Source organism: Pseudorca crassidens, chromosome 11, assembly GCF_039906515.1.
Source record: "Pseudorca crassidens isolate mPseCra1 chromosome 11, mPseCra1.hap1, whole genome shotgun sequence".
In the NCBI taxonomy this organism is placed as follows: Eukaryota; Metazoa; Chordata; class Mammalia; order Artiodactyla; family Delphinidae; genus Pseudorca; species Pseudorca crassidens.
The window spans coordinates 2,951,195-3,055,326 of record NC_090306.1 but is presented as its reverse complement, the minus strand read 5'-3'; the positions used below and the strand labels follow the sequence as shown (position 1 = coordinate 3,055,326).

The 104,132-nt window shown below is 55.5% G+C and overlaps 1 protein-coding gene and 2 long non-coding RNA genes across 8 annotated transcripts; 1 reads left to right on the top strand and 2 right to left on the bottom strand.

The window, feature by feature from the left end:
• The first annotated feature begins 4,670 nt into the window (after positions 1-4,670).
• Positions 4,671-103,117, top strand: IQSEC3 (IQ motif and Sec7 domain ArfGEF 3). 6 transcript variants are annotated; one of them, XM_067756107.1, is made up of 15 exons: positions 4,673-5,353; positions 34,540-34,623; positions 53,903-54,182; positions 63,967-65,057; positions 67,205-67,366; positions 82,167-82,289; positions 82,725-82,891; positions 86,900-87,039; positions 88,142-88,267; positions 90,077-90,176; positions 90,308-90,469; positions 94,094-94,186; positions 96,597-96,646; positions 96,729-96,808; positions 99,892-100,026. In XM_067756107.1, the coding sequence occupies exons 1-14, from the start codon at positions 4,821-4,823 to the stop codon at positions 96,801-96,803; spliced, it is 3,186 nt and encodes a 1,061-aa protein (XP_067612208.1). In that variant the 5' UTR covers positions 4,673-4,820; the 3' UTR covers positions 96,804-96,808; positions 99,892-100,026. The 6 variants fall into 6 exon arrangements, with proteins under 6 accessions (XP_067612205.1, XP_067612204.1, XP_067612208.1 ...); XM_067756106.1 differs by having other exon boundaries at positions 99,875-100,014; XM_067756104.1 differs by lacking the exon at positions 96,729-96,808 and having other exon boundaries at positions 4,671-5,353; positions 99,875-103,117.
• LOC137233456 (uncharacterized) lies at positions 5,137-15,683 on the bottom strand. The gene is made up of 3 exons (XR_010947420.1): positions 15,200-15,683; positions 12,350-12,486; positions 5,137-6,891 (listed from the first exon to the last, which is right to left on the bottom strand). It is a non-coding gene; the product is annotated as an uncharacterized lncRNA (long non-coding RNA).
• On the bottom strand, positions 41,429-63,213 carry LOC137233458 (uncharacterized). The gene is made up of 5 exons (XR_010947421.1): positions 60,161-63,213; positions 48,971-54,678; positions 47,458-48,251; positions 41,955-42,664; positions 41,429-41,698 (listed from the first exon to the last, which is right to left on the bottom strand). It is a non-coding gene; the product is annotated as an uncharacterized lncRNA (long non-coding RNA).
• Positions 103,118-104,132: the final 1,015 nt, after the last annotated feature.

Below are 104,132 nucleotides of genomic sequence, written 5' to 3'. Positions count from 1 at the left end.
GAGTGGCTACCAGACACTTGCACATGAAACGTTCATCAAAACAGGCTGTAGACTGGACCATATAAAAGGCCCAGAAGTTTCAATAAATGTAAAAAAGATTGAACTCACACAGAGTATGCTCTCTGACCACAAAGGAATTAAATTAGAAATCGGGAATAGAAAGATTTGGAAGTAACAAGGGAAATTACAAAATATTTTGCACTGAGTGAAAATGAAAACAAAATTTGTGGGATGCAGCAAAAACAGTGCTGGGTGGGAACTTTAGAGCTTTGAGTGCTTAAAAAAGAAGAAAGGTCCAAAGTCAATAATCAAACCTTCTGGGGCTTCCCTGGTGGCACAGTGGTTAAGAATCCGCCCACCAATGCAGGGGACACGGGTTCGAGCCCTGGTCCAGGAAGATCCCACGTGCCGCGGAGCAACTAAGCCCGTGCGCCACAACTACTGAGCCCGCATGCCACAACTACTGAAGCCCACGCGCCTAGATCCCGTGCTCCCCAACGAGAAACCACTGCAGTGAGAAGCCCATGCACCACAACGAAGAGTAGCTCCCTCTAGCGGCAACTAGAGAAAGCCTGTGTGCAGCCATGAAGACCCAACACAGCCAAAAATAAATAAATATATAAAATTTAAAAAAGATTTTTAAAACAGGCTAATAGGAAAATATTATAAACAACTTCATGCCAATAAGTTTGACTCTTCAGATGAAATGGACACATTCTTAAAAGACACTTATATCTACTTCCTATTGCTGCTGTTTACCACAAAGATGATGACTTTTATTTTTGGCCGCGCCACACGCCTTGCAGGATCTTAGTTCCCCAGGGACTGAACCCAGGCCCACAGCAGTGAAAGTGCCAAATGCTAACCACTAGACCACCAGGGAATTCCCCCATTTAAAACAACACAAATTCACCGTCCACCTTAGAGTTCCGGAAGCCAGAAATCCAAAATGCATCTCACCTCGCTAAAGCCAAGGTATTGGCAGGACTGCGTTCCTTCTGGAGGCTCTGGAGGAGAATGTGTTTCCCTCCCTTTCCCAGCTTCTGCATTCCTTGCCCTCTGGCTTCCAGACAGCAATTGCCTCACTGTGACCTCTGCTTCTGTTGTCACATCTCCTCTCTGACACTCTTGCTTCCCTCTTACAAAGACCCTTGTGATTACACTGGACCCATCAGATCATCCAGAATAATCTTCCCAATTCAAGATCCTTCACTTTACCGCATACTTAAGGTTGCTTTTGCCATATAAGTTAACATAGTCACAGGTTTTGGCGACTAAGACAAAGGCATCCTGGGAGGTCATTCTGCCTACCAGAGATACAAATGGCCAAAATGGATACACAAAGAGAGAGAATGTTGAATAGCCCCATATCTACTAAAGATCTTCCCACAAAGAAGCCTCCAGGCTGGGATGGCTTCAGTGGTGAATTATGTCAAACATTTAAGGAAGAAATGGAATTTGACTCATAATACCAAACACAAAAATTAACCTGAAACGGATCATGGATCATAGGCCTAAACATAAAAGCATAAACAATAAAACTTCTAGAAGAACACACAGAGTATGTTTTTGGCCTTGGGACAGGCAAAGAATTTTTGATAGGACACAAAAAGCATGAACTATAAAAGAAAGTAAAAAATTTTTCCTTCATCAAAATAAAAACCTCATCAAAAGACAATGTTAAGAAAAAAAAAGGTAAGCCACAGACTGGAGAAAATATTTGCAGTGCATACATCTGGCCAAGACTACTTTGCATAATAAATAAAGAACTCTTACAACTCAAAAATAAGGCAAACAATTCACTAGAAACAGTGGGTGAGGAAGATAATGGCCAAATGGCCAAAAGCACATGAGAAGATACTCGACAGCATCACTCAATAGGGAAATACTTACTAAAGCCATATTAATATACTCCTGATTGATAAAGTAAAAAAAAAAAGGCTAAAAATACCAAGCATTAGCAAGGATGCAAAACATCTGAACCTCTCACATACTGCTGGTCAGAATAAAAAATTGTACAATCACTTTGGAAAACAATCTGACAGTTTCTTATTAAGTTAAATATATATATATATATATATATATTTAGTATATGACTTGGCAACTCCAATTCTAGATTTTTCCTTCTGATAAGACACATGTAACATAAAACATGAAACATATGAAAACATATGTCTACACAAAGACTTGTCCTTTAATGATCATAGCAGCTTTTTTCAAGATAACCAAAACCTGGAAACAACTAAAATGTCCATTAATAGGTGAGTAGAAAAATTATGGTTTACCCATACCATAGAAGACTACTCAGAAATAAAAAGGAACAAACTATTGATACCTATAAGAGAATAGATGAACCTCAAAAATATTATGCTGTGGGAAAAAAAAGAAGACACACAAGAGTATATACTCTATGATTGCCATTTACATGAAATTCTAGAACAGGCAAAACTAATCTGTCTTGACAGGAAGCAGATCAGTGGTTGACTGGGGATGAGGATGACGGCAACGGACTGCAAAGGGGCATGAGGTAGTAACCTCATTTTTTGCAGTGATGGAAATTTTGATTAGAAGGTGTATATATTTGTCAAAATTCATTGAACCGTGCACTCAAAGTGGGTATGTATTATTACATGTGAGTTGTAACCCAATAAAGTTTTTTTCAAATGAAACAAAAAAAGTTAAAAATATGAAAACACTTGGGCCCCATTCCAAGCGATTCCAACACAGCAGGACTAATACGGGGCCCAGAAATCTGCGTTTTAAACCAGCTCCATAGAGAATTATGCTGCAGGCTGTTTTGCTTATAGAAACGGTATTGGTTTCTATGAACACCCAACTCGTATTTAGACAACAAATCAACTAGGCAAGCAAAGAAAATTCAGAAGAAAAGTGTTTGAGTTTTTGTGGGCCCTCATCCCACCGCTCAACCTCCATTCCTCAGCTGGAATACTGGTCACTACCCAAGCATCCGCCTGGAAGCTGGCTCAGCTGTGGCTAAGCTCCCTTCACGCATTCTTTACAAAAGGAAGTCTGCGAGGAAAATGGATGGGAGGAAAGCACAGTAAAAACGCAAGTGCAGAGAAACCAATATATTTATTTGCAGAGCACAGATCCTTTCCTATAATGTCATTCAAGTCTGGCACCAGACGGGCTTGGCTGGCCCAGCTCACGGGACACGTGGTACCAACAGATATGCCTACTCTGGGGGGGAACAGCAGGTCCATAGGGAGGCTGGTGGCCCACCTCGGTGCAAGATACAACAGTACAACAGATATGCTAAGGGTACTCATAGCCCAGAGGAAAGGGTCATTTTTTTGCCAGATTGGATTGAACGGAGGTGCTCTATTTCCATTCCTTAGTCTTTTCCTGCTGCCTGACATATCTCCCCTGTCTTCCTCTGTTCTACTTGTTGAAACACTTCGCATCCCTCAAGGCCCAGCTTGAATAACACCTCCGCCTTATCAGATCACCATAGTCAAACACAACTTCCCACTCCCCCCAACTCCTGCGGCACTTGGCTTGAAGAGCCCTTACAGAAATTTTGATTGGTATTTTAGATATTCATGTGCGTACTGTATCTACTAGGCTGTAATCTTGATTATAGAAACTATAACTTATGGTCCATGCTAGGGCTAAACTACATAGTTCCTAGTACGTTACTTGGCACTTAGTGTGTGTTTTATGTACGTGTATTGTAGAAAGTAATGAATGATTCAGTCCATGCGGATTCCTATCTCTGAGCTTTTGCTTATGCTCTTCCCCCTTTCTAGAAAATCCTTCCCACTTCAAGTGTTATTCCCTCCAAGGAGCCTTCCCAAATCCCCAAGCTGTTGGGCTCCTATAGCGCTCTGGGCAATCTCTATCTTATCACTTACAACAACCACCTTCTATTGAAATTAAATATTTATTACCTGTTTCTCCTACTTAATCAGAAGCGTCAAGAAGCCAAAGAGTCCGTCCTAGTCATCCTTATCTTACCACCACCTAGCACAGTGTTCGGTGTAGTATGCATTTCATAAATATTTTTCAAACAGAATGCTCTCTTAAGAAGTTTCTGGAAGCATTAGCCCTGTGACACAGAGGGCCCGGTTTATTTAGTCTGTGTTCCCATTAGAGTGGCCCAAACTGTCCTGAGGTCTCATTCCCAGACAAAATCCAGCGGAAACAGCCTTCCCACCCGAACTTTCTCCTTGGCTGGAGGGGTAGGACCGGATGTTCTCTGGGGTCCCTTACTGTCCTCTGATCCCCCCGATCCAGGGAAGCCCCCAGCAGAACAGACCGCCGAGCGTGTGGCCTCTCCTCACAAGGTCTTTAAGGTGGACCCTCGTCCTCTGGGATGACTGGACATAGGAAAAAGAACCCGTGACCTTTCAGACCACTTCTCTCTCCTTTCACCACCTTTCCTTTCTGCGCTTCCTCGTTCTCCCAGCCGCTCTCCTCCTCCTCTTTCCGCATCTGCTTCTGCTCTCCTACCGGTCCCACCGCACTCTCCCGGTGCCGCTGCTTCCGCCTGGCCGGCTTTCCCTTTCTCGCCAGTTGCCGCTCATCCATCCCGGGTCCCTTCGTTTATCCTGCTCCTCCGCCAGCCCTGCAGGAAGCCGAGACTCCTCACGAAGCTTAGAGGTGGGAGGTGGAGGGGAGGGGTGGGCCTTGGCGCCGCGGTCCCGCCCCTCGTGCGTGTGTGAATGTCTGTGTGGCGGTGACGCGGCGCCGGCGGAGAGCGAGGCGAGCGGATCGCCGGGGCTGCTCGGCTCCTGCGCGCCCTCGCGCTCCCCGCCGCCCGCCCAGGCGCAGGCAGGGCGCAGGCGGCGGCGGGCGGCATGGAGAGCTTGCTGGAGAACCCGGTGCGCGCCGTGCTCTACCTCAAGGAGCTCACGGCCATCGTGCAGAACCAGCAGAGCCTCATCCACACGCAGCGCCAGCGCATCGACGAGCTGGAGCGGCGGCTGGACGAGCTAAGCGCCGAGAACCGCAGCCTGTGGGAGCACCAGCAGCTGCTGCAAGCCGTGCCTCCGCCCGGGCTCGTCCCCCCGTCACCAGCCCCGCTGCCGGCCACCCCGGCCACCGCCGCCTCCGGGGCCCAGGAACAGCTCCGGGACCACGGACAGCTCCCGCCCACCGCGCCCGAGAAGCCCCCGCTTCAGCACCACGGACAGCTCCTGGCGCAGCCCCAGCCGGGCCCCAGCGGCAGGGCTCACGCATCCCAGCCGCCCCACCACCACCCGGCGGGGCCAGGGGCCGTCGCCGACAAGGAGAAGGAGCGTCCCCCGAGCTGTTGCGCCGCTGCTGGAACCCTCCTTCAGCACAAATCCCCCGCCGCCCTCGGCAAGGGCGTCCTGAGCAGGAGACCCGAGTGAGTGGGGAAGGCGGCACGGGGACCAACGTGCCGGGAGGAAGGGAAGCAAACGGGCGTGAGGAGGGGACAAGGGGGAAGTGGGGTGCACCCGAGACTGAAGGACTAGGGCCTTCAGTGTGCTTGCGGGGAGAAGTGTGTCAAGGAGGCTTGGGGGAAAGGAGGGAATGAGATCAGTGTCTGAGAGGGCTTGGGAGGTGTTGGAGCAAACGGGAGTATCCCAACCATCACTGGGGGCAAAGGAGGAAAGAAATGAGGGTTATTGGAAACTGGCAGATTTTAAAGGGGACAAGACTGGGGGGCAGATTAAACTGAAGGAAAGAGAACAGTTGAAGAATCTTTTCAAGTTAGGAAAAATCTGGATGGGAGTTTGGGTAGTAAAATTATTCGAATGGAGAGTGAGCTATGAAAAAGACAGAGGCTTGGCAAAGAGACGTGTTGAGAGCTTTGAAAAGGGCAGGGTCCAGGAACAGCAGACCTGGGGTCTGAGGGGATTCAGAAGGCAGAGCACAAGGCTGAGAGGCAGGATGATGTGAGAAGGCGGGGGGCTGGAGACAGAGGAAGAGGAAGGGTGGGAGAAAGCGTTTCCCAGAGGAACGAGGTGGCTGTTTAAGTGATGCAGTGGGAGTCCAAGCCAGCAGTGGCTCATTTGGACACGCTTACTCTGCTCTGACCTGAGTGGGCACCTTTCTTCTGAATGCCCACAGACCCAGAGGGGTGCAAGGTAACAACCCACCAGGCCCATAGAGGGTCCCTTTATAGTGTCCGGATTCAGTCTGGTTACAGCATTTTCCTCTGACTCAAGGAGGATTTCTGTGCTGGGTGTTAGCAATCGTGGAAAGGGGATAATGATGAGAGAGACAGTTGGCTTGCGGAGATGGTATTTGGGTGGAATTCCTGTTTAAATCTCTGTTGTGGCTGGTGACTGCAAACCTTGCTTCCCCTTGGTTATTTGGTGATGACTGGAATCCCATGTTAGGTCCAGAGAGAAATATGCTCATTAGCCCCTGATGAGAAACTCTAGGACTTCAAGCTCTTTCTTTATGCCCAATGTCCATGAACTAGAGATATGGGGAGAAGAGATGAAAGAGGATTGGAATATTCTCTCCTCTGTATTGGGAAGGCTGTGACCAAGTCAGCTTCCTTTCTCTCATTAGACAGGTGATAGAAGAACACCTCACGGGAAATCAGAACCTAGTCAGCGCCTGCCCCTGACGATGGGGATGCTAAGGGAGTTGGGGGAGGGGGTGGGAAGGGTGGAGAGCCAAGAATCATCTTCAGCAGCCTTGGCGTGCTTTAGTCTAAGGCTACTTGTGAAGACTTGATGTAGACTCATTTTCTCCTCGCATCTACTGCAGAGTTAGACAAGTTGGGTCAGGACACAGGGTAGATTTGACCAGAACTTCGGGTCCTTAGGCAGAAGATCCAGGATGATCTCGTAGCATTTGATGCAAGTCCCAAGAAGATGTGGTTTTCCTTCCTACCTTCCTCAATGGCCCATTTGCCCTTCCTTCAGTTTAATGGTTTTCTTTCCTTATCTGGCAGAAAAAGCAGAAAGTCAGTTTTCCCTCAGTGCCCATGGCTCAGTAAGAGGCAAAAGGCAAAAAAAAAAAAAAAAAAAAGGAAAAAAATCCAAGATATTATGTGGCTTTTTCCCCAAATACGGGCAGCTATTCCATTCCATTTCCCGGGGGTAGCCACGGCTTCGTGGGAATTGTGCTTCTTCACCTGATTCCGCTCCTCACGCCCTTTGGTGTCTCCCTCCTCCTCCACCACGTCCCCACATTCTTTGCATCCCTTCAGGGGACTGTGTGGGCAAGACCGGTTGAGGAAAGATCATTTTTCTTGGATAAGGACTTTGCTGTGGCCCCCAAGGTGGCTTAAAGAGCCCAAACTCTCCTGCTCAGGTGCTCTTGCTGGGAATCCAGGGATTTTAGGAATCACCTGGATTCCTACCCATCCTCACATGTCAAAACTGGAGAGAAACCGTCATGTCCTCATCTTTCCTTCTCCCTTGTCCTGCTTTTGCTTCCCAAGGGAGCAGAACAAAAATAAGTAGTTAAGATGGTGGAAGAGAGTGGAAGTTTTGGAAATCTTTCACACGGGAAGTTGTGCCAGGCACCAAGAGGTTAAACCCAGCAGTAACTCCTTCCTTTCTCCAGATCCTTCAGCTTTTCCCCCCTGCTCCCCAAGCCCGGACACCCAGAGACTTAGGGAGCTCAGACACGCATGCCTCCTCACTCTTCCTGCAGCTCCCTCCCCACTCGCATGGGAAATCATGAACATCAAGACGGATTGAATGCCCTTTGGACCACCCATTTCTTCCCACTGTTTTGCTTAACTTCAGTCCAAGTTTCCCCCCCCAGAATCTCAGGAAGGAATCATCTTTGCTGACTAGGTGTTTAGCCCCACCCTGCTCTCCACCCACGACCCCAATTTTGCACGTCTTGTCCTCCTCTGCCCAGCCTCTCAGTGGTGTAGGGCTAGATGCAGGCGGCCGGCAGGGGCACCTCTCCATGGATCGGGTGACATGGGGAGAGGGAGAGCTGAGCCAGCAGCCCTCTCCCTGGGGCCTCTCCTGGGGATCTCCCTGATGAATCAGTTCTCTACTGGGCATGCTGACGTAGGAGGAAGAGCCAGCGGAGGGGGTCCTTGGGTCATAATTTTGCTGAAATCCGTTCTCATTTCTTACTTCCCCTTCTCTGGACTCATCAGGTTGAGAATGCAGCTCTGGTGAGGTTGCCGAGGGGTGGGTGAGGGTTACCAGGGGCCAGGCAGCGTGAGATGCCTCACCGCACGGCTTATCTCTTAGCCCCAGAACTCATCTTCCTCCCCAAATCCAGGAGAGGCAGGAGCCCTGGGGACCCTGGGGCTGGGAAATAATAGATTGTTTAGCTGTCATCAGATCTGCATTAACAGGCAACCTGGCCTCTCTCCCTCCTTCAGCTGAGGGAGCTACTGAAGGTGATGGCCTTGGACGTCGGGCCAAGGAAGCAACAACACGGGTGTGGGTGAGCTCAAAGGCATGACGGAAGAACAACACCCGAGGGGTTAAAATTCTTTCTCTGCTGCTTCCTGGCTCTCGCTAAACTCCAGCCCCCACTGCCTTTGCCTCTTAATGAGAGCAGCAATCTAGCTTCCTCCTCTTTATTTCTTCAATCAAGGCTCACAGCATCTACAGAATTGATTATCCCTTTCCTGGCTGGAGCCAGAGCCTCAGCTTGACCTGGCAAAATTCCCCTCCGCGTCGTGGAAGCACACGACCTGACCTGAAGCTCCTGGCTTCAGTGTGGCCACAACTTCTCTGTCTGAGCACATGTTGGTCCACCCACCCGGCCGTGCATGTAGAGCCAGTGGATCCCAGTGTCTGCCCAAGTCCCCAAGCCCACAGGCAGAGGATTACCAGAGGGTGGCAAAGATTCTTGCCTTATAATTCAAATTCAGCACCTACCCTGGGCTCCCTACCTCCAAGGCACCATGAAGTCCGAATAGCTCCCGTGTTCTCCTCTTCCTCCCTTGTCTTTCTTTACAGCCTTCCTCTTCCTCCCTACTTTCCCCCTTCTCCTTTTTCTTCCTTTGCTCTTACCCTCCTTCCCTCCCCTCAAATATGTTCCCTCTCCTGTATTTTCTTCCTTCCATCCTTTGCTTCCATTTAAGCTGCGTAGGGAAGTCTCCTCCTCTCTGCTCCCATCCTAAGCATAAACTGAATCTTGAGTCATCTTTTGAGCACCACGGTCTCATGCTACCTGGAGGCCGGGGCACGGCTGGAAGACCACTGGACGTGCTTTTTAGCCTGTTGTCTGAGATGCTGATTGGAGCCGGCATCTCTGCTCCTACTGAGTCAGGGTTGTCTGCCTGGAGGTGGCAGACAGCCAAGACTGGCCCCTCCTGGGAGCTATTAAGAGAGCATGACGGTCTGTCTGTCAGTCGACTCTACTGTATCAAGCGTCTGGTCCGTTCAAAATCCTGCACTCTGTGCTGCAAAAAGACAGGAAAGATGCCGACAGTCCTTGCTCAACACACTCGAGACACAGATCTAGAAACATCTAAGGAAGTGGAAGCAGACTGCAGGTGCCCAGAGCCATCCTTTATCAGGACAGAATGGGGTTAAGAGGGTGAGCATACAAAGCATGTTCAGAGCCCAGAGAGAAGGTTTCCTTGGTTGGCGTCAAGGGCTTATGTCAAGAATAGCGAGAACCAAGGAGAGCTGGAAGGGGGACGGAGCCGGGAGGAGCCGATCCACAGAGATGTCTGTGCTACGCATGCTCACCATCCCACCCTCTGACCTACAGCCCCTCCCCCCATCATCCCTCCCCTGACCAGGCTAAACCCATCAACGTGGGACAGAGATCTGGTGCCGGGGTCCTTTCTGCCTTGCGGCCAAAAGCCCTTCTTGCTGAGGAAGCAACGTTACTGCCTGGCTCCCCGGCCTGCCTGTCCTCCTTCTCTTTCCTGTCTCAGCGAGGAGGGAACTTCGGGCTGCTCACCTGGAAAAGGGGGCCGAATGAAGGCTCACTGAGAGGAGGGCGTGGGTGTCTTCTGCTCACTCAGCAGCTGGTACGGAGCAGGCACTGGTGACGATCTGCTGTCCCCTGCCTCTCCGAGGGCCTGGACCAGCGTTCTTCCCTCCCTCTCATCCAAAAAGAAACCAGTCACCCCAGCCTCAGGAAAACCTGACGGCCTCCCTGCTGCTCAGCAGCCCGTGTGCCTTACTCCCCAGCCACCTCCTTCCTATCGGAGCCCTTCCTGGGCCCACACAGGCAGCACCAGAGGCCTTTGCAGAGGCATTTGGCGCGTCTTCCTCTTGGCCTGAAAGCCAGTGGGAGGAGCAGCAGTTGGTCCTGCTGATTCAGCAAATATCTATGCGGCCTGAGTTTCAAAGATCACTTATGAAAAACGGCAGATGGGGGTCAGGTCTGGTGGGGGGAGAGTGAATGAAAGGGAGGGTGACATGAAAAAGTGGGGAGAGCCAGGACAAGCAGCTGGACCCTGGTCTGGAAAGAGGCCTGGATCTTGGATTGAAATCCCACGTAAGGGGTTTCTTAGTAAGAGGTCCTGGGGATGCTTTCATTGCATCTGGCAGATCCCCAAATGCAAGGCCATCTGGCAGGATCTCCGAGGCTTGGGCCACTGCAGCGCCTTCCTCCTCTGCTTCTAAAGCACAAAGCGCGGGTTCCCACACGGGCTGCTAAGGGTTTTGTTTTCACGCAGGAATGGAGTGGTCCTCTCCATTTCAGGCAATGAGGGCATTAAGCAGCAGAAAGGGGCAGGAGTAGAGCGAGGGAGAACTTAGGCTGTTCAGGCCAAGAGGAACTTAAGGAAACCACAGAATCACAGAATTTTCAAGATCTAGGTGGTTCAGAACATGGGCTTTGGAGGTAGGCATACCTGGGTATGAATCCTGCTCTACCACCTACCAGCTGGGACACCTTACATTCATGGTGTACCTTCTTTGAGCTGTGGTTTTTTCATTTATGATATGAAGAACAATATCTACTTTAAAGGGATGTTTTAAACTTTTTTTTTTTTTTTTTTTTTACTGTTTCAGGCACAAAGTAAGTGCTCAATATATTGTAACATTTCTATGGATAAAGAAACCAGGGCCCAAGGCTCATCCAGAGTTAGACCATAGCTATCGAGGAGAACACAGGTTCAGCATTCCTTCAGGAATTCTTCCAGGCCACCTATCTAGAGTGACCTTTCCTCAACCACTCCCCTACCTCTGGACAGCGTGCACCCAAGCTATTCCAGATATGTGAACGGGCGCTTGCCTTCAAATGCAGCTAGGCAGGATCACCACCCCTTAGTGATCTATAACGAGGTCTCACAACTGTAGAGCTGGGAAATGCTTCCTTAAGCCCAACCTAAATTTCTTCGGTTGCATTTTCAGATTGTTTGCACTTCTCTTAAGGACACTGAAGGGATCTGAGTTACCACCCAACACCCCGTGGGGATGAGAATGACCTCATCCATTTTCTAAATGGGGAAACTACAGTCTCATCTAGTACGCAGACGTGACAAGGACAAAAGTGGAGAGTGGGGGACTGGAGTCTGAACCAGGAGATTGCCTCCCATTTGCTGGAATGAGAGCTAAATCCATGGCTCCAAATTCTTCCATCCCGGGAATGGAAAGGACAAGGTAGAGCCGCACTTTGCAGGACTCCGAGGTCAGAAAGTGAGACAGAACAGCAGGGAGGGGCCGGGAAAAGGGGAGGCCTGACCCGACGTGGGGTTCTGGTGGAGGCTGGGGGGGAGGGTGGCTGGAGGAGGACTCTGATTTTCCTGGTCAAGCCCAGAGGGTAAAGGAGTTTCTTCTCGTAAGGGCTCTGTTAGATGAAATACCTTCTAGAAAACACAAAACAAACGGAAAAGAAAGGGTGGCAAGGTGGTCGTGGCTGTGTGTGTGTGTGTGTGTGTGTGTGTGTGTGTGTGTGTGTGTGTGTGTGCGCGCGCGCGCGTGCTGAGACACGGCGTGGGGCAAAGGCTGTCGTGCTGTTGCTGTTTGGAATATCCCATCTGGAGGGTTATGTAACTCTGTGATGTTAATGCCTGGGCTGTGCTGAGCGCTCCCTTTCCTTGCCAGCTGGGGCCCGGGCTCTGTGGACAGGGGGCCTGCAGGCCTGTCCAAGTCCAGAGATGTGCCCCCCTGCCCCACACCCTCACGCTGTACGGTGGCAGGTCATTTCCTCCGGGCCACAGCTGCGGGGGCTGGAGGGCCTTAGGAGCTGGACCAGGGTCCCCCAGCCCCTCTGGGGAGTCAGGGGAATGTCAGAGCTGGAAAGGTCCTGTTAGGTCATTTGGACCGAACTTCTCATTTGGCAAACGAGAAAACTATGGCCCAAGACAGAAGTGACTAGTGCTTCCAAACTGGTTAGTGGCCGAACTAGGTATAGAACTCAGCTTCTCTAAACTCTTCATCCAGTACTCTCGTCAATATAGTGGGGGAACAAGAGGACCAGTCAAGACTGCTCCGTGGGTGTGCGTGGCCAAACTTACCGCGAGTTATGGGGGCTTCAGGCATTCCACGGGGGTCTCGCTGCCTTCCAGAATATCTCGCCTATGCCAGCAATTCTACACGTAGAGATTCCTTTGGGTACTTCAAGGTTATCCCCCTTGTTAAAATGCAAATTCTCCTAGGACAGGAGAAAAACCAACACATTTATTAGATTTATTAGACATTATTAGACTATTAGACTGTTGCACTTCAGCATGAGAGAGTTCATCTGAGCAGTTTCTGAAGGGCGGGTTTGATAAGGGAGGAGGATGCCTGGCGGCCAGGGCAGCAGGCTTATAAGGCATTGAAGGGCTCATGGGGGACGCTGTTGACAGTCTAAACGGTCTTCACCTCCACTGTATTTTGCAGAGAATTAGCACTGCCTTGCCTGGGCCTGGTAAGCAAAGGGCAGGGACCCAGGGCACTCACTCCCACACTGGCTTGTCTTGAAAAAGTAATTATCTGGGCTGGAGAAGGAATACTTCCCCAAGGAGCTTCATGTGTAAAAGTCATAACGCAGGAATTTAAGGAGCATCCTGGTGCTTGGTAAGCACTTTTGATCCTTTCTAGGCTCTTAAAATAATTTTTTTTTTTTTTTTTTTGTGGTACGCGGGCCTCTCACTGTTGTGGCCTCTCCCGCTGAGGAACACAGGCTCCGGACGCGCAGGCTCAGCGGCCATGGCTCACGGGCCCAGCCGCTCCGCGGCATGTGGGATCTTCCTGGACCGGGGCACGAACCCGTGTCCCCTGCATCGGCAGGCGGACTCTCAACCACTGCGCCACCAGGGAAGCCCTTAAAATAATTTTTTGGGTGGCAACATTTCACACAGCTCTATTGGGGTTTGTCATGGTGGGGATGAACAGCATGGGGGATGGAGGCCAACTCAACACCCAGTAGGTGTGTGATGAGTAATGCTGGAAGGAATAAACTCTCAGTGCGTAGGGCACAGGCAGGCCCATCCACGCTTGAGTGGAAGGAGCGGGTATGGAGTCAGGGCCGAAGAAGGTCTCAGCTGGAGGGAGTCCCACCAGGGGGTGGGCTGTGCTCTGGCCCACGAGCACAGTTTCTGCAGCTGAGCACCTGGGAAATGCTGGATCAGAGGCTTAGCTCTTAAGGCCATCTGGGGAGTGAGGGGGACCTGGGTGCCCATTGCAGCTAACAGATCCCACCTCAATTCTACCGGTGAGCATGGAGAGCCCTCCTCCCGCTCTGCCCCCAGCCTCTGCCCAGTCCAGTCTTTACCCTGGGGAGCTGCATTAAGAATGAAGCATGAGGGACCTCCCTGGCGGTCCAGTGGTTAAGACTCCGCACTTCCACTGCAGGAGGGGCAGGTTAGATCCCTGGCTGGGGAGCGAAGATCCCGCCACGGCCAAACAAAAGAATGAAGCATGAGAAAGCCCTTGGAGTGTTTCACCTCAGACACCCACACACACGGCCTGTCAGCAGGTTGAACCAGAAATGGAAAATGGACCTATGAGGATGGGAGGGAGAGGAAGCCGGAATCACGGCCATGTCTCCAGGTAGAAAGAGACAAAGGAGAGCTGGATTCTGGGGTCCCACTCTGGCCTGGGAGAAGCAACAGGAAGCAGCAGCAGGCTCCAGGCCTCTCCTCTTTCTCTGCCAGGCAGTGGCGTCAGCTCTGGTCAGGGAGACGTTAGGACCCTGCCGGGAGGCGACTAGATGTGAGTCCAGCGTGGCTGCGTTTGTGGGACTGAGGGGGTGCGTCTGAGTGTGGGTGAGCGTTTTCCTGACTTGGGCTGGGGGACAGGGGTGAGGATCCCACCACACAGCACAGGCCTCCTCCCTGTCTCCCCACCCCCGGGGCTCATCTCCCTGTCAGGACTCTGGGTTCCTTCTCCTTTTCTCTGCGTGCTTGTTTCTCTCTTCTGGCCAGCCAGTTCCTCCCGTCTGTAAAGTGGGGCGAGTCTACAGTGCCCCCATGCCCCGTTTTCTACCCCTCACTCTGCCTCGAGCGTGAAGGAGACCTGGCCTCTGGAGACTGTGAGCTCCTGGGAAAAAGGCTGCCCGGACGGTGGGCGGCGTAGGGGCGAGACATCTGGGGGTCTGGTGACGCATTTTGTTTGGAAGGTCAGGTACCAGCAGCAGCAAGATGCATGCCTAGCTGCAGCGTGATCTTCCCTGCACCCGACTTGGCCTAGCTGTGGCCAGGGACTGGCGCCCATGACCTCTCTGGGCTGGACAAGTCAGGTCAAACCAGCTGTCCCCCTGCCTCCAGTCAGGAATGCACTCCCCATCCCAGCAGAGAGGCAAGGGAATTCCACCATTTCTTCTGTGATAAATGATTCCAAACGACCACAATTTTCATTCAACACATCAATCCAACACAATGATTATTTAAAACAGCAACAGCAACAGAACTCTGCAGAGCAGTTGGGAATCTCTTGCCTATGTCTAGTTTCAGCGTTTCCAGTGCACAGTCTGGTCTTTACAGACGGAGATGCCCTGGTGCTTCCAAACCGGCTGGTTGGGCATCTTGGACATTCCTGGAGCTACTCAACTCATAAGAGCCCGTGGGTGAGGGCCAAAGGGAATTCCAGAGGCAGGTGAAGGCACCGTGCTGCACAGCACTGGATCGGGGTGGGGAGGGAGCCCAGAAGCTAGACTGAGGCCAGAAGCCAGGACTCCCGAGCTCCGATTGCTGTGCCCACCCTCACAGACCCCAAGTGTGAGCTTGCAGCAAACCGCTCCCCCGTCCCTGGACCTCGGTGTCCCCTCTGCCCAAAGGGGACAATCAGTCTTTGCCCGCCTTTGGGCCCCTCTCTGTCCTCAGTTCACTGAGTCTGTGGCAAAGCAGGGCTGTTCAGAGGCTGCTGCAGCAGAAAGCACTTACCTTAGATGGGCAAAGTGACTTCCAAATGGTAAGAGCCTTAGGAAGGGAGCTCAGAATCCACTCTCCATTTCGAGAAAACAAAGGAGACAGACCCTGGGGCCGGGTGTAGGGCGGCCAGGCCCCGCAGGTCGGGGAGGGCGGGGTGAATTCTGCGGGGGCTTCCCGCTCCAGCCCCCCAGGAATTTCCACGGGGCCCCCTCTGGACATTGGCGCATCAACAGCTGGAGGGGAGCGCAAAGGATGCAGCCCCCTCCTCCCCCCGACTCGCCGGGAGCCTGGGGAAGCCCTTCCGCGGGCGGCGCATCCCATGGGCTCCGCGGGGGCGGACCCAACGAGCCGGGCTCGCGGCTGCGTGGGCGGCCTGGCGAGCGGCGGGCGGGCGGGCGGCGCGGGATCTACCCGCCCACGCGCCCCTCGGCGCTTCCCAGCGGGGGCGGCAGAGTGAGACCCACCCCCGCGCCCGGAAGCCGCGCGCCCGGCGCCCATCCCGGCGTGGCGGCTGCTGAGTCACGCGCCCGGGAAGCGCGGCCGCTGCCCCCCCATCCCCCACTGCGCGCCCGGGCCCCGTGGGAGTGGGGAGGGGCGCGTCTCGCGGGTCCGCTGCTCCCCTCCCCCCCACCCCTGCGGCCCTCCCCCCTAGCCTGGCGAGCCGCCCGCCCACGTAGTCTGGGAGCATCCCAGCCGCATGCCTCCCGGGGGAGGAGCTTCCGGGCTGCGACCCCCGCCCCACACCCGACAGGCCGGGCCGCTGCCCGAGGGTGCGGGCGCTGCGGGCGGGACGTGCGCTCCTGTCCCGGCCTCCGTGGATGGCTGGGGGGAGGGCCATCGCCTTGCTGGGGGAAGCCGCGGGGGCGGCTGAGAGGTTCGGGATCAGGGTGGTGTCACGGAGGTCCAGTTCTTCCGAGCGTCCACCTCCCTAGCCTTCCTTGTACCCGAGTCACCTTGGCCAGAGAATCCCAGCTCCGTCTTAGCCCACCATATCTATATTTGTATTTTGTACAAGTACAAATCTTCGAGTTCTGGCCCAGCCTGTGATAACCATAGTAGCTCAGAAGGTGACCTGGGGTTTGAACCCTGATTCGGTCGTGTACTAACTGTGATCCTCAGCAGTGACAGCCTTGGCTTCCTTGTCTGTAAACTGGCGGTAGGATTAGTGATAACCTCCCAGGACTGCTGTGAAAATTCAGAGTTGATGCCAATACAGCACTGAGCAACCCAGGCGCAGTGGGAACTCGAAGGACAGCAGTTATTTGGGGACCCCTCTGGCAGGAACTGGGCCAGAAAGTGATTTTTGAAGGTGGAGGCTTCCCGAGGGCTCCAAACAGGGCTCCTCCTTCCCTCCCTGACAGCCTCTCAAATATTTGAAGACAGTCATTCCCCCTCCCTGGCCTCCTGGACCGCTCCCTCCAGCCGCCTCCTTTTCTTTCTCCTTTTCTTTCCGGTGAGCACACTGACGCCTACACTTTCTGCTCCACGTGGGTCTGGGGGTGTCTCTGCCCACCTGGTCACTGGCTTCTAGCTCCCAGAACACAGCACCTGGAGACAGCCCTGTGGCCCGGGAGGTGTGGCCCAGCCAGCGTGGGGGCAAGGAGAGTCCCTCCCTCCCCTCCCCTCCCCTCCCCTCCCCTCCCCTCCCCTCCCCTCCCCTCCCCTCCCCCTCCCCTCCCCTCCCCTCCCCTCCCCTCCCCTCCCCTCCCCTCCCCTCCCCCTCCCCTCCCCTCCCCCTCCCCTCCCCTCCCCTCCCCTCCCCCTCCCCTCCCCCCCTCCCCCTCCCCTCCCCTCCCCCCCTCCCCTCCCCTCCCCTCCCCCTCCCCTCCCCCCTCCCCTCCCCTCCCCTCCCCCTCCCCTCCCCTCCCCCCTCCCCTCCCCCCTCCCCTCCCCTCCCCTCCCCCTCCCCCTCCCCTCCCCTCCCCTCCCCCGCCCCTCCCCCCAGCGTTGCAGGTTCTGGACCCTGCCTGGCTCTGGATGGCACCTAGGAACCGACTGGCTTTCTCGACCCCGGGCCACACAGATGGGACCTGGCAAACGAGGTCAATGAAAGTCCCTGGGCTCTTTCTGCTGTCTTCCGCTTCTGGCCACCTGTACTTCTGCAAGTGGCTTTCATTTTAACACCCAAAGAGCTGAACTTTTCACATGGCTCCGTTGGTTTTCATTTTGTTAATCCGGTTGTGTTCTTTTTAAAAGTTAATTTACTCTTTTCAAACAGGTAATACTTCGACATAGTCCAAATTTTGAAAGATGCAAGTGTTTTCAGTGAAAAGTGTCTCCCTGCCCTTGTTTCCCATCCACTCACCCACAACCCTACCCCCATCCGCTGTCCCCAGCAACTACTGTTAGAAATTTCTTGGGCATCCTTCCAGGGGTAGTCCATGTATATTCAAGCAAATATACATATATATATACTTGTTTAGATATGTGTATGTTTCTTTTTACACAAATGGTAGTATACTATATGCCACTCTGCATCTTGTGTTCCCCCCCCAATAATAATCTATCCTGGTGATCCTTCCATATTCAGTATAAAAAGAGCTGTCTCATTCCTTCCAATAGCTGTAAAGCATTCCATTGCGTGGCTGTCCTTCCTTCTCTTCTGCTGAGCGCGTAGAAGGCAAGCTCTGGGTAGCCTGCCTCTGTGTAATCATTTGGGGTGGGCGTTTCCGAGGGTGGGGTGGGTGGTGGATGGGTAGGCAGACATTACCCAGGGGCTCCATTTGAACTTGGCCCTCCAGCTCCATTGGCGCGGGCCTGCTGCTGGAGCCTCCTACAGACATTGGTAAATTGTGGTAGAAATAAGATTAAGGGAGCGGGCTTCCCTACCTGAAAACGCTTCACCACTCTTCCAACTTGGAAGAGTTGTCTGCGGTCCTCAGGGCTGGGGGAGCTCCCAGGATATTATAATCTGGTTCAAAATGAGCTGAAAGTGAGTCCTACAGCCCCACCTCCTTCAGGAAGTCTTCCTTAACTGATCTAATAAACAGAGTTTCTCATCGCCTCTCCCCCTACTTCCCACCCCGGGCTGAGCACACTCCAGTTCTTGCTAATGATGAAGTTAATTCTTCATTCCTGTGGCTTAAAAGTGCTTGTTTTCTTCTCTCCATAAGTATATGCTTACGGCATCTGTATTCTTTCTTTCACTTAACAAATATTTATCGATTATCTGCTGTGTGCAGTTACTGTGCCAGGTACCAGGGTACAGCAGTGAGCAAAAATCCCCACATCCCTTCAGGAAGCTTATAGACAAAAAATAAACTAGATTAAGAATGAAAACAGAGTACGTCTGATGGGATAAGTGCTCTGAGGAGAAATAAAACAGAGCAAGGGGGCCTAGGAATAAAGGGATTTGCAATTTCAGACAGGGTGCCCTGGGCAGGCCTCCTGGAGAGCTAAGAGAGCACCTGAGAGATGCCCTGGAGGAGGGGTTCTGTGCCAGCTGGGGGAGGACCTTTCCTGGCGAGGCGGGCGCAGCACAGAGGTGAGTGAGGGAGCCTGTCTAGTTGTTCAGGTAAGACAGGGGCAGAGCGAGCGCAGGGAGAGTGGTCTGAGGTGAGTCAGAGACTTTGGTGGGGTGGAGGGAGGCTGGGAGCGTGCAGGGCTGCAGCAGATCCTGTAAGAGGTTCTCACCTGGTATTTCCAAATCCACCGGGCAGTGTTTGGAAGCGCGTGGGGACGTTTTAGCTGTCGCAGTGGCTGGCAGGGTTAAGGGGGGCGAAGCATTGCTCTGCTGGCATTTAGTGGGCAAAGGCCACAGCGAACGCCCTCTAGTGCTCAGGACCATTCCCACAAGGAAGAGTCTTCCTGCCCCAATGCCCGCGTTTCTTGTTGAGAAGCACTGATAGGGCCTTGGAACCTATGGTGAAGAGTTTGGCTTCCACATTAAGAAAAACTGGAAGCCAGTGGACGGTTTTAAGCAGAGAATGCTTCAAAGGGACCTCGGCTGCTGGGTTGAGAATAGACTTGAGGAAGAAGAAAGCCAGCCGGCAGCAGGGAGATAAGGTAGGAAGTGGTTGCGGAGTCCAGGTACGAGACGGAAGTAGCTTGCACGAGAGGCCGTGGTAGCAAGTGGGGATAAGCAGTGAAACCAGCAGGACTTCCTGCGGGGTTAATGTGGGTATGAGAGGAACAGGAGTAGAGGATGAGTCCAAGAGTTTGCACTGAAGTTACTGGAAGGATGAGACGGGGACATCTGAGGGGGGTAGCGTTTTAGCCACGCTAAGTTGGGGATGCCTGTTGTGAGATGCGCACTGGAGAGGGCTGGCAGGTCTTTGGATGGACTGGAGATAAAAATTTGGGAGGGCTTTTAAACCCTCAAGGCTGGATGACACCACCAATGAGTGAGGAGAGAAGACCACAGAGGGCTGGTACGGAGCCTTGGAGCACGCCGGTGTCAAGAGGTGGGGATGGGAGCAGAGAAAGAGTGTCCAGAGGGAGCAGCAGGCAGCTGGAGAACCACGTGGTGTCCCAGCGAAGAGGGGTCTCAGTGAGGACGGTGCAGCAGTCACCTCCTGGAGAGGGTGAGCAGGGAGGAGAGTCCATCGTGCAGCACGGAGGTCATCGGTGACCCTGAAAAGCACAGCTTGGGTAGAGCAAGGGGCAGGGTGGAAGCTTGATTGGTGTGGATTTAAGAGAGAAGGGAAAAGAGATTTAGACAAATCAACCCCGGGTAAAGTGTGGACCTTGACTAGGTCCTAATTCAAGTGAAGCAACTGTAAAAAGACATGTTTAAGGCCATCGGGGAAATTTGAACACAGATATTGGAAGTATTGTTACTTCAGTTAGCTATAATAATGATACTGTGATATCTTTTCAAAGTTCTTACCTGTTTAGAGATACATTCTGGGTGAAATGGTAGTATTTCTGGGGTACACTTTAAAATACTCCAGCAAAAAGATGGGGGTAGAAGACTGGCAAAAATGTATGTTTGAAATTTCTGTAAAAGGAAGTTTAGAAGGTGACAGAATGGGAGGGGCTGCAGAAAGTGAGTATAGAAAACCCTTCGGTGAATTTTGCTAGAATGAAGAGTAAAGAAATGGGGTGGTTCCTGGAGGGGGAAGAGGGTTCAAGACAGAAGATTGTTCTTGAAGGTGGGAGCAACGGTGGCATGTTTGTCTCAGCCAACTGCGGGGACTGGCCGTCCACAGGAAAGGCCCCACACTGGACGCTGCAGGGAGACTAAGGAACACGGCCTCACTGCCTGGAGGAAAGTAATACTAATTTAATGAAAGCTAATTTTTTATCTTGCACTCACTGTGGCCTGGGCATTGTGTTATGTGCCTGACAAACTTTATCTCAATATGTCTCAATAACTTCTTTTTTTTTTTTAATTTTATTGGAGTATAGTTGCTTTACAATGTTGTGTTAGTTTCTACTGTACAGCAAAGTGAAACAGTTCTACGTATACATATATCCCCTCTTTTTTGGATTTCCTTCCCATTTAGGTCACCACAGAGCACTGAGTGGAGTTCCCTGTGCTCTCCAGTAGGTTCTCATTAGTTATCTGTTTTACACATAGTATCAATAGATATATGTCAATCCCAATCTCCCAGTTCATCCCACCCTGCCCCTTTCTCCCCTTGGTATCCATGTGTTTGTTCTCTATGTCTGTGTCTCTATTTCTGCTTTGTAAATAAGATCGTCTATACCAATTTTTCAGATTCCACATACACGCGTTAATATACGATATTTGTTTTTCTCTTTCTGACTTACTTCACTCTGTATGACACTCTGTCTCAATAACTTCTACACCTGGGGGGTGAGGCACAAGAGGGTCAGGAACTGCCGCCTCCCTCCACCTCGTTCAAGCAACCACCGTGAGGCAGCGTCCAGATTCAAACCCAGGGGTGTGATTCTGGGGTCATTGCTCTCAGCCTCTCTCCTCCTGCAGACGATTGCAGGAACGATTGCAGGAACATGCATTCAAACGGCCTCTGCCCTGGAGACTGTCATTCAGGAGGAGGTTAGGGGAAGGAGGGCAGCCAAGTCTACTCTAAAGGAAGCTCTCAGGATTCCGATGCAGCTCCCCACTCAAGAGCCATCCGAATAGATCAGCCTGAATCGGCCAGCTGGGGGCTGGGGAAATAATGAAAATGTGTCGAGCTGATGAGCTGAGTCCTATCTGTACATCCATTTAACAAGTAGCTATTGAGCACCTACTGCATGTCAGGCTCTGCTGTAGGTGCTGGGGAGTCACAGCGAACGAGTCAAAGACTCGGCCATCATGGAGCTCACATTCGAGAGAAGAAGGCAGATGGTAAACCAGAAAAGTGACTCCGGGATATATACACTCATAAGGACTCTAAGGAAGAATAAGGGGCTGACTGGGAGGAGGGAGCTTGATAGGCAAGACCTCACTTAGGCGGTGACATCTGAGCAGAGAAATAAAGTGAAGGACAGAGTCATGGGAAGACCTGAGGGAAAAACATTCTGTGCAAATGCCCTGGGGCTGGAAGAAACACATGTTCAAAGAACAGGAGGGAAAGGTGGAGAGAGAGAAAGAGAGAGAGAGAGAGGGTTGGAGGGGTCCTCCAGAGGGGTTTGTGGGGTGGAAGTTGTTTGGGTGGCGGTTTTGAGCAGGGAGCAACGTGATCCACCCCTGCAGGAAAGTCAGGGGGCTCAAGGGGCAGAAAAGGGAGAGCAGCTTGCAGAGAGAGCCCCGCAGTGCAGCCCGCAACCCGCAATCTTCACTCATTTATTCAGCCTTTCTTTCAACATCCACGTACTAATTTCTGCCATGCGCTAGGCATTTATGTACGTCTTCTAATCTCGTTTTCTCCGTACAATCCTAATGGGAAGGTATTATTATCCCCATTTCACAGATGTGATAAGTGAGGCCCAGAAAGGTGAAGGTGACCCACCGAGGTCACACAGCTACAGTGGTGTCTTCAAGATTCACACACAAGCTTTAGCCTCGTACACCCTGACGTAGCTATCCCCGCCCTAGGGGAGTCCCCTGCGTTGGGGACGTGCCTCCCAAGTCAAGGCCTGATTGGGAACTTGGCTCAGTGCTCAGGGACCCAGAGGCTGGTGGCTCCACGTGACACACCCATGCGACAGTTGTTCGTGCTGCTGAGCTTAGCCTTTGGCCCACTCACCTCTGTCTTGCCGTGAGGACTGGGCTAGAGGACAGGCAGAGTGTCACCCACGTGTAGCCATGGATGGATGATTTGCAAGTCCCCATAGGACATCGTATCCCTCCATGGCCCACGTGGTCAGGAGGGTTCAAGGAGGGTTCACATAAGGGATGAAACATTCCTGGTCTCAGTCCTCTGTGTGTGTGTGTGTGTGTGTGTGTGTGTGTCTGTGCACGTGCGTGCATGTGCGTGCGCGCATCTGCACCCGCAGGGTTGCATGTGAAAATATGTATATGTGCGTGTGTGTGTCTACACAGCGAAGAGTGAGTGCATGTGCCTCCGTCACATGTGTGTGCAGGATTGTGCGTGCATAGGTTTGGGGTGTCCACAGCCACACCAGTGGGGAGGCAGGGATCGAATGCTGCTGTTCCCAAACCTACAGCTTGCGGGCTCTTCGGGAAGCGAGCTACCCCTGCAGTTGGAGAAGGGGCCTTGTGGACTCCGCCCCAGAGCACCCGTGGCTTCCTGGCTGCTCCGTGGGGCGCACTCCTAGGATGAGAGGAACTTGGCTTACTGTCCACCCCTAAACAGCTGTGTGACCTTGGGAAAACCAGACCACTTCTCTGTTCCTTACCTGCAAATGGGAATAACTAGATCTGACCCATATACAAAGATTAAAAGATGTGTGAGAAGATGCTGTATAAACGGTGAGGTGGTGGATGGAAGGGAAGAGACGGCAGCCTCATGTGTCCAGCATGGTGCCAAGTGTGATAAGGAACACACTGGCCACAAAAGCGAAAAGAAACAAGTGGGAGGCTATCAAACTAAAAACCTTCTGCACAGCATGGAAACCATCAACAAAATGAAAAGGCAACATTCCGAATGGGAGAAAATATTGGCAAATCATATACTGGTAAGAGGTTAATATTCAAAATACGTAAAGAACTCATACAACCCAACAGCAAAAAGTAAACAATCTGATTAAAAAATGGGCAGAAGGGACTTCCCTGGTGGTCCAGTGGTAAAGAATTCGCCTTCCAGTGCAGGGGATGCGGGTTTGACCCCTGGTCGGCGAACTAAGATCCCACATGCTGCGGGGCAACTAAGCCTGCCTGACACAACTACTGAGCTCACATGCCTCAACTAGAGAGGCTGCATGCCGCAAACTACAGAGCCCACGTACTGTGGAACCCGTGCGCCACAACTAGAGAGAAGCCCGCACACCGCGACGAAGAGCCCACACTCCACAACGATAAAATGATCCCGCGTGCCTCAACGAAGGTCCAGGGTGCCACAACTAAGACCCGACGCACCAAAAGAAAAAAAAAAAAAAAGGCAGAAGACCTGAATAGACATTTTTCCAAAGAAGACAGACTGACCAATAGACACATGAGAAGATGCCCAACATCACTGATCATCAGGGAAATGAAAATCAAAACCACAATGAGATGCCACCTCACACCTGTTAAAATGACCTTCATCAAAAGGGCAAGAAATAAGTGCTGCAGAGGGTGTGGAGAAAAGGGACCCTCTTGCACCGTTGGTGGGAAGGTAAACCGGTGCAGCCACTATGGAGAACAGTACGGAGGTTCCTCAGAAAATTAAAGATACAGCTACCACATGATTGAGTAATTCCACTTTTGAGTATTTAGTCAAAGGAAGCGAAAGCAGGATCTGGAAGAGATATCTGCCCCCCCCATGTTCATTGCAGCACTATTTACAATAGCCAAGTTATGGAAGCAACCTAAATGTCCATCAATGGGTGAATGGATAAAGAAGATGTGAGATATATATATTCCACACAGTGGAATATTATTCAGCCACGAGAAAGAAGGAAATCCTGCCTTTTGGCAACATGGACAGACTTGAGGGCATTATGCTAACGAAATAAGTCAGACAGAGAAAGACAAATACCGCACGGTATTACTTGTCTGTGACTCTTAAAGAGAAAAGAAGTCAAACTCATAGAAACAGAATGTAGAAGAGTGGTTGCCAGGGACGGGGGGCGGGACGGGAGAAATAGTGAGAGGCTGGTGAAAGGGTACAAACTTTCAGCTGTGAGATGAATAAGGTCTGAGGAGCCGATGTAAGGCATAGTTAATAACGTTGTGTTGCATAATTGAAAAAAAAAAAAAGAAGACTGCACGAGACCCAGGCAGACTCTGCCCTCAGCCCAGCAAACATTGAACAAGTAATCAGTGGCCAGCCCGGTGCATGGGATGGGGATGCAGATACCCAAGATGTGGAGTTTGCCGTTTGATTGGGAAATAGAGCATCTCGTTCAAGAATGGAGCGACCTCTAGTTACTAGGACGGTGGGCTGTGAGCTGAACATCTTCTCGTTTAGCTAACCCTAAAGGCACTCAGGCTTCCTGTTCGGTCCACCGCATGCCCCAGCCTCTGCTGTGGCAGCAGTATACCCTGGGGCTGGGCCCAGGCCTCTGCCTTACCTGTGAAATGGGGGGCAGCATCTCTGCCTCTCCAGTCCGTCGTGTTGTGTGTGTGGCCGTGGGTTCCTGGCAGGCAGTGTGGACATGATGCGTAGACAGGCAGGCAGGCCGTTGTGGAGTGTCCGCTGTCTTCTGAGCTCCACGGCGACTCTGAGTGCGGAGGAGACGGTTTTCCTGTTGGGGATGGGATGCCTTGATGCCCTCTTCAGGAAGCGTGAAAAGGAGATGGGGCTGCTCTTTGCAGTTTGAATTGGGTGGAAACTTTGCAAAGCCCGCACAGGAGTGAGTCCAAGCCGCTTCCTCTCTCTCCGCAGAGGCCCCTCGTCTGTGCCGTGTAAGGGCCGTGAGAGTGTCCACCTGGCAGGGGTACTGGGTGTGGAAAAGCTGTGGTCATTCCACTGAAATCAGATTCAGAGACTGGTCTCTCCCTGAAGCGCTTACAGTCTAGTGAGGAGGGAGAAACCCACAGTCCCCAGGTGAGAGCTGTTATGAACCAGCCCAAGACCTGGCGCCTGAAAAGCACCCCGGGTTCGGAAGCAGCAACAGCATCTGTGTGCGCAGAAATCTCTTGCCGGGGCGGCTCTCCTGCGCGTGGCGGTGATTGGCCGGGCCTGACTGCCCCGGAAAGCTCACTTTCAGGGTGCTCACGAGCACTGCCTGGCCGGCTGCTGTTGGCGCTGGCCCCGTTCCTCTCCATGGATTCCTCCCCGCAGGGTTCCTTCGATCACCACGAAAACCACCGGGCAGACCACTTCCCTGGAAGCCAGCGGCTGGGGTGTTTCAAGAAGGAAGGTTGGGCTGGGAAAAGTTGAGTCAATGAGGAACTGAGAAGGTCCCGCTGGATTGGCAACCAGATCTCTGGGGGACTCCCTGGGGGGCTCCCTGGGGAAAGCTCTGCTAGGGCTCCGGGGAGGAAGCGCGTCCCAGCTGGTTGGCAGAAGATCAAGGTGAAAGGAAGCACCTGCAAGCAGACAGCTCTTCCTGGGAGGCAGTAGAAGATGGGGGGGAGGCAGTTGTAGGGAAAAATGGTGTTTCTGTGATGAGAGATTTGATGAGCAAAAGCCTGTGCCAATGACAGCATTGAAGACCAGCGGGGGAGGAGAGGGCCTGATGACGGGGCTTGGAGAGGAGGGAGCACCCCTCTCCTGAGATGGAAGGGAGAGAGGCAAGGGTGGCAGAGGGGGACATTAATAACAGCTGACACAGGGACTTCACTCCCAATGCAGGGGGCCTGGGTTCGATCCCTGGTCAGGGAACTAGATCCCGAAACTAAGAGTCCACATGCCACAACTAAAAAGGATCCTGCATGCCGCAGCTAAGAACCGGCACAACCAAAATAAATAAATTTTTTTTTTTTTTTTGGTACGCGGGCCTCTCACTGTTGTGGCCTCTCCTGTTGCAGAGCACAGGCTCCGGATGCGCAGGCTCAGCGGCCATGGCTCACGGGCCCAGCCGCTCTGCGGCATGTGGGATCCTCCCGGACCAGGGCACGAACCCGCATCCCCTGCATCGGCAGGCGGACTCTCAACCACTGCGCCACCAGGGAAGCCCATAAATATTTTTAAAAAAGGAAAAAAAACCAGCTGACACTTATTAAGCACTTATTGTGTGCCAAGTTCTATTGTAAGTGCTTTGCGTGTCTTAACTCGTTTCACCCTCAAAACGCTTTAGAGAAGTTCTATTGTTAACCCCATTTATAGATGAGGAAACCAAGGCAAGGCTGTACCGAGGAGTTAGGCAGGATGACGCAAGGAGTCTTACTCCAGGAAGTGAGAAAAGGAGGGCCGGGGTGGGCCACCGCTGGGAGGGCGGCCAGCAGCTCCTCAAGACCACTGCAATGATCGGAGAGATAGAGCAGCCTTAGTAATCGCAGGAGGAGGGCTTTTGCTTAGAAGAATACTTTCCCAGTTGTTGCTTTTTTTATAAATTTATTTATTTTTGGCTGCATTGGGTCTTTGTTGCCGCGCGTGGGCTTTCTCTAGTTGCCGTGAGCGGGGGCTACTCTTTGTTGTGGTGCGCGGGCTTCTCATCGCGGTGGCTTCCGTTGTTGCTAAGCCTGGGCTCTAGGCGCATAGGCTTCAGTAGTTGTGGCTTGCGGGCTTAGTGGCTCCGCGGCATGTGGGATCTTCCCGGACCAGGGCTCAAACCCGTGTCCCCTGCATCGGCAGGCGGATTCTTAACCACTGCACCACCACGGAAGTCCCTCCCAGTTGTTCTTTAAAACAAGGAAACTTATTCCCCCAGCCCCCAAATCAAACCCAATGGGCGTCTCTAACACATAATCTGACCAAATCAGAGCTGCCCTGGTTGAAGTGGAAGGTCCATGCCCTGCCTTCTCCACTTGCCTCCTGACCTCAGGGGGGGTCCTGGGGCAGCCGGGGGTGCCCTGAGTTTCCTCAGGGCACAGGAGAGAAGCACAGCGTTTCCGTAAGACCAGACTTGTTCATATGAACGTTCAAAGAGCCAGCAGCGTGTTTTCAGGGGAAACCTCTCTGAAAAGGAGAGGCAGGCAGTTCTTTTCCCAGTCTCTGTGACCCCTATTCCTTGGCGGCGGAGGTGTGGACTAGATGACCTTTAGAGCTCCCCCAGAGGAGACTGAGCAGAGAAGGAAGGAGAAGCAAAGCCTGGTGAGAGGGAGGCCCATGCGAGCTTTCAGCCTTGCTCGGGGCACTGGAGCCCGAGGGCCTACCAGACCAGGGTGACATTTCTGTAGCTTTTTGCCCCTGGCTGCTGGGACATCCGTCATCACCTGCCTTATTAAGACCTTTCCAAAGCTTTCTGAGGAGGACTGTGCAGTTGCCCACGGCACCAAGGAGCAAGGGAAGTCCACCCCTTCCTCTGTGCCCCGGGGGCCTGCAGGAGGCGTGGGGGGCCGGGAGGAGGGAGGGGGGATGGCGCCTGGTAGGTCTCTGATGGCAGCAGAGCTGGGGCTGCGGAGCCCCTCGTTGGCTCACACCGGTATCAGTAATAGTCATTATAAGATTGTGCATCTGTGCAGGGCTTATTAGGTTTCTCCCAAGGCAGTTTCACATTCAAAGTCTTACCAAATCCCCATAACTCAGTGAGATAAATAGGACATGGATAAGAGCCTTGTTTAGGGTGACTTGACCTTCCCCAGGGCCAGCGGCGTGGAGAGGGGGCTGGGTCTCCAACGCCAGCTCCACACTGTTGCTACTGCCTTCCCGGAACCCTCAGCCCCAGGCCCGGGGCCAGCATTTCCCCAGCTCTCCCACCCCACCCCCAACTTTCTCATTGTCCTGCTTTCTGGCCCCCTGGACTCCTTTGGCTCAGTTACGAGCCATCTGGTCTCTGAAAATCCGAGCTAGCAGTTGAAGGGAAGGAAAGGAAAAAGCTGGTGTTTTTTCCTGCTGCTTGGAGGGGGTTAATAATTAGGTGATCGGGGGCAATGGGAGGAGGGAAGTTAGAAATTATTCTCAAGACTCTTGATGAAGTATGAAGAAGTGAGAAGGGGGAGAAAATATTTTGGTCTTACAAAAATCAGCCATATTGGGCTTCCCTGGTGGCGCGGTGCTTGAGAGTCCGCCTGCCGATGCAGGGGACATGGGTTCGTGCCCCGGTCCGGGAAGATCCCACATGCCGCGGAGCGGCTGGGCCCGTGAGCCATGGCCGCTGAGCCTGCACGTCCGGAGCCTGTGCTCCGCAACGGGAGAGGCCACAACAGTGAGAGGCCCGTGTACCGCAAAAAAAAAAAAAATCAGCCATATTAAGGTGCAATTACACACTAAAATTCTTCCATTTTAAGCGTGTAGTTTGATGATTTTTGTCAAACGTCTATAGTTGTGTAGCTACTTCTCAAGCTATGGAACATTTCCATCACCCCGATGACCCCTCGCTCCGTTTTCACTTTAATGTCTCCCCTCCCGTATCACTGAAACTGATCTGCCTTCTGTCACTATTGTTGTGCCTTTTCTAGAGTCTCTAGAATGGGATCATACATTGTGCGGATTTTCGTATCCTTCACTTAATATAAGGCTTTTTTGAAATTCATCCACGTTGGTACATACATGAGTAAGCCGTTCCTTTTCGTTGCTGAGCAGTATTCCATTGTATGGCTACACTACAACTTGTTTATCCATGGGTATTTAGGGGTGCTGGGGTTTTTTTTTTTAACATGAATCTTTAATTTTTTTGTAATAAGTGCCTCTACGTGACTAGTGATATCACTAGTATATTTTCTTTGGTGAAGTATCTGTTCAAATCTTTTGTGCATTTTCCTATAAAGCTGTTCATCTTTTAATTATGAGTTGAAAGAATTGTTCATTTTTCTTAACAGTATCTTTCAAAGAGAAAATTTCTTTTTATTTTGATGAAGTCTAATTCATCAACTTTTTTCTTTTATGGTTTGTGTTTTTGTGTCATATCTAGGAAATCTCTGTGTCCTCTAAGTCGCGGATTTTCTCCTATGTTTTCTTTGAGAAGTTTTATACTTTTGTCTGTTACTTCAGGTCTATGATCTATTTTGTATTAATTTTTATATATGGTGCAAGTTATGAATTGAAGTCCATTTTTTGCATGTGGATATTCAATTGTTTCAGCGCCATCTGTTAAAAAAATTAGTATCCCTCATTGAATTATCTTGGTACTTTTACCACAAATCAATTTACCAAGAATCAACTGATATTTGAATCTATTTCTAGCGTCTCTGTTCAGTTCAGTCCATCTGTATGTCTCTCCTTATGCCAACATCAAATTCTCTTAATTTGGGCAAGTCTTGAAAGCACACAGTGTATGTCCTATAACTTGTTCTTGTTTCTCAGAGTTGTTGTGACCATTCAACGTCTCCCACCCCCCATGAATAGGAGTGACTTCTGAGAAAATAAGGTCATCTTTTCCTCCTATTACCATGTTTAGATAGAGAAGGCTTCCTGGAGGAGGTGATAAAGTTAAGAAAAGGGGGAGGTGGGAGGAGCCCAGTCTCCAGGCTCTACCGGCACTGGTGACGGTGGCACCAGGACGGGTCGGGGCGATGAAGGTGCCGGGAATGACTTTATGATTTCTCCCTTTTCCTGAAGCTCAAGACAGCTCCGTCGGAGAGGTTCCCTGGCTGTTTCCTTCCAGAGGCTGGGGGTTAGAGCTGCTGTCTTCAGCCTGGTGAAGGGGAGGGGGGCCTCCTTCAAAGCTGTGCCACAGGGGTCCTGGCTTTTCCTCCTCAGTTCTCCTGCTGGGCGTCCCCTCCCGCATCCTCCGCCACTTCACCCACCGCATCACCGCACGTCTCATCAGTTCCTCTCAACTACTCGGCTGTGTGGATGGCCAAGCAGTGGAATCCTGAGTCTCAAACTAGAGACGCGGGAAATTGTAGGTGCACAGCCTCCCGTGGCTCGGAGCCTGGCCTGGCTACAACCTCATTAGCTCCTGGCAGCTCTGGGTGTTTCTTCCCCCTCCAGCCAGCTGGCCTCTGAGGTCTCTGCCCTTCCCCAGGCAGCACCACCACTCTCTTCTCCGCTTCCTGGCTCTTTCAGAGTAAGAAACAGGGTCCTCTTCCAGAGGAACCCCAGCTCCTCCTCTTCCTTCAGGTCCACGCTGACTCCTTGGAAGACCCTTAACCCCCATCTTGCTCGGGTGATGCCCTGAAATGCCCCGATGGCCCGCTCCTCTCATCCCCTGAGAACTCCATGCTCCTTCCCAGCCCAGCGTGGCAGCAAGACCAGGGACAAGCCACACACTCAAACCCTCATTCTGGGTCCGGACCGCCCCGCTCTAGGGTCAGCACATCCACCCACAATCCAGCCACCCCATCAACACTCATCGACTTGGGCCACCTGGGGCATTCTGGGTCCGGACTGCCCCGCTCTGGGGTCAGCACGTCCACCCACAAGCCAGCCACCCCATCATCACTCATCGACTTGGGCCACCTGGGGCCGCTAAAGCCAGGGAGGACTGAGTTCTGCCTAAAGTCAGGGGCCCTGGGATCACGAACCCGGGAAATAAGCTTTCAGCCTGGATACCGTACGCCTCCCTCCTTTGGAATTCCAAGAGCCCAGGACCCAGAATGGGTTGTGCTCTTTTTTCAGAGGGGCCCCCTTCCATTGCCAACGTGCTGGGGCCGCTCAGTTCCAGATCTCCGAGGGCCACCGCCTTGGGCTGCGAACTGCACAGACTGCGAGGTGAACGATGCAGCATGGCAGCTCCGGGAAAGCCCCTCCCGGGCTCCTGCCCTGGGCCGGGTTGGAGGCTGTAGGATTCCAAGGTTCCTGGTGCACCTTGAAGGGTCCCCCTCACCCCAAAGCGCAGCGGTTGCCCTGAGGCCTGTGAGCACGGGCTTTCCTCCTTCCTTTACCTCCCCAGCAGCAAGGGGAGACAGGCCCGCCTCTAGGTCCTCCACCTAAATGCCCAGCATCTTCGGGATTCGCTCCACCTGCGGAGCCTGTTTCCACCACAATGAAATGGGGATGCAGCGATGTTGCAGGTTGCCATCTGCCCTGTTTGATGAATTAGGTACCAAGGGCAGAGGTCTGAGAAGCAAGTTCTGAGAGCAGCAGGTTCTTGCTACGTGGAGGGGACGTTTTCTGCCTCTCGGTGCTCACAAAATGCAGCACCTGCTGACTTCAGGCATTCAGAGAGCACCCTTCGTGGAAGAAAAATTCTTCCTTTCTTTCTGGCATTTGAGCTGATGAAATTAAAGCCTGGGTCAGAAAAGTGAATGAATAAAACGTTCGCTCGTATGACCCTTACCTTTATGATGTGTTTGTGCATTCACGTTGTATCTGCTCGCCTAAACACCCTGCCAAGTGAAGGATTTACTGTTATCCTACTGGTGAGAAAACAGGCTTCGGGAGATAAAGGACTTGACGAACCTACACAGGGGTTGTGATCCGCTTGTGGAGGGCTGGTGAACCCAGCACAGATCCCAGCACCTTACTGGGGCTGGGTTGAGGGCAAGGCCTCAGGCCAGCTGTCCTGGGTTCTGTGGACAGGCCCCCCGCCTCACATCTGCACAGGCTGTGATGGGTGGTGCCGCCCCGGGGACCCTGTCTCGTCCCTCCTGTCCCCCACTTCCCTTCTCAGCCTCTGGTGCCTGGTGGTCTGGTGTCTCTGGTATGGGGGCAGTGCTCCCAGGGAAGGCGGGAAGAGAGGGAGGCAGAGAGGAGGGGCTGTGACCTGCAGGCCAGGGATTCAGGGATCAGCTCAAGCGCGGTGGCAGGACAGGCCTCGGACTCGGGCAGCGATGGACAAACAAGGCGACGATCCCCCGCCCGTGTTCTCATTATGGCTGGAGAAAGTTCCAGCTTCAGTCAAACAGGAACTTCATCGTTGGTCAATGTGGCTGCTCTCCTGGCGGGTGGACTCCCTGAGGCGTGGGATGCTTGTTTGCACGCTCATGCACTGGGTACCAGCAGTGTGTACCCGGCACTGGGCTAAGCAGCGGGGACCCCCGTCCAGGGCGTGGGGCCTGGACGTGAGTGTCCACTGGCCATAAACCTTACAAAGTAGAATAATGGACACAATCCTTGAAACCTGCCTGCCTGGGCTTTAGGCTCTCCTGCTAACTAGCTGTGTGACCTTGGACAAGTCACTTACATCCTCTGAGCGTTGGTTTTCTCATTTGTATAAAAGAGGCTGATAACACAGACCATAACGAGTTGTCATGAGAAACGAGGCATGTGTTGAACGCCTGAGAGTTCACCTGTGGTTCACAGACTCCCCCGGCCTCCGCTTCCTCATCTGGAGACTGAGGAGGAAGTTTTGTTGGATGCTGTTTTGCGAGTTTTAACAAAGTGACACATGGAAGGTGCTTAGAACAGTACATGCCACATAGTAAACACTATGAAGTGCTGAAATATGATTATTAGTATTTTGCGGCCCCGATTTTGTCTTCTATCGTCTGTCTGTTTATCCGTCTATCCATCCATCCATCTATCTATCTATATCTATCTAGCCATCCATCCATCCGTCCATCTATATTTATCTATCTATCCATCCATCCATCCATCTCTATCTATCCATCTCTAGCCCTTACTTGTACTTTACTAGCTTTCCCACTAACATCCTCTTTTTGTCCCAGGATCCCCCCAAGTGCACCACGTGGCGGTTAGTTATCACGTCTCAGTTTTCTCTGGTCTGTGACAGTTTCTGTCTCTTTGTGGATTTCAAGACCGTGACAGTTTTGAGGAGGACTGGTCAGATATTTTGTAGAATGTCCTCGATTTGGGTCTGTCTGATGCTCTCCCACGTTTGGAATGGGTTATAGGTTTGGGGGAAGGATACCACAGAGGTGACGTGCCTTCCCATCACTTCTCCACTTTTTTCTTCCAATTTTGTCTCTAATGAGAATCAATTCTTGGGGTTCCTCTGTGTGGGTTCTCCTCTGAGGTGGAGGGAAGGGAGGTCTGGGGCTGACTTAAGCTAAGACCTGCCCAGATGAGGCACTTGGACGGTGACCTCGGGCAGGGCAGGGGGCCAGGGTGGTTAGAGGTGGGTAGCATGAAATTAATCCCAGAAGGAGGCGCCCAAGGGGGTGTCTATTGGGAAGCCCCTGTCCCAGGCTGAGAAGGCCCATGGGCAGGAGGTGGATAGAGAAGAAACAGGGGAGGGGCTGAAGGCAAACTCCTCCTCCCAGCTGGACTGTCCTTAGGGACCCCATCAGTAGGAACCCCAAAGGAGACTGCGACCCCCAGTACACTGCCAGCCCGAGCCTGAGGTGTGGAAGGACTTGGAGGTTTATGTCTCCCATTGCACACGCCAATGCATCCGCGTCTGGAGACCTGGGAGGACCACGTGGAACCTGCCTCAATGCTGCTCAGGGGAGCGGCTCCCAGCCCTGGGAGGTTGATCAGAACAGAGCCCTTTCGGGTCTGACTTTCTCTGACTTCATGATGGTGACTGCGTGCCAAAGGGGAGAAGGCAGGAGGTCAGCATAACTTTATCCAAAAGTAATTTCAGGGGAGTTCCCTGGCGGTCGGTGGTTAGGACTCGGTGCTCTCACTGCCATGGCCCGGGTTCAATCCCTGAGTGGGGGACTAAGATTCCACGAGTCGCACAGCACAGCCAAAAAAACAAAAACAAAACAACAACAACAAAAATAATTTCAGCGTTAAGTCTCAAGGTGGCTCAAGACAGGTATTAGAATCCCAGCCTCGCAGCAACGGAAGGACCTTGGAAATTGTGTAGTCGAATGGCTCTCAATTCTGGCTGCCCTTAGAAAATCACCTGGGAGCTTAGAAAATGTCCTGCTGCCCCTGACCCTGGCCAGCCCAAGTGAATCCGTAATTTAAAAAATCTCCTGGAGAGATTAGTAAGCAGCTGGGGCTGGGAACCGCTCCCGTGGTTCATTAGTAAATAAGCTGAAATGCAGGACAGGTGAACCAGGTATCACAACGCGAGCCACCTGTCGCGGTGGCCCCAGAGCCCGGATCTCCACCTTCCGGTCAGTTTTTTCACCCACGTCGGACAAATCTCTCATCAAGCCGTCAACCCTAAGCCCTCTACGGGTGTTTTGCATATGATCAGCTTACAAATGTTCACTGCATGCAATTCTGTGCATCTTGGATGAACAGATCTAGTTCTGCCTCGCTGGTTGGACCTTAGTGGGGGAAAGGGTTATAGAGGGCTAACCATGATCATGACAAAAGATACAGTCAAATAAATGTTATGTCACATGGAGGAGCCTACGGCAGGGATCGGGGCGCAGAAGTAGAAGAGGTCAGGGGCTGCAAACAGGAGGCAGTGTTTGCGTTGACTCCGTGCTGCACGTTCTCCCCTGGGTAGTGTTTGGGACCTTGGTGTTACCCAGGGGCAAGGTGTTGAGGCAGGAGCACCTTGGGTCAGAGGGCGCTGACCTTCTTCCTCTGCTCTGCCCTCAGGAATGAGACCGTGCTGCACCAGTTCTGCTGCCCAGCCGCCGACGCCGAGCAGAAGCCCGCCTGCTCTGACCTGGCCTCCCAAAGGTGGGAATAATCGCTGGACGGTCCTCCCTTCCCCACCCCCACTGTCCTTCCCCCTCCAAGCAGAGCGCACACCAGGGCCCTACTTGGCCTCTTCCTCCCGAGTCTTGTGGGATTTTTGTTTGTTTTTAGCTCCTCCCTCATATTTCCACCTCTCCGTCCTTCCTCTGGACCCCAGATGAGCAGTTCCCAATTTTTAGGTCATGATACCCTGCTGTGCAAATCCCAAACCTACGCTCCTTCCCACTAACCAGCCTGTAAAAAGTTCACCTTTTTAAACGTCAGGGAAAATTAGCTTGATTATATCTATACGTCTCACGTGGCACCCGAAGGTGCCCCACCAATAATAGTACCCATCCTGCCTCTCATATCCAAGATTTGCATTTTTCTCTCTAATCTTTCTCCTTCCACAAAGGAGCCAAGGTAACTTCGATTTGAAGGTTTATCATACTGCGCTGGGTTTGCCGACCACCTGGGAAGGGAGGGGGCCCACTGAGAAGTCAGGTCTGGAGTCCCGTCCCAGGCTCTCTTCCCTGCCCTGCTCTGCATCGTTCGCTGGCCCTCTCTTTTCCCCACAGGCTCTCTCCATCGCTTTCGTTCTTCCCCTCCCCTCCATCGTCCACCGCCTCTGACCCTCCGCCTCTCCTCCTCCCCTGCGTCAATGTCCTCTCCCCCCGGCTCGACCTGGAGCTGCCCCCTCTGTACTGGTCACACTTTGTCCTCTTCTCTTTCCCCCAAGTTTTCCATCTCAGTTCAGTGCATTTCTCTTTTCTTTCCTTGTTTTTACTTCCCCGGGGGTCAGGATACTCGGATTCCAGCCTGAAACACACCCCATCTGCAGTCTCCTCTTGTTGGAATGAACTTGGGCAAGTTCCTGGATTCCCCTGGACCCCACCTTCCCCGTCTGTACGATGAAGGGGCTGGTCTATGTAGGGAACAGCATGACTTCTCATCTCACCGAGGCTTCTGGGCTGCTCAGGGCCTGGACAGGCTTTAGGACCTGTCTCATGGGAGGGCAGCAGAAGGTTCAGAGCCGCGAGCACCCTGGCCCAGACCTGCTGCACTAAGGGCTGCCTCCAGGTTGAAGCCTCAGTGATTCCATGACCCCTTCATTCCTTGGGAAGTAACTGGGCAGTCATCAGAGATGGCAGCCGGTGGGCTTGGGGATGGAAAACCTCCCCCGAAAGGTGTTACTGCTTGTTTTCCCTCAAAGGGAGTCCGAGCGGGTTGGGAGAGGCAGGACCCTGGGGAGGCAATGGTGGGAGTTGAGCCATAATAAGGGGCCCACCCTGGGGATCCAGGACTGCAGGAGGCACGACCACACCGGGGGACAGAGACGAGGGGAGGCCAGAGCTGTGCCGATGCCCAGAGGTCTCGGGGCCGAGCTCTGTGCCCAGGACCTAAGGAGAGTGAGGCCACCTGGATCTCGAGGGGCTCCCCATCCAGGGGGCATGCGATGCCCCCAAGTTGAAAATGGCCCTCCTGGAAACTGGAAGGAAGAAGAGAAACGGGAGAAAGAGATGGTGGGAGAGGAAAGGAAAGGGGGCAGAGAGTGAGTGGCCCAGAGTGATGGACAGCAAGGAGGGAGGGTGATGGACAGCAAGGAGGGTGATGGACAGCAAAGAGGGTGATGGACAGCAAGGAGGGAGGGTGATGGACAGCAAGGAGGGAGATGGACAGCAAGGAGTGGGAGGGCCTAGCTCCATCCCCTGGGCGGTCACTCTCAGACACAGGAGAGGCTTCTTCCTAGACATGTACTCCTTGGCAGGGAGGAGCTGTCTGCTCTGTCTCCTGCCCAGCAGGCCACCTCAGTCCCGTCCACCTCCATTGCTGCCACCCAAGCACCGGCATCAGGTGAGGGTGGATAACAGGGCGCCCCCAAGATGCTCATGCCCGGCAGGCGCTGGGGACGGAAATCCTCCCTTGGGTCTCCCACGCCCCTTCCTCTCTCTCCCGCTCACCCCTCCGTCTTTTTCTCCAACTGCCTGGCCTCCTACCCCAAAGCCCTGAGTCCTGGTCGGAGGCGGTGGGAGGACCTGGTACGGGAGACAGAGGCGGTATACTGGGGCGGGGCGGGGTGCTGCCCCTTCATGGGGGCCGGGCGCCAGGGGAGCAGGCTTCTTATACATCTATTATCAGTTTCCCATGGTGGGGCAGTGATGCTGGGAGGGAAGGTGGGAGGTGGGAGATTCTCTTGGTCCCCGAGGGCCTGTGACACTGCCCACTGCCGCCCTCCGTCTACACGGTCCAGATCCTCGGTCGCTGTCTGCTTCTGTTCCCAGTTATCCCAAGTCGTCCCATCTGTCTGGCCTGTAGTTTCCTGGAGTGTGTTTCTGTCTGTTTGTCTGTCCGTCTGTCTGATGTCAGCATCTCAGCTTCTCTGGGAGGAGCCCCCTGGGTGCCTTCAGACGTCCAGTAGTCTGCGTGTCAGTCAGTCTGTCTGTTCTTGGCTTCCTGGGGGGATTCCACCCCCAGATACGTTTTCTCCCATCAGACTCCCAACATCCCTGTTCCCAGCCTTATCCGTGACCTTCCCAGCCCCTCCCTTCCCTTTGACCAGGCATCCCCGCCCCCAGAGAGCATACCCAATCCCTCCCCCACCCTGCCCCCGAGTCACTCTAAGGAGGTGCCCAGGTCAGAGGCCTTGTGTGCTGTGAGAGCACACGGGTTCCCACCGGCTCAGCAGGGCCCCGGCCGAGACGGCCTCCTCTGGGGTTTCCAGGGATAAGCCAGGTGGTCTCTACAGGGGGCCCAGTAAGGACTCCACGCCATCAGTCAGAGCTCAGGGTCAGGGTCTTTGGTGTGTGAGAGCAGGGCTGGCCACCTCCCTCCTCTGTACCTGGCCAACAGTGACCCAGGTCAGCAGAGCCTGAGGTGCCACGCCCTCCCTGTCCCCACCCAAGCTGTGGGGCTGAGCGAGAGTCCCCTTCCTGAGCCACTGGCCTCATCCCCGGCGAGTGGCGGCCCATCACCCCTAGCGCCTCTGATCAGACGCACAGAGACCAGCTGCTGCAGCCTGAGGAAAACCCTCGGCCAAGGGAGACCTGGGGGTCCAGGAGAGACCCTTGCCCCTCCCAAAGCCCCAGTCCTCGGGGTGTGTGTGTGGGAGGGGCTAGGACGGCCTTCCCCAGCTACCCAAAGGGCAGCCCTGGGGGATGGGGTCAGGAGAAACTCTGTCTTGGGACACGGAGCCTGGGGGGAGCGAGGGATGGGCACAGTGGGCCAGGGGACGGGGTGCAGTGGCGTGGTTATGGGGTTGGCGAGGTCTCTGAGGCTGGACCACCCGTGCATCGCCCCAGGCACACAATCCATGCTCCCCCCCCACCCCCCCCACCCCCCCCCCCCGCTGCCACTAATGACAGGGCTTTATTCCGGGCCACTGAATAGGCCAGTAATCACAGCCCTGCTTTCCATCCATGGGCTCTCCTCCCTCTGGGGCTCTCAGTGACGTCAGGAACAATGACCCTGGAGCTGGCCGCTGCGTCCTGCATCTAGAGAAATAGTGGCCCATTTGTCTCCGTGGGTGGCAGTGGGGCCCGAGAGGAGGAAGGCTCGCTTCTGTTAGAGTAATGACAGGAGGTGGCGGGGGAGGAGGGGTCAGGAGGGGGCCACTGGGCAGGAAACAGAACCACCCCCAGCCCTGGGGAGAGGGAGGGTCTGGGGGGGCACGCTGCGTGTTGGGTCCTTCCGCTAGGATGGAAGAGGCCTAATATTACGGAACATGCCAGGGCCGTGTCACTAAGCACTCAGTACTTTATCTCGCTTCATTCCGTGTGACAGCGCTGTGGCCATTTGCAGATAAGGACTGGATGGTGGAGAGAAGTTTGGGGTCTTGACAGAGGGACCCCTGCCAGCTAGTTTTGGAGCCGGAAGGTCAGCCCAGGCTGAACTCCGACAGGCAGCCGCTTTCCACGGAGCTGCCGCTAGGATTTTCTTTAGGAGCATAGGAGCAATCCTTCCAGCCATTCCATTTGATCCTAAATAACATCTATTTTCTCTGATTATAAGTTATACTGCTAGTTGTTGGAAATGTGGTAAATGCAGAAGTATAAAGAAGAAAATAAAAATGGAAGGCAGTCATATAGAATGAACCACCGTTAATATATTAGTGTGCAACCAGCCAGGCCGGGGGCCCTGCTTGGGACCCCTGAGGAGGGGACACCCAGCCAGGAGCGGTGTTGCAGGGAGAGCCCTGCGTCAGCAACCACCGCATCTTGTCTCCCCACAGCGGCCGGAGGCCTGATCAATGGACCAGCCAGAATTTACTCAGGGATCACAGAGCAATTAAATTCTCAAATCGATACAGTTTAGGCTTCAAACAGCTGGGCTCGGGGGCCACTGAGTCCTTTCCGGCTGCATTAGTCGCATCCAGGCTCCAAGGCTGCTGGGAACCCTGCCCCACCCCCCGAGGAAGTGGGGGGGGGGTCATTCTGGGGCTGCAGAACTGCATGCTCTTCCCCAGAGAAGCACAGAAAGGCCTCAGCTTCCCTCGTGGCCCTGGGTGGAGGCAGCGCAGGGGTGGAAGCAGGCCCACCCGGCCTGCCCGGCCACCAATCTCTGGGGTCCTCGCATCTTCACGTGAGGAGGGCCACGGGCAGCAGAAAGGCCAGGGGGGAGCTGTCCCATCTCCGAGGAGACCAGAGATTCTTTTCCAGAGGTCTTTGCAGGGGTTGGGGTCCTGCACCCTGAGCCAGGGCTGTGAAGACCCCCAGAGTGCGCTGCCCTGGAGTGGAGCCCAGGAGGGAGCCCTGGGGGTTGAGGACCTCCGTCCATGGTGGGCGCGGCAGACTGCCTTCAGCGCAGAGCAGCGGGCGTGGGGAGGGGCTGCTCCTCCATCTTTGCGCTTTGTGAGCAGATGTGCCCCCTGTCCTCTGAGGGTCCCCGTGTCGTCTCTTCAGAGTCCAGCCCGGCTGGCTCCATACCAGAGGGTGACCTCAACGGAGGTGGCAGAGGAATTTGGTCCTGGAGCCAGGGAAGTCTGTCCCCTGTCACTTTACCCCTCTGTGCTCTTTGCCTCACCTGTGTCTTCCCTGCCAGACCCTGGAGACACAGAAGACAAAACAGATGCTGTCTGGGTGGGGACGTCCCCCTAACTCAACGGACAGCAGGAAAGCTCTGTCCTGAGCTGCTGTCTGCCGTTCTGCTCTGTGGGACGTGGGACTCATGTCTGGAACGATCTCCTGTGTGCCTTTCCTCCCAGGCCTGGCCATCCTCCGAGGTGGTCTCTCCCAGGACCTAGGTGGTCACCAGAGGTACTCAGGAAACGCACCTGCCCAGGGGGCGGTGCCTGGGCCGCCATGTGAGCCAGGCCAGGCTGGGCCCGCCTCCAGACAGCCCGCTTCCCGTCAGTCAGCAGCATGTTTGGAGCAGGTTAGAGAATCCCTCCTCCCTCGGTGTTTCTATTACGTGTCCCTGCACCCGCCAAAGGGAAGGAGAATGCTAGCTGCCATGTGCTGAGCGCTTGCTGTGTACCATAGACACGGGTATTATTTAATTCTCACTGAAAACTCATAAAATGTTGTTATTCCATGTTACACACACGCAAGCTGGGGCTCAGAGGTGATGAATGACTTGTCCACGGGCCGTAAACCCGGAAAACGGCACAGCTGGGACTTGAACCGCGTCTGTTACGGCTTCTATCACCGGAGACAAAAGAAGGGAGGGGTTCGCTGGTGCAGGAAGTGAGGTGTGGCCGCCACCCTGCACAGCCCCTCCCGGAGAACCTGGCTCTTGGTCCAGGGACCGAGCAGTCGGGGCCTTTCCCTGCCACGCCCCTCCCAGCAGGAGACTCAGGCAGCCTTAGGTAACTGCATCAGCACAACCGGACCGAACAGAGAAAGGGCCAAGAGAATATTTTTAGAGGAGAAAAGCTCTAGGCTTTATTATTTAAAGAAATAAACATGGGAGTTCCCTGGTGGTTTAGTGGTTAGGATTCTGGGCTCTCACTGCCGTGGCCCGGGTTCAGTCCCTGGTCGGGGAACTGAGATCCCACAAAAAGAGAGAGAGAGAGAGAGAAATAAACATAACCAAGATAATACTTCCAGAATAACAAAATGAAAGCTATCACAAGGATTGGTGTTTATTAACGCAGAGCGTTGTCCAGTTTGGGGGGAAACAAGTTCTCGTTCCATTTGCTGAAAGCTTCTTGCTTGAATCTTTTGGATACTCTCGTTTCATTCCCAGAAAGCGTGGCCTCTCTTCGCAGGCCTAGAGATTCTTCTAACCTCACTGTTTCCTGTGCTGTCTTGTTTTCTCCTCTGAAAGGTCACCTTTACCTGTTCATTTATCTTGTAACCGGTAGCACAACTATGAAAATGACATAATTCCAATAAGCATTTCTGATGGATGACAGAAAGAGTTTTAAATGCATTTCCTCAGACCCCCAATGAGGAAATAGTCTATCGCAGGAGGGATTGCATGAGATCAGGCATTCTTCAAGAATTTACTGCCTTTGAGAGGCATTGGAATGGTTTAAGAAAGGAGATTTTTAGAGATAACTTTTGTGACGATTAAAAAACAAAACAAAACAGGAAAGACAGCTGTTGGTGAAGGAAGACGTGTTTTTCTGTCTGGAGCCAGGAGAAGTGTGGCGGAGCACAGAGAAGGGGTCCACGGACTTGGAACCACAGGCCGTCAAGGCGGCAGAGGACCAGGAAGCCTTGGCCCTTTACTGCCCAGACAGGAGACCCAGGAGAGGAAGTGCCTCACCCCAGGTCTCCCGCTGGTGATGCTGGGGTCACGCGGAACAGGGAGGGCTCAGGCCACCCGACAGCGCTGGTGCCCCCCCCCCCCCCCCCCGCCGCTGCTCTAGGCCTCAGTGGCCTCAGCTATCACATGGGTGGTGGCCGGTCTAATCCCCCCAGTGATTCTATAGGACGGCAAGGAGCTGCCCTGGCCGGATGAGGCATCCACATCTGGCCAAGGGACCAGGAGCGTTTGCAAAGCAGGATGAAGCAAAGTGCTGTGACCTGAACAGGAGCGCCTGGGCGGAGGCTCGTGGGGAGGAAGCAATGGAACCTGAGTCAGAGGAGGGCTGGGAGGGTGGCTGGCCACGGGATTTCTTTCTCCATTTCACTTACTGTGAAAACACAAAAGGCAGTTTTAAAGGAGACCAGCCTCACCCCACAAGCATGATCCCACTGCCCTCGCATGACCACCTGTCTCGTTTCCATCCCCGTTGCCTCCCCAGGGCGCGGCCTGGGAGCTGGACTGGGCCCCCGGCAACAAGGAAGCGTTGGGTGGCAAGCCAGCCTCAGCCTCAGCTCACTGTATGCAGCGTCCGCCAGGTGACAGGCTCCTTCCCACCCTCCACTCCACCGATCCTCCCCACAAACCTTCAAAGTCACGAGGGCGAGAATCCCTGCGTCCAGTTGTCAGCCGAGGAAATGCTCAGGGAAGGGCAGCAACTTGCTCAGGTTCTGGAGGTGAAGACAGAGCCCGTACAGACAGAGGAGCGGCGGGGCGCCTCTTTCTTGTCACTGTTTGACGGGCCTGGGGCCCCCTCATCCTGCCCCCCACCCCCCGCAGGCTGGCGGGAACTGGTGTGGGCACCGGGCTCTAAGTCTAGGCTGTAGCCTTGCAGGTTTGGAGAATCAATTAGGTGTCCCTGTGGTTCTTGGATTCCAGGGGGACTGACTCACCAGAAACAAATTCATGAGAGACTGATGTATCACATTAGTATGAATTTACTAATTCGTAACAAGAACGATTCTGGTAAACAGGAGACTCTTAATTACTGACCAACGAAGAACTCTGCAATACAAGGGAATACAGAGAATTCCCTTTCTTCTCTGAGGGCGGAGAGATGAGCACCAGATTCTGTGGATTCCCTTCTAGGTCGGAAAGGAGGAGGGTGACGAGGTGGGATAGGAGTGCCTGGGCTGGAAGGTGAGCTCAGGAAGCCTTCAAGGAAGCACGAGGATGCAGCGCAGCTGAGAGCATGGACAGAGTAACTCACATCCAGGTTCAAGTTCTGGCTTGGCCGCTTACAAACTCTGTGACCTTGGTGCAGTTACTGAAGCTTTCGAATCCGCGATTTTCTTATCTGTCCAATGGGGACAACAGGGTGATTGTGAGGATTCAACAACATGACGTGTGCAGAGGTGTCTGGTATATAGTAGGCACTCAATAAATGCTAGCTGCTTTAAAGCTGGATTTTTCAAGAGCACAGAGGGAAACATCAGTTAAGATCCAGGAGTCCCAGGAGAAGGGGTCTAGAAACTCAGGTGTGACCGAGAAATACTTAGAAAGAGTGGGCCGACTCCTTCAGGGGATGGGGTCCCAGCAGGAGCCCCTAGTATGGTAAGCAGGAGGGGACCCACTACCCTGCAACTTGCTCAGGGTCGTTGAGCTGTGCCCTTCAGGGAGAGGGTCCAGTCCCTCCTTTGGACAGCAGGCGATGGCATGGGGGAGGGGGCCGCTTTCAGATGTTTCTACTCAAGCCTAGCCTGTGACACACAGAGTTGGCTGGAGAGAGAACGAGAGCGAGAAGCAGGGCGGGGTGGGGGGGGGTGACTCAAGAACTGAGGGACCAATTTGGGGAAGAGATCAAAGAAGCTAAGAGCCCCGATGAATGACAGTCAAGCAGGGCCAACAGGCCTGGAGAGGAGATTTTCTAGACGTCAGGGCCGGGGAGGAAATCATTTAACCCAGCACTGGGCTGTCACAGGGCAGCGAGGATGCGATTAAGGGCAGAGACATTTTATCAGGAACACCTTCTAGCCAGACGACAGCTTGGCTTCCTCTTAAGAGGAGGAGACAGTTTAGCCCCCGCAGGGAAAGGTTTATGGCCTGGCACTGACCACTGCCCTGCCTGGAAGGGGTGGCTCCCCGTGCTGGGAGCTCTGGAGCTTCTCCCCAAAGCCATTGTGTCCTGCATTGCTGGCCCTTCCTCCCAAACACTTTTGGAGATGACCCGTGAAACCCACAGGCATGTGCGAAATTGCCTGGCCATTCTGATACTGTGAGCTTGGAGTGGTTTCTACTGAAGCAAGAAAGATTGAAGCTAGACATTAGGAAGGACTTCCAGGAGGAAAGGTGAAGATAAGGAAGGTGACCATAAAGAAACAGGCAAGGAATCTTGCTCCATAGTAACCTGGCAGATGTCTAGAGCAATGTCCTACCCGGCTGGTGATTCTGCCATTTCCATCTCTTGTGTCACAAGACTCCTGGTTTTTGGCAAGCACACACCTGACTGACACAGGCACCTGTAGGCCATCAGAGACCTTTCCCCCGATGTGGGGTGGAATGCGAGGAGGTGGGAGGATAGCCTTCCCTGAAAATGGCTCAGGACCAAGGAAACGTAGGAAACATCTCTGCTGGGTGAGGTAGGGCTGGTTTGGGTGGACCTGGAGGAGGGAAATGGAGAGATGTGGTCTCATGCCCCGCCTCTGGGATGGGCTGTCCACACATGGTTTGTGTGGGCCACCGTCATAGGGCTGTTGGAGGGATCCAAGAAGGACCAGATGAGGTCTTCGCTCTCCGGGGAGAGCACAGCAGCCCAGAAGCCAGGGAAGCACAACAGGCCCAGATTAGGGGAGGAAACCTGCATTTACCGAGCATCAGATAGGTGCCGAGGCTTTATGGTCATTGTTTTATTAACTCTCCCAGCAACATAGGTATCCCCACCTTACACAGGACGAAACGAGCTCAGCGGAGTTAAGGAACTAGCCCAGCTCCACACAGCTAGTGAGAGGTGGGATTTTAACCACAGCCGTCTGTCTGGTTCTTTTATTTTTTTATATAAATTAATTATTAAAAATTAAATTATTATTACAAATTTATTTATTTATTTTTGGCTGTGTTGGGTCTTCGTTGCTGTGCACGGGCTTTCTCTAGTTGCATCAAGCTGGGGCTACTCTTAATTGCGGCGTGCGGGCTTCTCATTGCGGTGGCTTCTCTTGTTGCGGAGCACGGGCTGTAGGCATGCGGGCTTCAGTAGTTGCAGCACGTGGGCTCAGTAGTTGTGGCTCACAGGCTCAGTAGTTGTGGCTCACAGGCTCAGTAGTTGTGGCTCGCAGGCTCTAGAGTGCAGGCTCAGTAGTTGTGGCGCACGGGCTTGGTTGCTCCGTGGCACGTGGGATCTTCCCAGGCCAGGGCTCGAACCCGTGTCTCCCGCATTGGCAGGCGGATTCGTAACCACTGCACCACCAGGGAAGCCGGTGCTTTTGCTTTTTATCTTACTTGACAAAATAACATGTTGTAAATCCTGAAAAGGAAAACGATGGTTGCTACTTATATAGGGCTGAGAGCATCTCATATACATTACTGCTGCAATCCTTTCCTAGAGAGGAAAGTAAGGCCCAAGGAGGTTAGGAGACTTGCCCAAGGCCACACGCAGGTGCATGGCAGAGCCTGGCCGCCTGGCGCTGGGTCTGCGTTTGTAACTTCTACCGTGCTGTGCTGACACCGCCTCGCGCGCTCCCTCCTCTCAGGGACCCCAAAGGCACTCACACCCTTGACCTGGCTGCCAGCGGCTCACAGGCTGATGCTTCTTCCGAGTCCATCTCTGCCAGCCTCACCTGGCATTTCCATGGGCTATTTCTGCATGGCTCCGGACGGTCCCCATGGTGCCTTTGGAAATCGTTACCCATCTGGCCACACGGGGCCAGAAGCAGGGTTCCTTAGGGAGCAAGTCCATTATCTCACTCGAAAGCCCTCCTTGCTGCAGGAACGGGCACAGCCTGGCTGCGTCAGAGCCCTGCCATCTTTCCAGTCCGGCCTGGAGCTGGGGGCTGGGGGCCGTCCCCCGGGAGGGCCTCCTGCCCCTTCCTGGGCTCTGCTAGACCCTGAGAGCTCCCGAGCCGCCCCCGCCAGCACGAGGCGCACTTGGCAGTGCCCCTGCCCAGCAGCCAGTGCTGCTTATGCAACATGACAGGAGGAGATTCGCCCCTAAGGAGAAGCTGGGGACGATAAACACAGATCCAGGGCAGGCATTCCTCCGAGGAGAGAAGGAGGAACCCGCGGGTACGGATGGGCTGTTTCCTGAGCTGGGTGAAGCGAAGGTTTTTCTCTGAACCTCGCGTGCACGTTATTCGTATTTGCATGTATCAGATAGTTCATAATAAAAGGAAAACGTGGACGACAAGCCAGAGCTCACTAGCTGTAACCATTCAGTGCAGCTGTGAGGTGACCGTGGGGTGTGTCAGGGACAGATTACAGGCCACACTTCTGCAGCTGCAGCCTCAGGGTGGGTGAGATGGGAATGTGGGCAGACACGGGAGGTGAGAAAGCCCGAGGCGTATTCAGGGGCTCAGAGGGGCATGCACTTGGGAGCTGTGTGCGGTGTGTCAGGCAGCGAGCGGGGCGGGCGTCCTTACAGCCTGATTTTGCTTCCAGATCCACGTCTACTGGGAGGAAAACAAACGCTCAAAAATATTAGGCTTCCAGGGGCAATAAGATGGCGTTAGTCCGTGTGGCCCAGCTTGTGAGTCTGTGAGGGAGGCGTCCTGAGGAAGCTTCTAGGTGAGGCCTCCCTGGTGCTGGCGTCCCGCCGAGGAGTGGGCTACGCAGGGGCCGCTTCCACGTTGGACTCTGGGGCCCCACCGTGACTGGGCCTGGGTCTGAGGAGGGCACAGGCCCGGAGGAGGAGTGTGATGCCTTCAGCAAGAAACCCCCCCAGACAAAGCAACCCAGCCAGCACCTTCTGGAGCAGCCGTTTAGTCAAAGCCTGGAGTCTCCCAGGAGCCGCCGGTACAGACAATAACTCACTCTCTCGGGGCCTTGGGATGTGTCACAGCCAATGAAGGCAGGGCGGCCTCCGCAAGCGGACAGCAGGGAAGACACGGCCGCCCTCCTCCAGGGCATCCTACCGTGAACTGTGGCGTCCAGCTTGGATAACGCGGGGTCAGGGAGGCGGCGAGGATTCTGTTGTGGCCCTGCGTGTGGTGTGAACAGGAAGGTGCAGGGCGGCCGGCATCTCCTAGCCTGTGCTTGGAATGGGCGGCGAGTGAATTTGTTCCTTACGCTGGCCCTCTGTTCACTGCAACCTCTCCCCAGTAGCATCTGGGACACCCAAGGACACTTGACTCCCCTTGCTTGGCCTTTATTCTGACCACCTGAGATCACTTTATCGATTCAGGAGAGGGAGAGACAGGAGTGTTTTAGTAAAGGCTGAAAAATCTTGAGATGTGAGGCTTTTTGTTAGCTTTTGTCTGGAAAATGCCTAGTTTCTTTGTCCCAGAAGCACTTTAAGAAAGGCTGGCAGAGACCGAGATAATCTAGTGCAATTGGTCAGGCCCTCTGGGGGAATCTTCTAGCCCAAGGAGTCCTCCAGCCTTCAAAACACTCCTGGCTGCGTCTCTGGTAATTGCTGCTCCGGCCTTTGCAGGGAGGGGAAAGCGGCCCTGCCTCCCCGCCCATCACCCGCACCAACCAGCCGCAGGGGCTGGGCCTCCAGGCTCCTCCTCCTGCCTTTCTCTGCCTTCGTGCCAGGACCTGGGGGCCCCCTCCCCTGAAGTCTTCCCCTCCCCAGGCATAGCACCCCCCTCCCTGGCCCTCACAGGCTCTGCAGTAGCTCCTGTCCCCTCAGCTCCTGGCACCGGGAAGGGTCTGCCTGGGAGCCCGGGGAGGACACCTCTGCCGGGACCAGCTCCCTGCCGGGGGCTGCACAGCTGCCCTTCCTTCTCCCTCATCCTTCCTAGGGACGGATGTTCCACGGTGGCCAGCACACCAGCCTAGGAGGTCACTTCATCTTCCTCACTCTCTTGGAAAGGAGATATTCACACCCCCATTTTGCAAATGAGAAAACCGAGGTGCAGAAAAGTGAAGTGTTTCGCTCGAAATCACCTGACTAGTGAGTCGTAGGACCAGGGGCTCCCTCCACTCAAGCTCTCTTACCCGTGAGCGAGGGTCCGTCGGTTTTGAGGGAGCAGTGCCGGTGTCTGAAAGCCCTCATGTTTCCTCTGGATGACCAGAGCTGCCTGCAGCGCTTGGCGCAGCTCTCAGCATATGGACAAAATCCATGATCATCCCTCCAGGAGAGCATCTTCAGCCCGATCCGCGGAGTCTGTAAAGCCTCTGAAAGTGGAGGTAAAGCTTGGCGTGTATGAAATCACGTGCATTTTCTGGGAAGAGAGTCCAGAGTCTTTATCAAAGACATCCGGAGCCCAGAAAGGCTTTGCAGGTCTGGGGGCAGGGAGACCAGGGTAATCCTGGCTGACAAGGAAAAGGAAGGAAAAAGAAAAGCTGGGTCTCCATCGCTGACTGGTGCCTCTGGGAAGGAGATTCTGAGTTCAGGGTGCTGGACGCTTGCTGGAGGGTGTTTGGGATCAACACCCATGGAAGGGAGGGCAGGAGCACGGCGTGGGGCAGAGAGAAGTCAACCCGTGTTGCAGGTCCACCAGGAGCCTTGGCTAATCCCACGGGGGCTCTGGAGGGAGAGTGACCTAGCCAACCCATGTTGGGTCATACGGCTGAGCCTTTATGTCCCCTCTTTGTCAGCTGTTGGATGCAGATAGCCCTGGGGAGGATTTGACTTTGGCCCAGTAGCTCACTGCAGTTCCTGAAGGAACTGGGGTGGGGGGCAGCTGACAGATGAAGGCCATCTTCAACAGCACCTCCAGAGCTGGGCAAGCAGTCCTTGAAGCGGGGTCTGGGTGGTACACCACCAAGCTCACCGCAGTATCTCTGCCCTTGGGAAAGTGTAAAAGGTCAAATGCCATCCACCCATCCATTCCTCCCTCCCTCCCTCCATCCCTCCACCCATCCATTCATCCATCCACCCATCCATTCCTCCCTCCCTCCCTCCCTCCATCCACCCATCCCTCCATCCATCCACCCATCCATTCCTCCCTCCCTCCCTCCATCCCTCCACCCATCCCTCCATCCATCCACCCATCCATTCCTCCCTCCCTCCCTCCACCCATCCATTCCTCCCTCCCTCCCTCCCTCCATCCCTCCACCCATCCATTCACCCATCCACCCATCCATTCCTCCCTCCCTCCCTCCATCCATCCGCCCATCCATTCACCCATCCACCCATCCATTCCTCCCTCCCTCCCTCCTTTCATCCACCCATCCATTCATCCATCCACCCATCCATTCCTCCCTCCCTCCCTCCCTCCATCCGCCCATCCATTCATCCATCCACCCATCCATTCCTCCCTCCCTCCCTCCATCCATCTGCCCATCCATTCACCCATCCACCCATCCATTCCTCCCTCCCTCCCTCCTTCCATCCACCCATCCATTCATCCATCCACCCATCCATTCCTCCCTCCCTCCCTCCACCCATCCATTCATCCATCCACCCATCCATTCCTCCCTCCCTCCCTCCATCCACCCACCCATCCCTCCATCCATTTAACATTTATTAAACATGACTTAAAAGCCAGCCCACTGTGATAAGCACCTGTGACAAAAAGGTGTACATAGCACCGTCTGGTGGAAGACAGAGACATATCAATGAATACTTAGGGCACAAGGTGGTCATCGCTAAAACAGAGGCAAGTGCCAAAGATTACTGGAGCATATTGTGGGGTGGACTCTTCCTGGGGCAATGAGTGAGTCCTGAAAGAGTTGACAAGGCAGAGAAAGAATGGATGGGAGGGTTAGGGGCATGAGGCCTTTCAGGCGGGAGGAAATCACGGGAGAGGCATGGTGGTCTGAGGGTGTGTGGCAGATCTGGGGAGAGTTTCAGCGTGGACAGAGTGGCTAGGTCACTCCTGGAGATGAGGCTGGAAAAGGAGATTGGGGTGAGATCATGACCGCTCTTGAGTACCACACGGACATGAGTGGAACAATGAACTGTATCCGGCATTACTGGAAGGTCACTGCTGGGTTTTGAGCAGAGGATTGGCGTTAACACATCGCATTTTAGGAAGTCAATTCTGATAGCAGAGATGAGAGACAGGCTGGGTGGTCACTGGAACCTCAGGGGAGTCCTATATGTGCCAGGACCAGGCTTGCTCAGCGGGTACCTGGAATCCCACTGCGCACAAGCCAGTGTCCCACATGAGTGACCCTCCCCTGATGATGCTGAGTTTCAACACAGATCATTCTGGTCCTGTGTGCATGTAGTATCCTCTGAGAAACTGCTTGTTCCTCCAAGTTCTCAAAGACTTTCATTTCCCATACTCACGCCGTGTTCTCATGCGTGGCATAACCTCCGTGGATGGCCTAGGCCCCTGTACGTGTATCAGCCTAATGTCATGTGGGTGTAACCAAAGCCTTCTAAGAACCTCTCATTCTGATGACACCCACGTTCTACTTTTCCCTTTTCAAATGGGTGCCCCAACCCAGGCAAGACTCTTGTGACTAGCATCTCCCATATGTCAGCAGCGACCTTAAGCTGCCCCAGGCTAGGGGACTACCATTCAAGGAGTCTGTTTCTGCAGCTGGAGATGAAGCCCAGGACAGCGAAGTTCATCAGGATTCCTCTCCAGAAGCTCAAGCCAGGGGCTTAAAAGAAGCTCTGCTTGTCACAGACTTAATCCCATTCACATGATTCCTGTCCACGCGCCAGGCTGCCTGAAATTGGACCCACTAGGGATGCCGGCTTTATGATGTGAGGTCAGCCTGGCAAATTCTGGAAACTGAAGGGACACAGCTGGTGTCTTGGGAGGAGTGATGCTCTGGGCACTGGAACAATGGACTTCCAGTTCCGTAAGAGACTGTGGATTGAGAGAGATGGTCCTTCCAGCTATGACACCCTGGGCTGAAGATCTGAGCTTTCCCTGTGCCCGAAGCACAAATCCATACCACCAGCACTGGACAGACGTCCACCTCGGGCGCGCCCCACACCGTGGTGGGCCCCACCAGGGCGTGAATACACACAGGTTCCTCAGAGGCCACGGATCCCATGACTTGGTAACTCCCAAGACCAAGGCTCTTCATCGTGTTCTTTCTCCAGTGGGTGGAGAACAGTGGTGGGAGCCAGTCCATCTTCACTTCTCTCCCTAAAGACCCTGGGAGTTAGTCGGGGGTCTGGGAAAGGCCACGAGGAACGAGGAAAAACCCTATTATTTCAATTTTGTGAAGGTTGACAGGAAGGCTAACTATTGAGAACCTCTTCCACTTAGGAATGCTCCGTGCTATTTTTCTGGACATTCTTGTGGGACTCCATGCTATAGGGTTTCAGCTCAGAATACAACCACCATTGCTATCAACTACCGTGTGCCAGGCAGTGTACTGGGGCTGTGCCAGCTGTCTTTATTCCTCACAGCAACGTTGTAAAGGCATTACAAGGATGCCTGTTTTGCAGATGAAGAAATAGAGCCACAAGGAGATTATGTAATTTGCCCAAGGCCACATCATAAGTAGCAGAACCAGGATTCTAACCCAGGTCTGCCTTCCATATTCTTTGTCCTCCACTGACAAGCCTAAACCTTGCATATTGATGACAGTAGTCTTGGGTTTCCATCACCACCTCCTACCACACAAGTCTGTGGAGTATTAGAAGGAAGGACGACAAGGATGGGCTCCCCTTTCCAAAACTTTTCATCCTATACCTTGGGGGGCACAGTCTCTCAGGTCCTTGTGCACATAGGTGGGCAAAGACAGAGTTGGTTCCACCAGCCAGAGAGCCTGGAACCTTGGGGCTGGTGGGCCTTGGTGGTCTGGCCTCAGCACTGGAATCCAAGCTCCCAGAACGTCCAAGCTGGAGGGTCCCTGGAGATGAGTAAGCTCCTGCGAGGTGGCAGGTAAAGACACTGACTCAGGAGGACGCGAGCTACCCGAAGCCACAGCGCTAGTTAGAACGCTGTGTGTGTGTGTGAGTGTGTGTGTGTGTGAGTGTGCATACACGTGCACGTGCACATGCTGGAGATGACAGTGGGGGCCTCCTGTCTCCCAGACCCTACGGACGAGCTCAGGTGAGAAGGCCTTGGAGCCGTCGTCCATATCCAGAGTGGCGGCCCACGAAAAAGGTTATTTTAAAAATGTGTTTTGTTTTAATGTAAGTAGTGTCTTTGGGACCAGGTGACCGCAAGAAGTGTCAACAGGAGAGTGGCGGATGAGACACAAAAGAGCAGGAAGCCAATGTAGGTTCATTAATGATCAGGTCACTGCTTTGGGCAACTGGGGTTCAATCCCATGGGGCACGTCTGGGAGACGGTGTGAAACGTGTCTCAGAGCTGTCCTGCCCCAGAGACAAGGACGCTGGGGTATTTGTCCACCAGCCTCCACTATCATTGGTGGAGCACTGCTACTGAGGGGCACCAACTCCTTAGAACCTCTCGCCAAGCATCCTCCAGCAGCACAAAGAGAGCAAAGGGCTATCTTTAAAGGTGTTTGGTCTCTAAAGAGTCTTGAAAACCTTTTAGGGTTAAGAAGCCTTGGGCATCAGTACCAAGGACAGTGCAGAGAAGAGATGGGTGAGACCCAATGCTGTCCCCAGGAGGCAAGCTGTGCTGGGAGTGGGAAAGGGCTACTTCCATAGGCTCTGCGGGAAGAATGGCCATGTCCTATCACAAGAGGAGCTGAAGTTAGATCTTAAAAAGAACTTCCTGGTGATACTAGTGAAAAAGCCACGTACTTAGAGCTCATCCAACTCTACAGCTTGATTGATGGCCACAGAAGAAATGACCAAGCAAAATGCAGTGGCAAGGAGCTTGAGGCTGCTCGTCGCTAGGGCTGGCCAGTGAGCTCTTCTTTATCTATGTTTGGTGGGGTGCGGGGGAGTGCTGGGGAGGACAGAAGAAGTTGAATGAAGAGAGGATTCTTCACTCCACCCTTGCTTATTCTAGCACCAGGAGACTCCAAAGTTTGGGTGGAAACAAGAGCTTGAAGAGGTCCCTTCTCTGGCACGATTGGGGGCATCTTACGTGGGACAAAGCCGTGGAAGAAATAAGCCCTAAGGTTGACTGGCCCTCAACCAGAGCCAGCCCACCTCCCTGGGCCCCCACTCCTCATATGCGAAAAAGGGAGATGGGAAGGATGAACTAGATAACCTTAGAGACTCTGTCCACTGCTGAGGCCATGCCAGTAGCCTTGGGTTCTCTTCAATTCATCCTTCAACAAGTGTTTATGGAGCCTTCATTGTTTGCTCAGCACTAACTGGGGAGAAGGGATTCGCATAGAATACAAGCGCCGGGCTCTGGTGGGGGCGGGGAAGGGAGATGGGGGAAATAAGAGTCAAGGTTTACGGAGCATTTAGTCTGTGCCGGGCACTGTGCTAAACACCTCACATACGCTGACTCCCTTACGCCTTGCATGAGCCCGTAGGGCAGGTACTAGTGCCTCCTCTATACTGATGAGGAAACCAGGGGTCAGGGAAAAAGCCGCTTGACCAAAGCCACACAGTAGTGGGGCTGCACTGGAGCCCACACCGTGAGCCGAGATGCTTCTCCTCTGTGAAGGAGGCGGTGACTCTCTGCTGTTCTAGCAGATGGAGCCTGAAAGCTGGAAACACCGGAACGTCTTCATGCAGGAGATGGCTCAGCACTGGGCCTTGGGGACGGGCAGAATTCAGAGGCTGGCCGGGGAGGGGAGCAACCTGAGTGTAGCAGCCCCCCGGGCAGCCAGAGTGTCGTCTTGGAGGAGGCGGGTGGGCAACAGCTATGGCCAGCCTGCTGCTGGCTCCACAGGAAGAGAGTAGGGGCTGGGGAAGAACAGATACTTCATAACCCAAGCCAGGATTATAAGCACCACTCCTCCCCCAGCCCCTTTGGGCAGTCTACAGAGGGAGCTGGCTCAGCGAGGATCAGCTTCCTCCCAGCTACTTCAGCCACTGGCCAGAAAGCCAGGTCATTGGTAATTACGGTAGTTAACACACATAGAGCAGGGACCAGGGGGCAGGCCATTGGTAATTACGGTAGTTAACACACATAGAGCAGGGCCCAGGGGCCAGGCCATGGGTAATTACGGTAGTTAACACACATAGAGCAGGGACCATGGGCCAGGCACGGCTTTAAGAACTTTAACTAGCTTAAGCCTTCCAGCATCCTTATGAGGTAGGCACTAGTATTATTCCTGCCTTATAGATGGGGAAACAGAGGAAACGTGAGGTTACGTAACCTGCTCAGGGCCCCAGAGCCAATAAGAGGCAGGGCCCAGCCTGGAACTCAGGTAGTTTACCCTTAAGCACCTGCTCTACCGCTTCTAAGCAGGTTCCTGAGCTGCGGCCAGTGCCAGCCACTCCCTCCCTCTGCCCCCCGGGGACCCTCCACAAGTTCAGGCTCTCCTCCAGGGCTGGGGCCCTTCCCTAATGGGGACCGCAGGAGGCCCCCACCAGCCCCTCCGCTGGTGAGGCCCGTCGCTGCCAGAGGGCCCCAGCCCCCCTCCCCCGCACTCACATGCACCCCGCCCCTACCCCCAACCGAGCACAGTTGCCTTTCGTTCACAGTGACGGCTCCTGCGCCCAGGCCGGTGCGGGCACGGAGGACTCCGTGGCGGCGGCGGCGGCGGCGGCGGCCGGCAGACCCAGTGCCCACGCCCCGAAGGCTCAAGCCCAGGAGCTGCAGGAGGAGGAGAAGCGGCCGGGGGCGGGGGGCGCCTCCCCGCGGGCCGGCCTCCACTGCGCGGCCTCCCCAAGCAGGCAGCAGCCTGTCCCGGCAGCTGCGCTCTGCGCCCGCGCCCCTGCCGCCTCCGATTACGAACTCTCCCTTGACCTAAAGAATAAACAGGTACCCAGGGCCTCCGAGGGGGGTGGGAAGGGTGGTGGAGGGCCCTGTCTCGGGCGCTGTCCAGGATACCAGGGATGCCCCTGTCTAGGCCGCCTCTGCTGCAGGCAGACCTCTTTGCTTCTAGTTCTCCCAAACTGGACCAAGTGACTGCCCTTCCCTGCAGCCCAGTTCCTCAGGCAACCAGCCTTCCATGGCAGGGGTCACCCTTGTAATGCCAGGCCCACAGGCAGCATGTTCAGGGCTCTGCCCCTCTTACCACTGCAGGAAGACCAGCTGCTGACACAATTCCCACCCCAGAAGAGACGGCCCAGCTTACCTGCCCACCCAAGGGGCCAGCCCCCTGCTCAGCACACACAGGCTCACATGAGGTTTGAAGACGGTGGTCTCCTCCAGGTAGACTGAGGCGTCCCAAGATCAGCCCAGACTGGGGGAGTTCAAAGACCCCCTTATTGGAGAACAAATTGCACTGAGGAGTTCTGAGCCTCCAGCTTCCATTCTGCGAAGCAGGAGGAGAGAAAGTAGTCAGTCCCTGGGTCCCAGCTGCACCCTCCAAAATGATAACGGCATGGCTTGTATGCGTGGGAAATTAAGAGACCTGAAGGAAGATCTGTGTGCGTGTGTGTGTGTGTGTGTGTGCGCGAACGCATTTAGAGAAAGAATTTATGACTTAATATTGCTAAGAAAGAGCATTGAGCGTGGAGCACAGATGTGGGATCCAATCCTTGTTCTTATTCTAGTTCCTCTGTGACTTGGGAAAATGCCAGTTAAGCATTCTGGGCTTTGGTTTCCTCATCAGCAAAATTGGGAATTAGATCTTGAATCATCTCTGAGGTCCCTTCTAGCTCTAAAAGGTGTAGGTTCTAAAGAACCATTCTTTAACCCAACGGACTGTGAGTTTTCGAAGCGAAGCTAATAGAAAAGTCACTAAGACTGAGTCAAGCCCAACCAGTCTTTTCTTCCTTTCAGCATAGATGTCGAGCTATTATCCAAGGTCAGGGGCTGCAGGCGGTGCACCAGGCTTCAGTAAAGTATTTGACAAAATCTCCCATGATATCTACGTGGACAGGATAGGAAGTGGGTTAGTTGACAATATAGTCGGGTGGGCTGTTCTCAAACGGAATTGTCAAAAAACACTGATTTTTCTATCAGTGCCAATGCCAGGGTCATTGAGTGGGGCACTGTCCTTGGTCCTGCCCAGGTCAACCATTTCAAAAAAGGACTGATGCAAAGCTGAAAGGGAAAAGCTAATACCTTGATGACAGAATCCCAGATTTGAAAAAAAGAAAAGAACTCATTAGGAAATATTGTTTAAGTGGAAAAAAATCAGATGAAAGAGGGAAAAATCTAAAGTTCTGTTCTTAGCTTTGAAAATCCCACAGCACTACTATAAGATGAGCAGGCTTGGTCGTGGGTGAGAGGCCTTCGGGATTCAGTTGACTATAAGCTCAAGATGCGTCAATAGCCCATGAAGCAGTTGCCAATGATATGGGTCCAGCAGCCTTCACAGATGGGTGGATAAAACCCCCCGTGTAAGGGGGCAGCTGCCTGGAGCCCCACACTAGTTACTGGTCAGGCTGTCTGGTTCTAGGGGTTTCATTTAAGAGGGAAAAAGAGAATCTTGAGGTTCTAAGGTTCTTCTAAGAAAGAAAACAACTGGCTGGGGTCATACAGGGAAACTGTAGACATGAAAACCAGTTTTAGACATGGAAGAGCTGAATGTGAATTGGCTGGATTAGATTATTTTCTATCATTCCAGGTAAAAATAGTGGTACTAATGCATGAAACTTGTAGGAGAGGAAGGGGTTTGTTTTTAGCTCCGTTAACAATTAGAGCTGTTAAAAATGTAGACTGTCCCGCTTCTGAGGTAGAGAAGGCCCATGCCGGGGCTGGGAGGCAGTCCATCTGGAACCGCATGCTGTGATGTGGGCGGTCAGCTGGCACAGATGAGAACGTCCTCTCAGTTCCACTCGGCTCCGCCCCTTGAGGACAGAGACCATGTCCTATTCATCCCATCCCCTGGCATCCAGCAGAGTGCCTCGGGCAGAGTAAGAGCTCAGCGAGTGAATATTTTTTGAATAACTGCGATGCGTAAAGCAATGAGGGAGTGGGGTACCAAAAAGAAAAAAAACATGGTCCCTACCTGCTCCCCAAAGAGAATACAGTTCAATTTAAGGAGTATCCTGTTAGTAACACCAAAGGAAACTGGTGCTTCTGCTTGGGCAGGGAATTAGTTTAATTCTAACTGATTAGTGGGATAGGGAGCGTTGTGCAGGGTTCTGATGGGCACTGTGGACCTTTTTCATGCTGGGCATAATTCTAGTAGATACAGAGGGCACGCATGTGATTTCCAAATTCAAGTTCTCTAGGGAGTTTGTGTCCTGTTCTCTGCGCCTGTCGGGTAGCACCCACTGGAGCCCATCTGGGATGTCCAAACTGCATAGGTCTCTGTGTTGTCCAAGCCCGGCGGCCGTGGAGCTGTGTTCACAGCATCCAGGCCCCGCTCCTGAGTCAGGGTCCTGGGTGGCAGCCGCTCTCTGTCTGGAGAGCAGATCTCCTGGACCCCAAGCCTCAGGGTCCAGCCTCACCATGGGGTGCCTCTCAAGGCGAGAAGTGGTGGCCATGTTTCCAGGTCACCGTCCCTCTCTGGGCCTCAGTTTGCTCACTTGTGTCTGAGGCTCTGTCCCGCTCTGAAGGTGAGAGCGCTACCGCGGGCGTGAGGGCTGCAGTGGACCAGCCTGCCGAGGGTGGCGGTGAAGGCAAGATGCGCCAGGGTGCTGCTCTGCTCCGTGGTCTCAGTTCGGGGACGGCGGTGCACAGCTGCTGTGCTGGGCCCCGTGCGAGGCCTGGGGCACCGCGATGCACAAGACGCAGTCCTGGGTCTCAGGGAGCTCCGGTGCCAGTGGTGGGCGCTGACACAGGACGGCACAGGCGACACTAACAGCACTGCAGCACTTTCTGTGCGCCATCTCCCCCCCCCCCCATCTGCACAATGTCCCCGCGGCCTGAGACTCTCACTGTCCCCATCTTAGGAATGAGAAGACCGAGGCTTAGTGATGTTAAGTGACTTGCCTAAGGACACATTCCTAGGTATGCACCCCGGTGCAACCAGAACAGACCCCACAGTCCACGATTTTAACCCAGCGCCCTCCCCATCTGCTGCCACCGCGGTGAAGGGGTAGGTTCTGCGGAAGCGGTGTGCAGGGCACTGCGGGATCCTGGCACAGGGCAAGTAGCCCGACCAGGGTTCAGAGCAGGCTTCCTGGAGCAGCCCCACCCGAGGGAGTATCTGGCTCAGGGAGCAGCTGAGCCGTGGCTCTTCCCCAGAGCCCCTACCTGGCTGCATCGGGAGAGGGTCCCAGGGCAGCCCTGCTCCCCAGCAGGCCTCTGTGCCCCTTGCCATGCTGAACACTTTCTGTGTTTTGGACGGTGGGCAGGGAGGTGGGCACACAGAGAAGAACAACCCTGCTCAGTGCAGGCCACCCGTCCTGCGGGCTTCTCTCTCCTCCCCAGACTCTGCCCGGGAGCCTCAGGTGAGGTGTGAGGTTCGCCTCGCCAAGGTCTGCAGACTCACACCACGTACTGCGTTAATCTTCTCAACTGAGAAATCCTGGCGCACGTGGGACCCGTCCCCGCCCCCTCACCCGGGCCTGGTGCCCCAACGTCCCTCAGAGGCCCCGTCGGGCTCAGCCATGCAGCCGCTTGGAAGAGGGAGCCTGTTCTGATGAACACTGAATGCTCGTTAGCGAGACAGCCGCCAGCCCCGCCCACTGCCTCCCCAGCAGGAGCCGAGGGATGGCTCTCCTGGGAGGAGGGAGGCCACAGTTACCCAGGACTCACGGGTATTCGGGTATTCGAGAGAAGTGGGCGGAGCTGCTCCTTGGCCGGTGGCCCCAGGGACCCCTCCCTCCCACGAGCTGGTCCCTCAGCTCTCTGGCCTGGCCCTGCTAAGAACAGGGTCAGGGAGGTGAGAGGGGCCTGGCTGGGGCGGATGGAGCTGACCCGGGGAACCACCGATTCCCCAAGGCCTGTGACCATGGGGGGAGGGGAATGCACATGGGGGGCGGGGCCGGTGGTACAGCCTTTGGCTCCAAGCCCAGACCCAGAAGACAGCCTGGACTGCATTTCCCCTGGTGCAGAGGAGAGAGTTCAGTTTAGTTCACGACCGCAAACATTGATTAAGCCCCAAACACGGGTCTGGCTCAGCGCTGGGCACGGGGGATGCAGAGGCGGATTACGCTGTGCCGCCTGTGACGCACCGTCTGGGGTGCTGAGATGCGAAGGAAGCGGTGGGGACACTGGGGGCAGCAGGCACCAGGCCAGGATGAGTGGCAGCCAGCTGTGTTAGACGATGGGGACAAACGGTGACGATCCCTCAGCTGAATTCAGAGACCGTCCTGAGCTGTGGCTTCGGGCCAGGCTCTGGGCTGAGGCCGTCCGTGCACCAGACGATGCGAAGGCCACATCCGGGGCCTCCAATAACTTACGCTTAATGGAGTCTTGGGGAGGGGAAAGGGGAGGGAAGCCTAAGTTAGATGAATACCACCAAGATTAGCAGGGGAAACTGAGTGTCAAAGAGAAGCACGAAACAACCTTCTGGGGGGGGCGTGGTTCAGGGCAGGGAGACCCCGTTCTGGTTGGGGGAACTGGGAGGCTTCGTGGAGGAGGCACATTTGAAGAAAGGGGAAAGGGCATGAGAGTGGGAGGTGAGGCTGGGGCGGACAAAGCCGGCTGCGGGGAGGCTGAGCGGGGAGATCCGCAGAGCAGGAAAGCCTAGTTGGGGGAGGGGGGCAGCAGGAGGCGGGGCTGGCGCGTGACTGTGGACTCCGCGTAGTAGGAGGGGCTGGGGGGGTAGGCGGGGCCAGGCTGCTCAGCGCCAGACCCCCAGGAGATGGTGTTTACACTTGTTTAGGGCAATGGTCTCAAGCGCCGGAAGTCCTGTGTTTACACCCGCTCGCTGAGGATACTGATCAGGGGAATATAGTGCAAGGTGGATGGGGGGTTGTCAGAGTGGTCCAAATGGGGGGTCCAGGAGAGCCCCACGTGGTGACAGTCTGGTGGAAAGTTCAGGATGATTGCAAAAGGCATGGAGGGGGCGCTATAGGACTTTCAGCCTGACAAATGCAGAGGATAAGGCAAAGGCCGACCCAGGGACAAAAGCGAGGTCCCCAAACTGGATGACCTTGTAGCCAGGGTGCTGTTAGGTGAATAAGGACGTCATCCAGAGCTGGTTTGGGTGAGCCGGGGCAGACGATGGGCTCTTGGAAATGTAGGTCTAGGATGGAGTCCAGGGATGGAGAGTTGAGAGTCCCAGAATCATCACTGTCAGCATCAAACTGCTACCAGTTATCGAGCACCTACTGTGTGTCAGGTGCTACGGGAAATAATTTAATTCTCACAACAAGCTACAGAGTCAGCAGGATTAGCTTCATTTAACAGATAAGAAAACTGAGGTTCAGAGACGTTAAGAAACTTGCCCAAGGTCAACCATCAGGGAAGAGGCAGATCTGGGACTGGGTATTTCCCCTGTGGGCTTGCTCATCCACCTATCAGAGTGAATGGAAGACGAGGTTCTCAGACAAGAGGTGAGAAGACATTAGCCCGTGGGACACCTTTAGAGTCGCCACGAAGGCTCTGCATGAGCTAGTTCTCCTTTCATCAGCTGTTAGTTATCAGCTACCAGGGGGCTGCTCTAAAGACTTCCAACATAGAAGTCAAGGAAGACGTCCAGAAATGCACAGGAAAATCATTAAAATGTGTCTGGAGAATGGAAGAGAGCACGCATATGACTCGTAACTAGCACAGTTAGGGACCTTGCGGTCAGAATATAGGCTCAAGGAGCTGTATGGAGACAGGAAATCCAAGACAGACTGGGTCATGAGAGCGGAGGACAAAGTTTCAAGGTGATAAAGTATCAAAGCTGCAGAAAGGATGGGGAGGAAGGCTGAGGATGGGATTTAGTGATTGAAGGTCATCAGTACCTTCCTGAGAGTCATTTCATTAGTCTGGTGGTAGCAGGAGGCAGCTGCAAGCAGTCAGGGCACACGGGGCGGGCCAGTGGTTCGGCACGTGCTCACGGACCGGGGCGGGCCAGTGGTTCAGCATGTGCTCACGGACCGGGGCGGGCCAGTGGTTCGGCACGTGCTCACGGACTGAGGCAGAGCGGGCAGACTGGTCCTCCTATAGGTTTGGTGGAAAAATACAGAGATTGGGCTAGTGGCCCAGAGCAGGGGAGTCAAGCAGGGTCATGTTTCAGCCTGGGACATTAAGGAGGGTCTGTAGGCTGGTGGAAAGGAGTCAAAACCAGGGTAGAGGCTGGAAATGCAAGTAGGAGAGACTAGGGGATGAAGTAAACTTACAAAGGAGGCCAGAGAGGGTGAAATCATCAGCCCGGGAGAGAAAAGTTACGGTCAGATTAGGAAGGTTTTAAGTTATTCAATAAATATTCATTGAAGATCTACTATGTACTCTAAGCACTGGGGATAGAGCAGTGAGCATGGCAGGCAAAGCCTACCTTCATGCGGCTCACAGTCCAGTGGAGGACCCGATGCAACAGACTCAGGAATTTAAAATCTGCTTTTCTTCTCTCCTTGGGTGAAGCGTGGACACTGGCTGGTAGAAGAAGTCTCCTCAGTTATCTCAGCCAGCCTGTGCCTCTAGGTGGGATGACACCATGCCAGGGGGTGGACCTTTCACCATTCTGGAAACACTTCAGGCAATGGGATTTCATACCTTCCCTCTATTGCCAGTAGCATCTCATAATCTGAAGAGAAGCTCTTGGGCCAGGGGTTTCCCTAGACCTATGAGCAGGCCAGGGAGGAAGGAGATGTGAATTCCTGTCTGGGGTCAGCTGCTCATGGTGCTTGGGGAGGGGTAAATGGGAGGTGGAACTGGCAAGAAGGAGGCAGGTGAGCAGTCAGTTCCCCTCCCTCCCTACTCTTCCCCTTGGAGGACTTTCCTGCCAAGGCCGATTCTGGGCCTCAGGAGCTACCATGCTCTCTTCCTTCTGGTGTGATTTCTGCAGAAGCAGGAGGAGAAGGCATCAGAGGCAGATACCTGTGTTTCTCTGGGGCCCCTGGGTACATGAGGCCATACCTAGATAAAAGCCCACAGGCAACTGTCCAGTTGGTATGGCAGGCAGCATTCTAAGAGGGCCCCAGAGATGCCTGATCCCAGTGGACATGCCTATATAATCCCCTCCCCTGGAGTGTGGGCGGGACTAGTGTATATGATGGGTGTCACCACTACGATTAAGTTACCAATCAGTTGACATTGAGTTAGTCAAAAGGGAGGTCATCCCGGGTGGCCTGAATGAATCAGGTGGACCCTTTACAGGCAGTGAGGCCTCACACAGAGGCTCTCTTGTTGACCTTGAAGGAGTAAACGACCACGCTGTGAAGGGGACCAGGTGGCAGAGAACAGCTTCTGGTAATTGAGGCCTCAGTCTTAAATCTCCGGGAGCTGAAATCTGCCAACAGGAGTGAGCTTGAAAGAGGACCCCGACCCGCAGATGGGCCTGCAGTCCTAGCTGACACCTTGATTCCAGCCTGGTGAGAACCCAGCTGAGCTGTGCCCAGACTGCTGGCCTCCAGAACTGCGAGGAAATAAACGGTGTTGTTTTAAGCGGCTACCTTTGTGGTAATTTGTTCTGCAGCAGGAGATAACTAACACACTTGGCATGCTTTAGAAGAGCGCCTTGGATGTCCCTGCAACACCAGGGCCGTGAGTCCCAGGAGAGCTTCCTGCCTCCTGCTTAAGGCCTTGCACCTTGTGAACTGCAAGTGCTTCTGGGAGGAGTCCTATAGGAAGACTCAGTGGCCTTCTAAACCTTAATATGAATACGTTTTCCAAGTCTCTTCAGAGGGAAGCATTGGATGTGGGGAGAGAGGCAGCATAATGCCACTAGGCTTGGGGATGGGAAAGGGCATTGGATGGTGAGACAGGAAGAGCCCAGGACACACACTGAGGAGGTCCCATTTACCTGGGCTTGTCCCTGGGCATTGGGATTGTATCTATGAGGTCTCCTGGGCTAGGAGGGTGCCTCTGCTGGTCCAGCTGTGGGGCACCCACAGGGAAGGGACAGAGGGGGCTGCCAGGGTAGTTGGGAAGTAGTCACTCCAGCTGCAGTCCCTGGGGGAGCGGGAAGTGCGGTGAAGTGTTTCTTGCATTGGGGGATGAAATTTGGCCTTTGTATCTGTACCCCTCCCCCATGATCCTGGGGGAGGATGGAGGAGTGACGTTGTTCTTGCCTTGAGTATTAATTTCAGCCACCTGTCCCGATTCTTAGTGCAGGAAGGCTGCTCTGTGTAAGTGGAGTGTACGGCTGGGAATACATAGTTTCAGGGCCCAGGAATACGTTCTCCCTTCCCAGGCTTCCCTAAGGACTATGGAACCCACCACAGTGCTACCATTTTGTCCATCCCCTTCACACAGGCTTTGTCTGTTATTTAAGTGCAAAAATCTCTAGGAAGGAGCACTGCTAACTGTTACTGGTCATTCACACCTCGGGGGAATGTCTTTCTAGTCCTTTCCTGAGAGGTTTTTGATAAGAGAGAAAAAGTGAGAGCTTAGCAACCCAAGGAGGAGAAAAGACCACAGATGGGGGACAGAGCTGAGAGGAGGGGAGGAAGGGCCTTGAAGGCAGACTGGCCAGTGCCAGAAGTTTTCCTGCGTTCACATCTGCCCAGATGAGGCAGTGCCGTCCCCACCCCGGGCCCTGCCAACCAGCCCCACCAAGCCCTGCCCTGGTTGTAACAGCTCCCATTGCTGGAAACAGAGGTGACTGGAATTGTGGAGCAGGGTAGCCTGGAGGGACTCCCCTTATTGAAACATCCATCCATCATCCATCTGTCTTTTTATGAAATTCACATTTATTGAGCTCTACCCTGTGCCAGTCCTTGGGCCGGATGCTGGGAACACAGAGATGATCCAACCCCAGTCCCAACCCTTATGAGGCTCCCAGGAACAGGAAACTACCCCAATGCATGACACGAATGCTGAGAAAGAAAGCAGGTGTACAGGAGTAGCAGCGATGTTTTTTAGCCTTTCTATTTAATTTTCAATTTTCTATTATTTAAAAATACACACAAGGGCTTCCCTGGTGGCGCAGTGGTTGAGAGTCCGCCTGCCGATGCAGGGGACATGGGTTCGTGCCCCGGTCCGGGAAGATCCCACATGCCGCGGAGCGGCTGGGCCCGTGAGCCATGGCCGCTGGGCCTGCGCGTCCGGAGCCTGTGCTCCGCGGCGGGAGAGGCCACGGCAGTGAGAGCCCCGCGTACAGCAAAACAAAACAAAACAAAACAAAAAACCCCCACAAAAGTAGAAAGAATAGTGTAATAAACTCCCATTTAACCACCACCCAGCCCTAACAAGTTTTATTAATAATTTCACCTAGCCCTCCCACTTCTTTTGATGGAGTATTTTAATACAAATTCAGGATGTCATGCATTTCAGCCATGAACTCCACCGTATGCATCTCTGATACGAACATTTGGAAATAACCGCCCCCTACCATTCGCACCTCGTCCGTCCCCTGCCCCTGGCATCACCAATCCCGGAATCCAGTCCTACATCCCACACCTCTGGGAGCCCTGGCATCTCAGGCCATGGCGTGCTAGGGTTTTCAGACATGAGCCCCTCAGTGCCCCGAAGCTGTGCCTTCCCGCGCCCCCGCCGAAGTTTAGCAGCTCAACCCCCTGCCCCAGTCGACAGCCGCCGCCACCGTCTTTCTCAAGGACTGTCACACCCCTTCCCTAACTGCGCTCGCGCCTCTTTGTCTTCGCTGCAGATTGAAATGCTAGAACACAAGTACGGGGGCCACCTGGTGTCCCGGCGCGCCGCTTGCACCATCCAAACCGCCTTCCGCCAGTACCAGCTCAGCAAGAACTTCGAAAAGATCCGCAACTCTCTCCTGGAGAGCCGCCTGCCGCGGCGCATCTCCCTGCGCAAGGCGCGCGCGCCCACGGCCGAGAGCCTGGCGGCCGAGAGGGCGCTCCTGGAGGGCTGCGGCCTCTCGGGGCTGCCGCTGGCGCGCTCGCCCTCCCTGCCGCCCACCATCGCGGGCACACTCACCGAACTGGAGGACTCCTTCACCGAGCAGGTGCAGTCCCTGGCCAAGTCCATCGACGACGCCCTCAGCACCTGGAGCCTCAAGACCGTGTGCTCCCTGCAGGAGAGCGGCGCTTACCAGGTCCACAGGGCCCTGCGCGCGGGCACGGGGCCGCCGGGCCTGGAGACCGAGGCGCGGGAGCCCGAGGGCGCCCACTCGGGGGACTGGGCCGAGCCCACCGAGCCCGCCGGCCCGCCCCAGGGCCACGGCAGCACCCTCATGATGGCCTTCCGGGACGTCACCGTGCAGATCGCCAGCCGGAACATCTCCGTCTCCTCCTCCACGGCTCTGTCCGTGGCCAACTGCCTGGGTGCGCCGACGGCCTCAGCCCCTGCAGAGTCCGCGGCGGGCAAGGCCGAGAAGGACGAGGCCGGCGGGCAGGAGGCCCTGGAGGGCCCCAGCGCCGGCCAGGAGGACGTGCCCGCCGAGGGCGCGAGCGTAGAGGCGGGTGCCGACGGGGCCCTGCGCGCCAGCCCGCCGGGGGCCGCGGTGCCGGCGGCGGAGGAGGAGGAAGACGGAGAGGAGGAGGCCGAGGAGGCGGGGAAAGGGGCGGAGGCCGAGGCCGGCGACAGCTCGGAGCAGCTGAGCAGCAGCAGCGCGTCCACCAAATCGGCAGCGTCGGCCTCGGCCTCCAAGGAGGCCCTGCAGGCCATGATCCTGAGCCTGCCGCGCTACCACTGCGAGAACCCGGCCAGCTGCAAGTCTCCCACGCTCTCCACCGACACCCTGCGCAAGCGGCTCTACCGCATCGGCCTCAACCTCTTCAACATGTAAGTTCCAGGAGGTGCGGGGCAGGGGCTGCACTTACGGGTGAGCAGCGGGCCCGGGAATGGACCGAATCGTCCCAGGGTCCTCCCAGGTGGCCTCTGGGCCACGCCTGATCCTTGAGATAGTGTGGGAATACTCATTTTATTTTTATTTATTTATTTATTTTTGCGGTACACGGGCCTCTCACTGTTGTGGCCTCTCCCGCTGTGGAGCACAGGCTCCGGACGCGCAGGCTCAGCGGCCATGGCTCACGGGCAAAGCCGCTCTGCGGCACGTGGGATCTTCCCGGACCGGGGCACGAACCCACGTCCCCTGCATCAGCAGGCGGACTCTCAACCACTGCGCCACCAGGGAAGCCCCTCATTTTATTTTTAATTGATAAGAATTTATGTTAAAGATTAGGGTTAAAACACCTCAAACCTATGCTTTAACCACTAGTACTGCTAGATGAAGCTAGGCTTTGAAAAGTGAGAAAATTTCAGAGAAAATGCACTATTAAGTAAATAATAGTACAAGTAGTATAAGGCTTGGGCAGAAAGCATTCGGGTAGGACATGAAGTTAAGAAAACAGGGAGTATCAATCTCATGGGGTTGATGACACGGAGAGAAGAGGCAGTGACCAAAGCAGGAAAGGGTGGGGGGAGCAGAGACCTGGCGCAAGGAATGGGGGTGCGGGGGGCGGATAGGAGGGGAGTGTCAAGCAAGCAGAGGTGAAGCAGAAGAGAACAGGGGCGTGGGAGCGGAGAAATGAACAACCACCATAGCTCAGAGCCCCCAGCCAGAACTTCCTTGCAACCAAGAGGTATACAGCTGGTGGCAAGCAGAGGAAACACACCTGCCCGTCCTGTGGAGATTTCAAGTACATGAGGCACTCGTCTCCACCCTCCACTCACCCCTTCCTTCATAGCCCTGAGGCGGGAAACACGGCATCCCTCCTGCCTAATCAATGAGGACTGAGCAGAAACCATTCACCTGTGTGTTCATTTACTCATTCAGAAGTTATGTTTGGAGTGCTTGGCACGGAAACCACAAAGATGAGGAAGACACATCCCCCGGTTTCAAGCAGCTTCTATTCTAGGGGGAATAGCTACCGTTCATAGCTCACCTGACATAAAACATTTGCAGATTTCCTAACAAGTTCTAGAGAGAGCATCATTATGCCATTTTACAGACCAGGAAACAGGCTCACACAGGTGAGCTGAGCCCTGTGAAACAGCTAGTAAGCGGCAGAGCTGGGTGAAGTCAGACCTGTGTGACTCCCATCGCTCCTTCGTGTACCTCAGGCTGCCACCCTGGTGAGCACAGCCCTACCCTCGCTTCTGCACACACACACGTACCTGGATCCCACAAGACAGTGGTTCTCAAATTATCTATAGTGAAGGACCAGTTTGGGTTTTTATCCAATATGTTGTGGGCTGACACTTCTGTAAAATACAATTAAAATGAGTTGCTAGAAAAACAGTCAGATGCTTGGTTGTCCTGAAAATGTCAACGTGCTATAAAAGGGTCTAAAGGCTTAGCCTCTATTTCTGTACTTATCTTCTCCTGGACCGGTAAGCTTCAGCTCAGGGAGCAGCATGGATTTGCAGACCAAGCTGGGAGCACATGGGCCTTAAGACACAGCACTCACACCCACACCCACACACAGACTCAAGCCTGGGAAAGTCAACCCTGAAGAGCAGGGTCTTTCTTGTGTCTGCCACACACAGGGAAGAGGGGTGTGGTAGGAGATCCCACCTCCATTTCCCAGTCTCCTCTGCCCTCCCGGTTCGAGCGTGGGTCCTGAGTGTAGACAGCAGGATACAGGTGGGAGGAAGGGCTGGGGGACCTCAGGGTCAGATCCAGTGGGACTGAGGCAGGAAGACGGAAGGGACACCTCTCCACCTGCTCTGGAATCTACTTGGCCAGACCTCCCCAGTCCCGCACCATCTTCACTCCTGTGCAGGGAGGTTCAGGAGAACGTGGCGAGAGGGGCTTTTTAAGGGGAGCCCCTCTGCAGTGGAAGGAATGCTGACATTTCCTGGGAATTCTGCCCAAGGACCTCCAGGCACTTTTGTGGGTTCCCTAGGCAGGAAGAAAGGGAGGAAAGGCGTCATGGGGAGACTTGCCTCACTCTCTACCCCTCCTCCCCTCCCCACCCCACCCCCAGAAACCCGGACAAGGGCATCCAGTTCCTGATCTCTCGAGGCTTCATCCCCGACACCCCCATCGGAGTGGCCCATTTCCTGCTCCAGCGTAAGGGCCTGAGCCGCCAGATGATCGGAGAGTTCCTGGGCAACAGCAAGAAGCAGTTCAACCGCGACGTGCTCGAGTGAGTGCCCCGCTCGGGCTCCTCCCCGCCCTCCTGGCCCACCCTCCCGGATCTCCTGGGCGGCCTGGGACCTCAGCGGGGGAAGGCCACGGGGAGGACAGGACCTCTAAAGTCTGGGTGGATTCCCAGAAGTCCTGGCTCCAGTCCTGGTGGCTTCCTGATTGGTCCAGGAGCCAGCATCCCCATGGTCCTTAGCCAATCACCTGCCTCCCCTCCAGTCATTAGGCCGCTTACTGAGCCAAGGTGCTCCTCCGCGTAGGCATTGTAGGCGCTGTGGATGGGGACGCGGCTGGCGCTGGGGACGCGCGCGGCTGGGGCTGGCACAGAAATGGTCAAGGGAGACCAAAAGGCATGTGAGTGAACCTGAAAAAAGAAGGCCGTCAGCTCTGGGGCCATCTCCGCCTGGGGGACCGGCCCTTCAGCACCCTCTCCTGCCACCCGTCCAGCCCCCAGCCCCTGAGTGTCCGCTTTATATCGTGGGGGAAACATGAGGCAGAAAAAGAAGGGGTTAGACTGAGGGGTTTTAGAGCCAGAAAGTACTATGATTCCATAAAGGTAGACTGAGCACCAAGGTTGAAGTCCAGGAGGTGGGGGATTTGGCGGTGAGGGGGCCGCTTTTGCTATAGCGCCCTGCTTCTTGGGTGTGGCGCTGTGGATAGGTAGGCGAGCCCCAGGGCAAGGGGAGCATTCCCTGGGGTGGAGGGGCAGGGCCTTGGAGCCCCCTCTCCTCTGGCAGAGAGGGGGCGAGGCTCCGTGAAGTCTGCTCTGGACCGTCTCTCCCCACGCCTCTCCCGATGCCCCTCCTCTCTTCTGCTGGGCCCCCGCCCCACACTCACTTCCTTCTCGAAGGTCACCATTCTGTAAGGAGCCCTCCCCACTTCTCTCCCCACCCCCTTCTCCTTGGGTACAGTCTGCAGGAGTCCTGGGAGAACCTCGTCCTTTTGTACTTGCTCTTGAAGCAGCCAGGGCTACAGAGGGCTGGGGGCTCCTGCTTCAGGGCGTAGAAGCGCGGAGTCCCTGTCAGTGTCCCCTGGGTGGGACTCAGACACCTGGCTTCTCTATGTGGAGCCGCCCGCTGCTGTGTCTGCTCTCCGGGCCTGCATTTCCGGGCCTGCGGGTGGGAGGGGCTGGGTTAGGAGGCGAGATCTGCTGTGCTCGGGAATCCCGGTCACATGCCTAAACTCAGGACGGGATAGCTGTTGCCTGAGTGCAGTCAGAAGAGAGGGGGCTTGGACCCATTCAAGGGACCGGGAAATCCCCGATGGCCCTTCGCTGACAGAAGCCAGCTCCTGCCTCTGACTCTTGGTGGCTTTGGGCAATCAGCTGCTCCCCCCAGGGCTGGTGTTCTGAGTGCCTAAACCCCTAAATGGACAGCATTTCTCTACCTTCCCCCTCTCCCTCTGGCTCCCCTTCCCCATCACACCACCCCTGCTGTGTGGGTGCCCCGAGGGGATGCCTTGAGGAAATGGCAGAAGAGGAGAAAGATCAAGTATTCCGTCTCCTTCCTTTCCTGTTTTCCTCTATCTGGTTCATCTGTCCAGCATGAACTTTTCATTTGCCTTTGTCCCGTTTCCACTGGCGAAGGAGTACAGTTGCTGCGCCCGATGGCTTCATTCCTTCCTGCTGCCCCACACCCCCTGGGTGACCCGGCTTTGTCCGTCTGCTCTGGGGCAGGGGTGACTGCTTCACTCCCAGGCCCTGACTGCCTCGTCTGTTCTCTTCTGCCTTTCCAGACCCCATGTGGCCTGGCCCCGGAATCCTGACCTGCTAGGCCCCTGTTGATCTGTAGCTCTGGGAACACACGGTGTTTCTGCAGCCCGGGGTGTGCTGAGCAGCACAATGGAGGCTAATTTCCACATCCTGCCTGGGCGATCGTGTGGGCTGGAGATGCAGACCGGCCGCTGCCGCCTGTGCCGAGAGGGGAGGTGGGCTGGGGTCTAGGGCTCGCGGCTGAGCGGGCTCAGGCTTGGATGAGAAGGCAGTGTGGGGGCAGGAGAGGTGGCTGGACCCGAGAGTCCGGCTCTGGCCCCTGCTCTGCTCCTGACACGCTCTGGAGCGTTTGCAAGTCACTTCTCCAGGCTTCCTCATCTGCAAAGAGAGAGGGTTGAGCTATGTGATCTCAGAGGTCCCTCCAGAGCCAGTGAATGTATCGTCTTTCCTAATCCTTAGTGCGTTTGTAGCACCCTGGCGTCATGCAAAATCATTTGCCCTGAACAAGCTTTGTCATCCTGCCAGAGCTGCCCAGAGCAGCCCTCAGGCTCCAGGACGAGGCTGGGGTGCCAGCGTTCACGGGGGAACGAGATGGCCATTCACCACTCATTCAGCAAATATTGAGTGCCTACTGTATGCTGGGAATAGGGCTGCACTGGGCATCCCATGTGTGTACGTGTCGGGGCGGGGTGCGCGGGGAGAGGAACAGGCCTGGCTCGTGGCCTCAGGGAAGTTATAGACCCAGGGCTCAACGGGGAGAGATGTGAGGAGGAACATGGAAAGAGAGTGAGGGGCCCTCGAGCCTCCAGTGGGCACTGTGGGCTTAGGGGGTGTCGAATACAGAGCTGAGCCCCAATTCTGCCACAGTGAACGCCTCAGTCCCTCGTGCTGTGTTCTGCAGCCGTGCAGGCCCTGGGCTCTGAGGCCCCAGCGGACGGCCTGCGCGTGGCAGCTCCACGGAAAGGAGCCCTCCTCCCCCAGGTCTGCAGCGCGCCGACGGCCTGGTCTGTCTGCTGCGAGGTGCCTGGAGAGGATGAAGAAGCAGGAAGAGACAGGCACTGGCAGGGCAGCAAGACGCTGGGGTTTTTGGTATCTCCCTGCCACTCAAGCCAGCTCTCTCGGAACCCTTCAGGATCCACTGCCTCTTCCTAACTCCCACCAGAGAAAACACACAGTGACAGTCACCCAGTGCCGTGTGTCCAGGCCGGGAAGGCTTCACTGGGATTCTGCACGCGCCCCTGCCCCTGCCGTTGACATTCAGCCTGTCATATCCATTCTGTACAAAGCTGTTTGCTGAATAAAAGACATAAATCACCCATCCCCTTGGAGACCGAGACAGCCCAAGCCACCGCTCTCTCCATGATGCAGCCAGATGGGAAGGGGAGAGGCTGAAAGTCTCTGGGAGGGGAAGGGATGGGGCCCTCCCCCCACTCCTGGGCCTGGGGGGACAGGAAGAGCAGAGGAGCTGGGCCAAGCAGAATCTGTCCCAGCCACTGATTCGCCTCTGAGCATCACAGATGCGGTGATGACATTTGCCTCCGGGGTCAGGCCCTCGGTGCTCTGGGAAGCTGACCCTCCATCCCTTTGTGTCCTGGTTCCATGGATGCCCCATTCCAAGGAAGAATGTATCCAACCAGGCTTTATCAAATAATAATATGAGGCATTCTGAGCTCAAAGGGCCATGTCCATTCCAGTGTTGACCTGGGAAGGTGTTGTGTTTTGGTCGTTGGCATTTGTTTTTTTGTTTTTTTTAGGAGAAACCAGCCTCAATTTCCTCATTTGTCAAACGGGGATAATAGACCCAGTCATAGGAATTAACTTTTTTTAAGTGCATATAAAGTGCTTAACTCAGTGCTTGAGGCTTAGTACATTCTTTTAAAATGTCAGCTATTTCTATTATTATTTCTCCCACTTAAAAGCACAGGGCATTAGACCCCTCCCGCCTCTCCTTCCCCTCGGCTCCCTCCCCCAACACAGGGAAACCTCCCACTCCTCAGGGCTGGTCTGAGACAGAGTTCCGGGGAAGGGAGGGGACCACCTCGAGCTTGGAGGAAGTCCTCCCCTGGTGCTGAGGGGGAAGGGCAGTGGGAGACAAAGGGCAGCGGAGATCAGGATTCTCTGGGGCTGCGAGCGTCTCGCTCTCAGTTTTCACGTGGCTGGGAAATTTGCCTCTGCTCCATTTCCTTTCTGAAATGCACGCTTCAGCAGGTTTGAAGGCCAGCGGATGGGGAAACGTTGTGTGCTGGCTGTGAGCAGTCTCTTTCCCGGCCCGGGTGATCTTCACACCCGCGGAGGGCATCTGTCGTTTCCAAGGAAACGCAGGAAGGGCAGCTTTGGGGTTGAGTAGCCAGAAGAAAGTTTCCCCGGGCGTTCCTTCTCTCACTGTGTCTGCCCCGTTCTTTGTTAGATATTAGAGTCTGACGTTGTAGTCGGATTTCATCATTTCATTTCCATGGAAATGTTCTGGCCAGAGTGCAGCAGATTGGCTCTTCTTAGGGGACATTGAGAAATGAAGACAGATTGTCTGTCAAAGTCCGCCGGCTGGAGGGCTCTGGCCTCTCCTCGCTAGGAAGGAATGGTTTGAGCAGGTCCTGCGTGTCGTCTGTGTGTAGCCTCGGAAGGGTTGCCTTGCTCCTGAGGAGATCCACGGGGCAGGGGAGAGCGGGCTGGGGCCCAGGCCCACTCTGACGGGTCTGGAGAGAGGCTGAGGCAGGCAGGGATAGAAGACTTTGGGGGCTATTTCCACTGTTCTGAAAACTTGATGCTGCCGCCCACTCAGAGGAATGGAAGGAGGGGGTCTCTTCTCACTGTGGTGTCTTTGGGTTTTATGACTTTGACCCCTCACCCCTCCAGTGCCCTTTCCCCTATCCCCACCACCGCGCGCGCACACACACACGCACGCGCGCGTGCTCACACACACAGAGATGAGAGATTCTACGTGACAGGAGAGAGTCCCTGGCATTTAAAAGAATCATTTGCTCCTGTATGTGGAGATCTTGGAACCCCAGAGTGGGGTGAAAAACTCCAGAGTTGAGACTCTCTTGGCTTCGTCACAGCTGCATAGAAATTGGACTTTTACACAAAAATGAACATACCCACCACCCATTCCCCTCCTGAGTACCCAGGGCCCGGCTCTGGAGAGGTCTCTCTGGATCCTGTGTGATGTTCAGGTGTGGCTGAGACTGGCCGCTCTTTGCCGTGGGACTTCCTGGGAGTCACTCCCCGCGGGTTTCTCAGGAGGGCCATCTGTGAGCGAGCAGGCAGCTCACACACATCCAGCGTGTATCGTGTGCCAGCAGGAACGGTTCTAAGAGCCTTGCGTGCAAAGCCGCATACCATCTTGCCAGCAGCGCTGTGAGGCCAGTGCTGGGAGTCTGCACCAAATAAAGGAAACAGAGGAACGGAGCGGGTGGGGCGCTTGCCACAGTCCAGGGCTGAGCAGCGGCTGAGACCTGAAGCCTGGCAGAGAGGTCCATAACCTGAGCCCTAAATGCCACACCATCCTACCTTGTGCCTCATCCCGACAGATGTGTGTCTGAATGCCTTTACAGTGCTTGTCAGAGCCCAGCTGCGAATCGTGGTGCTGAGAAATGCTCTAGACGGTCAGCTAGTCCAGCTCTCTCATTCTACCCGGCCAGGGACTGAGGCCCAGAGAGAAGAAATGGCTAGTGCCCAGGCCAGGGGCAGGGTAACTGAACTGAACCAGATGCTATCCCATCCCTGACTCACCTTTATTTGCTGGGCCCCAACCCTCTCATCTGGGAAGAAAACAGAGCTGAGAAACTGATCCACAAATCTGCATTGATCTGAGCTACCTCAGTTTCCTCTCTCTGATAGATGTATGTTTTAAACAGTTGACGGGTCTGATGATGAAATTTCAGGCGAGTTCACTGGCGATGAAGGAAAGAGTCTTCACACCTGCGCTAGAGGGATCTACAGATCTACTTACTCACGGGGCACGTGAGCTCCGATTCGGTCCCTAATGGGAACACTCGTTTCTTTTTTTCTTAATATATATTTTTTAATTGAAGTATGTTGATTTACAATATTGTGCCAATCTCTGCGGTACAGCACAGTGACTCAGTTATACACATGTAGACTTTCTTTTTTTAATATTCTTTTCCATTATGGTTTGTTGCAGGATATTGAGTATAGTTCCCTGTGCAAGGTGCATTAGGACCTTGTTTATCCATTCTAAATGTAATAATTTGCATCTACCAACCTCAAACTCCCAAACCATCCCTCTCCCTCCCCCGCCTCCCCCGCCTTGGCAACCACAAGTCTGGAGAACCTCATTTCTTTCTTTCTTTTTTTTTTTTTTGCGGTATGCGGGCCTCTCACTGTTGTGGCCTCTCCCGCTGCGGAGCACAGGCTCCGGATGCGCAGGCTCCGCGGCCATAGCTCACGGGCCCAGCCGCTCCGCGGCATGTGGGATCTTCCCGGACCGGGGCACGAACCCGCGTCCCCTGCATCAGCAGGCGGACTCTCAACCACTGCGCCACCAGGGAAGCCCTGGAGAGCCTCATTTCTTAAGCTCTGTTATAAACTGGGAGCTTTACATACATTGTCTCTTCTAAAACCCATACCACCCCGCCCCACCCGCCCACTGGACGTTTTAGGTGTTAGCTCCATTCTAGAGATGGGGAAAATGAGGCACAGTGAGGCTGAGTGACTTGAACTGAAGACCTATATGGTGGAGACAAGATTCAAACCCAAGGGTGCCTGACACCAAAGGCCTGACTTCTTCCCGTCCTACCCCTGTCACTGGCACAGAGCGTGGGTCTCAAAGCCTGGTCCCCCAAACAGGAGCAGCGCCCAGGAGCTCGTTAGCAACGTCGATCCTCGGACTCCAGCCCAGACGCCTGGATTCAGAAACCCTGGGGTGGTGCCTAGCTCCGTGCAGTTGATCAGCCAGCTGGGTGGTTCTGGTGCGCCCTCAGGTTTGAGAACCACGGGCGAACAGGGGGCTGCCGGGCCCAGCAGAAGGGTAGTAGCCTCCGCGTCCACACGGACTCCCGATGTGTGGGGGCGGTTTCAAGGTGCACCAGCCGCCATCCCTTCTGAGGACTTCAAACAAGATTTTCTTTGTCCCCGTGTTGTCACCAGGGACTCTGGCAGGTCCTCCTGCTCTAGTTTCTTGGCCACGTTGCACTCTTCCAGAAAGCCTCGACCTTCGTCTGGCTCGTTATGAGTTCCGACTAACAAAAATAACTCCCTAGCGGGTGGGGACATTTTTAATTGAATCGGATGAGACAAGAACGGCAGAAGTAACACCCGGGTTCCTCCAGCTCGTGGCGGTGGGCAGCTTCGTTTTCCATCCTAATCCTGAAAGCTGGCCCCGGCTCCGCCTGGAGCAGAGACCCACATGGGCACCGCACACACCTCTTCCCGGCCTTGGCCTGTACCTCACCTTCCAGGTCTTTGCTATCTCTTCCAGACAATTAAAAATCCCTGCTGCTATCACTACCTATTTTCAGCTCCCAACCAGTTCCTTTGTCTGCCAGACACTGTCTTGCTATCGTTAAAAAAAAAAATAGTGGCAATGACGAAATTCATTTTGATCACAGTTGTGTGCACCGCTTCATCTCCCTGCAACACAGACTGACGCCACACACGGATGTGTTACCGAGCAACTTCCTGCAAGGTTGTACCTGTTTATACAGATGCGGGGAACAGCTGTGCTTACGCTTCCCCAGCCCTTGGAAGGGACTTGCCACAGAAACCCACAGAAAGGAGAAGCCCCCCACCCCAGCAAGAGCACCTCCGCTATCACCCCCAGTCAGCGGCCCCTCCGAGGCAGGTCCAGACAGCACGTCAGGAGCTGCCTCTCAGGGCCAGGTCGCCGGGTTCTCAGCACTCACTGGCCTGCGTCGTTGGCTGAAGGAAATGGGAAGCACGTGCACTCCAGGCCGTCTCGCTGCCCGTGGTCTGGAATCCACGGGGCCCTTCCCTCGGCAGCCGTGTCCAGGGGTCAGGTCCAGCTGATCAGGGCCACCAGGCAGAGCTTCCAAAGGCGCCGGCCGCAGGGCTCCTTCCCCAGCTGACCGTGTGCTCACAGCCCCGTTCATTCTTGAGTTTGGTCTGTCACTCACTCATTCATCCACCCCAGGAATGTTTACTGAGTTTATACATACGCCAGGGATGCAGAGACCGACTCCAGGCGTCGGGGAGCGCGTGGCACGGTGGGAGGACAGGCAGATGCTTGGGTGACACGGGAGACACAGCAGAGGCACCGCGGAGGTCAAGGAAGATTCCAGAGAGATGGAAGGCAGACCTGGAGGTTGGGGGTGGGCGGCAGGAAGGAAGAGCAGTGTGTGCGAACCTGGGGCCGTGGGAGAGCCAGGCTGCAGGGCTGGAGTCAGAACGCGGAAGGGGCAGGAGATTCTGGGAGCAACCAGGGCCGTGCTTTGCTGGGGAGCTCAGGCTTCATATGAGGGGTGTGGGAAACCTCGAAAAAGTATAAGCAGAGGAGTGAGTGACGGGGCCAAATGGTCGTCCTAGAAGTGTTGTTCCGGAAGATGGTTTGGAGGCAGGGAGGCTGGTTCGGAGGCTATTGAAGGACTGGTTGTGGCCCTTACCCTCAGCAGAGGCTGCAGGGAGGGTAGAGGCGGGTGGAGCCCAGAGGCAGCGAGAGGCAGCAGGGCCTGGTGACTGGGGTGGGCGGAGAACAGAGGTGGCCGGTCACAGCGAACAGCCTCCTGGGCTGCTGAGGATTCGGAACACTAGGTCTTTGTGTGTGAATATGTCTTTGCCACAGGCCCACCGGAGTAATCTGTACAGATTATACCAAATAAACACATATATATTTTTAGCTTTGAGGGGAGAGCGATGCTGGGTGTGGTGACATTTCATCTGAAGAATTCCTCAAACTAGACATTATCAAATATTTACTCAGAGCAAGTTAAAATATTAAATAAAACATAAAATATGTCCACCCTGACTTTCCTGCGAGAGATGCCAGCACAACCTGTGGCCTTGTGAAGATTGCCCAAGGACTGACCTTTGCACTCAGCAGCCCTCATCCACGCTTAGTAGCACCATTACTTAAGGGGGTCTCTTCTGAACACTGTAGGTTAACAACAACAACAACAAAAATTAACTAGTTAGTGACTAATGGTAAAATAATAAGGGTGAACTCACGGCTACACTTAAGAGTTGTAGTGCGCGGTGGCATTCAGAGCCATAGGAATGGGTGAGGCCCCTAGGAAGAGGTTGTAAAGTGGGGGAAGGGACCTGGTGGGCAGCCCTGAGTTAGAGGCCAGGGGGAGGAGGGCCTGCGATGGAGGAGGGGTGCCTCCGGAGAGGAGAGAGTCAACCTAGGGGAGGGCAATGGGATGGAAATAAGAGAGAGGAGTGTTCCAAGGAGGGAGTCTTTAACTGCGTTGACTCTGCCAGGAGGCCGGTGTGATGAGGACAGACGTTGGCGCCACTGGACTTGGCAACATGGCGGCCATTGGTGGCCTTGACAAGAGTTTTAATGGAATGCTGGGGTAGATGCTTGGCTGGAGCGGGTTGAAAAGTGAATGGGATTGAGCAAGTGGAAATAGCATGAGTAGGGATGACTTCTAGAAATTTGGCTCCAAAGAGGAGTAGAGGGACTTTCCCAGTGGTGCAGTGGCTGAGAATCCACCTGCCAATGCAGGGGACACAGGTTCAAGCCCTGGTCCAGGAAGATCCCACATGCCGCGGAGCAACTAATCCCGTGCGCCACAACTACTGAGGCTGCGTTCTAGAGCCCGCGAGCCACAACTACTGAGCCCGCGTGCCGCAACTACTGAAGTCCACGCGCCTAGAGCCTGTGCTCTGTAACAAGAGAAGCCACTGCAATGAGAAGCCCGTGCACCGCAACAAAGAGTAGCCCCCGCTAGCCTCAACTAGAGAAAGCCCGTGCGCAGAAACGAAGACCCAACACAGCCAAAAATAAATAAATAAATAAATAAATAAATATTTTAAAAAAGAGGCGTAGAGAAAAGAATTAGTGACTACAGAGCAAAGAAGGGTTGAGGCTGGGTTTTAATTTGTAAAATAGAAAAGGCAAGACTTTGGGTGCTAATGACGATGATTGAGTAGATACTAAACTGATATGAAAGAACATCTCCAACTTCATGTGTCCAAAACTGAAGTCTCGATCTCTCCAGCATGTATGTCCACCCATCTCAAAAACTAGTACCACCAGGCCCCCAGGTGTTCATGCCCGAGCTCTGAGACTCACCGCCGACTCCTTTTCCCTACCGCCCACATTCCTTCCATCACCTTGTCCCATCAGTTCTCCCTCCAGGATGTCTCTCAGATTCTGAGCTGGCCTGGTCTGTTCAGGTCTGTTCAGGTCCATTCAATTTGTTCCACCTTAGCCAAGGCTCGTCGTCTCTAGCCTGAACCTCTGTAGGTGCATCCTGATGGCCCCCTGCTTCTCTCTTGCTCCTGCCCTTCCTTTTTCATTCATTCTCGCCCAACACCAGAGAAATCATCTTAAAACAAACTGGATCTTATCATGTCTCCCCCACCCCTCCCCCTCCCTTAATCAGATCCTACTCATCTTTTAGGTCTCTGCTCAAATGTCACATCCCCAAAGAGGCATTTCTGGACACACCAATAAAAAGTACATCTCCTTTGTCCCCTCACAAAACCCTGTCTTTTCCCTACACAGAACTTGTCACGATTATAATGAAATAATTATTATTATTAATTTATTTTTTTTAGTAAGATTTTTTTTTTTAGATGTTGGTAGGAGTTTATTAATTAATTAATTTATTTTTGCTGTGTTGGGTCTTCGTTTCTGTGCGAGGGCTTCCTCTAGTTGTGGCAAGTGGGGGCCGCTCTTCATCGCGGTGCGTGGGCCTCTTACTATCGCGGCCTCTCGTTGTGGAGCACAGGCTCCAGACGCGCAGGCTCAGCGGCCATGGCTCACGGGCCTAGTTGCTCCGCGGCATGTGGGATCCTCCCAGACCAGGGCTCGAACCCGTGTCCCCTGCATCGGCAGGCGGACTCCCAACCACTGCGCCACCAGGGAAGCCCAAATAATTATTTTTGACTCTGCGCTTAATGCCAGTCTCTCTCACCGGGGCAGGATCTGTGTTTGTGCTGTTTGCCACTTATCCCAGGTCCCTAGCACAGTGCTGCACATGCAGAGGCGCTTAATGCATGCGGGGGGGTGGGGGTGGGGGAGGGAGGGGGGGCAGGCTAGCTACTGGGGGTCAGAGAAAGCCCCAGGAGGCAGAAGGTAGGCGGTCAGGGGTTTGGTCCGCTGCTGTGGGCTCCGTGTCCCAGGCCAGCTCAGAAACTGCAGGGTGGCCACATGGCCTCATGTGACTGCTGACAGTGGAGTGGCCTTCACCCGTGACTCTGTGATGTGTCCAACTGCCCCTCCTTGGGCCCTCACAGGTCCCACCAGGCATCTGGGTGAGAGAGCAGCCCCCAGCGAGAGATGCATTAGCAACAGCCCCCGGGAGGGAACATGCCAGGAGTGCGATGCGTGCAGTGCCCCCTGCAAGGTCAGCTCTCTCGTGAGCTTTGGTTTCCTCATACAGTAAAAAATAACAGGATGATGCTTAATATCCCACCGGACTGAGGAGATGAAGTCATTGCCCGCTTAGTGAAGCACTGAAAAAAATACTCAGTGAAGGAGGTGCAGAGGGAGCTGCCCACTGGCGTAGATTGGGGAGGGTCTCCCTAGCAGAGGGAACACCAAGCAAGCCCCTTTGCAGTCTCAGTTTTACCTTCTGTAAAATAGGGAGATTATACACCAGAAACGACCACCCAGAAACGTGTGATTTTTTTCACCTTAAAGGTGATCAGAGAGGAGAGGGCTGTTGGCTGTGCTGGTGGAGGTGGCACAGGATCTGGAGAACTGCCAGAAGTCTGCTCCCAGCAGGATTTCAGGGTGATGAAGAAGAAGACGGACAGGAGGGGAGGTTTTAGGTGCAAGTGATCTGCAGAACACGGGAAGAACGGGAGACGGGGAGAGGAGAGGAGAGAGAGCCAAGGTCAGGTGCAGGCTGGCACCTTAGGGAGGGAAAGGAGAGCCACGCTGTGCAGAGGGGCGAGGACCGTGGGGAGTGATTCCTGGATGACGGAGCCCCCGTTACAAGGTGAGGGTCCACCAGGGCATGGCCTCGGCCCGGCCACCTGCCCCAGGAGGGCACTGGTTCCCTGGGAGGCGGGGAGAAGCAGCCAGTCGTGTGAGCTGTATTCCAAAGCCAGCCAGAAACGACGCTGCCCTCGCCTGCTGCCTGCAAGCATCCGCGGAGCCTCCAGAGGCTGCCTGTGGGCCGGCTCTGGGTCTGGGTCCTCATCAGAGAATGTCACAGTGGGGCAAGGGGTCACCTGGCCCAACCCCCAGCTCTACAGACAGGAAACGACTTGCAGGCAGTAGTGTCTTTCCGCCTCTCAAGACAGCTTCTGGGGGTTTTGCAGAAAACGTCTGGATTTTTTCTCAAAGATCTGACAACCCCAGACCACCTGCCCATCAAACAGCGATGCCTGTGGTGGCAACTGCAGGGAGCAAGGCAGGAAATCAGTGTGTGTGTGTGCGTGTGCGCGCCTGCGCGCGCATACGTGTGTGTATGCGCGCATACGTGTGTGTATGCGCACGTGCCGTGGAGAAGGGGTGGGGCTGTCTGTCTCTCCCTCCCGCGCTCCCTCCCTCACCACCCCACCACAAAAGCAGCCCCTGAGAGCCGAGAGGACACGCGTGCTCCCGTGAGCTCCCAGGCTCTCATTTTAAAAGCATCCCCCCGACCTTGCGCTCGGCTCAGCCATTCGTTTTCAGTTTCTGAGGATCGGCTGGCGAGTTTGAGGGATGCTGGTTCCCAGGCACTGCTCTCAATCGTCTAGTTGGTAAATCCGGGGTAGGGCCGGGGCCCTGCATTTTAACCGGCTGCCTGAAGGCTCTGCCATGGGGTCCTGCAAGAGGTGGGCTGTAGGGCCTCCCCAGCCCCTGGCACAGGTGTCCGCCCGCAGAGGCCTGCACAGCCCGCGCCGTGGGTGGTGTAGCCTGCTGCCTGCTCTGCGGGCTGGCGTTTCCATCCAGCTGAGTCTCCTGCCCTGGCCCTTGACTCTCCGGCTTATTACTGGAGCGGCCAGCAGCAGTCACCGGAGTGAAGGGCTGGAAAGCCGGCCGCCGTGCTTGGCTGGGCACGTCTGCCAGCTCCCGGCTGCTCTGCGGCCACCTCCCGCCGCTTCCCTCGGTGCCCATCGTGGGGTCAGCCCTGGTCCAGAGCATGGGGGACAGTCCATGGACAGAGGTTCTGGGAGGGACACCACTGAGGGACACAGGGTGCCGGGACCGTGGGGTTCAGAGTCGTGCAGGGGGGCCAGGTCGGGGGTGGGATGGATGGACTGACAGGGGCAAGTCCTGGACCCCAGACCGGGGGGACCAGGGCCGTTCTGGGGTCCTCCGGGCAGCCGGCCTGTGTGTCAGGGGTGGCCAGGCTGGGGCCCGTTGCCTGGGCCTGGGCCTTGCAGGAGTCGGCGGGGCCCGAGGACGAGAGGCTGCAGTGTGGCTGCCCGCTGCTGCACACCAGGCCTGCCCCGCCCAGCCGGCCGAGCCTCGTCCCCCTCGTCTGCTCTGCCTTCTCCCTTCTGTCTGGTTTCCCTCTTTCTCCTCTTGTCTCTGTTTTACTCTTGCTCTCTGTCTCTGTCTCTCCCTCCGTGTCTCTCTCACTTGACTCTCTACCCCCGTATCTTTCGCTGTCTCTGTGTCTCTGGCTCCCTCCCCGGCTCCCGCTCATGGCCCTCCTGCCGCACCGGTTCGCCCCCTCCGACCGGCATCCTGTCTGGCTCAGTCATGCTCGATGCGTCCCTCCTGGCCTGGCTGGGCTGGGCTGGGGGACACGCAGCTGTGGACCCTGTGATGCTGCCCTGAGTTCACCTTCCCTCACCTGGGGATGGCCCAGGGAAGAGGTGACAGGAGCTGCCCTCTCGCCTGCTGGACCTGCTGTCTGTCTCAGGTGCCGAGACACAGCCCATTCCCATCCTTGGGCCAAGTCCTTGCCTCCCATCTCCCAGTCCCTGCCCCACCCTCTACTAAGGCCGCCAAGCCTGAGAGAAGCCCGGGCTTTACCAAGCTGAGTGTGGCTCCCAGCCTGCAGACAGCTGTCTGCCCTGTCCTGGGGGATCCCCCAAGAGGAGTGGGGGGAGGCGGGGCCGCCGACCACCAGGGCCCTGACTGCCGCCACGGGGGCTCCTTGCTTTCTCCTAAAAACTGACAGCAGAGCCAGGGTCAAGCGGGGCCCCCAAGTCTCCCAGGCCGCAGGCAGCCCCAGAGCTGATCACGGAGGAGTTGGGGCCTGCTCAGGGTGGGACAGGTGGGCAGTGGTGTCCAGGGCTGTGACGCTGGTGGCGTCCACCACGGGCTGTGGGAACAGAGAAAGGGCAGGGTGGGGCAGGTGTACGATGACCAGGACAGAGGAGCGCAGTGCAGCGCGTGGGTGCAGAAGGCGACATGTCCGCTGCCCGGGGGGGCCTGTGGCCCTCAGGGGCACGGGGCCCGCTGCTCACGGCGCTGGAAGCGGTGCTCCCCGGGGAGGGGAAGCGTGGATACGCCGGCGGCTGGGAGGGCCTCAGGAGGGAGGCCCAGGAGTCTGCAGACGCTCCGACCTGGGAGGGTGCTGGTGTAAGAGGAGGTTCCCAAACGGGGCGGAACCAGGGAGAAAGGCCCCGAGAGGCCTTGGAGAGGACAGAAGAGAAAGCACTGTTCACCGTTTGAACCCCTGACTCTGGGCACCCTGGGGCTGAGAGGAAAGGACCTGCTTTCGGAGGCAGCAGGCTCAGCCTCCTGGCCCTGGGGCCTCGGACAGCTGGCTGCAGCCCCAGACCCCAGGGTCCGGAGGTGGGAGGGAGGCCCTCAGGCGGTCCCTCGCAGGGCCGTCGGGTGGGAGGAGGTGTAACGACGGTCCTCGCGGGCGGTGGAAGGAGACCCTGGGGGTGGGTAGGGTAAGTCCCCCCTTGTTGGTCACAGACACCAAGTCCCCCCTCCCCACCAGGGTGGGGCTTCCAGCCGGCGGGTGGCCCAGCCCTCCTCCCAGCTCTGGTGGGTGGAGCGAGGTTCGGGGCCCCCGCCCCTCACGACCCCCTCCCCTCCCGGCCTCAGCTGCGTGGTGGACGAGATGGACTTCTCTGCCATGGAGCTGGACGAGGCCCTGCGCAAGTTCCAGGCGCACATCCGCGTGCAGGGCGAGGCCCAGAAGGTGGAACGGCTCATAGAGACCTTCAGGTGGGACTCTTCCCCAGCCCCACTCCCCTCGCACACACCCGGGACTTGGGGGGGGAGAAGTAGAGTGGCTGTAAGCCTGGGGGCCAGGAGTCCCTGGAGGGCCGGGAGGGAAGTAAAGATGCGGGACAGACCCCTCGGGCTCTCCCTGCAGTCACCTCACCGTCCCCATCGACCAGCACATCTTTCCTGAGCGTCTGTGTGAGGCTGGAACGGGGCCGGGAGTGGGGTTCCGGGGGTCTCTGGGTGTGTGACAGCTGCCCCGTCCCCTCGGAGGGGATGGGGACCGAGGTACGGGGCAGACGGCAGTCAGCGGCAGGAGGGGGAGCCTCCCTGGGCTTAAGCCCTCGGAGGGCTGGACACGTTCCCAGGTCCCCCCGTCGCTGGAGCTCAGGGAGGGTGTGGGCCCTCAGCACCCTCACGTGTCTCCCCGCACAGCCAGCGCTACTGCATGTGCAACCCCGAGGTGGTGCGGCAGTTCCACAACCCGGACACCGTCTTCATCCTGGCCTTCGCCGTCATCCTCCTCAACACCGACATGTATAGCCCCAACATTAAGCCCGACCGGAAGATGATGCTGGAGGACTTCATCCGAAACCTGCGAGGTAGAGGGGCGGCGGCGGGAGGAGCAGGGACGCTGCCTGGGTCGTTCCGGGAGCCTCAGCCCCGATGCTAGGTCGTCACCCCGGTGGCCAAGGGCACTGCGTGCCGCTCTCTGGGCCCGGTCTCGCCGAGCGGCCCTGGGGAAGTTGCTAGCATGCCAGGCATCGGGGGAGTTTCCAGGAGCTGCTGCCACTGTCCTGCGGCAAGCGGCAAGGGCCCCTGGGCGATGCCCCTTGCCCTCTGTGGAACGTCGTCCATTGGGTGACCTCCGGGCCCCAGGCACCACGGCTGCTGTCTGGGTGGTACTGGCCCTTTCGTGCTCCACGACTTAGGAGAGAAGAGCCGTGAGCAGGGCCTTGAGATAAGCTTTATGGCGTTTACCAGCCAAGTCGTCTCCTAACTGACGTGTGTTGGATTCAGGTTTCCTGGGTTTCATCGCTTCCTCGTTTTTAGTTCACTTCCAGGGAAAAGGTACACTGGAGACAAACTTTTTAAGAGTTTGCATGTCTGGATGTGTCTTTTTCTATCCTCAGTCTTGATTGAAACTTTGGCTGGGAGCAGAATTCCCGGTTGGAAACACTGAACTCAGAATTTGGGAGGCATTGCTCCGTTGATTTTTAGGTGTCAGTGCTGCCACTGTTACAATCCCTGACCTCTTGCTTATGTTTTTTTCACTCTCCCTGAACATTTTTAGGTTCCTCTGTTTGTCTTTTGTGTTCTGAATTTTCACCATGATGTGCCCTGTTATGGTCCTCCTTTCATCCATTGTGCTGGGTACTGCGTTCTTCCTTTTAGTCTAGAAACACATGCCTCTGATTGTGGGAACTTTTTTTTTTTTCATAGAAAGGAAAGATGCTTTATTCAGAAAAGCCGGCAATCTGGGGAGAAGGTGGACTTCTGTCCAGAGACCAACTCTGAAGATTCTGCTCAACCATGACAATTTTTAAAGGGAAAAAGGGGAAACGATCTCAGTTAATCATTAAAGCAGGAGGTCAGATTCTTTGTCGTTTTTCCATTGCATGCAGACCTGCTGACTTCTCCTGATTTTCCTTGGGACGCTGTGTTGCTCAGGCGGTCTGTCTGCAATTGGATTCTTTGACCCACGTGGTCCGCCTGTGCCCTCGGGGTCCACCTGCAAATTTACTAAGGGGGACCTAGGGGTAGAGAGTTAGTCATTCTTTAACTGCTTAATCCTTCATTCTTACTCCTTCTAATCCAGGAAAGGGATCAACAGGTTACGAGCAAGGCATTTTGTACCTTTAGTAAAGCAGAAATCAGGGACTAGATGGAATGTGGCTTAGTGATCTCATCTTTAGGATGAAGGTCTGAGGAATACAGGGATGAACAAACAGAAGAGGGGCAAAGGAGCTGCTTACAGTTTCATCATCTACGTAAGTCAAATCATTGAGCTGTATACCTTAAACTTACACAGTACTGTATATCAATTGTATAGCAATAAAACTGGAAGAAACAGAAAAGAAAATCAGTTGGTACTTTCAGCTGTATCCAGTTGTTGGTTAACTCACAGATAGACCTGATAATTTAATATTCACAAAATATTTAACCTCAAATAGTAATTGCAGATCACATTATTTGTACAGACTCCTTGGCGTCCCTACTGGTAAAGTCTTAAAAATTCTGTAAAGTGTAAAGGTTCTGCCCCATCTGGCAACTGCCTGGACATCGTCGCATACGCTTATATTATTTTGGAAAACTGCGTACATATACTCCAATATACAATATCTCTAATTAGAATTTATCTTCAGGTGGGAACTCCTCTTAAATATTGTATCTGATCATTTTCCCTCTCCATTTTCCATACTCTCCTCTGGAACTCCTAGTATTCAGGTGGTAGAACTCCCAGTTTGAGCCTCTGATCGTTAGAGCTCTCTATCTGCCATCTTTGGCTTCTCGTTTGACTTTCCTGAAGATGTCGCTCAGCTTTATCTTTCAAATCTCCTACTAAGTTTTCGTTTCTGCTCTCTTATTTTTCACTTTCAATAACTCTTTTTTGCTAAGTGCTCCTCTTCTATAGCATTTTGTTCCTGTTTTGTAGATGCAGTATCTTCTTACGCATCTCTGAAGGTATGATGTTTTTTCTGATGAAACCTGGTTGTCTGTCCAGATTTAACAGTGAGCCACTAACAGGCTGATTAAAACTCTGAGCGTGTATGGGGCTGCTGACTGATGGACATGCTCACAGCAAGATTTAGTTGAGCTGTTTCACTGGGAGACCTGACTGCAGATTCTTTAGATATTTTCTCTTGTGCTGGTTGCTTCTTCAAACGAGAAATGTCCAGTCTGTTGCGCAGAGGGTATGAGTCTGTCTGCCAGTATTCCGAGATCTTCGTGGGAAATGGGTTGAGAGGGTCTCCTAATACGTAGATATCATCTCCATCCCCCAGTTTTCAGCACAGACTCCCACCCTTGGCTGGGCTTGGGGTCCCCCAGCCCAGAGTTCCTGGTTCATTCCTTCCAGAGGATGAAGCCTCCATCAGAAGACTGGGGTGGAGGAAGGGGCGGGGATGTCTAACTGCCTTTTAAACTGATTTTCAACCGGCTTTCCTGTTTCGAGCCCAACCTCACCTCCACCTCCAGGGGCTGCACCAACTCCAGAGCGCTTGGTGCTTCTGAGCCTCCTAACCTCTCTGCTGGCTTCTGTGTCTTCTTTCCCAGGTTTGCTGATCCATGTACTCATTCACCCACTTCCAGGTCCCCTGGTGCCACTGCCTCTTCCCCCGTCTCTGCCTTTAAAAAAAAAAAATTCCCTTTTCTAGGGCATTCAGAAGGAGCAGAGGGGGTGCAACCTGCCGTCTTTACCTGGGAGCCCCGTGTGCTCCGTCCCTGGCCTGCTCTTTCTTGCCCCCAGCCTGGCTTCTTCCAGGCCCCTGGGTGCCCGACTTTCAGAACCAAACTCAGATGTGGGAGAAACAGAGTCAATACAGAGGGCCGCTCACAGAAGGTGTAATGTCCTCTCGGCACTTAGGAAAACTCCTTGGAGAGCACTTGCCCAAGATGTTTTATTTTATTTTTATTTATTTATTTTTTGCGGTACGCGGGCCTCTCACTGTTGTGGCCTCTCCCATTGCGGAGCACAGGCTCCGGACGCGCAGGCTCAGCGGCCATGGCTCACGGGCCCAGCCGCTCCGTGGTATGTGGGATCTTCCCAGACCGGGGCATGAACCCATGTCCCCTGCATTGGCAGGCGGACTCTCAACCACTGCGCCACCAGGGAAGCCCAAGATGTTTTATTTTTAATTTTTCCCTCTTAAAAAAAAGGAGTGTATAATCATTAAAGAAAGATTTAGAAAAAGTAGAAAGAAGACTTTTTTTTTTTTATTGCCTCTGTTTCTACCTTCTGGGGAAAGTTGTTTTCGTGTTGGTATATTTCCTGCTGGTATTTCTTGCTACCAGAGTCTGAAGGTCACTGTGAAGTGCGAGATGGGTGGCGGTCTCCTCACAGCACCACCACGGGGGCTTCCCTCCTCTCCTTCACTTAATGTCTCACTACCCACCCACCACCGCCACCCCGTGCTCCCAGCGAGGGGAGAATCTTGTCACCACTCAACAACTAATCGCTGAGCTCCATGCTCCCTACCGGAGGGGAGGGGAGGGCCTGAAGACCGACACAGCGATGCTTGGCGATGCTCCTGGCGGGGCTGGGGTGGAGGTTGTTAAGACGGGAGAACCGGGGGAGCAAAGGCAGGACCACGGAGGCCGCGTTCAGAGATGGGGAAGGAGGCCTGGGAGGGGGGAGCGGAAGCTCTGGCTATGGAACAGCAGGAGGGGGCGCTGGGGGCATGTGCTGGGCCCTAGTGTAGTAGCTCCGGTGCCTGGTGAAGGAGTTCATCCCTACTTTAGCGGGTATGGGGAGCCAGCCACTGAAGGCTTCGGAGCGGGGACAGGACAGAATCAAGGCCATTCTTCGGGAGCGGCAGTCAGGTAGGGGGCGCCCCCTCTCTGGCTCCAGGCCCCTGACACCCCTCCCCTTCCCCGTTCCATGGCCGTAGGTGTGGATGACGGGGCTGACATCCCCAGGGAGCTGGTGGTCGGCATCTACGAAAGGATTCAGCAGAAGGAGCTCAAGTCGAACGAGGACCACGTCACGTATGTCACCAAGGTGGAGAAGTCTATCGTGGGCATGAAGACAGTAAGTGCCCACCACAGAGCGGCGCTCCCTGCGGGGCATCATCTCCCCTCCCGGGGCCGCAGAGGCCCTGTCTCCATCTCCTTCCCTTTCCTTCTTCCTGGCATCCCTCCGCATCTTTCAGAAACGTGTTCCCCTTCTTCGCTCACTTGTAGTTACTGTATCCAGTGCCTCCGTGTGCTCTGCGGGGCACCCTCTTCCTTCCACCTGCCCGATTTCCTCATCGCTCCCTGCGACCGGCTCCTGCGGCGGGAGAGATTGGAGTGAAATACTGAGAAAGGCTGCCGGGTGCTCTAGGGTCGAAGCATCTGGATGGCCAGATGGGGAGGTTTGGGGTGGTACGGGTGCTGGACATCCTGGATGGTCCTACTGAGTAGGAGGCAGGAGATGGGCTAGAGCAGGCTCTAGACGTGGGTTCTCAAGTCCTTGGGGTGGCCCCTGAGTTGTAGCCCGTGGGGCAGTTTGCAGCGTTTACCAAGTTTGCAATGATTTTTAAGGGAGCATCCTCTGTAGACGTCAGCAAGGGCTCTGTATACTGTAGACATAAAGGTCCTGGCCTCCATCGCCCTAACCCTAACCTCCCCAAATTCTTGGCTCAGGGAGCAGTTTGGGGACCTCGTCTGAGGCTCTGTGCTGGACGCTTCCGCCCAGTCGTGCGGGGCTGGCCTTTTCTGGCTGGAGCCTGCTGTGCTGAGGTCAGAGCCTCTGTCAGGTTTGCGGACGCCCCCTGAGGGGGCTGTTTCACACACAGGAGCAGATTCGCGGTGTCCCCGGGACCCCTCCCTCTTGCACACTGGTGCTTGGGTGTGCAGCAGAGGAGAGGCACAGCCCGAAGGTCTCGGAGGGACGGAGCACACAGCCCGAAGGCTCTTTTCGATTTCTTTTCCCTGCCTTTTATCTGCTCACTGCGTCCAGCACTGTGAAGCCCTCTGGCCCAGCCCTGCTCCCTAAGGAGGCTGAGGAAGGGGAGAGAGCCCGGGGGAGGAAAGAGGGAGGTCAGGGCCAACCTGGGCCTGCATCTGCTCTTCTGCAAAGTGGGCGCTGGGGGCAGGAGGGCTGCGACCTCGGCGGCTCCCCCGGCTGTGAGCACTGTGCCCCGGCCCAGGTGCTGTCAGAGCCCCATCGCCGCCTGGTCTGCTGCAGCCGGCTCTTCGAGGTGACGGATGTGAACAAGCTGCAGAAGCAGGCCGCACACCAGAGGGAGGTGTTCCTCTTCAACGACCTGCTGGTGGTGAGTGGGGACCCCCAGAGGCCCCGAGGGCACCCTGCCCCCCAGGATGCCACGATGCTGCATACCCAGTGGCTGATTTTCCATGTGGGTGTGAGGCAGCGCAGGCAGATACGATCCTTCCTCCTTTGTTAGTTATGAAGCCGAGGCACAGAGAGGTTCATGGTTCCCGGGTCCTGGTGCGAATGGATTAGGTCCCAGAGCCTCTGCATCCCCCTCATTGTGGGGAACCTGGGGCTGGAGGGTACAGGGCTGCACATCCGTCCCACAGCCTGGGAAGTGCAGGAGGCCTGAGGGGGCCCACACTGTCCCTGGGCCCAGGGGGGATGCTGGTGTGCGTGTGGGCGTGTGTGTGTGTGTGGGCGTGTGTGTGTGTGTGTGTGTGCGCACGTGCACGTCTGTGGGGTGCTCGGCCTTTGCTCTTTGAACACAGGTATCCATATAACAAATATTTAATGAGTACCAACTATGTCCCAGGCAGTGTTCTAAGTGCTGGGAAGCAGAGTGAACAGGGTCTGGCTTCTGTCTTTTCCTCAAACCCCATACCTTCTCCATCCACAAGTCATAATGGCACTACCTCGAAAATTGTCCCAAATCCAACGCTCCCCGCCTGAGGTCCACCTCCGCGGAGTAAGCATCGCCAGCTCCCAGACCTCACCTCCCTCCACGCCTCTCCTCTGCCGCCCGCCCCCTGCCCCACCAGCTGCCTCCCCAGGCCAACTCGGGGCTCCGTCCGTCTCAGGCCTTAATCTTGTGGCTCCATCGTCTGCTTGAAAAGCTCCCCAGACCTTGCACGACCCCCTGCCTCTCCTCATTCGGTGCAGATGCTCTCCCCCCACCTCACAGGTGGCCTGCCCACCCACCGCCTTGTCCTGACCCTACTTCTTCTTTAAAACACCTACCAGTTTCTGCAGTTACCCTATGTATCCGTGTCTCCACGTTGCTTTTTGGCTTACTATGCGATGGTGGATTGATCCATTGATTGATTTATGGACCCTGAGGGTCCTCCTCCCCGGAGGGAGGCACCCTGAGGCCGGGCTCCCCCGTCCTCTCCTGTGTCTCAGAGCCCAGCTCAGAAGGTGCTGAAGAAACATTTGTACACCAAGCAACTGCTACCTCAGCTTGCGTTTCAGGAGACAAGGGAGGTAGAAAATAATTAAGAAGACAAACAAGATGATATCAAACCGGGGGAAGGTGCCATGAAGACAACAAAGCCGGGTGATAGGTTGGAGTAGCTGGTGCTAAGGTGGATTTTTTTTTCCTCTTCTTTTGTTTTTGTTTGTTGTAAAGGCTGGTCAGGGAAGGAATCTCTAAGGAGGCAGCATTTGAGTTAAGATCTAAGTAATGAGAGTAACCCAACCACGCAAGAAGCTGCAGGGCGAGTTGTGGAAGGAAATAGCAGGTGCAAAGGCCCTGTGGTAGGACTGAGCCTGCCCCGTTCAAGCTACAGAAAGGGCAGCACGGACTGAACATAAAGCCAGAGTAAGGCAGGGACCAGACTAGGTGGGGCTTACAAACCAGGGCACGAAGCGTGGACTGGCCTCTAAGTGCTGTGGGAATGGCCACTGGAGCATTTTGTGCAGTGAAGACTGTATTTTGATACTGTGTCTGTACATATGTATGTGTGTGTACACGTGTGTATGTGTGTGTGAATGTATCCTAAGTGCGTAAGTGGGCATGTGTGTGCATGTCTCTTTTTGGGTGTTTACTTGTGTTCACAAGAGCCCTGGGTGTTCACTCATCCAGGTGTGTAAGGCACGTTTATACACATGCACACCTGTCAGTGCACGGCTGTTCCCCTGTCTTGGACAGATTCTCAAACTCTGCCCCAAGAAGAAGAGCTCCTCCACGTATACCTTCTGCAAGTCCGTGGGCCTCCTGGGCATGCAGTTCCACCTCTTTGAGAACGAGTGTAAGTCTCGGTCACCCGTGGATGTGGCAGAGGGCGGGGGGTGCAGGGGAGGGGGAGGGGCAGGCGCTCCAGAGGCCCCCTCCTCACCTGCAGCTGCTCACGGCCTGTGGGGCCTGGGGTCTGGTTTCCAGATTACTCTCACGGCATCACACTGGTGACCCCGCTCTCGGGCTCCGAGAAGAAGCAGGTGCTGCACTTCTGCGCCCTGGGTTTGGACGAAATGCGGAAGTTTGTGGAGGACCTGAAGGAGTCCATTGCGGAGGTGACGGAGCTGGAGCAGATCCGGATAGAGTGTAAGGACGCGGTGACCCCAGAGCCTCCGTGCGGCTGGGCTCCGGTCAGCGGGAGCAGGGTTGCTTGCAGACAGACACTCCCTGCACCCCTGCGGAGGGTGTGTGGGCGAGCCAGGCCCCTCCTGCCCTCCAGAGCCCTCCCTGCCTCAGCCCCACGGCACCATGATGGCTGATGGACACCTCACAGCTAAGGCGAGGTACCTGAGCGTGTACACATGCGTGTGCACATGTAGCCAGGCCATGGGGCGGCGTGTGGGCCCCTCGGAACGGAGAACTCTGCTGGGTTTGACCAGGACCAGCGAGCCAGCCGGCCCTAAAGGCGGGCTTGCAAACCAAGGAGGTCCGGGCCTGGAGCACTTCTTCCCACCCAACCTCCCTGGCAGCCTCCTCCCCTGACCCAGTCCAGATTCACACGTCACACCCGGTTGTTTCATGGTTTTCATCTCTTCTAACCTAGAATAGCCCCCCACTTAATTTTTTCATAACGTCATCTCCTTGAAGAGTCCAGTCTGGCTTTCTGACTGTCCCTCATCTTGGAGTTGTCTTTCTGGCCTCCAAGGAGAGCCTCGGTTCCCGATTTCTCCCGTTCAGGTACTGTAGACAATCTCTGCGCCTCTTCATCTGTCCCGGTGGTTTACTGGTCACCTCTTGGTTCAAGAAAAGAGCAGTGACGCCCTGTGGTCTCTGCCCACCTGCAAGCTTTCCTGGTGAAGTATTGCAGCGGCTTCAAAGAGCCTTTACAGGAAAATTAAGTAAGAATGGATTCAGAAACTAAAACAGAAAATAAAGACAGACTCCAGGTCTGCCTTACATGGCCACTTAGTTGAAAAGTATTTCTAAATTGGTATAAAGCCCTTGGGCAGGAGGAAAGGCGGTGGGAGTTTCTGAGCACGGGCCGACGCGCCAGGGCGGTGCTATTTCATCAGCATCTTTGGCGCACCTACTGTGTGCCAGGTGGTTTGTTGAGGTGTTCACGGGGAGGCTGCAAGGCAGGTGTTGGCCCCCACTTCACGGATGGGACTCAGAGCGGTTAAGGGATGCGTCTAAGGTGCATGTTAGAAGCGGAGGATCTGGCCGTTGCAGTGACGTCTGATTCTAAGGTTCATGTACTTTCCACCCTGAATATGAGAGGGCAGCTTCTGTTATAATTTCCTAAGGAAACAACGAAATCAGGTTAAAACAAAAACTCACCAGGGACTTCCCTGGTGGCGCAGTGGTTGAGAATCCACCTGTCAATGCAGGGGACACGGGTTCGAACCCTGGTCTGGAAGGATCCCACATGCTGAGGAGCAACTAAGCCCGTGCGCCACAACTACTGAGGCTGCGCTCTAGAGCCCGCGAGCCACAACTACTGAAGCTTGCACGCCTAGAGCCCGTGCTCTGCAACAAGAGAAGCCACCGCAATGAGAAGCCCGTGCACTGCAACGAAGAGTAGCCCCCGTTCGCCGCAACTAGAGGAAGCCTGCGCGCAGCAACGAAGACCCAATGCAGCCAAAAATAAATAAATTAAATTAAAAAAAAACCACCTCACCAGACCAGACTGTGAAACTAACTCAGTATCACCTGGTACAGGGAGGGTGTAAATTCCCCTTCTGCTCTCCGTTGGCGATGTGAGTTCAGGGGTGTAACAGACAGACTCTTTTCAATGCCACCTTTGCTGTTGATCTAGAACATTCTCAGAGACACACCCTCTTGTCAGTATGTCCTAGATGGGTCCGCACAGCCGCGGAGCACAGAGCCCATGGGTGGGCACCAGCATGGCTGCCAGAAGTCCCTTTCCCCATCAGCCTGGGAGCAGCACGTCCTGCCCCTCCAAGTACTAAGGAGGAGATGTCGCCAAGATCCGTGTGCTGAGGGCAGGAGAGCAGGGACCAGGCTCATGTCTGGAGAGAAAGGGAAGAAAGCTGAGGAAAGAGGAAGGGCTGCTCAGAGAGGCAGGGAAAAAGGAAGTAGAAAACAGGAAAAAGTAGCCACAGCTCCCGTTTCTCGAGCACCTACTACGTGCCCACACTGGGCTGAATGCCGATCCTATTGTATGAACTGTTGCTACATCTTTCCAGGAGGTGAGAATTATTATCTTCATGTTGCAAATAAGGAAACTGAGTCTAACAGAACTTCAGGAAGTTGTCCAAATTCACGCAGTCATTGACAGGACAAGACTGGCACCCAGGTTCCTCGGATGCCCTGCTTGTAATTACAGCGCTAACTTCTCCAAAGCCAAGACAGCCCCTCTGGGGAGAGAGAGCCACTCTCACTTCAGTAAAAATATTGAGTATTGCTTGATGGTGTGACTCGGGCAATCGGCACAAATGGTTCTGGTTTGGGGTTTGCAGGCCGGTGCCCCCAGATTACAGACGACTAGACAGGCAGAAAATGGGACCCACGAGAGTAGCTTTAATACAAGGAACTTGAGTGATGTCTCCTGGAAAAGAGGAACGGAGGAGAGATTTAATAACGGCTATCAAATCTCCAAGGAGGGTAACTGGCCGTTCTCCAGCACCACCGAGAAAAGACAGAAGGAACAGGTTTACGGTCTAGAGAGAGGAGTTAAAGCCGAGTAGCCAGACAGACCTCTGCCGGGGCCCCTGGGCGGCTGGGGCCTCCTCCTCGGGGGAGCTCAGCCAGCTGGCTGGACGGCACCAGCGGTGCTGAGGCTGCTACACCACGTGAGCCTTTGATGTCGTCACAGGAGCTGATATTTACTGAGCCCTGCAGCATCCAGGCCTTGTTCTAAGTGCCTTAATGTCTTTCCTCCTGTGATCCTCTTTTTTTTTTTAATACATTTATTTATTTATCTTTTATTTTTGTCTGCGTTGTGTCTTCGTTGCTGCGCATGGGCTTTCTCTAGTTGCGGCGAGCGGGGGCTACTCTTCGTTGCGGCGCACGAGCTTCTCATTGCGGAGCACAGGCTCTCAGCACGCAGGCTTCAGTAGTTGCAGCATACGGGCTCAGTAGTTGTGGCGCATGGGCTCAGTTGCTCCGTGGCATGTGGGATCTTCCCGGACCAGGGCTCGAACCCGTGTCCCCTGCATCAGCAAGCAGATTCTCAACCACTGTGCCACCAGGGAAGTCCCCTCCTGTGATGCTCTTAATGACACTCTGAAGTGGACACTGCAGTCTTCTTAAAGGAGGCACAGAGAGGATAAGTAACCTGCCTGAAGCCACACAGCCAGGCAGCATCAGAGCCAGGATGCAGCCCCAGGCTGTCGCCTCCCTCTTATCAACCTCTTGCACCTCCTCTCTGGCTGCCAGAACAGGCGCTGCCAGCCCCGGCACTGAGGCTGACGTGGCGTGGCTGCCGCGTGTTTGGGAGCCCCTCGTCCTCCTCCTGCCCTTGTCTCACGTCTCCTCTCCCCTGTGTGCTGGAGGTCGGGGTTTCATTGAGGCTGACGTGGCGTGGGTGCCGCGTGTTTGGGAGCCCCTCGTCCTCCTCCTGCCCTTGTCTCACGTCTCCTCCCCCCTCTGTGTGCTGGAGGTCGGTCCTCCTCCTGCCCTTGTCTCACGTCTCCTCTCCCCTCTGTGTGCTGGAGGTCGGTCCTCCTCCTGCCCTTGTCTCACGTCTCCTCCCCCCTGTGTGCTGGAGGTCAGGGTTTCTGTCCATTCACGAGCCTCTCGGTTCCCCAGGGGAGCTGGAGAAGCAGCAAGGAACGAAGACCCTCTCGTTCAAGGCCGGGGGAGCCCAGGGGGAGCCACGGTCGAAGCAGGGATCGCCCACAGGTGAGCTCCAGACCTGCGGCCCTGGTCCACGTGCAGGCCACTCAGCGACCCTGGCCTTGGGGTCCTGGGGATTCGGCTGAGGGAAAGGCTCGTTTCCGTGGCCTCATCTGCTGGGTCTTTAGCAGTGAGACTGAGGAGGAAGGTGAGAGAGAAACGTGTCCACTTAGAAAGGTCACTGTTCCCCCGGAGGCATCAGGCTCAGGGCCCCAGTGCCCACCTGTTCCCTCCGCACACCGGGGGTTAGGGCTGTGGGAAAGGGAAGCCACGTGAGGAAAAAGTGCCGTGTCTGTGGCTGGGAGCAGGTGAGAAGGCAGGTGGCCAGAAGGGTCTGGAAATCTTGATCTGCCCCATCAAGACCTTCCCCTAATGAGCCAACATCACTCTCTAATCCCAGGCCCGAGTCAGCACCCCGAAACCCAGATGAACCCTCAAACCCAATTTCTCAAATGATTTCTTCAAGTTGAATTTTCACTCCAGAGAAGTCAAGCCAGCTTCAGATTTTGTATCACCTTTGGCCACGTTCTCTAGACCCGCTCCCACTGCCCCCTCCTACCTTCCCCCCTCCCCCCAACCTGCAGGGAGACAGGAAGAGTTGTCTCCACCCCTCACCGCCCCACCCCTGCTCCATCTGCCCCAAACAGAAAAGAATTAGGAAAGGTGGCATGAGAATTAAATCCCATCCCAGCAAACCCCAGCGAACCATCCAGAGCTGTTCACTAATTAATTCAGTCGTTTATTCCTACATTTAATGAACACTTACTGAGTGCCTGCTGTGCGCCTCGTGCTAAGCCCTGGAAAGCCAGGGTCCCAGCAAGACGTCAGCTTGCGCTGAGACACTCCAGTGGGCTCCATGCTGGTTCCAAACCCCCGTTACGGCCGTGGCGCCGAGATGCTGTATCAGCATCACAGGACTGGTCACGCCAGCTGGCAGAGGAGATTTGTTTTCCAAGCAAGACTCGGGGCTCTTTTAGCTCATGGAGACCCTCGCTGTGGTGTCTCCTCGGTGTATGGGTCTGACCTGCCACCATGTGTTCGTAATTCTCCACCTGCCCTGGTTTTCAGCTGGCCCTTCATTTCTTTCTTTCCTTTCTTTCTTTTCTTTCTTTCTTCCTTCCTTTTTCTTTCTTCCTTTCCTCCTTCCTTCCTTCTTTCTTTCCTTTTTTCCTTCTTCCTTCCTTTCTTTATAAATTTATATTATTTATTTATTTTGGGCTGCGTTGGGTCTTCATTGCTGCATGCGGGCTTTCTCTAGTTGCAGCAAGCGGGGGCTACTCTTTGCTGCGGTGCGCGAGCTTCTCATTGCGGTGGCTTCTCTTGTTGCGGAGCACGGGCTCTAGGCGCGTGGGCTTCAGTAGTTGTGGCACACGGGCTTAGTTGCTCCGTGGCATGTGGGATCTTCCTGGACCAGGGCTCGAACCCGTGTCCCCTGCATTGGCAGGCGGATTCTTAACCGCTACGCCACCAAGGAAGTCCTGGCCTTTTATTTCTACAAGGTCAGAGTACACGCTTGTTTTCACAGCTGTGTAATAGAGTCAAACCTCAGCTGTGATTGATTCCCGGACACCCTGCCCCACTCCACTCTCTGCAGCCCAGCCTGCCTCTTTGGGAAGCTGCAGCCCCTGGCCAGGCCCTGATGTGTATCTCCGGGGCCTTGTCCATCAGTTCCCTCCCCAGCTTCCTCTTGTGCTACAGAAAGCAGAGGGATGTGCACAGCAAGGGAACTAGCACCCTCCCCAGGGGTGTGAGAAATCAGAGGGGCCCCGGCCGAGGGCTCTGGAGTGCCTGCTGGGGGTAGGGGTGGGAGTCAGGGGTGACTGAGCCAGAAGAAATCATCACGCTGTCCCCGGGTGTCTGCAGGGCCCCTGGTGCTGTGCCAGGCCCATCAGGAGGCCCTGGTAGCCGTCAGAGCCATTAGCAGCTCTTCGTGCCAGGCCCTGCCCTGCGGCTCGTGCATGTGAACCCTCACCGCTCAGCTAAGGAGCAGGAACAGGAAAGGAACGCGGCCCCTCCCTCTCGGAGCCTGTGCCACAGACACAGAGGAGCCCCCTTTTGCTCTGGGAACCGAGAACCAAGGCCTCCTCACAACCAACCTGCACAGTCCGTATGGGGCGCTCTGACTATGGGTAAAGGAGACTCCACAATACCCAGCAGGGAAAAACGTCAGAGACCTTCTAGTCCATGAGGGCCCAGAGAGGTGTAGCATCTTGCCCAAGGTCACACAGCTAGTATGTGGCAGAGCTGGGCAAGACACCCAGTCCACTGCCCCCGGAGTGGTGGGGGTCCTGGAGCCTCCGGCCGCCGCACTGAATTGCAGGGAGGCTTGGTTGGGGGCTGCGGGGCGGCGGAGACAGGGCTTTGTGCGGGGACGGGGCCAGGTGGAGAGTGAGCCCTGTGCTCTTTGCATTCAAAGCCAAAAGGGAAGCGGCACCGGCAGAGAAGGCGGCGGAGAGCACGGCGGAGGTGAGTGGAGGCCTGGTTGCCCAGGTGAGTGAGTCTGTGCCCCCTGCCCTCCTCTCACTGTCTCTGTTGTTTCTCTTCTCAGGTTTTAATCAATGCCTCCCCAGCCCGACTCACCATTTTACCAATTTCAAGAGATACAATTAAAAGTTACTGCTAGCATGGGTAATACCACTCTTCCAGCACCTAATCAAGCCACAGTGCCCCCTCCCATTCCCCAGCCCGCCCTCCCCGCCGAGCCCCCCAGGCCGAGCTCCCACACTAATGCGTGCAGATAAAGTCCCCAATGCCCCCATCGCATCCCTCCCGCAGTCCCCCGAATCTGCCGCCCCACACACTGCCGTGGTCCTGATGCTCCCGTTATCAGAGACCAAGGTTCCCTCCTCCACATCTTGCCAGCCTCTATAGCAGGGAGCTTGGCCCCTTCGAGAATCACCCCTTAGGTCTGTTGCCCGAGTGAGCACGGCGGGGCAGACCCTGCCCTCCTGGATGCCTCTGGGGAAAGTGGAGGCGGCTGGGAGGGTACAGTTTCCTCCCAGGACAGCTGGTCCATCTGGAAAGCTGGCCACGGGGTGGGATGTGCAGGAGGAGGTGAGGCGAGGTGGGGGTGGGGTTGTCTTAGGGCTTCTCCTGGAGCAGGGCAGGCGGCTGCTGCATCTGAAGACTGTCCACGTTGGAGGGAGGGGACTGGAGAAGTAGCAGCAGCAGCTGGTGCCCGCCAGGCCCCCGGCGGCCACCTGGGACGGGGCATGCAGTTGCCCCGCAGGCCTGCTGGGCCCCAGCCCTCCCCACTGGCTCCCCTCGGACCCTGGTGAGCCCCTCACTCCTTTCTGCCAGGCCTCCAGGGACCCTCACTGCTCACACAGACCCTCACTCCAAGCTGGAGGAGCCCCAACTTCGGGCTCTGAGGGAGGAGCCCTGCCCCCAGCCTAAGCTTGGGGAAGCCCCAGGACACCCCAGAAAACCGCAGCTTCTCCCCCCCCCCCGCCCCACACCTGTGTCTGGAGGAGGCACCTTCGCACGGAGGAGCTTCCTGCCCCAGCAGCTGACAAGCCCCCAGGGTGGGTATTCCATCCCCTGCCCCTCCTCTGCCCATCATGCTGCAGCTGCCCGTTCTCCAGCCTTGCAGATAAACACACGAGGTTACCAGCCCTTCCCTTCAGTTTGTTCTACCAGCCCTGCCTGTGGCTTAGCACCGCCTGCCCAGGGAGGGCCGCGATCTGGGGACCATTATCCCCTCCTCCCTGGCCCAGAGGGCCACGTGGCTATCTGCAAGGCTGCCACCCCGGCTAGTCCCGGGGCTCTGACAGCCTCTGCTCCCCTGCACAGAGGCGGCCTCACCGCCGGCCTCGGCTGGACCCTGCGCTCCCGCGTCCTCCACCCGCTCTGTCCTTGCCTGGCCGCCCGCTGGCAGGCCCTTCTCCAGCCTGTCCGAGCTGTCAGGCCTGCCACCCATGTTCCAGCTTCTCTCCCTCTCTCTCCCTCTTCTTTCATCAGCAGGGAGGTGGGAAGGGGGTCAGAATGAGGGAATGTTTTGCTGTCACTTCCTGCTTTTCACTTACTGACTGGAGGGAGGTGCAGACAGTGGAGGGGGAGGGGGGAAAGGGAGGCGAAGAGGAGGTGCAGGGTGAGGCCAGGGCTGCGGCCACAGCGGGGCTCGGAGGGTCTGGACTGGGGCGGCCAGGCGTTTGCCTGGGGAAGGGCAGCTGTAAGGTCTGGGGGCGGAGAGCAGAAGGCCTGCCCCGCTGTCTCAGGCCACTTTCTCCCAGGGAATAGCTCAGAAGACAAGCAGGTGGGGAATGGAGCCGCACCCACCCATCCCCAGCAGCAGTGGACAGAGGCCTTCTGTCCCAGTGAGGACCACAGAGGGCTCCCCGAGAGGGAGGTGGACGCAGCCCTGCTCTCGGCCCAGCCCAGGGCTTGGCAGGGCACTGAGGGGCTCCGGGGCTCCTTTGATTGACTGGGAGGTGGGGGAAGCTCAGGCTTAGAACACACTGCTGAGGCTGGAGGCTGAGAATGGAGAGTAGAGCCTGCAGCCTGCGGAGCTTGGCGGTGGGGGCCTGTGAAAACCCAAGGGCAGAGGAACGGGGCTGGAGAGCCGAGCAGCCCACCAGGGCAGTGCCTGGACCCAGGAGGGGGCGTCCCTGAAACTGCACCTTTTGCCAGTAAATAGGGTCAGGCTTAGGGCTCTGAGATGGTTTAGGGCAGGGCCCTCCTGGTCTAGACCTGGCCATAGGATCCCCTCCCCTGCAGCCTCGGTTTCCGCCCCCCGTGCACTGAGCAGCGGGCCTGGGTCATGGTACCCAAGGGCATCCTCAGAGAGAAGGGTCTCAGCCACTCCCTGAAGGGTCCAGGTGTCGGAAGGGGATCGTGTGTCGTACCTACAGGCTGGTGAGCTGGAGGGATGAGGAATTAAACCCCTCTCCTTCCAGAATCCTATTTCTTCCACCTCCCCTGCTAGCAAGAGGAGGCCAGGCTAGTTCCCAGTGCCTTCCATGGGCCACCCCCTCATGCCCCGCCCAAGGGGGAAAGATTAGAGCCCTTTCTGGGTTCCCCCTCCTGCAGCGGGACGTATTTCTCCAGGGCCCAGGTTGGGCCAGAAGGGCAGCTGGGGACCTGGCTCTGGCCCTGGCCGCTCTCGAATGTGTGGGCACAGCCCTGGGGAGTCTGGGAGGATGGGGCAGGTCCACACCACCCCTCGGGGTCCCTGGCATTCCAGGGTCTGGACACCTTTGTGATTCACAGTGATGAGAAGGCCTCCCTTAAAAAGCTGGTGGGAGGGTTAGGGGCTTGCAGAGCTCCAAGCCACCTGACTCCGGACCCTGTCCCCATGTCCGCCACACACCCCTGGGAGGCAGGGCACAGGCAGATACCCCTGCTTTCCCAGCTCGAGGTTGGTGGGAAGGCGGGTGGGCGCCCACCTGGGGCCCAGGGCCACCCAGCAGGACCTGAGTCCATCGGTCCAGCCGCCCATCCCACAGAAGGAGCCAGGCCGCTCAGGCCGGGTAGAGCACAGCGTCTCTGGACTCCACCCAGGCTCAGCGCCTCTGCCTGCCAGCTGGGTGCCCTCTGGGTGGCGGAGAGATGGGCAGCGGGCCGAGGTGAGGGCTGCGAGCCCCTGGTGGGCACAGGGGCCGGGGAAGGGGGGAAGGGAGGCCCAGGGTGGCCAGTCCTAGCAGCTGGGACTTAGTCTTGTAACATTTCACGCTTCTCTGGCTGTTTCTAAACTAGGTGTCAATTCACAACAGGCTTCAAACGTCCCAGCACTACTCCGGGCTGGGGGCCGCGAGGGGAGCGCCAGTGCCAGACCTGCAGCCTAGCCCCTCGAGGGAGCGGGCCCCTCTGCTGCCACCACCGCCGCCCACAGCCCCCGGGACCCTGGTGCAGTGCCAGCAGATTGTCAAGGTCATCGTCCTGGACCAGCCCTGCTTGGCCCGCATGGAGCCCCTGCTGAGCCAGGCCCTATCCTGCTACACCGCGTCCTCCTCCACGGCCCTGGGCAGCCCGGGCTCCCCCGTCAAGGCGGCCCACCAGCCGCCCCTGCCCCCCGCCCCGCCCCCCTACAACCACCCGCACCAGTTCTGCCCGCCTGGCTCCCTGCTGCACCGGCGCCTGGTGTAGACTCGGCAACCCCCCTACGCTGCTGTCCCGGGGGGCTGCGTCGGGGCCCCCGCTGCCCCTTCACCCGCTGCTCCCCACGCCTGGTGCGCTGCCTTCCTGGCCACTCACCACTGTCGTTTCAGAGAGAGAATCCCAGTCCCTGGCACCTGGTTTGCTTGGCCCAAGCTTCCCTTGCTCAGTTGAGCGACCCTCCCCCAAAATCTGCAGACACCCCCTCACTCTCCTGGGGCCCAACACAGCCAGGCACAGCCAGGCCTCCTCTCCCCCCACCATTACTCTGGCCACTTGGAACAGGGACTGAGGGCCTCTCCGGCTTCCAGGCCAAGTCGGCCAGGCGTGAGGGCTGGGTGGCCAGCACCCAAGCCTTAGAAGGTGGTCTGGCTCACCGCCCCAGCGCTGGGTGCCACGCTGGGTGGTGGACAGTCGGCCCTGGGTCCCTGCAGCGGCCAGGTCAGGGGGAGGCATGAGGAGGGGGCTTTCTCTGCTGCCCCCCGCCCCGCCAAGCCCGGCAGTCTGCGCCCAGGGATGTTGGCTGTCCTGGCCACAGACTCCCCTCCTCCCAGGGCCTCTCCTGCTTTCTCAGGGGCTGGGGTGCTGCCTGCCCAGGGCTGCCGAGACTTCAGGAGAGCCCTGGGAAAGGGGGGGATGGGAGGGGGCACCCGTCTCAGCTCTCTCTTGGTCAGTCCAACAGAGCCAGGGAACCAAGTCACGTATCTGGAAAATGCGCCTTTTAAGGAGTTTCTTGTTCTCTAGCCCCAAGTCATGCCCAGCCAGTGCGCCCGGGGCATGAGCACACACGTAGGAGATCCAGGTATCGGAGCAGAAACGGGGAGGGGCAGGGGTGGGCCCAGGGGTGAAGGCAGCCAGCAGAGGCAGGATCCCGGCCCAGGGCCAGGCACCCTCCTGAATGACTTCCGTGGCCTCCACGAGGGACGTGGACGCAGAAGTGGGCGAGAGCGGCAGGTGCTCCAGAGGCCTGGCATGTCCCCTGCTGCCGTCCCAAACTAGCCCTTTAAGCCCCGCCCCCGCCACACCCCAGAAGGCAGCAGGCCCGCCTGCAGCAGCGGGGAAGAGTCCCTACACCTTCAAAATCGCCAAGGAGAGCCAAGAGGGCTCGCGGCCCAACCCAGAGCCCAGCAGGATCAGAGCCAACTTCTGTGCAGCCCCACAGGGCTCAGGCAGCCCCGCCTCAAAGATCCTGGGGTGGGTACCCTTCCAGGGACTGTCGGTCCCGAGCCAGGCCAGACCCTCCTCTGGTCCTGAGCCGACAGCTCACTGCTGTCCTTCGTTAAGGTCCCCTCCCTCTCGGAGCCCAGGTCCAAGACATCCCGAGAGGTGGAGGTGAATACTGATCTAGAGTGCATTTGCTTCTCCCCAACCCCTACCCCACAGCCCAGCTGCGGGCCCCCGGGCCACTAGGAGGCCGGACTCCCCTGCTCTCAGAGATCCTAGGTGACCTAGTTGCGTGTGTCTGTGTGTGATCGCCAGGCATCACTATGCTGTCCCCTAGCGAGTGTATTCTGGCCCTGTCTCCGTCAGCCGGGTGTCCATAACGTGTGACCGCTTGCTGTCTCCTCCCCCCCGCCCCGCCCCCGTCCTTGTTGTCCCAGCCCCTCTCCTGTGTCTTTTCTGTCACACGGTCGCTCCAATCACAGCCTTTCAGGGCAGAGCGGCTGACTGATGGGGCGCACGGTTCACACACCCGGTGCCCGAGGCCTGGGCGGCAGGGGTGTGGGTTCAGAAGAAGAGGAGTTACGAGTGGCTGGATATGTTTATGGGGTGGGAGCCATGGGGGTACAGTCCCAGCTCCCGGGCCCCTTGTCACCTGCTCACCCGGTGCCCCCCTCCCACTCTGCTGACGCCCAGACTTTCCAGATTGGGACCTGCAGGCACCTCAGGGCTGGCACGTCCGTGGAGCATCTCTCTGGGGGCCCAGATGCTCCGGTATCTCTGTGCCCTCCCCTGGGTAGGGGCTCCCCGCCGGCCCCGGTCGCTGCGGTGGCTGCCTTGGGCCCCACCAGCAGCACTGGGCGTCCTGGCCGAGGAAGCACGCCAGCCTGTGGTCAGCAGCGTGTGCAGCGAATTCTGAGCGGCGAGGGGCTTGAATGCCCGAAGGCCTGGGGCAGGGTGCGGCGGGGCCGACTCACAGTCGGGGAAGCAAGGGTTCCCGGCCTCGGTGACTCCCCTCCCCTGACCAGCCAGCAGGCTGACGTTGGGACCCGTCTGCGTGCCTGTCCCCAGAGCTGAGCCCCCAGACAGCTGTGACAAGCCTCGTGTCCTCCCCGTGGCTGCGGCCACGTCAGGGCCTCCATCCTCCCGGAGGGCCCAGCTAGAAATGCTCTCGGGCCACCCGCTCACCCCCAGGCCAGGGGAACCGTGGGGTGCTGACTGGGCTCCCAGACACAGCCTCCTGGGCACACGCGCAAGGACCCCAAGGTAGACCCGCGATATCGACACTCGAGGCCTTACTTTGGGGACCGGGCCCCCTCCCGGTTTTATCCATTTAGCCCCAACTCCAGAATCAGGAGCAGGAGGTGAAACTAGCTCTCCCACCCGCGTTGGGGCCAGCCCACTCCAGAGCTGGAGCATGTCCTGGAAGCCTGGCTGCCTACGTGCAAAGGCACCTACGCGATCAGCCCCAGGCCCCTGGCCCCCGCCCCACCTGTCCCCCCAACCGCCTGCCAGACATCTCTCTTTGCCAATAGGTTTCCCCGATAACCGTCGGTCCGTCTGTCCCCGTGTCCTGCTGTACATACATCCTTGCCGCACCCCTCCCCCTGCACACACCCTTCCCGCCCCCCGTCAGAGAGCAGCCTCTCTAGGGAAAGAAAGGCAGGGCGGCTGCACCCAGCAACTAATCCAAATGGCAAATATTTTGTAACAAAATAGCCCAGAGGTATTTTATCTGTTCAATTCATAGAGTTTTAGAGATTATATTGAAATATGTCACTTGAGCAAACTGTGTCGGTTCTGTTTCTTTCATTCTCCAAGAGGGGGCTGCACCTCAGATCACATCTTGGCGGCATCGCAAGGGCCCAGGGCAGCAGCTACGCCTCCTCTGGCCACAGGGGTGTCACCCCTTCCATGCTACCCTGTGACACGGTTAGGGAACCCCTTCCTAAACAAATGGGGCTAGGTGCCAAGAGCCATCTGATGGGCGGGCAGGCCAGAGAGTGACCCCCACCAACACACACACACACACACACACACACACACACACACACACACACACACACGAGGAAGCACCACGACGGCCAACGTGCACCCCAGCAGAGTGGGAGTCCAGCGGGCTAGGACTCCATCTGCCCCGCTCGGCTTTCCATGACAGAGGCTGAGGGTATGCTGGGTGGCAGGGTCCTACTGACCACATTTGGTCATCAGCCTCGGGTGATGTTCACCAGATGTCAGCTCTGAAGCCCGACCTTCTGATCACACGGTCTGGCTTGAGAAGCCCCAGGGTATACCCTCCCTGAAGTGGAGGGGAACAGGCCCAGGTGAAAGGATTGGCGGAACATTGTTGGGAAAAGTCACAGAGCCACAGAGTGGAGTGGAGCAAACATTTATGGAGCCCGAGGTGTGCCGGGTCCCCTGCTGGAGCTGGAAGGGATGCCAAGATCCTACAGAGGCGTGGGGGACTGTGATGCAGGAGAGAAGACTGAAATCCGGGCTGGAGAGAGGCGCAGGGTGCTTGGCCGGCACTCACACCACGTGCAAGGCGCAGATCAGGCTCCACGGCAGGGGCCTGCCCCAGAGTCATGTCTCCTGGCAGCAGGGAGAGGAGAAGCCTTGCAGCAAAGCTGAGGCACCGAGGGAGAGAATCAACTGGGCGGGATGGCTGGTCCGGGGACACCTGCAAAAAGGGTGTCCA

Bases quoted from the DNA above. Each gene is read 5' to 3' on its own strand.
- IQSEC3 (XM_067756103.1), top strand. From the start codon at position 4,821: ATGGAGAGCTTGCTGGAGAACCCGGTGCGCGCCGTGCTCTACCTCAAG. The intron at 90,177-90,307 runs GTAAGTCTCGGT...TCTGGTTTCCAG, and splicing joins CCACCTCTTTGAGAACGAGT to ATTACTCTCACGGCATCACA. The intron at 96,671-99,874 runs GTGAGTGAGTCT...TTTCTAAACTAG, and splicing joins GTGGAGGCCTGGTTGCCCAG to GTGTCAATTCACAACAGGCT.